Genomic DNA, 115,017 nt, shown 5'->3' on the forward strand with positions numbered 1-115,017 from the left:
GTTGGGATGTTTACTAGGTATTGCTATATACTGACATCAGGACACAGAGTTAACTGGCTGTTCCTCTCTCTCATGGCTCTTCGTGATATCATTTTCCAAGGTCTCATGGGCTGTAGCAGTGGGTCCATGGCTCTCCATCTGTATAAGCATCACAAGCGTGTCCTCTACCTTCACAGCTTCAGTTCTGCAAACAATTCTAGACCAGAAATCAGAGCTACCAAGAGAGTTCTCGCTCTCATGACCTGTTTCCTTTTCTTTTATTGGGCAGATTTTATTTTCTCTTTCTACATAGGTTCCACAGTGACATATGATTCTACAATACTAAATATTAGAGCATTTTTAGTACTTAGTTATGCTAGTCTCAGCCCTTTTGTCCTGATCATCAGAGATATCTGTGTTCCTAAGCCTTATTGTGTTCTCTAAGAAATAAGAAATTTCTTTTATACCCAGGTCCTTATAAATTAAGCTATATACACTTGGATGGTATTGCTTTTTCATTCTAATGTATCACAGCAATAAATTGAATAGGACTGTATATAATATTTTTTTTACAGACAGCTTTGTCTTAGGAAACTGAAAACTGGTTCAGGCTCTAGAAAATAGACAAAGATGCTCACAGTCCCAACATGCCACCATTCCTACAATGCAGTTTAGCTTGCTGCATCCTTCACCAGATAAAGCAGGAAGGGATGCAGTCACCTGACATTAGAATTTTATTGTACTGCATGCTAGATTTTACGCTTATAAAGACACAAAAGTTTCTTATATCTTCTTGTTCCACTTAATGTACTTCCATGATCACAAACTCCTATATTTATTTACAAACCATTTGCTATGTGGCAGAAGCTGCTCTAAACCAATGAGCAGGAGAGCAAGTAATGAAGAGTGATGTCAGGAAGCATCCTTTATCTGAAGGGATCTTATAAAGTGGAGATGACCAGGTAGAGAAGCTACTTGATTGTAGCTAGTAAGTGCTTGGCATTGCGGAGTACCAAGCACTAAAGAACTGGTTTGAACAAACATTGTAAGACAATTCCAAACACATTCACAACATTGATATGTGGTCATGAAATATATAGAAAAACAAGGAGAAACATCACCGTTAAGAGAATGCCATCATAGTTTGGAATCCAAGCTCTATTGAAAACCTCACTCCAGAACACAATGCTGTGTAAAACCACCTCAGGAACACTGTAGCCCAGCTACTGGCTTTCAATCATTAGGGTTTACACAGACAATGGGGCATTTTCTAGCTCACCTTGCCCCTGCATGACAGCCCCACACTCAGAATTTAGGTGTTCAGCCTCCTGAGAGCTTCTCTGGCTCATGGGATTCAGCTGTGGATATAGGGACAGCAGTCTCAGCCCTTACGTTCTGATCAGCAGAAATGTCCATGTTCCTAATGTGTTGCATGCTCACAGAGATGTGTAGAAATTACATTCTATAGCTATTCTCTATGAGCTAAAGGTATGTATATTGTAAACATTTTTACATGATGAATATTAGAGGTAGGGGACATAATGTTTGCTTTGTAGCACAGACTGACCTGGAAATCTGTATGTAGCACAAGCTGGTCTTGAGCTACTTCCACATCACAAATTCTGAAACTACAGGCATTCACCACAAACTTACCATTTGCCTTGGTATTGTAATGTATCTCAACATTGAATTAAATTGTATAAAAATAGATTTCCTTTTCTTAAGAAGTCTGGTACTATGCAATCTTAAGATCTGTTTAAGGTTTCTAGGCAGGTAGAAAGTGGATTATTACTACTTTCCCATTCCAAGATCCCTGACATGTGACGTTACGTTTCTGGTTAGAACTGGGAAAAATACTGGAGGTAAGGCTTCTAACCAAATTCAGTATTTCATTGTTCCCCAGAGCCAGAGTAGGAAAGCAAGATAGGGTAGGTAGAGGTGGGAAGATGACCCTTATCTGAGGTGAGCTTGCAGGGCAGAGTGAAGACAACAGTGAGACTAACCAAATCAACACAACCAAGCAAATTTAATCAACAATTGTTAGATGTTGCTAAGTTTCAAAATCAAAGAAAACTGGTATGGATGCTGTGGGGAAATTATAACACACTTAGACCTAAAGTAGCACCATAAGAATCTCTGGCAAGTGAGCTCTCTCGAATGATGCCATCAGATGTCTGGAGACAAAGCCTCACTAGCACATGGATGAGTAAATACCTCCCCGACAGACTGTTTACACTGGAGCTTCCATGTTTCTTCCAGCCACTCACCATGACCTATAAAGTATACCCCAGTGTTCTTGAGTTCTCCATTCCTTTCGTCCCTGGAATCTCAGATTGTATCATCCCTGATGCTGCCCTGGTGTAGCCTGTTGAGCTGCAGACAAAAGGACTGCAATGCTGAGGGGATCACTAGGTGGACCCTAGTTGGCACAGCCTGGGTAAGCAGCAGGACACTGGAGGCCTTGATAACTCCACAGCCTCAGGTTTGGAAGAATCTGGAGGATCCAGAAAGTGCCCAGACCTCACAATACTCACATACCCATTCCTCTAGGTTCCCTAGAGACACGTTGCCTCCAAAGCCAGCCAGAAGTAGTCACATATCACGATGATCCTATTCCTGCTTCACCATCACCTCTCTATAATTTTTTTTCTTTTTTAATTAAACCAAAATGAGGGAATGTTAGCATTCTGTCTAGACTTCACCTCCACAGTTATCTGGCAGCAGCCAGATATGCCCCAAACCCACAGTCACCTGGCAACAGCCAGGTAGACCTAATGTACTATAAAAGGGGCTGCTTGCCCCCACCTCCTTCTCTTATTCCTTTCTTGCTCTCTTGGGCTTTTGCTCCCTTGTTCTTCCCTTCCCTCCTCTCTCCCTGTTCCCTTCCCCACTCACTCTTCATGTGCTCACAGTTGGCCTCTACTCTTCTACTTTCTCTCTCTCTTTCTCTCTCTTTCTTTGTCTCTTTCTCTCTCTCTTTCTCTCTCTCTCTCTCTCTCTCTCTCTCTCTCTCTCTCTCTCTCTCTCTCTCTCTGCCTTTCTCTGCCTATACTACCCTCTTAACTCCCCTCCCCATGCCCTGTATAAACTGTATTTTATACTATACCATCATGTGGCTGGTTCCTCAGAGAGAAAAGATGGTCCCTCTGAGACACCACCTTTACCCCATACCTGACTACACCTCAGTAGAAAATATTCTGTCTCTCTTTATCTTTTTATAAACACATCAAAAGAAGATCAAAGGGATAAAATTAGAAAGAAGACAAAGTATCAACATTCATAGATGATATGATAGTGTACATAACTGACCCCAAAAATTCTATCAGAGAACTCCAACAGCTAATAAACACCTTCAGCAAAGTGGCTGAACACAAAATTAGCAACAACAACAAAAAAAGTAGCCCGCCTTTATTAATAGCAAATGGGCTGAGAAAGACACTAGAGAGACAAAATCCTTCACAATAGCCACAAATAATATAAAATATCTTGGTGTAAATCTAACCAAGCAAGTGAAAGTCACCTATGAAAAAAACTTCAAATGAAGTTTTGAAGAAAGAAATTGAATAAGCTATCAGAAGATGGAAAGCTCTCCCATGCTGGTGGATAGATAGAATTAACAAAGTAAAAGTGACCACTTTACCAAAAGCAAACTACAGATTCAACACAGTTTCCATCAAAATTCTAACACAATTCTTTACAACATTGAAGAAACAATACTTGACTTCTTATGGAAAAACAAAAAGCCTGGGATACCTGAAATAATCCTATACATTTGTAAGGCCAGAAATACCTAAAGGAAGACCCCAGACTCAGACAGTATGCAAAAACAAAGACCAATTATTCTGCAGAAATAGCTAGTATGCCAGGGTTACCATTGTTTCCAAGTGACAACACCCAGAGAAGTTCATTTTATAACAGGACTGTTTAATTGTTTCTGACATAACAGCAGACTTCTAAAACTTAGGGCACATTCCAAGGGGTTACAGATACCACTAACTGGAGGTCTTAAAGAAAATATATACTACAGGACCCCAGGTGCAAAAACAGGAGATAAGATATTGACTAAGTTTGTCTAAACATGACTTCAAGAATGACATAGTAACTACAGTTTTAGACTTCCCATGGTCCTCCAAGACAGTGTGACAAATGGTGAAATTAAGTGAGATAATTGCTCCTGGTGTGTATGCACACAGGCATTCTCTGCTTAAGCCTCTAATTTATGATCTGAAGAGCTTTTACCATGTGAACACATGCTCTGAAAGTCATACTGGGAACAAATACTGGGAACAAATGGTAGAGATAAGTCCCACTCCCCTTTTTTCCCCAGAGAGGTGCAGTTCCCTGCAGAGGTCTTACTTAGCCTTCTTCTGTGTTACTTTGAGGTACTAACTGGAGGCAGAGACAAGCCAGCCTGGGAGCATTCCCATCAGCCACATCACTGCAGGACTGCGGAAGCATAGATAGCAAAAGGTCTACAACTTAGGTTCTGGATGGAATAAGAAAAATGAACTCCTCACAATTAAAAACAAACAAACAAACAAAAAACCTTCTGGAGGTATCACCATCTTTGATTTCAAGCTGTACTATAGAGAAATAGTAACAAAATCCACATGATGTTGGCATAAATATAGATAAATATTGATCAATTGAATTGAGTCAAAGATCTAGAGGTAAACTCACACACATATGGATGTTTGTTTTTTAACAAGAAAGCCAAAACTATGTGATAGGAAAGAAAAGGCATCTTGAACACTGGGTGTTGGTCTAACTGGATGTCTGCCTGTAGAAGAATGCAAATAGATCTATTTCTACCACTCTGCACAAAACTCAAGTTTAAGTGGATCAAAGACCTCAACACAAAACTGGATAAACTAAATCTTACAGAAGAGAAAGTGGTGAATAGCCTTAAATGCATTGGCCCAGAAGAAAACTTTCTGAACAAAACACCAACAGCACAGGCACTAAGATCAAAAATTAATAAATGTGATGTCATGAAACTGAAAAGCTTCTATAAGGCAAAGGACGGCATCAATAGGAAAAAAATGGCAGCCTGCAGAATGGGAAAGGATCTTCACCAATCCTTCATCTGACAGAGGGCTGATAACCAAAATATATAAAGAACTGAAAAAATTATACATCAACACACAAAATAAGCCAAGTTTTAAAAATGGGGTACAGAGATAAACAGAATTCTTGATGGAGGACACTCTAATGGCCAGGAAGCACTTTAAAAAATGTTCAGGAGTCTTGGTCATCAGGAAAATGCAAATCAAAACATCTCTGAGACTCCATCTTACACACATCAGAATGGCTAAGATTAAAAAAAAAACTCAACTGACAGCACATGCTGGCAAGAGTGGGGAGCAAGGGAAACAGTCCTCTGTTGCTGGTAGGAATGCAAATTTGTACAACCACTTTGGAAACAAATTAGGAAGTTTCTCAGAACATTGTTAATAGATCCACTTTAAGACCCAGCTATCTGACTCCTGGGCACATACCGGAAAGATCCTCCACAAAGACTCCTGCTCAACTATGTTTATAGCAACTGTATTCATTGTTGCTATCCAGAGCCAGCTTGGCAAACTGGCTCCAAACTCAGGAATGTCACACAAATGTCACACATCTGTTGCCATGTCAACCCTGCATGCCTTCTTGGAGCCCACTCCTCACACTCACCAGGGAACTGCCTAAATCACAGCCTAGATAAAAGGCAATCCTTTCCCCACCTTAGAACCTTTTTCCCCTTGTCTTTTCTCTTTCTCTCCTCTTTGTCCCAGTTCTTCCCTAATAAAACCTCTGCCACTTGGAATTGCTTTGGCCTGGTGTGGTCTATCTAGACTTGAGCCACCAATCCCAACACAAATTCATAATAGCCAGAAAATGGAAACAACCTAGATGTTGATCGATTGAAGAAGGGATAACAATAATGTGGTGCATTTATACATGGAATACTTTCATCTATTAAAAACAAAGACATTATGAATTTTGCAGTCAAACTGATGGAACTATAAAAATATCACACTGAGTGTGAAGAGACAGAAAGCAGCTAGCACTTGCCTCCACCTAAGCTGTGGTGCCCAGTTTAGCGCTGCTGTCTGCATCTGCTTTAGCCAGCCAGCACTCCCCATGGTGCAGCTGTCTCCTGTCTTTGAAGGAGGCAGAAAATCAATGTCCTTGAAGTCATAAGACCCCCACTGGCTTTTCTTTTTTGAGATTATAGTAATTTTATATTTACCAATTGAAATGATGCTACTAAGAACAACTTGAGATTAAATAAATTAAGGCCCTCACTCTTAAGTTATGGGAAAGAGACAACAAAGTGTTCCCATATAGCTATGGCCAGCTCATAAAATGCACTAGTCACTGATAAAAGAATGAGTTATTCCTTCTCAGGTCAAAAGGGTCCCTTTCCAGATATATGGGCCCTCCTTGCTGTCTGAACAATGGTTATCGATTATACCATTCCTTTACCCCTTACCTGTGAGGAGCGGGTGCGCTTGAGCACCGCTTCTTGGCACAAAATTGTGAGGAGCAGGTTTGCTCACCAAGCACGTGTTTTTCCCTAACTAAGCCACAACCACAGAACTACTGCACAGACTCGTTGCCATACAGGATCGGGCTGTTTGAGGTGCACCAATGAGGCATGCCCAAGTGGCAGGTGCTGATTAAGACAGGCAGGGGTATAAAAAGGACAGCCCTTAAGGGGCTGAGACAGAAGGGCATCCAGAGAGAGGAGAGGACAGAAGGGCATACAGAGAGAAGAGAGAACAGAAGACTTTCTAGAAAGAGAGGAAAGAAGAGCTTCCAGAGAGAGAGGAGAGAAGGGCTTCCAGAGTAAGACAGGAGAGAGGGGTTTTGAGAAAGAGATAATGGTTAAGGATCCTGAATAAACTGAGTTGAGAAGAACACCGAGTTGCGTCGATCCTGTCTGCTGGTTGGAGAGAAGCAACACTTACCCAATCATCTAATGCCAAGGGTCAGAAACCACAGCTTATACATGTGCCATATATAAACCCTGGTCCCCTAAACGCAGGTGTCACATTCTTAACCTGTTCAGCAGGGGGAGTTGCATCCCAGATTTGAAATTCAATAAAAATATTCTTATCTGCTTGTAACAGCATCATGGTCCCTGGTGGACTGATTCCTCAGGATCTCCATGGGTATAACAAGTGAGGTAGCCCAGACCCATGGTATGTTCTCACTTACAAGTGGATGTTAACCATAAAGGACAGGATAACTCTGGTACAATGCATAGGCAAAAGAAGCGAAGTAATAAGGAGGGCCCAAGAGAAAAAATGCTTGAATCTCATTTAGAGGGGAAATAAAATAGTCATCACAGGGAACAGTGGAGGCACACACAACACCTGCACAGGATTCAGCCAGATGAAGTCTCAGTATTGAGAGAGGGAAGAGAAGGCTGTAACAGTAACCAAGAAAAGGTTTTCATCTAATAGCTGCTGTCAGTGGGGAAAACAATTTTCTACAGTAAATGTCATTGTGTGACCTCAGCTGTGCTCCAGAACAACCCCACATTTTTTCTTTCTGTTATTGTTGTTATTATTGTTGTTTAGACATTCTTTTATTCATACCTTTTGTTTTATTTTGTTTTGTTTTGTGGGAAGAAGAGCATAAGAGAGCAAACATAAAGTGGGATGTGCAGAATGTGGGAAGTGTTGGGGGAAGGAAGTGACATTATCAACATCTATTGGATGGAAAAAAATGAAGTAAGGAAATAAAAAAAATCAAACAAATATAAAGCACTTAGGTAAAGCACTCAGCAAAGCAAAAGCAGGCACTCTAAGTAGTGTTAAGAGCACAGAAGCTACCAGAGTCTCCTCACCTCTTTCTCCTAAACATGACACTTTAGACAGCCCTCAGTTGTATTATTCAATGATTATTATTGTTATTATTATTACTAAATAATATCCTTAAAAGTTACTCAGAAAGTGATCACTTTGAATTATCAGAAATTTCTTTCAAAGCAATTCTTGGCTTAATGAGTACACAGAAAAAGAGAGGCCAGACTGAAGTTAAGTCCAAAGGGCCAGCTCCCCTAAGGCACTGTTCATCACCTTTCTCCTTACTCACAGACTCTGCAATTAGAATCATAAAGTTTCTGAGTTCAGCAAATGAAAGAGCACCAGGGAGAAGGCAGAGCTGCCCTCAGGGATAGAACAGAAGAGCCTTTTCCCCTGACAAGGCCAAACTCCTGGTAGGAACATCCTGACACCTTGCTTGAGCACAAGGACTTGGGGTTGATAAATAGGGCCTGGCTGTGCTGTGAGGACACCCACTCTGAGCCCTGCACAGACTGCACAGGTGAGTTCTGCCATGTCATGGGGTATGAAGCTGCCTTTGACAATGAAAGACATTGAGGGAGAGCTGATGTGTGGGAGAGAAGGATGTAGCTTCCCTGTCACTCTGAGAAGGGATAGTGGCAGGATTCAGGGAGAAGATGATCTATCATTTTTTAAATGCAATCTAGAATTGTCTCAGTATCCACAAGGACAGTGTGTGTGATCACTGGGGGTGATCTGCTCCTTACACAGGACAGGCAAGGGTAGGACACAGGGCACCTGCAGTGCAGCCACGAGTAGGAAGGTCTTGCTCCCACAGCTTCTCTTGGCTACTTAACTTCTTCTGACTTCAGTCGTTTGTTCATGGAGTGCTCTATCTTTCACTATGGTGATTTTATTTATAGTAATTTCTCATTTTCTAGATCAAATGTAAACCATCAAATATGAGAATTGTGGATAAAACAGACATGAGGCTAAATTCTGATAGTAACTACTGATTTTAGAAAATGGATGTTTAGTGCATAGTGGGAACTTCAGTAGGTACTATTCATGTCAGTTCATTGACTCTCTAAATTATAACTGTATTACATAAAAACATACTTTACATATGAAAAGTACTTTTTAAAGAAGCCACATAAATATACTCAAAGTGATGAATATATGAATTGGAAACCCAGAATTTTAGTTTATATTGGGTGGTCACAAAAGCTGTTCTTGTGACTCCTGAACTTTCTATTTCTAAACCTTGAGTATCAGTCAACATTCTGGAATATGTACAAAACTCTACCACATCCTTGGCTGCAAAATCCCTCATTGAACTGGTTCAACACAGAATAAATGGATTGATTCCAACATGGTTGAAGTAAGAAGGTTGGGAAGCTAATTAAAATGTATATATATGAAATCAAGAGCTGGCTGTGTGAGTATTCACTGCTCTTGCAGAGTTCCATAATTAAATTATCAGCTCTCACCACAGCTAACAACCACATGCAACTCCTGTTTTAGGGATCCAAGGCTGTATTCTGGCCTCTGCAAGCACCAATTACACAGTGGTACCTAGAAATACATGTACAAAAAATACCCATACACACAGCAATGACTAAAATTAACATTAATAAAATATAATAAAAATGTTTCTGTGACATTTTCTGAAATTGAAGTAAATGAATAATTTGGCCATTCCAGAAATGGCACTATTCAGGAAACAAAGACACCTTCCTTATTTCAATACATATTACTGGTATCTCACGGAACCAAGAGGAACATCTTTCAATATACACTATCATAAAAGATCATAACAGAAATAAGCCAACTGAAAAGTAACCACAATGATAAGTGTTTTTAAAGATAGTCCATAATAATCCCTGGATATCTGGGGGCTTTCAAACGTACCTCCCCTACTTATGCAAGGAAACACAGAAGACATAACTGAATGAGTATTCCAAATTGAATAGACCTTCCAGAACGTTAAGGGAAAGAGAACAACCAGGACATCTTCCCTGAACAACCTTACAGTTCATCTCTGTGATTTCCATAGGATAGTACAACCATAAAACTCAGTTAGTTATGCATAACCTATCTTAAAGCATCTCATAACAGGATATATTCAAAGTAACTAACACACTAAAGCATCTCTCAGCTCTCCTTAGGACAAAGGGGCTGATATGAGTAGACTAACAGACTACATAGTCCTGAGGGTTCAGGGAAATTGTAAGAGACACATGTGTGAGCTCTGGGTAGTACTGAGCTATGAAAGTTCATGGCTGGACTCAGATCAGAAAGAGAACATCAAATGTACCCTTGTCACACGGTGAGTGCCAGTGTTACACTGCTCAAGAGAAGCTGAAAGTGATTCACAGATAAATTTGGCAAGCAGCGTGGAATGCTAAAATGTAGCAGACAAGTAGAATTAAGGTCCCCAAATAAAACTATTCATGAATGATGAAAATTGAGTCAAAATGAATACATTTATGCATTAATCCTTATTTTAACTTTAAACAGACCAAGAAAACAGAAAAAGAATTTAAAGTTAAAATTACCCATATCAGTATGAAGTTATAAATTTTTTGTGTGTATAAGAAATAGTATTATTGACTGATTAAGTCACCGATTTCATGAAACAAAAAAATCAAAGTAATAGAAAGTGCCTGTTTAAAGTTCAGAAGAGTACTGCCTAAGCTGAAAGCTGACATTTGATAATTTCTTAAAACAAGGTTCTTAAAGAATAGTCAGGAAAAGCCCATGAATAGCGGGAGAGCGGTACATTAAATATGATCCCATACATAAGATGATAAGAAATAAAATTAATTAAACCATCTCACTCAAGAAAAAGCTTTGGACTAACTACTACCATATCTAATTAATCTATGTGTTATTTATAGCCAAGGTCAATTCTGAGTTGGAGACAAAGAAAAGCAACATGAATTTCCCTGGGAAGCAACCCCATTGGGGCAAGTATTATACTTTTAGAAGAGCTACAATTTGTTATTAGCTTAATATTTTCTTGAAGGATGAGTGTGTATTGTATGGAAAAAAAGATCTGAGAGGGAAGAATCTAAGTTGATGCTCAATATCATGACGTAGAAGTTTGGTGAGCCTGTCCTTTGTCTGGATGTTCTCATGGGAAAGATTGAGAGATGGAAGAGATAAAGAACTGGCTTCTGAGAAAACTGAGAAGGCATCAACACGGTGCTCATGTCCAATTGTCATCATCATCAACTCCATATCAGTGGAAACAAGAACAGAAAGTCCAAGAACAAAATCAGACATCTGAAAGCAAAGAACTCTGTGCATTTACATAATGCACTGTTCATTTCACTAAAGAAAACAGGAAACCCACAGGCATGAACTATGTCATGTTTACTTCCTAGTGCTTCTTGGGTTTTCCTAGTTTTAGCCATGAAGATGATTTGGAGTAACCTCATCCAGAGAGTAATTTTCATTTCACTTACTGGACTTGGAGTTTTAGGAAATATCATCTTATTTGTGAGACATATGTATACTTTCATCATGGGCCTTGAGAACAAAAATATAGATGCTATTCTCATCCACTTGGCTTTTGTAAACACAATCATTATTTACTGCATAGGAGTCAGAGACATAGCCACAATTTTTTATATCAGAAACTTCTTTGGTGATATTGGTTGTAAAACTATAATTTATCTAGAAAGGGTTGCCCGAGGCCTCTCCATCTGCACCACCTGTCTCCTCAGTGTGCTCCAAGTTGTCACCATCAGTCCCAAGACCACACTTTGGAGAAAGCTCAAGCCACATATTTCTTGGCATGTTCTTGCCTTTCTCCTCCTCTTTTGGATCCTTAATTCCCTGATAAGCTCCAACTTGCTGCACTATATCACAGCAGGCAGCAGCATGAACAGGTCTGAAGTTGGGATGTTTACTGGGTATTGCTATATGCTGCCATCCAGGCACACAGTTAAGTGGCTGTTCCTCTCTCTCATGGCTCTTCGTGATATCATTTTCCAAGGTCTCATGGGCTGTAGCAGTGGGTCCATGGCTCTCCATCTGTATAAGCACCACAAGCGTGTCCTCTACCTTTACAGCTTCAGGTCTGCAAAAAATTCTAGGCCAGAAATCAGAGCTACCAAGAGAGTTCTCGCTCTCATGACCTGTTTCCTTTTCTTTTATTGGGCAGATTTTATTTTCTCTTTCTACACAGGTTCCACAGTGACACATGACTCCACAATACTAACTATTAAAGCATTTTTAGTACTTAGTTATGCTGGCCTCAGCCCCTTTGTCCTGATCATCAAAGATGTCTGTGTTCCTAAGCCTTGTTGTGTTCTCTAAGAAATAAGAAATTTCTTTTATGCCCAGGTATTTATAAATTAAGCTATATACACTTGGATGGCATAGCTTTTTCATTCTAATGTATCACAGCAATAAATTGAATAAGATTGTATAAAATAATATTTTACAGATAGCTTTGTCTTAGGAAACTGAAAACTGGTTCAGGCTCTAGGAAACAGACAAAGATGCTCACACTCCCACCATCCCACCATTCCTACCATGCAGTTTAGCTTGCTGCATCCTTCGTCAGATAAAGCAGGAAGGGATGCAGTCACCTGACATTAGAATTTTATTTTTCCGCATGCAATATTTTACGCTTATAAAGACACAAAATTTCTTACATCTTCTTATTCCACTTAATATACTTCCAAGATCACAAACCCCTATATTTATTTACAAACCTGTTGCTATGTGGCAGAAGCTGCTCTAAACCAAGAAGCAAGAGATCAAGTGAAGAAGAGTGATATCAGGAAGCATCCTTTATCTGAAGGGATCTTATAAAGTGGAGATGACCAGGTAGAGAAGCTACTTGATTGTAGCTAGTAAGTGCTTGGCATTGCTGAGTACCAAGCACTAAAGAACTGGTGAGAACAAACATTGTAAGACAATTCCAAACACATTCACAACATTGATATGCGGTCATGAAATATATAGGAAAACAAGGAGAAACATCACCGTTTAGAGAATTCCATCACAGTTTGGAATACAAGCTCTATTGAAAACCTCACTCCAGAACACAATGCTGTGTAAAACCACCTCAGGAACATTGTGCCCCAGCTACTGGCTCTCAATCATTAGGGATTACACAGACAATGGGGCATTTTCTAGCTCACCTTGCCCCTGCATGCCAGCCCCACACTCAGAATTTAGGTGTTCAGCCTCCTGAGAGCTTCTCTGGCTCATGGGATTCAGCTGTGGATATAGGGACAGCAGTCTCAGCCCTTACGTTCTGATCAGCAGAAATGTCCATGTTCCTAATGTGTTGCATGCTCACAGAGAAGTGTAGAAGTTACATTCTATAGCTATTCTCTATGAACTAAAGGTATGTATATTGTAAACATTTTTACATGATGAATATTAGAGGTAGGGGACATAATGTTTGCTTTGTAGCACAGACTGACCTGGAAATCTGTATGTAGCACAAGCTGGTCTTGAGCTGCTTTCACATCACAAATTCTGAAACGACAGGCATTCACCACAAACTTACCATTTGCCTTGGTATTGTAATGTATCTCAACATTGAATTAAATTGTATAAAAATAGATTTCCTTTTCTTAAGAAGTCTGGTACTATGCAATCTTAAGATCTGTTTAAGGTTTCTAGGCAGGTAGAAAGTGGATTATTACTACTTTCCCATTCCAAGATCCCTGACATGTGACGTTACGTTTCTGGTTAGAACTGGGAAAAATACTGGAGGTAAGGCTTCTAACCAAATTCAGTATTTCATTGTTCCCCAGAGCCAGAGTAGGAAAGCAAGATAGGGTAGGTAGAGGTGGGAAGATGACCCTTATCTGAGGTGAGCTTGCAGGGCAGAGTGAAGACAACAGTGAGACTAACCAAATCAACACAAATTTAATCAAGCAAATATAATCAACAATTGTTAGATGTTGCTAAGTTTCAAAATCAAAGAAAACTGGTGTGGATGCTGTGGGGAAATTATAACACACTTAGACCTAAAGTAGCACCAAAAGAATCTCTGGCAAGTGAGCTCTCTCGAATGATGCCATCAGATGTCTGGAGACAAAGCCTCACTGGCACATGGATGAGTAAATACCTCCCTGACAAACTGTTTATGCTGGAGCTTCCATCTCTCTTTCAGCCATGACCTATAAAGTACATCCCAGTGTTCTTGAGATCTCTGTTCCTCTCCTCCCTGGAATCTCAGATTGTATCATCCCTGATGCTGCCCTGGTGTAGTCTGTTAAGATGCAGACAAGGGGACTGCAGTGCTAAGGGAATCACTGAGTGGACCCTAGCTGGCACAGCCTGGGCAAGCAGCAGGACACTGGAGGCCTTGATAACTCCACAGCCTCAGGTTTGGAAGAATCTGGAGGATCCAGAAAGTGCCCAGACCTCACAATACTCACATACCCATTCCTCTAGGTTCCCTAGAGACACGTTGCCTCCAAAGCCAGCCAGAAGTAGTCACATATCACGATGATCCTATTCCTGCTTCACCATCACCTCTCTATAATTTTTTTTTCTTTTTTAATTAAACCAAAATGAGGGAATGTTAGCATTCTGTCTAGACTTCACCTCCACAGTTATCTGGCAGCAGCCAGATATGCCCCAAACCCACAGTCACCTGGCAACAGCCAGGTAGACCTAATGTACTATAAAAGGGGCTGCTTGCCCCCACCTCCTTCTCTTATTCCTTTCTTGCTCTCTTGGGCTTTTGCTCCCTTGTTCTTCCCTTCACTCCTCTCTCCCTGTTCCCTTCCCCACTCACTCTTCATGTGCTCACAGTTGGCCTCTACTCTTCTACTTTCTCTCTCTCTCTTTCTCTCTCTCTCTCTCTCTCTCTCTCTCTCTCTCTCTCTCTCTCTCTCTCTCTCTCTCTGCCTTTCTCTGCCTTTACTACCCTCTTAACTCCCCTCCCTATGCCCTGTATAAACTGTATTTTATACTATACCATCATGTGGCTGGTTCCTTAGAGAGAAAAGATGGTCCCTCTGAGACACCCCCTTTACCCCATACCTGACTACACCTCAGTAGAGCATATTCTTTTGCTCTTTATCTTTTTATAAACACATCAAAAGAAGATCAAAGGGATAAAATTAGAAAGAAGACAAAGTATCAATATTTACAGATGATATGATAGTGTTCATAAGTTACCCCAAAAATTCTATCAGAGAACTCCTGCAGCTAATAAACACCTTCAGCCAAATGGCTGCACACAAAATTAGCACAAACAAAAAAAAGTAGCCCGCCTTTATTAATAGCAAATGGGCTGAGAAAGACACTAGAGAGACAAAATCCTTCACAATAGCCACAAATAATGTAAAATATCTTGGTGTAAATCTAAACAAGCAAGTGAAAATCACCTATGACAAAAACATCAAATGAAGTTTTGAAGAAAGAAATTGAAGAAGCTATCAGAAGATGGAAAGCTCTCCCATGCTGGTGGATAGATAGAATTAACAAAGTAAAAGTGACCACTTTACCAAAAGCAAACTACAGATTCAACACAGTTTCCATCAAAATTCTAACACAGTTCTTTACAACCTTGAAGAAACAATACTTGACTTCTTATGGAAAAACAAAAAGTCTGGGATACCTGAAATAATCCTATACATTTGTAAGGCCTGAAAATGCCTGAGGGAAGACCCCAGACTCAGACAATATGCAAAAACAAAGACCAATTATTCTACAGAAATAGCTAGTATGCCAGGGTTACCATTGTTTCCAAGTGACAACATCCAGAGAAGTTCATTTTATAACAGGACTGTTTAATTGTTTCTGACATAACAGCAGACTTCTAAAACTTAGGGCACATTCCAAGGGGTTACAGATACCACTAACTGGAGGTCTTAAAGAAAATATATACTACAGGATCCCAGGTGCAAAAACAGGAGATAAGATATTGACTAAGTTTGTCTAAACATGACTTCAAGAATGACATAGTAACTACAGTTTTAGACTTCCCATGATCCTCCAAGACAGTGTGACAAATGGTGAAATTAAGTGAGATAATTGCTCCTGGTGTGTATGCACACAGGCATTCTCTGCTTAAGCCTCTAATTTATGATCTGAAGAGCTTTTACCATGTGAACACATGCTCTGAAAGTCATACTGGGAACAAATACTGGGAACAAATGATAGAGATAAGTCCCACTCCCCTTTTTTCCCCAGAGAGGTGCAGTTCCCTGCAGAGGTCTTACTTAGCCTTCCTCTGTGTTACTTTGAGGTACTAACTGGAGGCAGAGACAAGCCAGCCTGGGAGCATTCCCATCAGCCACATCACTGCAGGACTGCGGAAGCATCGATAGCAAAAGGTCTACAACTTAGGTTCTGGATGGAATAAGAAAAATGAACTCCTCACAATTAAAAACAAACAAACAAACAAAAAACCTTCTGGAGGTATCACCATCTTTGATTTCAAGCTGTACTATAGAGAAATAGTAACAAAATCCACATGATGTTGGCATAAATATAGATAAATATTGATCAATTGAATTGATTCAAAGATCTAGAGGTAAACTCACACACATATGGATGTTTGTTTTTTAACAAGAAAGCCAAAACTATGTGATAGGAAAGAAAAGGCAACTTGAACACTGGGTGTTGGTCTAACTGGATGTCTGCCTGTAGAAGAATGCAAATAGATCTATTTCTACTACTCTGCACAAAACTCAAGTTTAAGTGGATCAAAGACCTCAACACAAAACTGGATAAACTAAATCTTACAGAAGAGAAAGTGGTGAATAGCCTTAAATGCATTGGCCCAGAAGAAAACTTTCTGAACAAAACACCAACAGCACAGGCACTAAGATCAAAAATTAATAAATGTGATGTCATGAAACTGAAAAGCTTCTATAAGGCAAAGGATGGCATCAATAGGAAAAAAATGGCAGCCTGCAGAATGGGAAAGGATCTTCACCAATCCTTCATCTGACAGAGGGCTGATAACCAAAATATATAAAGAACTGAAAAAATTATACATCAACACACAAAATAAGCCAAGTTTTAAAAATGGGTTACAGAGATAAACAGAATTCTTGATGGAGGACACTCTAGTGGCCAGGAAGCACTTTAAAAAATGTTCAAGAGTCTTAGTCATCAGGAAAATGCAAATCAAAACATCTCTGAGACTCCATCTTACACACATCAGAATGGCTAAGATTAAAAAAAAAAAAAACTCAAGTGACAGCACATGCTGGCAAGAGTGGGGAGCAACGGAAACAGTCCTCTGTTGCTGGTAGGAATGCAAATTTGTACAACCACTTTGGAAACAAATTAGGAAGTTTCTCAGAACATTGTTAATAGATCCACCTCAAGACCCAGCTATCTGACTCCTGGGCACATACCCGAAAGATCCTCCACAAAGACTCCTGCTCAACTATGTTTATAGCAACTGTATTCATTGTTGGTATCCAGAGCCAGCTTGGCAAACTGGCTCCAAATTCAGAAATGTCACACATAGGTGACATCTGTAGCCATGTCAACCCTGCATGCCTTCTTGGAGCCCACTCCTCACACTCACCAGGGAACTGCCTAAATCACAACCTAGATAGAAGGCAATCCTTTCCTCACCTTAGAACCTCCCCCCCCCCCCTTGTCTTATCTCTCTCTCCTCTTTGTCCCAGTTCTTCCCTAATAAAACCTCTACCACTTGGAATTGCTTTGGCCTGGTGTGGTCTATCTAGACTTGAGCCACCAATCCCAACACAAATTCATAATAGCCAGAAAATGGAAACAACCTAGATGTTGATCAATTGAAGAAGGGATAACAATAATTTGGTGCATTTATACATGGAATACTTTCATCTATTAAAAACAAAGACATTATGAGTTTTGCAGTCAAACTGATGGAACTATAAAAATATCACACTGAGTGTGAAGAGACAGAAAGCAGCTAGCACTTGCCTCCACCTAAGCTGTGGTGCCCAGTTTAGAGCTGCTGTCTGCATCTGCTTTAGCCAGCCAGCACTCCCCATGGTGCAGCTGTCTCCTGTCTTTGAAGGAGGCAGAAAATCAATGTCCTTGAAGTGATAAGACCCACACTGGCTTTTCTTTTTTGAGATTATAGTAATTTTATATTTACCAATTGAAATGATGTGCTAAAAGCAACTTGAGATTAAATAAAGGCTCCCACTCTTAAGTTATGGGAAAGAGACAACAAAGTGTTCCCATACAGCTATGGCCCACTCATAAAATGCACTAGTCACTGATAAAAGAATGAGTTATTCCTTCCCAGGTCAAAAAGGTCCCTTTCCAGAGATATGAGCCCTCCTTGCTGTCTGAACAATGGTTATCAATGATACCATTCCTTTACCCCTTACCCAATCATCTAATAATGCCAAGGGTCAGAAACCACAGCTTGTGCATGTGCCATATATAAACCCTGGTCCCCTAGACCCAGGTGTCACATTCTTAACCTGTTGAGCAGTGGGAGTTGCATCCCACATTCAAACTCCAATAAAAATATTCTTGTCTGCTTGTATCAGCATCATGGTCCCTGGTAGACTGACTCCTCAGGATCTCCTTGGGCATAACAAGTGAGGTAGCCCAGACCGAGACCCATGGTATGTTCTCACTTACAAGTGGATGTTAACCATAAAGGACAGGATTACTCTGGTACAATGCATAGACAAAAGAAGTGAAGTAATAAGGAGGGTCCAAGAGAAAAATGCTTGAATCTCACTTACAGGGGAAATAAAATAGTCATCAGAGGGAACAGTGGAGGCACACACAAGACCTGCACAGGCTTCAGCCAGATGGAGTCCCAGCACTGAGAGAGGGAAGAGAAGGCTGTAACAGTAACCAAGAAAAGATTTTCATCTTATAGCTGCTGTAATTGGGGAAAACAGTTTTTGACAGCAAATGTCACTGTGTGACCTCAGCCATGCTCCAGGGCAACCCCACATTATTTTTCTTTCTCTTATGGTTGTTGTTATTGTTGTTTAGACTTTCTTTTATTCATACCTTTTGTTTCATTTTGTTTTGTTTTATGCGAAGAAGAGCATAAGAGAGCAAACATAAAGTGGGATGTGCAGAATGTGGGAAGTGTTGGGGGAAGGAAGTGACATTATCAACATCTATTGGATAGAAAAAACTGAAGTAAGGAAATGAAAAAAACATCAGACAAATATAAACCACTCAGGTAAAGCACTCAACAAAGCAACAGCAGGAACTCTAAGTAGTGTTAAGAGCACAGAAGCTACCAGAGTCTCCTCACCCTTTGTCCTAAACATGACACTTCAGACAGCCCTCAGTTGTATTATTCAATGATCTATTATTATTATTACTAAATAATATCCTTAAAAGTTACTCAGAAAGTAATCACTTTGAATTATCAGAAATTTCTTTCAAAACAATTCTTGGCTTAATGAGTACATAGAGAAAAATAAGCCAGACTGAATTTAAGTTCAAAGGGCCAGCTCCCCTCAGGCACTGTTCATCACCTTTCTCCTTACTCACAGACTCTGCAATTAGAATCATAAAGTTTCTGAGTTCAGCAAATGAAAGAGCACCAGGGAGAAGGCAGAGCTGCCCTCAGGGATAGAACAGAAGAGCCTTTTCCCCTGACAAGGCCAAACTCCTGGTAGGAACATCCTGACACCTTGCTTGAGCACAAGGACTTGGGGTTGATAAATAGGGCCTGGCTGTGCTGTGAGGACACCCACTCTGAGCCCTGCACAGACTGCACAGGTGAGTGCTGCCATGTCATGGGGTATGAAGCTGCCTTTGACAATGAAAGACATTGAGGGAGAGCTGATGTGTGGGAGAGAAGGATGTAGCTTCCCTGTCACTCTGAGAAGGGATAGTGGCAGGATTCAGGGAGAAGATGATCTATCATTTTTTAAATGCAATCTAGAATTGTCTCAGTATCCACAAGGACAGTGTGTGTGATCACTGGGGGTGATCTGCTCCTTACACAGGACAGGCAGGGGTAGGACACAGGGCACCTGCAGTGCAGCCATGAGTAGGAAGGTCTTGCTCCCACAGCTTCTCTTGGCTACTTAACTTCTGACTTCAGTCATTTGTTCATGGAGTGCTCTATCTTTCACTATCGTGATTTTATTTATAGTAATTTCTCATTTTCTAGATCAAATGTAAACCATCAAATATGAGAATTGTGGATAAAACAGACATGAGGCTAAATTCTGATAGTAACTACTGATTTTAGAAAATGGTTGTTCAGTGCATAGTGGGAACTTCAGTAGGTACTATTCATGTCAGTTCATTGACTCTCTAAATTATAACTGTATTACATAAAAACATACTTTACATATGAAACATACTTTTTAAAGAAGCCACATAAATATACTCAAAGTGATGAATATATGAATTGGAAACCCAGAATTTTAGTTTATATTGGGTGGTCACAAAAGCTGTTCTTGTGACTCTGGAACTTTCTATTTCTAAACCTTGAGTATCAGTCAACATTCTGGAATATGTACAACACTCCACCACATCCTTGGCTGCAAAATCCCTCATTGAACTGGTTCAACACAGAATAAATGGATTGATTCCAACATGGTTGAAGTAAGAAGGTTGGGAAGCTAATTAAAATGTATATATATGAAATCAAGAGCTGGCTGTGTGAGTATTCACTGCTCTTGCAGAGTTCCATAATTAAATTATCAGCTCTCACCACAGCTAACAACCATGTACAACTCCTGTTTCAGGGATCCAAGGCTGTATTCTGACGCAAAGTACACAGAGATGCCTAGAAATACATGCACATAAAATACCCATACACACAGCAATGACTAAAATTAACATAAATAAAATACAATATAAATGTCTTTCTGACATTTCCTGGAATTGAAGCAAATGAATAACTTTCTTAGTCCAGAAATGGCACTACTCAGGAAACAAGGACAGCCTCCATATTTCTTTTTTATCTTTTTTATTAGATATTTCTTTATTTACATTTCAGATGTTATCCCCTTTCCCTCCCCATAAAACCCCTATACCATCCCTGCTCCTCCTTTTTGTTTTTATACCATTTTAATTTCATGCAAGATATTTCAATACATATTACTGGTATCTCAAGGAACCAAGAGGTATATTTTTAAAAATACACTATCATAAAAGATCATTACAAACATAAGGCAACTGAAAATTATCTACAATGATATATGTGTTTAAAGATAGTCCATAATAATCACTGTTTATCTGGGGGGCTTGCAAATGTACTTCTCCTATGCATGCAAAGAACACAGAAGACACAATTTAATGAGTATTCCAAACCTTCTAGAATTTTAAGGGAAATAGAACAACCAGGACATCTTTTCTGGATAACCTTACAATTCACCTCTGTGATTTTTATAGGATAGTACAACCATAACCCTCAGTAAATTATGCATAACCTGTTTTTAAAGCATCCGTTAACAGGATGTATTCAATGTAACTGACACATTGAAGCATCTCTCAGCTATCATCAGCACCAAGGGGCTGATATGAGCAGACTAACAGACAACACAGTCCTGAGGGTTCAAAGAAATTGTAGGAGACACATGTGTGAGCTGTGGGCAGCACTGAGCTACGAAGGATCATGACTGGAATCAGATAAGGAAGAGAATACCACATGTACCCTTGTCACAAGATGGAGTGCCAGTGTTACATTGCTCAGGAGATGAAAGTGATTGACAAATAAATTTGGTGAGCAGTAGGGAATGCTAAAAATTAGCAGACAAATAGACTTAAAATCCCACATAAAAGTATTTATGACTGATGAAAATGGGGTCAAAATAAATATATTTAGGCTTTAATCCTTTTTTAACTTTAAAAAAACAAGAAAACAGAAAACAGACGTCATGTGTAATGTTATCCAAATCAGTATGAGGTTATAAGTTGTTTGTCATTTATAGAAGATAGCATTACTGCATGATAAAGTCACCGATTTCATGAACCTTGGACATCAAAGTAATAGAAACGGACTCTGTTTAGAGTCCAGAAGAGCAATGCCTAAGCTGAGAGCTGAGATTTGATGATTTCTTGGGAGAAGGTTCTTAGGGAATGGTCAGGAAAAGCCCATGAGTAATGGAGAAGTGGTACCTTGAATATTATCCCACATATGATAGAAAATAAAAATTAATTATACCATCCCATTCAAGAAAAAGATATGGACTGTCATATCTAATTAATCTATGTGTTATTTATAGCCAAGGTCAATTCTGAGTTGGAGACAAAGAAAAGCAACATGACTTTCCCTGGGAAGCAACCCCATTGGGGCAAGTATATTCTTCTAGAGGAACTACAATTTGTTATTAGCTTAATATTTTCTTGAAGGATGAGTGTGTATCATATGAAAAAAAAAAAGATCTGAGAGGGAAGAATCTAAGTTGATGCTCAATATTATGAGTTTGGTGAGCCTGTCCTTTGTCTGGATGTTCTCATGGGAAAGATTTAGAGATGAAAGAGATAAAGAACTGGCTTCTGAGAAAACTGAGAAGGCCAATTGTCATCATCATCAACTCCATATCAGTGGAAACAAGAACAGAAGATCCAAGAACAAAATCAGACATCTGAAAGCAAAGAAGTCTGTGCATTTACATAACTCACTGTTCATTTCACTAAAGAAAACAAGAAACCCACAGGCATGAACTTCATGTTTACTTCCTAGTGCTTCTCAGGTTTTCCTAGTTTTAGCCATGAAGATGATTTGGAGTGACCTCATCCAGAGAATAATTTTCATTTCACTTATTGGACTTGGAGTTTTAGGAAATATCATCTTATTTGTGAGACATATGTATACTTTCATCCTGGGCCTTGAGAACAAAAATATAGATGCTATTCTCATCCACTTGGCTTTTGTAAACACAATCATTATTTATTGCATAGGAGTCAGAAATGTAGTCACAATTTTTTATATCAGAAACTTCCTAGGTGATATTGGTTGTAAAACTATAATTTATCTAGAAAGGGTTGCCCGAGGCCTCTCCATCTGCACCACCTGTCTCCTCAGTGTGCTCCAGGCTGTCACCATCAGTCCCAAAACCACACTTTGGAGAAAGCTCAAGCCACACATTTCATGGCATGTTCTTGCCTTTCTCCTCCTCTTTTGGATCTTTAATTCCCTGATAAGCTCCAACTTGCTGCACTATATCACAGCAGGCAGCAGCATGAACAGGTCTGAAGTTGGGATGTTTACTAGGTATTGCTATATGCTGCCATCCAGGCACACAGTTAAGTGGCTGTTCCTCTCTCTCATGGCTCTTCGTGATGTCATCTTTCAGACTCTCATGGGCTGTAGCAGTGGGTCCATGGCTCTCCATCTGTATAAGCACCACAAGCGTGTCCTCTACCTTTGCAGCTCTAGGTTTACAAACAATTCTAGGCCAGAAATCAGAGCTACCAAGAGAGTTCTCGCTCTCATGACCTGTTTCCTTTTCTTTTATTGGGCAGATTTTATTTTCTCTTTCTACATAGGTTCCACAGTGACACATGATTCCACAATACTAAATATTAAAGCATTTTTAGTACTTAGTTATGCTAGTCTCAGCCCCTTTGTCCTGATCATCAGGAATATCTGTGTTCCTAAGCCCTGCTGTGTCCCCTGAGAAATAAGATATTCCTTTCATACTCAGCTCTTTATAAACTAAAGCTATATAAACTTGGAAGAGTTTGCTTTTTCATTCTAATGTATCACAACAATAAATTGAGATTGCATATATTATTTTTTACAGATAGCTCTGTCTTAGAAAATTAAAAACTGGTTCAGGTTTAGGAAATGGACAAAGATGCTCACACTCCCATCACCCCACCATTCCTACCATGCAGTTTAGCTTGCTGCATCCTTCATCAAATAAAGCAGACATGCAGTCATCTGATATTAGAATTTTATTTTTCTGCATGCTAGAGTTTATGCTTATAAAGACACACAAGTTTGGTCTGTCTTTTTGTTCCATCTAATGTACTTCCATGATCACAAACTTCTCTATTTATTTACAAACCCATTGCTATGGGGCAGAGGCTATTCTAAACCAATGTGAAGGAGAGCAAGTGAAGAAGAGTGATATCAGGAAGCATCCTTTATCTGAAGGGCTCTTATAAAGTGGAGATGACCAGGTAGAGAAGCTACTTGATTGTAGCTAGTAAGTGCTTGGCATTGCTGAGTACCAAGCACTAAAGAACTGGTGAGAACAAACATTGTATGACAATGCAAAACATTTATATGTTGTCATGAAATATATAGGAAAGCAAGAAGAAATATCATGTTTTAGAGAATTGCATCACAGTTTGGAATACAAGCTCTATTGAAAACCTCACTCCAGAACACAATGCTGTATAAGAACATCTCAGGAATATTGTGCCCCAGCTACTGGCTCTCAATCATTAGGGATTACACAGACAATGGGGCATTTTCTAGCTCACCTTGCCCCTGCATGCCAGCCCCACACTCAGAATTTAGGTGTCCAGCCTCCTGAGAGCTTCTCTGGCTCATGGGATTCAATTGTACATAAAGGGACAGCAGTCTCAGCCCTTATGTTCTGATCAGCAGAAATGTCCATGTTCCTAATGTGTTTCATGTTCACAGAGATGTGTAGAAATTACATTCTATGGTTATTCTCTATGAGCAAACGTTATGTGTATTGTAAACAGTTTTACATGATGAATATTAGAGGTGGGGGACATAATGTCTGCTTTGTAGCACAGACTGACCTGGAAGTCTGTATGAATCACAAGCTCGTCTTGAGGTGTATCAGCATTCCAAATACTGGGATTAAAGGCTTTCCTCACCAACTTACCATTGTATTATAATCCATCACAACATTGAATTAAATTTATAAAAATAGATTTCCTTTTTTTAAGAAGTCTGGTACTATGCAATCTTAAGATCTGTTCAAGATTTCTGTTTTTTTGATTTGCACAATTTTTATTGGATATATTATTTACATTCCAGATGCCATCCCCTTTCCTCATTTCCCCTCCCTAGCAAACCCCTATCCTATCCCCCTTCTCCTTTTTGCTTTTATACAAATTTCTTAATGTTAATCTAAGACTTTGTAAGTTTGGTAATGCTCAATTACAAGATGCTCATACAATCAGAAGTGTAACCCAATACCCAACCTAGATATATCAACTATCTTTGACTGGCGGAGACACATGAACATCCACCTCCATGTTCCTACCCCCTCTTGTTACCTAGCTCCTCCTCTCCTTACTCCTCCTTCTCCTCTCTTTACTCCTCCCACCTTAGCTCCTCCTACATATTACCCTTCCTGTTAAAATAAACTTTTTTCTTAAAATACAATTAAAACATAACTATAGCAGTTTGTGTCAGTAAGGTACAAGATAGACCCAATAATCAGTCCATCATTTTGTTGACTAACCACAACCTCTGTCGTCCCTCATAACTAAAAGACTTAGTTCTGAACTTGGCTTTTTTCCTTGGCTTTAGAATGAATGTCAGCTGAAAACTATTCTCTTAAATCTTTTTTCTCAAAGTAAATAGCAAGGATTGGCTATAAGACTATAAGTCTTCAACCCCGTCAGAAATCCAGAATAACTGAGTTAAATGAAATTATGGGAAGCACAAAGCATAGCTTCTAAAACTTAGCCAATTTATAGAGACTGGTGAACACCTAGACAGTCCCTATACTACAAAACATTGGTGCATCTGATCTTCAGCCTTCTGGCCCAGGATCATCTGACAGACCTAGTAATGCAGAATTATTAAGGGCTGATTACTCTGTCTTGGCAGCTATAATCAGTCGACTATTCTGCAAGTGTGTCCTTTTCTGGACAGTGATTGGTCTGTAGATGACAAGAGGCAATTCTTGCCTAGTGGCTGTCTCCCCACAGCTGGAGTAACTCCAAAGATGCTCAGTTTCTTCTTAGAATCCAAGACAGGAAGCTGTCAGGAGCAGACAGGTCTCTAATCAAAATGGACATTAATACAGAAATGTTTGTAATGTCAATTCTGTGGACTGCTGAAGTTTTGAAAACCAACTATCCATGTAAGGTAACCTGAACTATTGTTTGTTAACTCCTCTCAGCCATTTCTAAATAAAATATGGAAAACACCCTAACAATAAACTCAGAGCCATGAATTTGCTATAGGCACTTAACTCTTAGGCTAACTGTCTCAAATCAGTTAAAAAAGTTAAAGAAGGACTGGGTCTAAGCCTTGTATACCTAAATGTGTTATATAGGCACAATGCCAATGACAGTAACAATATTCGTCTCACTTTCATATCAATAAGGAGCTTGTACCAATGAAAACCTTAAATTTGAAATCAAAGTAAATTTTGTGCTATTTAAAAAATTATAACCTCATCTTAATAACAATTACACTTATTTCTACCAATAGGTTATGGCTATGCAATAAATCCTAGCTAATCCTCCCTGTTCTAACAAGACCACAATTTTTCCCTAGAAAGACAGCCCAGTATTAACCACCTCAGTCCTCAAGTCCAGGGAATAGGAGCGCTGACTCTTCATTAACTTCTTCAAGCTGATTACGGGCGTTGAGATATTAGAAGAGGGGCAGAGGGAAGAGTAAATTGATAATCCTCTGATACTGTGTCTTCACTGCATCCAGCTGAAATAGCAGGACATCAGAGGTTCAAGCAGGTCTGCTCAGCTTGCTTGATGAGTAGATACACCTAGGCTGTGTATTCTGCAATATACAATTCTGAAAACAAATTTTAGTAACAAGATAATTTTTTGTTTGAATTCTGGAAGGTAGTCTTCTGGCGGCCTGCCTCTGTCATGTCTAATCCATATAATTCTGGGGGTTTCTATGGGGGTGTGCTCCCACCATCCTACCATTCCCATCTCCCTGCTCTCAAATTCCCCAAAACTAGGGAATCCAAACTTTCAGGCACCAAGACCATCTACTTTCACTGATGCTTAACCCCTTACCCAATCCCCCCTCCTCCAATTACTATGAAGGTGTGCTCCCACCATCCTCCCATTTCTGCCTCCCTGCTCTCAATATTCCCCAACACTAGGGAATCCAAACTTTCAGGCACCAAGGCTGTCCACTTCCACTGATGCCTGGCAAGACTACCCTCAACTACCTATACAGGTGGAGCCATGAGCCCTTTGTGTTCTCGGGCTGGAGATTTTTTTTTTTATTTTATTTACATTTAAGATGCCGTCCACTTTCCCCATTTCCCCTCCCTAGAAAACCCCTGTCCCATGCCCCCCCTTTCCTTTTTGCTTTTATACAATTTTTAAAAATGTTGATCAAAGGATTTATAAGTTTGGTAATGCTCAATCGGAAGCGTAACCCAATACCCAACCTAGATATAAAAAACTATCTTTGACTGGTGGAGACCTGTGAACATCTGCCTCCATGCCCCCTCTCTTTTTCTCTCTCTCTCATCACCTAGTTTCTCCTCTCCTTCATCTTCTCGGGCTGGAGATTTTAGAATGGCTACTCCATCTTGTTTCTTAGGACCATTTGCTTGAAAAATTGTTTTCCACCCTTTCACTCTAAGGTAGAGCCTGTCTTTGCACTGAGGTGGGTTTCCTGCATGCAGCAAAATGCTGGGTCCTATTTATGTATCCAGTCAATTAGCCTATGTCTTTTAATTGAGGAATTGAGTCCATTAATGTTAAGAGATCTTAAGGAACAGTGATTGTTGCTTTCTATTATTTTTGTTATTAGAGGTGGAATTATCTTTGTGTGGCTACCTACTTTTGGATTTGTTGGAAGAGGATTACTTTCTTGCTCTTTCTAGGGTATAATTTCCCTCCTTGTATTGGAGCTTTCCTGCTATTATCCTTTGTAATGCTGGGTTTGTGTAAAGATATTGTGTAAATTTGGTTTTTCATGGAATATCTTCATTTCTCCATCTATGGTAATTGAGAGGTTTGCTGGGTATAGTAGCCTGGGCTGGCATTTGTGATCTCTTAGGGTCTGTATGACATCTGCCCAGCATCTTCTAGCTTTTATAGTATCTGGTGAGAAGTCTGGTGTAATTCTGATAGGTCTGCCTTTATATGTTACTTGGCCTTTCTCCCTTACTGCTTTTAATATTCTTTCTTTGTTTTGTGCACTTGGTGTTTTGATTATTATGTGACAGGAGGTATTTCTTTTCTGGTCTAGTCTATTTGGCATTCTATAGGCTTCTTGTATGTTTATGGGCATCTCATTCTTTAGATTGGGGAAGTTTTCTTCTATAATTTTGTTGAAGATATTTATTGGCCCTTTAAGTTGGGAATCTTCACTCTCATCTATACCTATTATCCTTAGCTTTGGTCTTCTCATTGTGTCCTGGATTTCCTGGATGTTTTGTGTTAAGAACTTTTAGCATTTTGTGTTTTCTTTGACAGTTGTGTCAATATTTTCTGTGGTATCTTCTGCACCTAAGATTCTCTCTTCTATCTCTTGTATTCTGTTGGTGATGCTTGCATCTATGACTCCTGATTTCTTTCCTAGGTTTTCTATCTCCAGGGTAGTCTCCCTTTGTGATTTCTTGATAGTTTCTACTTCCATTTTTATGTCCTGGATGGTTTTGTTCAATTCCTTTACCTGTTTAGTTGTGTTCTCTTGTAATTCTTTAAGGGATTTTTGTGTTTCCTCTTTAAGGGCTTCTACCTGTTTACCTGTGTTCTCCTCAAATTCTTTGAGAGTGTTATTTATGTCCTTATTAAAGTCCTCTATCATCATCATTAGAAGTGATTTAAATCTAAATCTTGCTTTCCTAGTGATATGGGGGATTCAGGACTTTCTTGTGTGGGAGAACTAGGTTCTAATGATGCCAAATACCCTGGGTTGCTGATGCTTATGTTCTTGCACTTGTCTTTCGCCATCTGCATCTCCTTAGTGCTACTTGCCCTGTCTCTGACCGGAGCCTGTCTATCCTATTATTTTTGTTTTATTAGAACTGTGTGGGGTGGGTGTTGCTAATGTGGTTAGAGTTGGGGCCCAAAATTTGCTAAGTTCTTGGGCCCAGGCCGGAAGGAACCAGTGCTCCGGGTCAGGAGTGACTTCCTGGGTCCTAGTGGATTCCAACTACTCCCTGTTTTGGGCTGGTGTTGCTTTCTCCTTACCTAAGATACTGCCTGTGTTAGAGTTCCTGGAAGGCTTGATTCCTCTGGTTTCTGTGAGATTGGGGGCAGAGCTGCAGCCCGGGATCTGCTCCTGTTCAAGGTTTCTAGGCAGGTAGAAAGTGGATTCTTACTACTTTCTCATTCCAAGATCCCTGACATGTAACTTTAAGTTTCTGGTTAGAACTGAGGAAAATACTGGAGGTAAGGCTTCTAACCAAATTCAGTATTTCATTGTTCCCCAGAGCCAGAGTAGGAAAGCAAGATAGGGTAGGTAGAGGTGAGAAGATGACCCTTATCTGAGGTGAGCTTGCAGGGCAGAGTGAAGACAACAGTGAGACTAACCAAATCAACACAAATTTAATCAAGCAAATATAATCAACAATTGTTTGATGTTGCTAAGTTTCAAAATCAAAGAAAACTGGTGTGGATGCTGTGGGGAAATTATAACACACTTAGTCCTAAAGTAGCACAAGAATCTCTGGCAAGTGAGCTCTCTCGAATGATGCCATCAGATGTCTGGAGACAAAGCCTCACTGGCACATGGATGAGTAAATACCTCGCTGACAGACTGTTTATGTTGGAACTTCCATCTCTCTTCCAGCCACTCACCATGACCTATAAAGTACATCTCAGTGTTCTTGATTTCTCTGTTCCTCTCCTCCCTGGAATCTCAAAGTGTATCATCACTGATGCTGCCCTGGTGTAGTCTGTTGAGATGCAGACAAGGGGACTGCAGTGCTAAGGGAATCACTGAGTGGACCCTAGCTGGCACAGCCTGGGCAAGCAGCAGGACACTGGAGGCCTTGATAACTCCACAGCCTCAGGTTTGGAAGAATCTGGAGGATCCAGAAAGTGCCCAGGCCTCACAATCCTCAAGACACAGCACTGCAGTCATCCCAGGGAGACTCCTGACTGCTCTGAGCTGTGTGAGTGCCATTACTGAAGGGATGCAGGGTTGGGAAGGCCTGTTCACCAAAGCTGTTCATCAGCTCACTGCATTTTCTCCCTTGATAAACAGCAAAACCCAAATGACTTTGCTGAGAGTCGAGTTGAACTGCTCTCTACAGCTGAGCAATGTGCTTGGAGGGGAGCCAAGGTTGCCTGATCACCTTCCCTGGTCAAAGAGTAAATCTTGGCAGACAAAAGCAAGAGATTGTCCAGGCTGTGGGTCTCTGAAATAATTCCCTTTGCTAAGATAAACTAGTTTCTTAATGCTTTATAACATGAATTTAAGGTCACTATTGTATTTAGTTTCTTAGGGGTGGGGTAAGGACAAGAAGAGCCCTGTATGTTCTGGAACTAGCTGTGTGGAGCAGGCTAGCCTCTAACTCTTATTCGTCTGCCTACCTTTGCCTCCTAGAGTAAGGGATTAGTGGTGTGTACCACTATGCCACGCTATGAGTAGTTTTTATGTCAGCTTGTCATGAATTATAATCACCTGAGTGGGAAGCCTCACCTGAAGAGTTCTTTTTGTTTTGATTGATTTGTGAAGAACTAACCCGATCATGGGTAGCCCTTAATGGTAAGAGGCCAAGCTAAAGGTGTGTGTCAGAGGGACAACCATTCAGCCCTCCTGTCTCTTAGTTGACTTCTTCTATTGCTGCTGCTGTGGCTGATTCTTTTGCTACGAGCACAGAGTTTTCTGGAAGAACATTGGGAGTACTGAGGCATGTGCTGTGGACTAACTTAGTTAAGGCCCCCAGTGAGAGACAGCTATGGTGAGACTACTCTAACCAGTAAGGTTAACAGGCTCAAAGGCTGAGTAAAGTTCTTAGATTTCCTCTTCACTGTGATTTTACTGTCCTCTGATGTTCTAACATATCAAATTATTAAGTTAATCCAGGCTTTTTGTAATAGGTTTGCTTTGTTTTATATAACATCTGAATTAGGCAATCTAAGATCTTGCTTGAGAAATCTAAAAGGCTGAACAGATTTCTTTCCACATTTCTTTTACATCCATTTGTACAATGGATTGATTTTATTTTGCAAATAACTAAGTAGACATATTAGAGGAAAGGATACGTACAGTGTTGTATTTTGAAGGAATAAGAAGTTCAGCTTTAATCTCAATGGCAAATATTTCTCAGAGTATCTTTTTTTATTTTTTAATTTTAATTTTATTTGTTTTACTTTTTTCATGACAAGACCTTACTTATAATTTTGCCGCGTGTCTTTAACAGTCTCAGGATACTCTGAGTACAATGGAATATGCTTACAGATCAAAGAACATAGTGAAGAAGCCTGAAGTAATCAGAAACTCGGCAAGAAAGCTCTTATTAAGGAGTATACAGAAGAGATGTGGCATTTGAAGCGAGATCTTGCAGCAGCTTGTGAGAAAAGTGGAGTGTACATCTCTGAAGAAAGTTTTAGAGCCATGAATGGAAAAGTAACTGTTCAGGAGGAACAAATTGTTGAGTTGGTTGAAAAGAAAACAGTCTTCCTGAGGAGGAGCTCAGTAAGGCTATGGATAAGATATGGCTAGTGTTAGTTATGGATAGTAAGAATGAATTTGACCAGTGTAAATCTGACCTGCAAATCAAGACACAGGAACTTGAGACCACTCAAAAACATTTTCAAGAAACAAAATTACAACTTGTTAAAGAGGAATATATCTCTTCAGCCTTGGAAAGAACTGAGAAGAAGTTTCACGACACTGCCAGCAAGTTGCTTAACACAGTTAAAGAAACCACCAGGGATGTATCTGATCTACATTCTAAACTGGACCGTACAAGAGCAATCGATGAGCACAATGCTGAAGCTCAGAAGAGCTTTGGTGAAAACCTCAACAGTCTGTTTAATAATAAGGAAGAATTGATTAAGAATGGCAGTGCGAAACAAGAGGCCATGCTAGCCGTTCATAAGAGATTGTTTGGTAACCTGATGTCTTATAATGCCTCTGCATTCGACACCATTACCACGGCAGCACTTGAATCTCTCCTGTCTATCCCCCCCCCCAAAAAAAAAATGTGTCAGCTCGAGTTTCTCAGATTTCTGATATGATATTGAAAGAGCAATTGTTAGCAGCACAAAGTAAAACCGTGCTGCAAGGATTGATTGATGAACTCGTAACCGACCTTTTCACTCCCCTGAAGACCATCGTAGCCCCTGGTATGGTCTTCATTTGAACATAAATAGGCAACTACAGCATATTTTCAGGGCTTCATCAACAGTGGCTGAAAAGGTTGAAGATCAAAAAAGAGAAATAGACAGTTTTCTCAGTGTATTGTATAACAATTTACATAAACTCTGAGAAAACACAGTTTCTTCCTTGGTTGAATCACAATAGCTTTATGGAAACCTAACTGAAGACAATAAAGGAAACCCATTCTCAGGAACTTTGCCAGTTAAGCAATAGTTGGACAGTGAGATTCTGTGCTTTGGAGAAGTATGAAAACATTCAGAAACCACTGAACAGTATTCAAGAAAATACAGAACAGAAATCTACTGAAATAATCAACAAAACAACAGTTCACAGTAAGAAAATTATTGCTGAATCTGATGGATTATTACAAGAACTCAGACACTTTATCCAATAAGGCACACAGTTGGTTGAAGAGTATGTAGGACACTGCAGTTCACTCAGCAGTAACCTGGAAACTGTATCCCAAGAGATCACACGGAGGTATGGGATCCTGAACACAAGCACAGTTCATTCTTCTGATCAGTGGGCATCCTGCTTAAGCAAGAGGAAGGAAGAACTTCAGAACTTAATGGAGTTTGTAAATAGATGTTGTGAAGCTTCAAGTTCCAAGATCACTGAAAAAATAAGAGGATACACAGCAGCTATTGAGAACCAGCACAACTCGTTTGTTGTTCAGATAACTTCTGATGAAGAAAAATTTAAAGCGGGAAGCCTGGAGCTTGGTGAAACTATAAAAACTGGTTTAACAAAGCTTAATTGCTTTTTGCAACTGGATCTGAAACTAGCTATCCCAATAGGTATGACACCAGAGAGAAAAAATTATTTATATCCATCAACACTTGTGAGAACTGAACCATGGGAACAGCTCCTTGATCAGCTGCAAAAGAAACAGCCCAAGCCACTAATGATGCTAAACTGCTCAGAAACCAACAAAGAGATGAGTCAGGACATGGATGAAGAGAGGGAGGAGTTTCTGGAGCAGAGTGCTGAAGAACTTTTAAGTCAAGAGACAAGTGTACATACTAGTATGGATTGCTCTTCCGGGAGGGGGGGTGTCCATTTTTACAGCATAAAAGGCCACATGGAAAAGACAAAGAAAACAGAGGACTTAACCCAGTGGAGAAGTGTAAAGTGGAAGAGGCCTCGGAGCACTCCGTCTCCAAGAGCAGACTGCTGCTTGCCTCCATAAACCTCTAGCTGATCTGAGGGTTAGAGTGTCGTCTTTAAAATACAACCCGAAGCCTCACAGTCTGAAGCTGTGTACAGATGACTATGGGATAGACTATCTGAGGGCCCCACAGTAACTGTAGTTAAATTGAAAGTCTTTTTTTATAATCCATGTAGTCTAAGTATGTAGTGAGTTGGGTGCCATTTGGGCTTTACATTGAGTATGAAGGTGTGCTCTAGCTTTTTATATAAAGAAGCTCTTTTATAACAAGTATTTTTCTTGTATATAATTAAATACCAAATACATGGAAATAGTTGTTCCAGGTTTAGACTTGTAATGGTGAATACTATCTTCTTTGCTGTCTGACTAAGGTAATAGCAGCTATTAAAAGGACTGTATCTAAGTCTTGTATTCTGAAATGGGTTGCATAGACACAATGCCTATCTAAGAGTAACAAAATTAATTGCCAGTAAAAGCATTAAACCTATATCAATATATAAAGTCTGTACCACTGTAAGAAAATATAACTTCAATTCTGCATCAAAATATAAAGATTTGTACCAATGTAAGATTATAGCTATAAAATGCTTTATTTAAGAGTAAATTTAATAATCCATCCCCATTTATCTAATATTATCTATAATATTACTCTAACACATTTTTTTCTTTTCAACCCCTTTCCCTTTACCGATGAAAGAAGGATAGAGAAGAAGAAAGGAAAGATAGAAATCCCCTAGTCTAAGCCCTCTTTAGTTTCCTCCCTATCCCAAGCTATAATTATTTCTGAATTATCCCTTAAAATGATAACATATCTATAATTCATAAAATAACCAAAACCAGACACCCAAACCCAAGGGATTGGGGAGACAAATGTCCAAGACTGCTCAGATGGAATGAAGAATTCTTTTTTTTAAACTTCCATGGATTCTTTTTAAAAGATGTAACACAAACAGACACTAGAGTCCTTGAGGGACTCTCCATCTGACCTCTGAAACGACACAAGCCAGCCTTCATTTTTTTTGCCCCCCTCATTTACTTTTTTCCTTTTTTTTTATTATTATCAAATCATAATTTTTACTTTTTAACACAGGGGTTATAAACAGAAAAATGCAGGTTGTGGGGAAGGGGATGACACAGGAGCATAGGTGTTCAGGGGGAGTACAGATTTTTTTTTTTTTAGAACAGGGTATCAGCTGGGCAAAGGTTCAGGGGACAGGTCACTATGACTCTGCCTATGATTCACTTGTCCTTATCTAAGTTGGTACTATCCACCAAGGCTGCCTATTTACAAGGTCTATGACTACTCAGGCTGGTAAATTTCCACAAAAGCTGCCTGTTTACAATAGCTTATAGCCATCTGTTTCAGTGTTTTTCTGCAGAGACCCAGGACTTTGTGTTAGCAGGCATGTATGTCAGGCCTGTTGCTGATCTTAGGCTTATGGCTGATTTTAGGCCTTCAGTATATAAGCAGGGCTGCCCCTGACATCTCCTCCCTTCTCCAAGTATAGAAGGGCTATGGCGATTCTAATCCTGACAAGGTGGGGATAGAGGCCTGACCTCCAGTAATTAAAAGGAACCTTGTAATGGAAAATTCTTTTTTTTTTTTTAAGGAGTAGGGAGTGGCAAAAAATAGAAAAAAATGTGGTTAGACTTAAGAAAGCTACCTGTAATATTTGTTGTTCAGTCTCTGTATGCTTAAGTCAGTACAGGGCTTACCTGAAGTCCTGATGTCCGAAAGGCTGGATGAACCGAGGTTATTGGAGATCAGCAGACATTCCTGAAGCTGTTCTGGAAGTAAGTCTCTGGAAACAACATCAGATGAGGCAGATCAGGCAAAAAGCTGGAACAGTAGGTCATTTCAGCAGCCCCAGGAGTGAATTTTCTCAAAGCTCCATCTTGGTGTTCCATATAATATATGAATCTTACAACCAATATTAGTTTTATAAAGGTATTTGTATGGATGGGTGTGCAAGGTGCACAGATCAGTTAAGAATGAATTTTTGCTCCTTGTTTGAGCGGGTGAAAGACAATTTAAGCCAATCTCAATGAAATATTTTCATTCTAAGAGTTGCTGTGGTCATGGTATCTCTTCAGAGCATTATAGATACCCTTCATCAAAAAGAAAAAAAAATCTTCCTTTGCAGCAGATACAGGCTACTAACAAGATCTAAAACTGGTCAAAACACATAGAGTAATAGGAGTAATGGGTTTCCCATCTCCAGCTGGTACATCCATACTACATACCATACACCTAAGGCTCAAGGAACTTTGCAGAAGAAGGGCAAAGAAAATTGTAAAATATCGAGAACTGCACTAGCCCCACGTTCAGGCGGCCAAAAATGTCGCAGCCTGAGCAAAATGTTGAGGCCCGGGCTGCCCCACATTTGGCGGCCACTGTATCCCGGTCCAAGCTGCCGCTCCAGTCCGCGGGTCGGGGTTCAGCAAGAGAGAGGGTGAGGGCAGACTCGAAGAATGGAGACCAGACAGAGTGTGTTTCAATCCCTTTTATTCTTCAGTCTCTCTTCCTCTAAGTGTCTCCTAAAAGTGTCCTCAATTCTGTTCTGTCTCTGCCTTTTATATGTCTCACTTCTAAGCCACGCCTCTAAGTCACACCTATAATCATGCCCTTAGGTCTTGTCTCTAAATCTGATCTCTAGGTCACTCTTAAGTCACCCACCTTTAATCTCACACACCTTTAATCTCACACACCCAAGGTATCTAAACCAAGATTATCAGAGTGTGCTCAGCTGTTGTAGGCTATTGTAATCCAAGTCTCATGTCAGGGTATATGGCTCAAGATGGCTGCAAAGCTGATAGCCGCTTTCTGCTAAAAGTTGGCCCCCAACAGTAAAAGTCAGATGATAAGCACTCCTACTGAGAGGTAGTGTCTACTAAACATGACAGGGATATTATACTTATGAAACCTCAAAAATAGGGTTGCCTGCTCAATGACACCAGTAGCATATCAGCATGGATGGAGCTGGGGAAATTTCTCAAAAGAAATCGCCATAGATGAAGAGCTACATGTAATGGAGGAGGAATGAAAATTGTGGAAGTATGAAATTCTCAAAGAAAGTTTTTAAAAGAGAGTGGAGGAGAGCAAGGGAAATGAGGCTCAATGGCCTGGAAGGCTCCTGGCAGAGATGTGGGCCCAGACTAGATCCTAGAAGAGATCTTCTAAAAACTTATAACAAAACTAACCAAAGGAAATTTAGACCCATGTCTTCAAACCACAGTGCATTAGCAGCCCACTGCTTTACATATAGGTTGACCTACTCATAAAATACCACTTTTGGAGTTTTCATGGGATTGGAACTCAATGGTATCCTCAGAGGACGCTTAGATGTGCTGGGGCCTGTACACACATGAATGGGCACTGGACTGGAGGGCTGTAGTCTGGAAGTGAAGAATGGATTGGGGATTCACAACACTCACAAACATGGTTCAGAGCTGCCAGCAACATGGGTGCTTCTCCAGGTTCTCAGAAAGCTGCCTCTCGTTTTCCAGACTCTGCAGGAGGCAGTTTTGCAAAATTCACAAAGTGAAGTGAAAAGAGCATCGAAAAAAGTGATTTGGAGAGTCAGGCTGCAGCTCAGAAGTGGGGTGCTTGTCTCGAATGTGTAAAACCTGAGAGTCAACCCCTAGGGCTGCCAAAAAGAAAAAAAACCTAAGAAAACATGTATGGCAATCCTTGCTCCTCTCTCCTCTGACATCCTTCATTTTTATTCCATGGTAATGAAAAAGTAACTTGATATAGAGGTAGAGGTAGAGGTAGAGGTAGAGGTAGAGGTAGAGGTAGAGGTAGAGGTAGAGGTAGAGGTAGAGGTAGAGATAGAGATACCATTAACAATAAATCTGATTCTGGGCTATGGATTGTTGGTAAGATGAGAGAGCTGAAATAGATAGTAACTCCTAGAAAGGCAGGAAAATCTAAAACACAAGATAATATTTGATTAGTACATGGGGCATTGAGGTATATGGAATGACAAAATATTCATTCTATAGTCCAGATATTTTACTTAAAATGGATGTTAGTTAATGCTGGTAAACCTCATTACATGAAAAATACTGCACTGGTGCAGCCTTTACTCTACCCATTGGTCAGAAAAAAACAAAGACCAAAAGGCAATAATTGATGTACCAGAAGCCAGGGGCTACCTACTAACAAGTAGGCAGGGAGCTGTGTTGCCAGAAACCTTCAGGGTAGAGAATCTGAGGCACTTGTTTAATAATGAGAAGGCAATAAAGACCAGGAGATCAAAAAAGCAAAACAGGATGATTTGTATACTCTCTATCTAAACATACAGAATGCAGGCAAAGTGCGAAATCCTAGGGATAAGCTCAGACATCCTGATGTCTTTGATTCCACAGAAATGGTCCATAGTCTTGCATTTCATAGCTGAGTGTCCTGTAGTAGTTTCCTCTGAGATTGAAGCATTCCATGCTGCAGTGAAGTTCTTTAAACAAAAAGGTAAATAGCTACAATAGCTTCAGAAAATCCCTAAAACTGACCAGATCTACTAGGGCCCTCCTACCAGAATAGAGTCCTTTTCAGACCCAGTTAAAGCACAAAAAAAGCACTCAGCCAACTCAAGCTGCAAAGAAGACTAACACCAAACCAGCTGCCTGCAAGAAGCAGAAACCAGAGGAAGAGGCTGGTGCCATAGGCACTTGCAAAGGGCACCGTCCAAGCTGTTGAGCATCCTGTAGGTTGTGCAGTGTCCTCCAGATCTCCCACTCTTTCTGGGGTGGGCCTCAGTAGTACAGCTGTCTTTGAGTCATCCTGTAACTAACCACTCAGCCATACCCCTGTATGTAACTGTAAGTAATCTACGAAAACTCCTTTGTTCACCAAGTTAGACTTTTGTGGAATCTGTACTTTGGTCTTTCTTTGGGATCCCTATCTGGGGTAAATTGCATCTCCCCAGGAAACACAACTATGCAACACCAGGCTGGCACTCACAGTCACCTCTCTTCAGCACATAAGTCTACCTGCTGACTAGTTTTCCATCAGCTTGACACGAGCTACAGTGTTGTTTTGGATCAGGAACTTCAGTTGAGACAATTCCTCCATCAGATTTTTCTGAGGGCATGCCTGTGGTATATTTTCTACATTGACTGATTGGGAAGACCCTATTCACTGTGTGCAATGCCATCCCTGGGCTGGTGGTCCTAGCTGCTATAAGATAGCAGGCTGAACAAGCCATGAGGGAGGAAGCCAGTAAACAGCATTCATCTATGGTCCGTTTCAGTTCCTCTGTGTTCTGGTTTCTGCCTTGAATCCTGCCCTGACTTACCTGTATGATCATCAACTTGCCCTAAGCTGTAAGATCAAATGAACCCTTTCCTACCCAAGCTGTTTTTGGTCATGGAGTTCTTCCTCTGCAGCATTAGGCAGTAGTCTCATCAGGCTGCAACATAAGCCCTTCCAAGCACAGAGAATTATCCTCTAAACATGATGTTCACCAAACAATGTAACTTTTAGAGCTGAGGGACACAAAGAATGATTTGTTTGGAAAGGCAAATAAAAGCATTAGCATGGGATTTATATCTAAACTATCACCATCATCACCCAATCAATGAAAATAAGAAAATGAAAAAGAAAAGAATGCAATCAGATGCCTGCTGGAGAAGAACCATGTACAGTTTCATATTTCAGAAATTTCTCATTATTCATAGAGACAATCCATGGACGTGCATACATTTATCATGAGTTCTGAGAAAAAAAAAAAACTATAGACCTTATCTTCACTCATCTGGTGTTTTCAAATGTAATCATTATTTGTACTTCAGGGGTCAGATATATAGCCACAGAACTTCATTTCAAAAACGTTCTGGGTGATGTGGGCTATAAAATTGTGGTTTATCTGAAAAGGGTGGCCAGAGCCTCTCCATCTGCACTGCCTGTCTCCTCAGCATGTTCCAGGCTGTCACCATCAGTCCCAGAACCTCCTTGTGGAGAAAGTTCAAACCACAGACAGCATGTCAAGTTTTTTCCTGTCTCCTCCTTTGGATTCTTAATGTTCTCATAAGCTCCAACTTGCTTCATCACATCACAGTGGGCAGCAGTTTGAATGGCTCTAGAGCTGGTGTGTATGATGAGTATTGCTATATGCTGCCATCTAGGTATATAGTTAAGTGGCTCTCTCTCTCTCTCTCTCTCTCTCTCTCTCTCTCTCTCTCTCTCTCTCTCTCTCTCTCTCTCTCCTCTTCATGATGTTGTTGAGACAGAAAACAGCCAACATTCCCCTCAGTGCAAGCTCTACTGCTATGTTTAGCAACAACACTCCCCCACACACATCTGGCACAGCTAATACTCCCTCCCTGCTTCCACCTCCCCACACACACTCCTGGCACAGTCAACACTCCCTCTGGCACAGTTGTCTCCTGTCCTTAGAGAAAGCAGAAAATGAATGTCCTTGAGATGATAAAACCCCTACCATTAAGCTATGGGAAAGAGATAACCAAGCTTTCCCAGCAGTCAAAACAGACATAACAGCTGTAGCCAGCTTGTAACAACAGGAAAGAATACACTGGTCACTGATAACAGAATGATTTATTTCCTCCCAGATCAAAAAGGTCCCTTTCCAGAAGTGTGGTCCCTCCTTGGTGTCTGAACAAACATTATCAATTTGAAGGTTAACATTCCTTTACCCCTTACCCAATCATTTAACATCAAGGCTCAGAAACCCCAGCTTGTGCATATAAACCCCGGCTTTCCCTATATAAACCCCAAGCCCCTAGACCTGGAGGGTTGCATTCATAACCTGCCAAGCGGAGGGGGGAGTTGTGTCCTCGGTTCAAACTCAAATGAACAGACTCCCGTGTGCTTGCATCAGCGTCATAGTCCCTGGCATTCTCCTATTGGTCTTAAGAACTTGTCGTAACAATGTCATCTTTCAGAGTCTCAGGCTAGAGTAGTGGATCCATGGCTCTATATTTTATGAACATCATAACATCAGATTCCTGTCCTATGCAAGAATAGCAGTGGTTTTAACCATGGAGCCATCTCTCCAGCCCCTAGCTCTACCTTCACAGCTCCAGGTTTGTAAATAGTGCCAGCCCAGAAATCTGAGATACGTGGATTGTTCTTTCTTATGATCTGTTTCCTCTTCTATTACTTGGGAGACTTTGTTTTCTCTTTCTACATTGGTTGTATCTTGGCTCTTGACTCCACAATACTAAATATTGAAATATTTCTAGTAATTGGCTATGATGATCTCAAGCCCCTTTGTCCCTTTCCACCGGGTCGGCAGTTGGCACTGGTCAAGGAAACAGATTTCTGTACTAACCTCTCCAGTAACTAGAGGTTTATCACTCACTTAGACTTTACCCAGAAAAAAAATCTATTTCCAGCACAATTGCTACTGTTTTCTGAGAGTAAAAGACTGTAAAGAATGCTTGTGAAAAATCATAGCCAAACAAAGATCACCAGAAAACCACACTCAAGAACATAAGCACAATAGCTATAAATTACATATAAATAAATAAGAACCTGTGGTCTACAGTGAGTCTACCATGCTCTAATATGTCTCATTACTGAAGTGGATTATAGTTGATTAAATACAGTGATATGATTAATCTCATAAAGACAAAAACATTTATTTCATTGGAGTCATAAATGTACTTGACATTTTTCAATGGCCAGCCATTAAGAAAATAAAGCATTTTGGAAATTCAAATGAGGATTTTCACAGCTTGATATGACATAACTACAGAGAACCTGTAGGTGAGGTTGTATTCCATCCTGACATGAAACTCCTCTAAATATAGAAATAGATTCAGATGTTTACAATGACCATTTGTTTCTATTCCAATGTAAAAACGAGTAAGAGAATAAATAGTTCACTATCCTCAGTAAATATGACTGTGACTGTGTGTAAAATGAAAATCACAGCAAAAAATAAATGCATCACGTTCATATTTGGCTGATCTAAAGCCAGTGAACATGATTATATGTTGACTATAAAAGGAATGAAATTTTTTACTAAAATCTTAAAAACTAGGGGCTACAGAGATGGCTCCATGGTTAAAACCACTGCTGTTCTTGCATAGGACAGGAATCTGAGTCTCCTCACACACATTTCAGGTCGTATCTGTCTATAACTCCAGTCTCTGGAAATCCAATACCTATCCTTCTGTCCTCCTTTGGTATCAGGTCCACACACTGCATGAAGGTAAAACACACATACACATAAAGTAAAAATAAATCTTTAAAAATAAGAAAATAATGAACATACCACAGATCAAACACTTGCAAGATATCTCCATAGACAGCTACAAACACCCCTGGATTTGTATGATGGGTTGAAAGAGGTCCTTTTTTGTAGGAAAAAAAATCTCAGCATGCTTAAGGCACTCCTCCTCCTACAAATGACACTAAAGTCATTTGTAGACGATTTCAGACGATGCTGAAGAGGATAACAAGGACCTGGGCAGTCAATGCAGAGCATTTTCCTAGTGGTGAAGGAGGCTTGGGTGACTTTCATAGCAATGACTTCTGAGGTCCTTCTGAACTTTACCCTCCCTAGCAGAGAAGGATCCTTATTGGTGCTGGGTCTGTCATACAAGCCACTTGCATAGTGTTAATGAGTGAGACACCATAGAGGTTGGGACTGGACACAGCACATGTGGAAGAAAAAAGGCCCTGGGGTCCATTCAGTAATGCCTGGTGACCAGGGGAACAAACCTTCGCTGCCACATTGGTGACTACATGACAATGCATGACAGTGAAAAGGCAGGGAGGACCACAGGCTGTGTACAGTTCAAGCAGCTCTGGGGTTGTGAGAGACTGGCTCTTCATGGTCTCTGGCCCAGAGTGCAGGAAAGAAGCTGGGCTTCAGGGCTAAATGGTGAAGCTGTGTGCTATAGTAGGTCCTCAGGCATGGACCTACTTCAGCCACACAGCCTGCTCTTGAGACTGAGATGCACAGGGCTGTGATGGCTCCCAATTGAGAACACGGCTACTTTAGGAGAAAAGCAGCTCCCTCTCCTGAAATACCTTATGAGTCTTGTCAGAAAAAAAAATTGCAACCATGTCACCCATCTGGGGCCCCAGTGGGAATGAGTGCTAGTTAAACATCACTGTCAAGAGGTGCCAGTGTCCTCTGTGGAGTGAGCACTGTGGACCCTGATGGCTCTCTACAGAAAGTCTCTATCTTTCTTTCAGGTTTTTATGGGCTCCACACATCTCCTGATCTCTTAGGGATTCTGATCTCACTAGCAAACATTTCTGTGTGGAAAGCCTTCAATGTTTTCTCCTCTTAGCTGCTTCAGATTCTTTAATTCTTCAGATTCTTAGATGCTTCAGATTGAGACCTTGAGTGCCTTCTGGTCTAACATGGCTGTGAACACATCTTATGAACTGTTCCACACTCATCAGCCTGCAGAGGCCCTCACTCATTTCTTCTACACTCTTTATTAAACCTACTAAAAATTAAATATCCCCTTACTATCCACAATACAGCCAGAAAATTCCACAAAAGCCAGAAAATCCCACAGGTTAGAGACCCCACAGGTTTCCCTGCAAGGGACGGTGTTGTGGCCTTTACTCTGCCTCAACGCTTTTGGGGCTAAGTGTTAATGAGTGAGACAAGAGAGAGAGTGGGGCTCTTGGGGCAGGAGACGCAAAGAATGAAGACAAGACAGGGTGTGATCAAGTCTCTCTTATTGAAGGGACTTCTGAGGTATTTTTATACGCAAGCAGGAGAACACAGGTGAAAACACTTTACCACATGCACCATACAGCTGAGGTCACTAAACAGCAAAACAAGCTATGTGGGATAAACAATATATTTATCAGAGTGTGCTTCAGCTGTTATAGGATTTTGAAAACCAAGTCTTTCATCAGGGTATATGGTTCCAGATGGCTGCAAAGTTGATCTAGCCGCTTTCTGCTTAAAGTCAGCTCCCAACAGGATGGCATGCATTTCGCCACCAGGCTCCTGACCTGAAGCCAAAGACCTCCATTGATCCGCACCTTTCAGGCACGTAGGACAACGCCCCTACTAGACCCTCCACAAGTAGAAGGTGTGACTACAGGCCACAGAACCTCAAGAAAGATCTCCATATTAATGAGATACCTAAAGGCCAGAGGGCATAACCAATTAAGCTTTCCTTCCCAGACTCTCCTCCTTGCAAAAGGTATTTAACCTCAGGCTTTCCCTGAGAATCAGGATATAGTTTTCATCCATTTTCTGCCATGACAATAAATATCTTAAGACCATAGACTATCTCTCTTCCTTGGGACCCACTGTTGGGAACCATGGAGAAGGTTTTCAACTACCAAGCCTCCGTCTAATCTCCCAATGATGATCTCTCCAGCCACAGAGGCCCACCCACTCAAGCAGGCAAGCCAAGACTGCTGTAACCCAGCCAAACAAATAGCCCCAACCAAGAGTCATCCCTGCAGGACACAGCCAGAGCTCATCTTTCCCCCTCTCGGAGCCTGAGATCCCAAGAGCCTGAAAACCAAATGGTTCTCAGCGTCTTTTGGTCCAGGGTCCCCCAACTCAAGAGCTCCAGCCTCCGAAGTACTTCAGACTGTGTTCTTCCTCCCCAAATGGAGTCCTATGGCTTACCATAGCCCAATGTCTGCTCGGCGCCAGCGTGGAGTGAACACAATCAAATCTCCACACCTCTGTCCTTCTGAGCCTCTGTCATACCCACTTGGGGGGGGGGGGCAGACACAGAACCCACAATTCAACACAACAGGACCCATGCACATTACAACCCCACATCTTACCTCACAGTCAAGAGCCCGGATGTTTGGTACTGTTGTGAGTGTTGGTTAATTGGCAAGCTCTGCAGCTTGACACTAAAATTCTCTATGGTATTTTGCATGTCTCTGAAAGTCACCTTAGATTGTCTCACAGTGTCAGCCATCCATCTCATTCCCATGTGAGTGACTCTATGGATTGTCCTGAGAATAGTTTTTGCTAAGGAGGTGAGTAATAGTAGCTTACCTTCAGCCGTCTGCCACCAACCCTCTGAACACCAGTTCATGGGCTGATTCTTAGCTCATATGATCTCCTCTTCCGTAAAGACTGGGCATTCCGGCAGGTTGAGGTTGGGTGGCTCAGGCAGGACTGCAGCCAACACGAAGGCAGCTGTTTCTTCCAGGGCTACCTCCTTAGCAGCTTTGTCAACTAAGTTGTTACCGCTAGCCACCGGCATTGTTCCTTTTTGATGGCCTGGATAATGTATGATTGCCATTCTCTTTGGCAACCAGAGGGCTTTGAGTAGCTGTAGGATTTCATCTTTGTTTTTGATAGTTTTTCCTTCTGCACTTAGGAACCCTCTCTCCTGGTAAATAGCTCCATGTACATGAGCATTTGCAAATGCATATTGGCTGTTCATGTAAATGTTAACAGCCAGTCCTTTCCCTCATGATGAGAGCCTGGGTTAGTGCCATCAGTTCAGCTCTTCAGAGCTGAAGTACCTGGGGAAGAGACTGAGCTCAGATTACCTCCATTTCTGTGGCTACCACCGGTCCTGCCTTCCTCTGATCCTCTCGGATGAAGCTGCTTCATCTGTAAACCAAGTCCGCTCTACCCCTTTTAAATAGGCTTGGGTACTATGTACCTGGGCCAAGATTTTGCTGCATTGGTGGAGCAGATGTTCCAAATCAGGGTCAGGGAGAAGAGTCACAGGATTTAAGGAAACAGGTAGCTTGAAGGTAACTCAGTCGGGGTTAATGAGTAGAATATTATAATGCGTCATGCGGGCATTACTGAGCCTCTGATCAGGCGGCTGTTTGAGCAACCTTTCAATTGCATGTGGGGGAAGCGGATAGTTACAACTAAATTCTGTCTCAAAATTAATTTATCTGCATCCTTAACCAGTAATGCTGTAGCCACAATAATACACAGGCAAGGTGGCCATCCTGCTGCCACTGGGTCTAATTTCTTTGACAAATAAGCCACTGGCCATTTCAATGACTCCAAGGTTTGAGTCAGAACTCCTTTGGCTACTATTCCTTTATGTACATCAACATACAGATGAAATGGCTTAGTAATGTCTAGTAGCTCCAAAGCAGGGGCTGACAGCAGGGCCTGCTTTATTGTCTCAAAGGCCCTTTGCTGTTCCTGAGTCCAAAGTCCTTGGCTTCCTTGAGGACTTCATATAAAGGTTTGGCTATTTCAGCAAAGCCTGCAGACTCCAAGAACTCTCTTACCTGTCTTGGGCTCTGGGGGTCAAGGATGTTGAGGACAGTCTCTTCTCACTGTAGAAAGCCATTGTTGGCCCTCTTTCAGAATATAACTGAGATGGGTGACTTCAGTCTTACAGAGCTGTGCTTTTTTTTTGACAGATGCCCTGTATCCCATGTTCCCCAGAGCCTGTAAGAGATTCTTGATCCCCTTCTTGCAACCTGCTTTGGTTTCTGCTGCAAGTAACAGGTCATCTACATACTAAAGAAGGGTTATATCTGGGGTTATTAGCCCGGTACTCACCCAAGCTCCCATGTAAAGCTTCATCAAAAATAGTGGATAAATTCTTGCAGCCTTGAGGCAAACAGGTCCAGGTGAGTTGCCCATTAATGTCTCTTTTGGGATCAAGTCATTCAAAGGCAAAATATTTCTGGCTTTTGGGAGCCAAGGGTAAGCTGAAGAAAGCATCTTTTAGATCAAGAACAGAATAGTATTTCTGATCTGGTGGCAACAAATTTAGTAAGGTATAAGGATTAGGCACCATGAGGTGTATGTCCATTACTCTGCAGTTAACTTCCCATAGGTCCTAGGCAATAGTCATTGGACTTTGGCTTCTTCACGGACTATAATGGAGTATTCCAGGCTGGTTGACATGGCCTGAGAACTCCCAGGGCCAGCAGTTTTCAGATACAGGGGGTGATCCCCTTCTGTGCCTCTTGTAACATGAGATATTGGGCAATTCATACTGGGTCGGCCTCCAGCTTAAGCTCTACAAACACAGGGGTGGTCGATGTTTTGCCAAGCCCATGCCTCCAGTTTCTGCCCATGCCTGGGGAAACTTTGTCAACCAAACATCTAAATCTTGTTCTGGGATGGCTGGTGACTTGTATAGTCTATACTCAGTCTCAGAGGCCAAGTCAAGTGTCACACTTGGATCAGACCACTGTTCTGATCCATTGACCAGACTTCCCCACGGTTAAAATAAATTTGGGCCCTCATTTTAGCAAGAAAATCTTTCTCCAGTATGGGGTAGGGGCATTTGGGAATGACTATGAATGAATGGGTTACCCATTCCATTCCCAAATCCACCGTTGTTCAGGTAGTCTATGAATATTGTCTGGCACCTTTGGTCCCTTGGACCCAGTACTTCTTAGTAGACAGTGGCCCTTCAGCCTTTACGAGCACTGACTGTTTAGCTCCTGTATCTACCAGGAATTCTAGAGGCTTCCTCTCCACTCTAAGAGTTACCCTGGTCTGAACCCTGACTCCCTCAATCTTCTTCTTCCTCAGTGACCATAGTCTTAGTCTGTGGCTTTCTCTTTGGGCATTCTCTAGCCCAGTGTCTTTCCTCCTTACAATAGGCACATTGGTTCTTACTTAAGATTGGTCAATGATCTCCTCTAGGCTCTTTCCCTTCAGCAATATTCCGGAGCTGGCACTTCCTCTCTCTCTGGTCTTGATTATTATTGGCCAGAAGGACTTGGACCAGATCTCTGTTTAATATCTTCTCTGTCTTAATCTTATTTTCATCGTTAGTTTTCCTACTATTGTACACCTTCTCTGCAACCTCCACTAAATCTCTCAATGACTTCTCCCCTAATCTTTCTAACTTCTGTAACTTCCTTCTAATATCTGGTGCTGACTAATGTATAATAAACACCATCACTACTGTGTTAGAATTCTCTGCCTCCTCAGGGTCTAAGTGCAAACAATGGCAGAAAGTATCCATAACTCTGCTGGGCCTTCATTATCTTTCTGCCTGACATCATAAACCTTTCCCAGATTTGTGGGTCACTGAGCAGCTGCCTTGAGACCTGCCATTAGAGATTGGCGATAAACTCGGAGACACTCCCTACCTTCACTCATATTGTAGTCCCAAGCTGGTCTCCTGAGGGGAGATCCATCATCCATGTCAACAGGGTTCTGGGTTGGAGTGCCATTAGCTCCAAGAACGTTCTATGACCATCTCTAAACATATCTGATGTCCTCTTCTGGCATGTTAAGTGTACACGCAGACAAAGCACTTATACATATAAATAATTAACACACAAATAAATAAATTTTAAAAAAGAAATGGTAGTTCCCATCTGTAATCCTCAGAACTTGAAGGGTGAAGCAGGAGGATTACTGTGACTTCACTACCAGCCTGGGCTACATAGTGAGTTTTAGGTCAGCCATGATCATATAACAAGACCCTTATTAGGCCCCACCCCAAGAAAATCCTAGAACACCCCAAAAGCAAAACAAAAATCAATACAAATCAAAACAATTCCATCTTAACTACATCAACATTAGCATCTTTCAGAGCCAGAGACCTTTCCTCTACTGCAATGTCTTCTATTTGGTAATTTCAAATATATTTCATCTTCTCCCACAGATATCACTTAACATACAAGGTATCCCATAAATCAAAAAAAAAAAAAAATGAAATTCTTGAGATAGAAAAGAAAATCTATTCCATTGTATAGATCAGGGATGTCTTTTATATACTAGAAACAAACTATGATGTAAAATACACTTTACAGATACATACAATTTCTGTTATTTTCCTCAAACTCTACTTGCAAGATCCCACATTTTCTGCCCATGAAATTAGAAATGGTTTTGAATATTAAAATTTTAAAAAATTTTTGTATTGTATTTATGAAGTAACAATGAGCTTAAAATGTATTGATATGGAATGATACTGAAGGGTATTTTTATTTAATAAAATGTGAAAATAATAAAATGTAGTAAAATTATCAATTAGATTTTCTCTCCATCATTTGCAATTATAAAAATCTGTAAGAATTGTTTGAGAAAAACTAAGTAAAAAGTAAACAAAAGTTTAATAAGTTGGTTTTTTTTACCTCTCTGACCTTATTTTCAAAAGAATATGAGGAAGCTGAAGAGAGAGGTCAGCAGTAAAGAGTATATACTGATCTTGAAAAAGACCCATGTTTGATCCAACAATCCCACTAGGATGAGAAAGGAAATCAAAATGTTAGAGACATTGCATTTTTACGTTTAGTCTCAAAAACATTCACTGTTCACATGGATTCAACCTAAGTGTCTGTCAATAAATCAGTAACCAAACTGTCATATATAAACTGAATAAAATATTATTCAGCCATAAAAAGACAGAAATCCTAAGGGTTTAGATAAGAATTGGAAGTGAGGAGCTATACAAGAAGAGGAGATGGGGAGAGGATCAACCAAAACCTAGCAGGTATTAAAGTCATAATGAAGCCAACTATTTCCCATGCTGAAATAAAAAGCTGAGACAGATAAACAAATGGATAAAAAATAAATACCAAAAAGGAGATAATTTATAACATGAATAAAAAGCAAAGCAATCAACCCATGAGAGAAATAAAAACGGCTCTTAATAGCATAAGAAGGAGGAGGTGGTGGAGGAGGATGAAGAAGAGGAAGAAGAGGAGACAGAGAAAGAAGAGGATGTGGAAGAGGAGGGGAGAAGGAAGAGGTAGAAGAGGAGGAGGAGGAGAAAGAGGAGGAGGAGGAGAAAGAGAAGGATGAGGGGGAAAGGAAGAGGAGGAGAAAGAGGGTGAGAACAGCAAGGAGATAAAGAAACAATAATCCCGGCATTTGGAGCAATGTGAAGAACCAGGAAGCCTGGAGACTCACAGGTTTTGGGAAATACTGGTCAAAGGACTGGGTCAAAGGTACAGTGCTTGCTGAGAATCCAGAAGAAAGACTCTGCGTTCAACCTCAAAAACAAGGGAAAAATTATTAGACAAGAGGAATGTACTCAAGACATCAATTAAGCAACACTGTGACTGTGATTCCTATCATTAATAACAACGTACAACACATATATTTTCGTGCATATGATTGTTTTACTAGCATGTATGTATGTGATCCATGTGCATTTCTGCAACCCATAGAAGTCAGCAGAGGGCATTGGATCCCCTGGAACTGGAGTTACAGATGAGTGAGAGCTACTACATGTGTATTAAAAGCTGAATGTGGGTTTCATGGAAAAGCAGTAAATTTTCTTAACCCCTAAGCCATTGTTCTAGCCCCATAACCCACTGTATTCTTGACAATGCTTGGTAGATTTTATGTATTCATACTACAGAAAAAATGCAAAGTATGTTAGATAATGCCTCCATTAATGATTGGAGTTAGCTATTCCATTTTTGTATTCATACTTCAAAAGAGCTGGGCTTGGTAATATACACTTGTATCATTTGAAGGCTAAGATAAAAAAAAAAAAAACTCACAAGTTTGAGGCCAGCCTGAGTTATCTAGCAAGACCATCTCTCAGTAAATACATAAATATAATAAAAAATCAATGAAAAAGAATATATTCATAAACCATGTATTTTATTAAGGACTAGTATCACAGGCTGGAGAGTAGTTTAAAGTAGTTTAAAGCAGAGACTGCTCTTTCAGAGGACCTGAGTTTGATCCCCAGCCTCACAAACATCTTTAACTCCAGTTCTACGTTATCTGATACTCTCTTCTGTCACCTCCTGCACACCTTGGTCCTGGAAACCTGACTTAGTGCATCATTGGGATGAAGGACAGACACACAGACTCACAGACAGAAGAGCTGGGATTAGGTGGGTTGTGAGCACTCTGCTGAGTAGCCTAAACTGTACAGCAACTTGAAACCTACGCATATTTTTATGTACAGGGCAGGAGGAAGGGCTAGCTAGACTCTATAGGAAGTAAGATGTTTCTGCGGTTAGTCTAAGCAGCTATAAACATCCAGGAAGAGTAACCTGCAGTAGGTGATAGATTTTGCACACACTAGTCAATCATTCGTAAATACTCAAACTTGAACACACTGCCAACATTCCTTCACGGACCAGAAGAACAGCTTTGCCAATTCCAAGCCTGACCTGTACAAGGAAGGTTTTGCCATTACCATAGATCTGAGGCATTCTGATGTGTAAAGAAGTGTGAGAAAGAAGTCTATTCTAGAACTTAGACACATGCTAAGTATCTGCAATTCCTGATAAGGAGAAGAATATTAGCAAGTTTTTAGTCAGAATAGGAGTAGGATGAAATTCCTAAGAAGCTTACTCAGAAAATATTAGGTTACACAGGAAGAAGAAAACAGACACAAGAACTCTAACCTAAAACAACATAGTTAAACAGAGCTGCTGGCGTCTGCTTTTGCAAAGTGCTTGGCCCATCCTCTTTTCTAGAAATGGTATATCTGTTCTTCCTTGAGAAGGGACCACCACCAGTATCCCCTTAGTGTCTTAGGGTTATTATCGCTGTGATGAAACACCGTGATCAGAAGCAACTTGTGGAAAAGATTTATTTCACTCACAGTTCCATACGATTGTTCATCACAAAAGCATGAGGACAAGAACTGCAGGGCAGGAACCTGGAGGCAGGAGCTGATGCAGAGGCCATGGAGGGTGCTGCTTACTGGCTTGCTCCTCAATGCTTACTCAGCTTGCTTTCTTATAGAACCCAGGTCCACCAGCCCAGGGATGGCACCACCCACAATGGATCCAGGTCTTCCTCATCAATCGTTAATTAAGAGAATGTCCTACAGCTGGATCTTATGGAGGCATTTTGTCAAATTGAGGTTCTCTTCTTTCAGATAACTCTACTTGATGCCACATTGACATAAAACTATAGCTACAATATGCATAAAGGTGCATTAAATGTCACTCACACTCGGTGGTCACCAACAGATACTTAATTGGAATTAAGCCCCAGTCAACAGGTGGGAAATCATGGCTGGTGCTACATACATAGCCAGCTTGCCAGGGAATACTGAGGTTGTGGACCTTAGAAAAGAATCCACTAGCACCACTTTGTTAGAGCAACATATTCCGTCACTACATTAAAAATCTTATCCTCCCTAACAATCAGACCAGGGAGCGGGGGCAGTCTTGACTCTGTTGCCTGCCATTGGATCCCCTTCCCCTACCTGGACTGCCTAGTGGGCCTCAGTGGGAGAGGGTGCCCTTAGTCCTGCTGCATGATGTCCCAGGGCAGGGTAATACCCAAGGGGGGTTTAAAGGGAGGGGTAATAGGAGGAGGGATGTGTGAGGGTGAGACTTGGGGACTGCAATTGGGATGTAAAGTAAATAAATAAATAAATCTTATCATTATACTCACAGGTCAGCGCAGGTAACACCCTTCATCAAAGAAGCTTCTCTTTACAGCAAATGGGAACAATCACAAAACAAAGGAAAACAAACAAAAACAATGCCGAGATCAACCAACAATATCACATAGCTTCTGCATCTGGCCTCAGTGGAAGAAGGGGCCATCTCATTAAATAACAACAGAAAGTGTGGCGGAGGTCAGCTGGTGAGATGGCGCCATTAGTAAAGGGCTTGCCTTAAGCATCAGGGCCTGAGTAGAGCCCAGAGCCCTTGCTTTCAGTGGTTGTTGTTGTTGCTTTGATGTGTTTTGGTTTGTCAAGCATACTACACGTGCTTGAAATCCCAGTGCTGGGGAGGGAGACAGGTGGACCTGAAGGTCACTGCAGCCTACCCTGCTTGGCAAGTTCCAAGTCCCAGTGCAAGACCCTGTCTCTAAAAGAAAGGTGGAGTATTCCTAAGAAACAACACTGAAGTTGTCCTCTAGCCTCCTCATGCATGCAAACGTAAGTGCAGGCTTACACACATAAACAAACACAGAAATGGGAGCATATGGAGAGGCACATGCCTGTGATCCCAGCTCTAGGCTGGCTGAGACAGGAGGATCACAAGTTTCAGGCCAGAAAGACCCTGTCTATAAATTAATAATTTTAACCCCAAATAGTGAAAATCTTTGCCACTACTAAAGAAAAATAAGACCATTTACACATATTCTGAAGCAACTGAACGTTTAGAACGTACAATTAATTAGCTTTGCTCAGAATTTTTAAATTTACATTTAAAGTGAGAAGTAAAATATAAGAAAAGGATTCAGCTAAGATAAAGGGAGAAAGGTCAAGAATTCTCCACGAAGAAAATTACTTGTTGGAAGAGAGTAGAGAATAGGTTCTTCTTGGTGCAAAATAATAAGACTGAGCCCAGAGAGAGCAAGACCCTGGGAACATGCTGAGCGGAGGCAGGACTGGTGGAACCAAGGGGGTCATGCAACAAAGCCACAATGTAAAGGCTCTTCAAGGAAAAAAGAAAATAACTATTCTTTGCGACTCATGAATTCACAAAAACAAACACAAAGATGTTGGTACACCCTCAAGGAAAAGAATTCTGACTGAACACAGTTAGCCACCTGTTCTTCCTTGCTCCCCTAACCCCATCCCCTGATGTTGAGCAGTGACTGAGTTGCCAGGACTCAGTGAGAAGTCTTTCTGACCCGTTCCTTCCGTTTTCAGGTTTAAGGACAAAGGTGATCAGCTACTAACTTACCTCATCTGACCCTGACCCATAGATGTAACTTCCTGTTCACCTTTGCTTGGTGCTTTCCTCTGAAATCTCCATTCTCTTCCTTAGAAAACTTGCTTTCTGATGTTAGAAAAATGATTCTGTGTGGATAAAAGCCTTCTTGCTTTTCCATAGGACCTGAGTGCACTTCACAGTACCCAAGTCATGTGGCACAACTACCTGTAACTCCAGCTCCAGGGGAATCCCACACCCTTTTTTTTTTTTTTTTTTTTTTTTTTGCTTTGCTTTCTCAGGTATCCACACACACATGCATATATACCCCCACATCTACACTCACAAAAATAAACAAATGAATAAATAAATAAATACAAATAAATTTTAGAAAGGAAGGAAGGATGGAGGGAAGAAAGAGGAAAGAAGGAAGGAAGGAAGGAAGGAAGGAAGGAAGGAAGGAAGGAAGGAAGAAAGGAAATACACAGGGAGTTCTGTGGCTCCAGCACTGGGAAACCTGAAGCACGAGGGCTGTCACGAGTTTGAGTTCACCCAGGCTACATTCTGTCTCCACAAAACAAAAAGCAATGCAAACCAACATTTTGCTTTTAACTCATTTTCAAGGGGACATTTAAGGCTTGGATTAGTCAGTAATGCCTATTTATGTTTATCTATTTCTATTCATTATTCATTTCTTATCACAAAAACATCTGAAGTAGTAATTTCCACCTCTTTCCTTTCCAGAATCATCCTCCCTCTCCCTCCTTTCGTCTCCCTCCTCTGCCTATTCCTCTCTTCATGCGTGCGTGCATGTGTGCATGTGTGTGTTCATGCTTTCTCAAGCACCACGTTCCTTGGGAAATCAAATGCGGGCTAGACAAGCCAGAAATCAAGGTCCCTCTAGTGCCGATGGCCAGGGATCAAGTCCTAGTAAACAGAAAATAGAGCGGATCCTGAGCACTATCTACTCTGATCCAGCGACCACTATCCCGGGAACTAGCTCCCTGGAGATCTGCGGCGAGTCGACCGGATGGAAACCCGCACGCGTCATGGGCTCCAGGGGGCGCTGTCGGCCAGCGAGGCCAGGCCCGCCTCTGTCACGCCCCCTTGCCACGCCCACCACCGTCACCCGCATCGCCACATCCTCCGACCTCTACTGGGCGGGACCGCCCAGGATGCTCCTTCCTGACGTTCCTATGCAGATGACTACTTTTCTGAATGCAGCGAAAGCACGCACATCCCAGTTCCTTTTGTTGTTGCTGCTGCTGTTGGGGTTTTTCGGCCTTCACATTTTCTTTCTTTCTAGGTCTCCTCTACGCACAAGCCAGGTGTCCACGACTGCCCCCAGTGAGCGCTACATTGTGGCCAGGCGCCTTAAAATCTGGCCGAGCCACGTGGCACCCTCAGTATGTTCTGACGAGGTGGCCGAGTGGTTAAGGCGATGGACTGCTAATCCATTGTGCTCTGCACGCGTGGGTTCGAATCCCATCCTCGTCGGTCTGGGTCTTTTATTTAAAACCGAAGATCTATATGTAGTTGTAAATTCAAGTCTAGCTAAAGATTTATATGTAACTATGAACCCAGTTTGCTTAGTCTATTGGCCTGGTTCCAGTGTATTAAATCTTACTAAGGTCTGTTTGGCTTACAACTACTGTTGTTGGCTTGGTGCCATGCCGCCTGTTGTTGCTAGGGTGTGAGTGAAGTACCTGGTTTGACTGATTTAATGCAGTCTCTCCTGGTGAATTCCTTCCTAACCACTGTAAGAAAAACTAACAAATTAAGGTGAGAATAGAGAGAAGAGAAAGAAGGGGAAGAAAAGGAGATCCAGATGAAGCTGAAGTCCGTTCTTCATTTTATTACTTTAATTTCATTTTGGCATTTTCATTCATATGTATATACCACTCCCTCTTTTAGAAGTCAACACTACCATGAGCACTGAAAAATAAAAGGTCAGAGTGCACCCGCACACACACAGGAGAACCATCACACCAGACCGGGATCATTACTGCCAATATAATTTGTACATAGTGAGACATAGGCTATGTTTTCACATGTATTTTGGATCTCCTAAGAATGGCTAGAATCTCGCAGATTCCATTTCCTAATTATGCTTTCATTTACTATCTATTTATCAGTCTTTGGTATTACTGACTCCCCTTCCTCCAGGCTGAGGAAACATCTTGTTAGAACAATCAAAAACAATGTAAGAATAGATGATAAGCTGGGGGAAAGGCTGCTGTGAAACCCAGTCTTCTGGTCACAGTATGGATGCTCACCAGCTGTGGTTACCTGCACAAGATCAAGGCACCTAAAAATGCCAGCACAGATGGGGGAGTGGACCACAGAGACTGCAGCCCCAGCTGATGACTGACTCCTAGGGGAGAGTCACATTTGTTTGGATGGGAGTGGCCACTACGTTACCCATCCCCCAGTGGATGAGCCACAACCATGTGTATATAGGGAATAAATTAGATCAAAGAGTAAATAAATAATTTTAAAAAAAAAATGTGAAAATGGAAGGCACATGTATGCAGGGGTGCATTTCTGAGGAAATTTAGATGGGGGAGTGAGATCAAGATACATTGTATGCATGTATGAAATTTTCAAAAAAACAAACAAAAAAATCATTTTAAAAAACTACTAATTGCAACATTATTAAATAATCATAAACTTTTAAAAAATACACTGAAATTTATGCTAATATAAAATAGCCATGTAAATATCTCAGAACGTCTATTTCTTTGCATTTATGAAAGTCCTGTTTTACGAAATAGGCTTATATTTATTTTTTTAGAGACTTTGGTGTTGTAGATGTTTGGTTGTTTGTTTTTGTTCTGAGACTGGATCTCTATAATAGCCCCTGCAGCCCTGGCACTCATTGTGGTAGACCAACTTGGCTTTGGGCTTACCTCTGCCTCCAGCTTAAAGGTGGGTGTAATCACACACGGCAGACTTTTCTTTTTAAGTTTTGGTTTTAAAACACCACACAAGCCAAACAGTTCACAACCAGAGATTAAGCAGTCTCAAGGCAAGCACCTGGATGACTGTCACAAGGGCATCTAGATCCTCCTCAAAGCCAGCCACTAGCCCAACTTAAACTTGCCTCATTTCTTTACAGGTTCTTTTTGGCTGGTTTGGTTTTTTGGTTTTTTGAGACAGGGTTTCACTATCTAACCTTGGGACTCTGTAGACCAGGATGACCTTAACTCAGAGATTTGCCTGCCTCTGCCTCTTGGTGCTGACACTAAAGGCATGCGCCACGACCACACAGATCTTTACATTCTCTTATCACCAATTTATCATTCTTAAACATTAATGCTTACCCATCTCCAAAATTTATATAACTAGAACCTCACTGTTTAGAGTATTTATTATCTCCCAATTTCTGACTACCAGAATGGTAAAAACAGGGTGGCCTAGCTGTCCCTTACAGTCTCAGCTCCCTGCACAGAGCTACACTTGAGACACCAGCAGAAGTGTCAGCTGTGTTATGGCTGGAGTACAGAAGGATTGGCTTTGTCATAACCGCTGACCCGGTTTTGGACAGGGTGTTAGGTATTCTAGAGAGCTGTGGTCTGGAGACCACCCCCACTGATGCTCATTTGAGTTTTATGCCTGCTGCTTACGATGTAGTGGCTTGTTTCGTAAGAGCGAGCAAGCTGTAAGACACAGAGAGAGGGACAAAAGTCACTTTCACTCATGATCTAACTTAGGAAGTAGCAGGCTGTAAGGGTCCATAATTCACCAAAGAATGATACCCCAGACTCAAATAGTATGCAACAGCAAAGAACGTTTATTCAGCATAAATTCCTGCATGCTGAGGTCTCCTCATTTGAGAACGGAGACCCCTGGTGGACCCAAAGGCCCAGCTTTTATTGTCAGTCAGGAGAATTCCAGGGAGGGGTATGTCCCCTTTTACCTTGATCAATCAGCTAAGAGTCTGATTGATTCTATGATTGGTTAGGCTCTGGAGACTTCCCTGGGTGGTTACCTACTTATTCATTCTAGCTACCTATTCTTGCTTCAGGCCAGATGACAAGGTGTCTTCGGATTGGCTGCCCAAGGCTGTTGCTGGCTGGCCACAGGTTGCTGGATCCAGGTTCTGAGAAACAGAAACTCAGGCCTAGTCTACCAAACTGCCAGTTTGCAGCCTGTCATGGAGTCAGCCTGGCTCTGGCCAACTCAATCCTCTCAAGGCTATCATGTCTAGTGCATTTTATTCTTTGGAAGTGCTTAAAGCTGTCTAATCCCAGTTTGTGAGATTACACAAGGGACTAGTACAGCGGTTTTCTACCTTCTAATATTGTGGGGTCCACTTAGATCCAACACAACTCAAACACCAGATCGATGCAGAAAAGTTTATTGCAATCAGGCCACTACTGATGAATCAGAGCCACAGAACAGACTTGGGAACTGAACTGAGACACCTCCCACCCGCCCTCTGACCCCACTTCTGGAGCCGGAATGTTACAGAATGTTATAGTAATAAAATAAAATAAAATATAAAATAAAATAAAAACACAAACATCTCTGCAAAGTTACAGTTACATTTTTCCACCAATCAGGATTTAGGAATAGGGGACTTTCCTGGGAACATTTCTTTGTGGTTCATTTATCCTGTTCTCCCTGGTTGGTTTACTCAACATTGGCAGGGCAGACTTGCCTAGCATTTACGTCTCAACTTTCCAACCAGGATTCGGTTACCCAGGGAGAGCTTGGGAAGTTAAACTTTTATTTGACCCCTATCTAAAATGGAAGATTTATTCAAAATGGCTTCAGTTTGTTTCCCTTTACACTAAAGCTGTGATTCAGCTCCTCATGTTGCGGTGACCCTTAGCCATAACATTAATTTTACTGCTACTTTATAACTGTAATTGTATTACTGTTGTGAGTGGCAATGTTAATATCTAATATACAGGATATCTGGTAGACTACCCCTACCAAAGGGCTGTTCAACCCCCAAAGGAGTTGCTACCCACTGTTTGAAAACCAGTAACAGAAGATGAAATCAAGAGATGCCAGCTTAGAAGCAGTCTTCACACTTGAGTGTTCTCCATTTCCTCAAGAGCTACAAAATTTATTGTTTTGATTTTATAATATATGAGCTAGGGGCAAGGGGAGAGGATTACAAACTGAGGCCAAGGCTAGCCTCAAACATTAAGTAATGAGATGTAACCATGATTTCCTGGTTCTCATGCCTTCACCTCTGAAGTGCTGGAATCACAAATATGTGCCACCTCAGCTTATGCCTGGATTGCAGGGGTTCAAACCTAGGGCTGTGTTTAAACTAGGGAAGGACTATACAGCTGGGATACATCCTCAGGCCCTTGGAATATTGATGAAGAGATTTATAACAACACCTTTTCAATTTTGTATCATAGAAATATTTTCCAGAAATATTGTCATTTTATATATAGAGAGACTTATTTTTCATGTGTCAAACACTTCAAATTTGTGCATATTAGTATTTCTTTATTGTGTTTGTCTGTTCTAAATGAAATATTGTAGGACAAATAAAAAAATCACCTTAAGACTAAGACTATCACCACCACACAAATTACCAGTCACCTCCTTCAACACTGGCAACTTGCCATGACACAGGAGATTGAGACAAAAAAAAAAAACCAGAATGGCTTATTTCCTACAATATTTGGCACTGTTGCCCCTGTTTTGATGCCTCAGAAGGACTGCTGGGTCAGCAAGAGAGGCTGTCTTAGTGGAACTAGAATGTGTATCCCCACATAGTTCTAATTTGTCCAAGTGTCTGATAAGGCTTCTTGTAAAAACAGCCTCCAGAAGGTAGTGAACATTTCATTGAATTCAGGTCCCCCACACACACATGAGATCTTGGTTGATGAATACAGTTGGGCATAATATGAAACTGGGTTGATACGGAGAGTTTGGAGCTACTTAAATGGTTTGAAAATCTTTCTCCCAGACAGCCAGAGTGGTGCATGCCTCGAACCTAAGTACTCAGGAGGAAAAAGCTCAAAGCTAGTATCAGCTACTTAGCGTGTTAAAGGCCCACATGGATTGCATGAGAACATGTCTCAAAAAAAAAATCAAAACGCACACAAACACACACAAAGGTAAGAAATTCTGTAACCATGTGGCCTTGGGTGATTAATCACTGCTATCTGTATCCTTCATAAATCCTCTTCTGTACAAAGAGACTACTGGAGTTTCTAGTGTCAAAGAACCTTTTCAAAATCAAATATGCTACTATGCATACAGTGGTTGAGGTCAATGATAGATTTCTTTCATGTTTTACTCTTATTGCCAATGTCATTGTCATGGTTTGATTCTTTACATAATTACACCCCATATTGTCATCCTTTCACAGTAAAAGGAGTGGCTCAGCGCTAGTCAGGATGTGCTCTGAGCATCTAGTGTGGGTACAAGTGACACTCATCTCTGTTGTCTTGACCTGGGCTCAGCACTTCATAGCTGGCTGCCACTTTGGAAGTAGAAGTGAAAGGAACAGCACAATGAGTCGTGGGGAGTCCAAGAGGCAACTGTATACCACCAACCTTCTCCCCTGGCGTCTTCAGATCACAATTCTTGGTATAAGGCATTGCCAAGGCCTGAGTTGGGAAAGCTGCCATAACTAAAAGTTATGAATCATCTGTTTTCCTCCCAGCATTGATGATCCCAGAAGGAATCAACAAATTCTGAAGTTTGCATGCTCAGTTTAACCTTGTGCTTAGATTACCTGACCAGGAAGGGGATGAGTGAGACAGAGACTTTTTTTTAAGATTTATTTATTTATTTTATTTATATGAGTACACTATAGCTGTCTTCAGACACACCAGAAGAGGGCATCAGATCCCATTACAGATGGTTGTGAGCCACCATGTGGTGGCTGGGAATTGAACTCAGGACCTCTGGAAGAGCAGTCAGTGCTCTTAACCACTGAGCCATCTCTCCAGCCCCGAGACAGAGACTCTTATTCCTGTGTTGCTGTGGGAACCTAGAGAAAAGACAGCAGGTCAGATCAAAGGGGTGGGAACAAATGGACTTCAAGAGAAGAAATTAAAAAGCAACAGAGGGTAGAGGCCACAGGCACAGAAGTAGAGACTGCTCTGACAAAGGAGGAGAATCTATTCATTGGGCGTGAAAACATTCATCCAGGGAGGAAAGGACTGACTATCAATAAGCTGGAAAAGGAGTAATGAGGAGTGATGATTTGAAATCCAAGTTAGAAGGGCAGAGACTCTTCTGAAGGACTTCAGCAGGGTTACATGAACGAAGTGAACTCCAGTCAATTTCTTTCACCATTACAAGAAGGTTTAAGATGGTAAAAGATCAGAAATCTAGAACTCTCTCTAGAAGGGAAAGGCTTGGCATTCTGGGACATTTCATTCTACCAGCCTCTGTAATGGATGTGACCCAGCAGCTCTTCACAGGACTGCCTACATGAGTGAAAGTATGAGTGAAAAAGAAGCAAGGGCAGGGACAATAGAGAAGATGTGTCAGGTTGCTGATGGTGAGGATGAAGGACATGGAAGAGACATTCGCTGAAATGAAAGAAGAAACACAAATCAAACAGTTGCATCTTTCACTAACGAATGTTGCCACTAGACTATGTGGTTTTAAGAGCGTAGTACCCTCTTTTGGTTCTCAACTTCATCTCTGAAATGAAGATAGGTTGAGGAGACTGCTCAGTGGACCTCAGTGTCCTCTGTGAACACATTGTTAAGGAAAGAAGGAATGTAGGGATAGTAGAGAGAGCAGCTGGAGACAGGTAGACCCTTAGGGCTCACTGGCCAGCCAGCAGAGCCTACTTGGCAAAATCCACAACAATGAAAGACACTCTCGAAAAAAAAGATGGGGCTTACTGAGGAATAACATCCAAGGTTGTCCTCTGGATCCTACACATAGTATAAGTATATGTAAGTATATGCTTACATATAGGTATACCTGCATGAACATACACATGCATACACATATACAAATAAAAATAAATACAGGAAGATAATGATTTGTATTTGTTACAAAATAGACTGGGTTAAAGTAAAACAATATGACTAACATTTTATTGCTCCCAACACATACTGCTGAAGAGATTGTGCCAATGACTGCACTGAAGTCTTTTAGAGAGAAGATCAAAGAGGCATATCTCAGCTCATATGGCTAAAACTGGCTAAAGTAAGAAGTCAGCTGGACAGGATGCTTACCCTACATGATAGAGAAGACTGGGCAACTCAAATGTGAGTTTTAAAGGCAGAAAGACAATCAGAACAAAAGAAAGAAAGCAAAACAAAAACAACAGATTATGCAAAAGACAAGCAAAACTAACCTTTCCTGGCTTTCAGACCTGAAAGCACATCCATCCAGTGTAGTGGTCCCAACCCAGAAAGAAAACAGCTATTTATCCACCCAACCCTGGGTAAGGATGGGGTAGTATACACAGCACTGTCCTCCAGTATTGAGTCTGTCTAAGCAAAGGGGTGAAGGAATCTGCTAACCATATGGATAAGTCCTTATAAACTATTGGGGTAACCCTTCTACCTTCCACCATTTGCACATATGCTCATATACAACTTACTTTTGCTTACAGATCCTCAGTAAAGGCTCTAAAACTTGAACAAACTCCAAGCCCTTCTGTTATCTTGAGACAAAGCATCATTAAGTTCCCCATGGTTGCCTTGAACTAGCTATCATACACAAGCAGGCCCACAATTTGTGCTGCAGCCTCCCTGTGCCTAACTGCTGGTATTGTTCTTCCAGGAGAAATTGAAATCCAGAAACTGTGCTCGGAGTAAGGAAACAATGAATGTTTTCTTAAAGTCATGTGTGTGCCAGTCTCTCCTAATCAGAGTCATAAATTCTGGAGCCAGATAGATAACTCAGCAGTTAAGAGCACTTCTGATCTTGCAGAGGACCTGAATCCAGTTCCCAGCACCTGTTCTGAGCTTCTCACCACAATCTGTAATTCCAGATCTGACATCTTCTTTTAGACTCCACAGGCACCTGCACTCACATGCACAAACCCATATGCATGAACACAGATAATTAAAATAATAATAATAATTTTTAAAAAGTACCCAGGCATGGTATAGCATGCCTTTAACCCCAGAAGTTTAGAGGCAGAGGTAAGAAGAGTTCTGTGAGTTCCAGGACAGCCAGGACTACACAGTCCTGTCTACATATAAGTATGTTTAACTATCTTTTAAAAGTTCTAAGTTCCAGCCACAGAGAGATATAAGATTTATAACTACCTGTCTTAGTATATTAAAAGAAAATAAGGTTCTATAATTGCCCAGTATCCATTAATGAAAAACATTTAGAAAAATGAAGAAATCTGCATCTTTGCAAAATTGAATCTTCTTTTGTTTTTGTTGAGTGGGAAAACTTGACACTGAACTAGGAGCACTCAGAGGAGCCATTTCAGATGGAATAAGCTCTTTAGGGTCTCTCTTTTGTCAACAGTGAAGCAAAGAATAATTACTTCATTAATTTATCCACATTATATTACCTTAGTTGGAGTTCATGTCTTTTTTTTATTATTGCTATCATAAAGCAAGTTGAGGAGGAAAGGGTTTATTTGCTTACACTTCCACACTATAATCCAACATTGAAAGAAGTCAGGATAGAAAATCAAACAAGGCAGTATCCTAGAGGCAGGAGCTGATGCAGAGGCCATAAACACATGCTGCTTACTGGCTTGCTTCCCATGGTTTGCTCAGCCTGCTTTCTTACAGACCCCAGGACCCACAAATGGGCTCAGTCCTTCCACATCAGTCACTAGTTTAGAAAGTTCCCTACAGGCTTGCCTACAGCCCAGTCTTATGGAAGCATATTCTCGATTGAGGCTCCCTCCTCTCCGATGTCTCTAGCTTCTGTTAGGTTGACATAAAACTAGCTAGCACAAATACACAGTGCCAGACACTGCTCTAGAACCTAGAAAACCTAAGTGATCAAAATGTTTTACCCCAATTTCAAAATATGCCATCAACCAAATCCAACTCCCAAGATATTTAACTTCTAGTGGAAAGGGTGGGTAAGTGAAGCTAGTAAGCAAATGAACAAGAAAAGAACAGTATGACAAATCCCAGATCCTGGGATAAAAAAAAAAAAAAAAAAAAAAAACTGTGAGATCAATGGGGTGCATAGAGACAAGATGTCAAAGAAGACATTGCTCTTAAGATGAGTTTCTGTTGTCAGGACTCAGAAGTCCTTCCAGGCAGAGTAGAAGTCCCAATTACAAAAGAGAATAACTATGTGTCCACCTCACAGTGATCCCAAACACAGGAACCACACATGCCTGCCCTTCTTCTCAAAGAGGAGAGTCAGGCTTTTCTTCAGAGAAGACGCAGAGGCCATGCTGTGGGGTCCCTTCTCAGATCAGGTAACTGATATACTAATAAATTACTAACATATTTTGGTCACATTACTCATAAATAGAAAAGGGTTCCTTCCAAGGAGCTGATGAGAAAAGCAACAGGCAGAACCACATTAGGAACAGCTTGAACCTCAGTCATTTGAATCCACAAAGCCTGCTAAGAGAAGCCCTGATGTTTGTCCTTTCCTGGTGTAATTGGGTTTATGTAAAATTAATAAACATGGCTTTGTGCAGAATGTCAAAAATAAACACAGCTGCACATTTATTAATACAGTGAAAACATTTTAAAGATGACAGGGGCTGAGCTCTATGCTGACCTATGTGACCTCTGAGTAAGTAATGGGACATTCCTGGGGGAAGATAAAACTTAGAGTGAGGAAAATGGCCTACCCTAAGTTATCCACCTGAAAGACAGGAACCTTAAACTCACAGAGTGACAGGTTGAGAGACTGACTCTGTCTTTTGGAAGCTTTGGTTGAGTTTCCCCAAGAAGTCATTTGAAGGTGTTAGGGTCAGCCTGGGGATCTGGCCTTGAACTCGTAGTTTTTCATTGTTCATGTTTTTTTTGTTGTTGTTGTTGTTGTTTTTTGTTTTGTTTTGTTTTGTTTTGGTTTTTTTTTGTTTTGTTTTTTGTTTTTTTTTTACCAAGGTTGTGCCTTATCTGGAAGAGTCTGAGTAGAGTTTAGTATAGAAGTTGAAAAACCTAAATGATTTAAACTCTCTCTCTCCCCAACTGGTAAGGAAAGTGGGACATTGGAGACTGCTGGGAACAGACTCATATATGCTATTAAACCCTAGCTTTAAAACCCCAGCTATGTTATCCTAAATGGCCACAAGATGGAGACATATCTTCTCAACTAATCTTCGAAATGGAAGAATCCAGCTCTGACGACTCTTCCCTCGGGCCGACAATTCCTTCTAGCTCGCCTCTTTTTGTGATACCCAGACACTGAGCTACATACAGGACTTGGGACTACACTGCTAAACTTAACCTAGAACATTGAGCATAAGCTATTTAACATAGAATTTCTCTTCAGGGATGCTCTTGTTGACAAAAAGAGAAGTTATGTTCATTAAGACTGCATGTCTTTCACTTTAAAGAGGTAGAGTTGGCTAGGGGGATAGACAAATTTAAGTATAACTTATGCAAAAGTGTCAGGGGTACCCTTCCAAGTATCTATTACACATCCTTCAGCAATTACCAACATCTTCCTCATGTTGTACTCTTTAATGCATTACTGCATCAGGAGTCTAAAGACACTCCAGACACTGGCAGCAATCATGAGTTACATGAACCAGAAATAACACATGAAAATTCAGTTAGCTTCATGTTCAGCTTATAGTTACCACAGGCGTATCCTCTGGAATGGAGTACTTTGTTTCAGGGTGCAGGGGGTAACATACGCAAAAACCAAGGTGAGAGGGCAAAGAAACGAGGAAAACAGTCACTCTAGTCCTCGGGTCTTACTCCAACCTAGTCAAATAACTGTATGCAAACTTACTACCCTGGTATCCCAGCATTCACATACCAACCTGGCTGTGGGTGAAGTCTAAAACTAAAGGACTAAAGTTGGCAGTAGACATGTACCAGCTCTCTTTAAAATTTGTGCGTGGCTCTGAAAAGAGCCTTTGGATTCGGTGTCAGCCTAGAGCGCTCACTTGGAGCTGGTGTACTTGGTGACGGCCTTGGTGCCCTCGGACACGGCGTGCTTGGCCAGCTCCCCGGGCAGCAGCAGGCGCACGGCCGTCTGGATCTCCCGGGACGTGATGGTCGAGCGCTTGTTGTAATGCGCCAGGCGCGACGCCTCGCCGGCGATGCGCTCGAAGATGTCGTTCACGAACGAGTTCATGATGCCCATGGCCTTGGACGAGATGCCGGTGTCCGGGTGCACTTGCTTCAGCACCTTGTACACGTACACCGAGTAGCTCTCCTTGCGGCTGCGCTTGCGCTTCTTGCCGTCCTTCTTCTGCGCCTTGGTCACGGCCTTCTTGGAGCCCTTCTTCGGGGCCGGAGCGGACTTGGCTGGCTCAGGCATGGTGAAACTGGAACTAGTAGGAAGCTAGCCGCCCTTCCATTTTTAAAGAGGTCTTATTCAAATGAAGCATAAAAAAAGCACAATTATGATTGGGTGATTATTTAGATGACGTCGTGTAAGGTTTGCCCAACCAAAATACTTCTTGACATAAACGCTTCCAATTGGTCTAAATGAAAAGAAGAACGCAGCCAATCGCATAAGTTCTTTTTCACGCCTAAAGAAAACTATAAGAGACAAAAAGCCCTTCCCTTCTTTCCTATCTTCTGTCATCTTGTCAGAGGTTAGTTGTAAGTATGTCTGGACGCGGTAAGCAGGGCGGCAAGGCTCGCGCCAAAGCCAAGACCCGCTCCTCCCGGGCCGGCCTGCAGTTCCCCGTGGGCCGCGTGCACCGGCTGCTCCGCAAGGGCAACTACTCGGAGCGGGTGGGCGCCGGCGCCCCGGTGTACCTGGCGGCCGTGCTGGAGTACCTGACGGCCGAGATCCTGGAGCTGGCGGGCAACGCGGCCCGCGACAACAAGAAGACGCGCATCATCCCGCGCCACCTGCAGCTGGCCATCCGCAACGACGAGGAGCTCAACAAGCTGCTGGGCCGCGTGACCATCGCGCAGGGCGGCGTCCTGCCCAACATCCAGGCCGTGCTGCTGCCCAAGAAGACCGAGAGCAGTCACCACAAGGCCAAAGGAAAGTAATTTCCTTGATTGGATGGCAAAAGCTCAAGGCTCTTTTCAGAGCCACCTAAGGTTTCCTAACAAGGGCTTAGCATTTACTTTTTTGCAAGGGAATTGAATGAACAAAGACACAAAGGCATAGCACTCCATGTATATTTTTAGCAAGCCAGGCTCAACTCCAGTTTTTCACTAGTAACTGCTTGGTTTGTGAGATTCAGATAACAAATCCCGGCACTGAACAGAATAGTATTAATGAAAACATGTGGCCGTCTCTAGTTCCTGGATCAGTGCACTAAGTAAGTGTTCAGGTCAAAACATAGGTTGCTTTTCAGCAGTCAAGACTATAGCCTATACCTAAGGACTCAGTATTAAGTCACTGAGTGATCGTAAGATTAGGTTTTGGTTCCTTACAGGAGAGAGCTTGTATAGTTATGTCCATGTCAGCAAGTAGAGCCACTTTCTTCCCCTGGTGGCCTGTAAATCCACCCCCTACCTCCCATGTAAAATTTAAGCCTTGACATAGGTAAACCTCGGGTGAATACACCATAAAATCTGGTTTCCTTGAGACTTCTAACTGGAATTTCCTCAACATTTATAATCTGTTACCTTAAATAATTTAGTCTTCCTGAGCTATAATTATTTCAGGACCTTGTGTGACTTAAGTATTGAACCATGTGTTTAGTCCTAACGAGCCTTTAATCCTACCAGTGGGAGATCTCAAAGTTCGAGACCAGCCTGGTCTAGGACTATCACATTAGATACAGTAAGGAGACTATCACAAAGTAAGGGCAGAAAATAGTAATAACAGCAGTTTAAATGGTTCCCATACTAAAATTCTGTAGAATTTTTTAGCTGTGTGACCCAATTAATGATTTTTCTATTTTATTCATCAAAAGATCTTTCAAGTAAAATAACATCGTCCTATACAAGGTGCTAAAAGAAAAAACGTAAATGAGGGGAGAATGACGAGATCTGCTTCCTTTCCACTTATATCCTATACTGTTTGACTTTTCTTGTGTTTTATGGCACAAAAGAATGTGCCACATTAAAAGATGGAAGAGACTTGCTCTTATATGAAATGAATGAGCCGCTCGGCTCCTACGCTGCTGAAGGCCCCTCCCCCGCCTCAGGCACTTCCGCATGACGCTTCCTGTTTTCACTCCGGTCCGCAATTTCACTATAAGAGGGACCTGCTTTCCCTGAGAAGCCATCTGTTGTTATTCAGAACGGTGCTGTTTCTGTGTCATTATGTCTGGTCGTGGCAAAGGCGGGAAGGGCCTTGGCAAAGGCGGCGCTAAGCGCCACCGCAAAGTCCTCCGCGACAACATCCAGGGCATCACCAAGCCCGCCATCCGCCGCCTGGCCCGGCGCGGAGGAGTGAAGCGCATCTCCGGCCTCATCTACGAGGAGACCCGCGGTGTGCTGAAGGTGTTCCTGGAGAACGTGATCCGCGACGCGGTCACCTACACGGAGCACGCCAAGCGCAAGACCGTCACCGCCATGGACGTGGTCTACGCGCTCAAGCGCCAGGGCCGCACCCTCTATGGCTTCGGCGGCTAAGCTGTTCAGTTTCTCACACTGCTAGTAAATAAAGGCCCTTTTTAGGGCCACCACACAATCAACAAAAGAGTTAAAACTGCTTTCCAGCCTTAACAGGCTGTGTTAACACTTCACTTCCTGTTTAGGGCACGAACCTCCTAGGGGACTAACATTTTTGACCTACTGGTTTCAAGAGAATCTCAACATGACAGTCTTTAAAACAACAGAAGACTTAAGTAGCTACTACCTCTGAGGGACACGTGAGACTTGTATGCACTCAGCTGTAGACCACAATTTTAAATGCTGTTTAAAAGTTAACACTGTAGATGAAGCTTTTTAGTTTGGCGGGGTGGGGCTATGTAAAGATTAACAGTTGCATTCCAAGGTAAGCAATGGGATAAAGGTTTTTATTTTTCTGTCATGGCTGACCTCTAAAGTTTACATCCTGTTTCAGTCTTAATTAGGATTACAAAAAAAAAAAAAAAAAAATGGGCGGTGGAGTGCACCCAGCAATTTTTTATTTAGTTACAGCAGGCAGACATAAGGCCAGGCTGGTCTGTACAGAGAATTCTAAAATAGCCAGGAGGGCTACACTAAGGAACTCCTGTCTCAAGAATAGTTAAGTAAGAGTATTTGGTATTACAGGGAGTTTAACCACCACCACCATACACTACTATGTTTATTAGTCTCTTCATTAACAATATAAATCATCAAAGAGCTAATAATGGTAGTAATTTTAGAATGGAGAATTTGGAACAATTGGTAGTCACTGAGCCAGTTGAAGTTTTTTTGTTTTTCCACCTTTTCAGGGTTGTCAGGAGCTTAACTGATAAAGACATGTTTACCCTTTCTGTATATTTATTTGTTAAAGAACAACACTTTATCGTTCCCTACCCCATTTTTCATGTTGGAGCCCATTTCACTGACCACTCATGCCCTTAGGAAAGTTGGTTATTTCGGAAGGGATTTGAATCCTGCCTGCCCTAAATGTCACCTCTGCTCTTTGAATGTCAAATAATACTAGTCTTTGTTTTTGTTTTGTTTACCCTGGCTGTCCTGGAACACTCTATATAGGTAGACCTCCCAAGGGATTAAAGGTGTGTGCCACCACATGTGTGGCTTTTTAAACAAAGATAATGTGGCATGTGACTGAGAAAGTGAATGCTTACTTAATTGTGCTTTATTTTTGTTAGTTTTCACTTAAGTGCTGGGCTGGACTCAACCAATTAATATTATGTTCAGAACAATTTAGTTGCATAATCTGAATCTCGTTGGAGAACTCTGAATTTAAGAGCTCAAAACAGATCCCACTGGGCATGCACCTTTAATCCCAGTGCTCAAGAAGTAGAAGCAAACAGACATCTATAACTACAAGGCCAGTCAGTATAGGTCTGAGACCTTGTCTCAAACAATACAAAACAAAATAATCAAAATACAGACCAAGAAATGTAATGTACTCAAACAATTGAAAACAGTGCAAGGTCTAATTAAATGGTTTATGTACTGAGAACATTCTTTATATATTGGATCATATATTAAAATTATTGTTGCTTCTTTTTTTTTTTTTTTTTTTTGCCTTGTTAAAAATGGACCTGCTAACTAATTGGAAAATATATGAGCATTGAATTTAGAGTAACAAACTGGATTTGTGCTTTTAGATGCAAATATAGGAATAATTCATAGAAGATCCTGGGAGAATGAACAAATCTAATTTTTCTCTGCTTACATTCATAAAACAGTCTCTGTTCTATTTATATCTCACATTTTGGCAGGACAGAGAAACAGAAAAGTATAGGGACATGGGAGTGGCAAAGAATTTCTCTGAATTGTAACCTTCACAAGATGAGAGTTTGAACCTAGCAAATTTTGCTAAAGACCTTCCTCCCATTTCAGCTACAAAATTTGCAGTTTTCTACGAAATCTCCCAGAAACTTCATTCACAGTTTTTTGTTTTGTTTTGTTTTGTTTTGTTTGTTTGTTTGTTTGTTTGCTTGTTTTTAAAGCGGGGATGGCAGCAGGGGCCTGTGAGTGGAGTGTCCTAACCTATAACCCTGTTTGTTTGTTTGTTTGTTTGTTTGTTTGTTTGTTTGTTTTTAAAGCGGGGATGGCAGCAGGGGCCTGTGAGTGGAGTGTCCTAACCTATAACCCTGTGTCCAGCCATGGACTGTACTACTTCATTTTATCAGATTGTAATCTCAGCTGATTTGCCTCCAGACCCACCCATCATCTAAGAAAAAAAATAACAGAGGCAGAAGGGAAGAAAGGTCCCTTAGGACCCTGTAGAGTAATAAAATTCCAAGCAGCTTCAAAAATCCTATAGACAGTCACCATTAGGGCACTTGAAATGAGTGAGACTCTTTCCCCAGGAGGGGAACTGAAACACTGCCCAAATGTCACCTAAGAATGCTGGAGCAAAGCAACAATTGTCCTAGGACATAAACTCCGCGGTACGAAATCAAATTCTTGGTTGTCGGTGGTGGTGCTTTTTGGGTTTTGATTTTTGGTTTTCTGAGACAGAATTTCTCTGTGTAGCCCTGGCTGTCCTGGAACTCTATAGACCACAGTGGCCTAAAGATCCACCTACCTACTACTGTCTCCCAAGTGCTGGGATTAAAGGCATGTGCCGCCGCCACCACCCAAAATAAATTCTTTTAAATTAATGTAGCAAATTCAACTTCTTAATAATTCAACTATAAGAATATAATTAAAATCTTGTTTTATCAAAGATTAAGTGAAACTGCTTTATATGGCTGAGGATGAAGGAAATGATAGACAAGTAAACAGAAAAGAAGGGACTCTGTCCTAGAACCTTGTGCTGGAATCTTGTCCTGCTTTTCATAATCTTGACCAAGTTATTTAACTTTGTGCATTAACTTTGTTGTTTATGAGCACCGATCTGACCCAGCTGTTAATTCTGTCCTCTCCATAGAAACAGTGAGATACACGTGAAAGGAGAGAAATGACAATGAAAGTTAAGGCCTTACTTCCACCCAGGTTTTCTATTAAAACAGTGCACTCTTAGAATTTCAGGGAAGAATAAAATAAACTTTGTAAAGTCAAAATGATATAGTTTTGAAAACTGCCTATGTTATTAACTCTGAGTTAGCCATTCTACTGAGAGTTCAGGAGTTAAAAAGCTTAATTCAAGACTAATAAAATAAACCTGAAGGTAGAATCCATCATCATTCTAAATATATATATATATATATATATATATATATATATATATATATATATATATATATATATATATATCAGATGCTGGACGGGTGACACAGGTTTATGATCCAGAATCTCAAATAGCTGAGGAGGCAGGAGCCCAGAGTTTGTTACATAATGAGTCCCAGATCAGCCAAGGCTACATACCAAGAGCCTGTCTCAAAAACAAGACCCTGGATAGTAGAAACCTACAATACTTACTAAAGAAACATGCAAATATTATTTCTCTTAAGTGTCTCCTGAAATTGAAACAGGCGGAGAAACCACCGCACTGGTGGTTTCTCCCATCAGCTAACTGATACCTGCTTAAGGGTTATAAAGACTTTGCTGTGGTTAAAAGACACAGATGAGGGAAAAATCATACTTGTTGGGAAACACTAGGAAAGCTCACCTACACCATCCCCCCTTTAGTGTGATACATCCGTTCTCCAATTACCCCCACTCTTGCTCTTTTTGAAAATCTAATCCCTCTACTTACCAGAACACAAGCATTAAAGATGTGTTGCACCAAACCAAGTTTATGCTGTGATGGGGAGGGATTAAGCTCGGGGTTCAAGTATGCCAAGCATTTTCCCAGCTGAATTTACATCGTCCCCTCTGGTCTCTAATTTTGAATAAACTAGGCCAAGATACAATATAACTTCAAGTTAATACCATCTTTGCCCAAAGTTCATTGTTGCTTAGAACAACTGGGCCAACATGACCGAGACAAACTCCTTGCATTATCCTGGTGTATTAAACACTTCACCTACCGCGGGAATCTGTGAAAGTTCTAAGCCCTACTCGGACGTATTCAAGTGTGCAGCTCTAAAACTGGTTGTTTAGTGGCTCTTAAAAGAGCCTTTTGGTGCTAGATGTTCCCTGCTAAGAAGTTTACTTGGCGCTTGTGTACTTGGTGACGGCCTTGGTGCCCTCGGACACGGCGTGCTTGGCCAGCTCCCCGGGCAGCAGCAGGCGCACGGCCGTCTGGATCTCCCGGGACGTGATGGTCGAGCGCTTGTTGTAATGCGCCAGGCGCGACGCCTCGCCCGCGATCCGCTCGAAGATGTCGTTCACGAACGAGTTCATGATGCCCATGGCCTTGGACGAGATGCCGGTGTCCGGGTGCACTTGCTTCAGCACCTTGTACACGTACACCGAGTAGCTCTCCTTGCGGCTGCGCTTGCGCTTCTTGCCGTCCTTCTTCTGCGCCTTGGTCACGGCCTTCTTGGAACCCTTCTTCGGGGCCGGAGCGGACTTGGCAGGCTCAGGCATGGCGTAGAACCAGACAGACGAAACACCCAGGAGGAAAACGAGGCACTAAGAGCTCGGGTACTCTTTATCTAGGGCTTCGTATGCAAATAAAGTGAAGTACTCTGTGTCTTCGTAGTGGGTACTCAGAGAAAAGGCTGAGTCTGCTTTTACCCAATAAAAATTGACAAATCCCAAAACCTCGTTTTCATTCGTTAAAATAAATTCAGAATGCTAACCAATGACGGTTCTCCGTTTTCGCGCCCTCGCTTGACTATAAAAGCCAAGCGAGGGCGCGTTGCGCTTCCGTTTTTTGTTGTTTTTTAATTCCCAAGGCAGTCCTTACGTAAGAAGGGGTAAGTTTATTATGTCTGGACGCGGCAAACAGGGTGGCAAGGCTCGTGCCAAGGCCAAGACCCGCTCCTCCCGGGCCGGCCTGCAGTTCCCCGTGGGCCGCGTGCACCGGCTGCTCCGCAAGGGCAACTACTCGGAGCGCGTGGGCGCCGGCGCCCCGGTGTACCTGGCGGCCGTGCTGGAGTACCTGACGGCCGAGATCCTGGAGCTGGCCGGCAACGCGGCCCGCGACAACAAGAAGACGCGCATCATCCCGCGCCACCTGCAGCTGGCCATCCGCAACGACGAGGAGCTCAACAAGCTGTTGGGCCGCGTGACCATCGCGCAGGGCGGCGTCCTGCCCAACATCCAGGCCGTGCTGCTGCCCAAGAAGACCGAGAGCAGCCACCACAAGGCCAAGTGAAGCAGGTTACAATACCTCCCAAAGGCTCTTTTCAGAGCCACTCAAATAGTCCAAAAAGAAGCTGGTACACGCAAACTTAAGATCCCACTTTTGAAAATACACAAGATTTTAGTTCATCCAATTTAAGGCACAATAGCTGGATTACTTAAAAGTAAGTGAATAAGCTGCAGCCCAGTGTAAACATGCTCTGTCTGTGAGAGACTTAGGCATTCAGGTTTTTGACACTAGGAATCCATCTGGTTTTTGATCTTTTTTTCCATAAAGTACTCTTTGTTTTTAAGACAAGATCTTACTGAAACGCACTGTAGAACAAGCTTGTCTGCCTCTGGGATTTCGACCATTCCAAGTTGGCATAGTCTATCACAGAGTTGGCAGGTCTAGTTAACCTTTGACAGATAATGGATGGGATTTCACTTTTTTTTTTTTTTCTCACTGCAGCAGAACATAGTGTTTACTAAATTTCAGCTTTTAAAAGTCTTTCCAAGTCTTACGTTGTTTAACTCTTGACCACGTGTGGTTCACATCATTTGAGGGCAGCTCTGGATAATGTAGCCTAGGAAATCTATCCACATGGAAATTGCTTCCAGCTGGGGAAACAAAGGTGTGAGTTGTCAGGCGGTAGATATCCCAAGCAAGTTAAAGAAGTTTAGACAGAGGTATACAAAGACAACTTCATCGAAGGTGTTATGTGATCAAAAACAAATTGAAAAGACATAAAATAGTTTAGCATAAAATGTACCAGGTACACTACAAATGAAAACTCAAATGTCAGCTCTAAAACTTCCTGCAGGCATAGCCAAAGTGCAAGGACTGAACTGAAAGTCTGAGCAAGAGGGACAGGTATCATGGCTCAGGGGAGGGGAGCCTGCCTGGCATAGATTGCAGCCATGATACCACCAGAATAAATATATACATAAATATTAAATAATTAAATCATAGGTTTTAATACAATAAAAATTTAAAATATTCAAACTAAAAGTAATTAAAATTAGAAACAGACCACATGTAATTAGCATGATTGTAAGTAAATGAGATGATTCTAATGAAATATAAATAATAATAATAAATTAAAGTGGCAGAGGACATGTAGCCCCTCTGAGTCAGACTTCCCCAGTGCCGTGTCCTCAGTAACACATCAGTCAGAGAACGCAGCCCCTCATCTCTCATGAGAGGTACGGGTTGTTAGAGATGATATGTGTGCATACAAAGACCATTTTCAGACTTTGTATTTTTATTTGATTTCTTATTTTATTTGATGATTTTATTTAATTTCCCCTACCCAGTTCTTGGGGCGAAAGAATGACCTACATGGTCATCAGCTTTACAGCCTGTGTCTCAGGATTCTGAGACTTGGAGAGGAAGCTACAGGTGATCTTCTACATGACAGTGCGCAGAGAAGGGGGCAGTCTAAGTCCCAGATTATTCATCAGATAAAGCTCTGAGTCCTAAACCTAGAGGAGGGAGTTTGGGAAGAGAACAAGTCCTAGACAGGAGCCTCTCCTGCTCAGGGTACTTTTAAAACCCCTGTCTTGCTCCAGAGCAGCACATAAGCTAATTTTTGTCTTTTCTCTGTGCTGTGTCCCTTCATGCAGAATTAATCGCATATTAAAAGCTAATTTGTTTTCACTAGTCTCTTGACTTTGTTATCTAATTTCCAACAGTATTCACATCAGTTCCATTCCTCTTTCTTTTTCATGTGCTCATCTTGCTACCTGGTTTTATGTGAATATGGACCTGAAAGTACCAAAGTACCAGTCGTGTGTGTGTGTGTGTGTGTGTGTGTGTGTGTGTGTACATGTGTGTAAGTGTGCATGTATGTGTGTTCATGACCACCTGCCAGCCAGAAGTGAATGATAATTTTAAAGTTACTTCATTTTTTTTTTTAATCCCCACAAATCTTACTGCTCAAAGTAGCAGAAACTTGGGGATAGGAGCCTATCTGGTAACAACGGGGATAAAGTCCTCAGTTTGACACAACAGTAAAGCTTACAGAGCCAGGTGAATGAGCAGCGTAAAGAATACATGTGCTCTGCAGTTCATTTTTATAATAGAGCCTAATTATTAGTCTGTTGAAATAACGAAGATTCCAGGTTCGATATTATTGACCTGAGAGGCCACAAAATTTTAAGCAGTTGGTGTGACCTGGGGAGGGGGTGTCACTGCTAGAAGGACTTCAAGGGATGTCTTCTGCTGAGGACTTACTTCAAGGGATATCTTGTCTCTTAATAACACCAGCCACTCACAATGAGAAGCTGGAAAAGGAGGTCCAACAGCAGCCCAAGAGACAAAGGAAATCCTGTACATTTATGGACTTGAGGAAAGAGGACTCTAAGGTTAGAGAAGAGTTTCCACAGGTAGCAGGTCAGTGACTGACAGCATTGGAATATAAGACAGTAATTTTGTAAGCTAATCTTATTGTCCCACCGGACCTGAAAGGACCAGTCCTGTGAGTGTGTGTGTGTGTGAGTGTGTGTGTGTGTGTGTGTACTGTAGGTCTGTAACATGTTATCCAGTTGATCCTCCTTCCACAGGGACACAGCTTGGTGCTCTGATGCTCAGTGAGCACCATATGATAGAACAAAGTATGTGCTTAGGTTACATAGGTCAGGTATGGAAATACATGTCAGTTTGTGAAGAGATGTTACCTAACAGGTCTCTAAAAAGTCACTACGAATGTGACTGTGTCACTTGCCCCAGGGTGGATCAAGTTAGTATTTTACCATTTTTTTTTTTTAAATTGTTCTAAAGACTTACCTAGCAGGAATGAGGCCCTAGGTGCAATCCCCAGTATTGAAGAAATAAAAGGGAAAAACCTATGGTGCTGGTTTTCTCCCCCCCCGCCCCCAACTGGTTTTCTTTTTAATATAAAAAGAAACTAAGGCATTTATCTATATGGCTCAATGTCCTAAAAATTAAAACCTAGACATTCTTTTTTGAAGATAACATTTTTTTAACTCACAATAGGAAAAAAAAAGTCCTTTTATATGGAATTATGGCATAAAAACCCAGAGATCACTCAGCCTGACCAAAGTTCAAACTGAGAGTCTGTATGAAGACAGCCAGCAACTGTCCAGAAAGAAACACTTCTCACAGAGCAGTCCTGAATGCATAGTCCAGGGATCTTTAAAGACAACACACACAAAAACAACTACATCCTGCTTGGCAGTTACACACGGAAACAAGTAAGCAGTTTAACAAGAGCCAGGCACATGCAGTGGGCTGGGGCATTTGGGCCCTGAGTCTCCAGAACAGGTTTGGGTGCTTTCCTGGGGAACTTTTCAAGGAAGAGGGTAGAAACCAATGATGGTGTCGTGTTCCCTGAGACAAGATAGAGAAACCTTTACCCTGCTACAATAACTTCAAAGGTACAACTAAGAGGAAGAGAAAATAAATCTGATCTTCACAAAGCCAAGGATCTGATGATCAGTTCATTGTTGACAAAGTCAGCAGAGTAGTAGCAAGCACACAACATAACCAAATCCGAAATCCACTAAACTAAAACATGTAAGCAACACCTCCTGTGCCTTGTCATGAAAACCTGAGTCAGCCTCACAAAGAACATAGACAAACAATAAGGAACCTTCATGTGTAAGATGCAAGCTGTGGTGGTTTGGATAGGAACAGCCCCCATAGACTTGTGTTTTTGAATGCTTGGCCCATAGGGAGTGGCACTGTTGGGAGGTGTGGCCTTGTTGGAGGAAGTATATGACTGGGGGCAAGCTTTGAGGTCTCTTTTGCTCAAGATAGGACTAGTATAGCAATGTCCTTCTGCTGCTCCCTTGGGATCAAGATGTAGAACTCTCAGCTCTTTCTCCAGCACCAGGTTGGCCTACATGCTGCTGTGCTTCCTGCCATGATGATAATGGACTAACCTTCTGAAATGTAAGCCAACCCCTTTATAAGAGTTGCCATGGTCATGGTGTCTCTTCACAGCAATAAAGACATAAGACATAAACCAAATGACTGGGAACGTGGTTCAGATGATAGAGTGCTTGCCTTGCATACATGAGACCCTGAGTCTAGTCCTCAGCACTACAGAAAAGAAATTGTCTAACATATAAGTACATGACCAAAATCTTTATATATATATATGTGTGTGTGTGTGTGTGTGTGTGTGTGTGTGTGTATACGTATATATACATATATGTATATATACATATATATGTGTCTGTGTATATATATGTATATATGCATATATTTGTATATATACATATATATATATGAGCTTCTTCAGTCTATGTACTATTTGTCACTATACACACTATATACATTGCTCTAAACAGTTCAAAGTAGAGGGCTGAATTTAAGAGTTGACAGGAATGAACAGTACAAAGTTCTGCTGGAAATGTAAGCTGTTTAAAAACAAACTGGGTAAGTTAATCAACCTGTTTCCAATTATCACAGTAAGATACCCTCACAGGAGCACATCGGACAGGAGCTGGGAGACAGTGGGAACAAGCTTTAGCTTCACCCCTGGGACAGACGAGGAGCAGGGCATGCCGAGCACCCATGGGAGGATCTTAGGAAGCTATTAGAAATGATTTAGGTGTGCACAAGGGAATGCCGATGGTTCTTAAAGCTAAAATTACACACACACACACACACACACACACACACACACACACACTGGCTGCACACGTTGATTCTATCAGTCAAGAGGCAGAGGCAAGCTGATCTCTGTGAGTTCCAGAACAGCCTGGTCTACAAATCAACTTCCAAGACAGCCAGCAGCTGTTACACAGAAAAATCCTGTCAGAAAAAGAAAAAGAAAGAGAAAGAGAAAAAGAAGAGAGAGAGAGAGCAAGAGCACAGCAGGATGTGGGGACAAAGGGGATGCTATCTGGTTTGTCATAGGATGAGACACATTGATGGGGCTGGACTTCTATGCTAAGCTGCCTCTCTATTAAGTTTGCCTCCACTTTTCTACACACCTCAAATAGACATCCACATCAGCTAACAACCTGCAATGAGAAGTCTGTGTCTGCTCTGATACTCCGTCACCATGTCCAAATTAGACACTCTGATGGCATTCTGAAGGGGTCGTCACATTGCACCCCACTTCTCTATGTCTCCTTATCATCCATTTAGTTTATAATCTGGATGACAGGGAGTTAGTCTGTTTTACCACCATGGGGCAAAGCACCAAACAAGACTGTGGGAGGTGTAGAGAGCTTCCGATATCAGCACAAAGACCTTTTGGCAAGGCCAGGATATGTCTGAAAGACTGTGGTGTGTCTGGGGGACCAGAAAGATGTCAGAACAGACCAAGTGGGAGAACACTGCAGTACTCACCTACAGAAGTCCTCATCAACCTGCTTCTGGCAGATTAGAGGAGAGCCGGTTAAAGTGGCCCACACCTTTAGTCCCAGTACTTAGTCCCAGATATCTAAATTTGAGGCCAGCCTGGCTACATACTAAGTTGCAGGCTAGTCAAGACTACTCATCAAGACCTTATCTCAAAGAAAGAGAAAGAAAGAAAGAAAGAAAGAAAGAAAGAAAGAAAGAAAGAAAGAACAAGTGAGCAGAGAGAATGGAACAATGAGGTTTTTCAGGTACAGTAAGTTGGCAGTCTAGCAAGAGACCATTTCTGTTATCTCCTGTTTTGTTAAGGGTTTTGCTTTATTTGCTTTTGTTTGGCTAGTAGTTAGCTTTTTAAAACTTGCCTTTTAATCTCTTAGTAAAATGCAGACTCTATAGTAAAGTAGATTTTTGTTGTTTTGTTTTTTGTTTTATCTCCAATACCTGGAAAAGATGAACTGAAGCCCAATGGAGAACTTTCGTGAACAAAAGAAAATGAAGAAATTGTTAAAATGTACTGAATATCCAATATTTCCGCTAGGGGGCGCAAGTAACCATGAAATTAAATTTTCAGACATTTCGATTTGAAATCAATTTTAAACCTTACATTTAAGAAAATATTTCTTAAATGCTGGAATGTATATTTTTATATGAAGTTGGAAACAATACAAGTATTTTTCTTTGGTGCAAAGTAAAGTAAACACAGGGAAATGCTGTATTTCGCATAAGTCTTATATATACACCATAGAATTAAGCAAGGTCCTGAAAGAGGCCTTGTGGCTTAGCTGGTCAAAGCGCCTGTCTAGTAAACAGGAGATCCTGGGTTCGAGTCCCAGCAGGGCCTCTAGTCATCGTTCTTTTCGTATTTCCAACAATTTACCGTCTCTAAATGTGTTTAGAGTGCTTCGGCGCACTCTAAACTGTATACCAGTTTACTGAGTTGTTCTCTTGGAGACTCTGAATTGAGCTCTGCTGACTATAGAGAAGTTCCTAGAAGGCTAATGAGGAGCGTGTGAGAGAAAAGGGAAAATGAAGACTTGGTAAATAGCAAAGGTTTTGCTGAGAGTTTGAAAGGCCGAGTATATTGCGGTGTACGAGAATTATCTTGTAATAAAGTGATATTTCAAGTTGTCATGGAAATTCAAGCTGCAGTCCCTTAGCCTGTGCCAGCAAACATTTTCAGTCAAATGATGACTTTGACTACCAACGCCTAATAAAGAATTAGCCATGCCATTTGTTTTGGAGTAGGATTCATTTTTACTTTTGATAGCAAGGAAATAGTTATGCTGAAAGTGTTTTTTGTCTATAGTTTTGTTTTCGAGGTTCCCTCAGAGGATTGGTCACTTATACGCCAGTAACTCCTCAAAGCCTAACCAAAAAAAAAGGTCCCCATGTGACTATTCTGGGCTGGATTTTAGGATACGGGACGGGATAGTGGTAATTTAGTCAACATAAGAAAACACTTCTCACTGGCCCGTACGGGGATCGAACCCGCGACCTTGGCGTTATTAGCACCACGCTCTAACCAACTGAGCTAACCGGCCAGCCGATGAAAAGGCGTCCGTGTTAGGTATACTTAATGGTATGTAACTACTGCCTTTACCTTTTTATAAAATACAAGATTTTTTTATTGCTGTTATTTTAAAACACAGACAAATACAAAGGACAAGCAACCACCCTTGGTCACTGCATGAACATAACTCTGCTTCTCCACGGGAAATAGAATTTCTCAGACTGCAAATTCTGATCTGGAAAATCTCCGAGAGCTGTCGCGTTGGAGCCCGGGGTTCGCTCGCTTCCCCGCCCGTCGCGGGGTCTGGTGGCTGGTGGCCCGGCGCCGCACCTTCACGGTTGCGCCCACGACTTGAGATTCAGTTGGTGTAAATTGGCCGATAGCTGCAGTATTTCATAAGGACGCACGGTGGCGCCCAAGTAATGTGATATTTGTTCTGGCCACTGCCCAAACGCAGGCCTGTAGCCATCCAATAGCCAACGAACCCAAGGCGATGGAATCTCTGTTTTGACATCGTCTGCCTTCTGTAGAAGCTTGAGAAAGGGCCCAACACCTACCTCAGATTCACGGTGACTTTGGTGATGCATCGAGAGGCACTTCTCAGGCGCGTTCTGCGACTTTATTGTCAGATGGTACTCATTTTTCAAACTGTGTGAATACAAAATTTTCAATTGTATAATTTATCAGGGGTATAAAGGTATTTTAATCACATTAACTGGAGATCCTAAGGGACTGGTGTTTCCTCACCCACTTCCTAAATGAAACGTGTAAACTTTTTGTTTTTATTTGTTTGGATGGGTAGTTTGGAGTTTTTATTGTTGGAGTTTGAGTTGTGTTTGCTTTGAATTTTTAGATTTGTTCTGGTTTGGCTTTTGATTTTTTGAAAGTCTCCTGTATCCTAGGCTGGTTTTGAACTGGCAATGTGTCCAAAGAATACTTCTGATCTTGCTTCATCGTTATCACAGATGCTGTTGACATGGCTACTCTGTGTGTATTTTTAAGGAGCTGAATTATTTAAAATAATAGTGATTTGGTTAGACTTTTCTAGAGAAACAGAACAATGAAACGTGCACATACCCAGACTTTTGTTTTAAGGAACATGGTTGTGGAGTCTGGCAAAGATTCTTTGGTCGCACTGTAACCAAACCCCTGAATCTTTCTCCTGGCCCATTTGTGTATTTCCTTGTAAAATGCATTTCCAGTAAAGAAGTCTATAAAGTCAATTCATCAAGAGAAAATGTGGATGTCCTAAAATTGATTACCTCAAAATCGTCTACAGTGTTTTAATCTCCCACCCTCCCTGCACAATTTTGGCTCTCCCTGGCTTGTCACCATCAAGATGCATATGAAGCCAGTTTGGTGAGAAATACCTTGACTATGGTGTTCACCCATGACCCCATACTGTCCACTAGCCCCACGCTCTGTCCACTAGCCCCACACTCTGTCCACTAGCCCCACTCTCTGTCCACTGGCCCCACGCTCTGTCCACTGGCCCCACACTCTGTCCACTAGCCCCACTCTCTGTCCACTGGCCCCACGCTCTGTCCATTGGCCCCACGCTCTGTCCACTGGCCCCACGCTCTGTCCACTGGCCCCACGCTCTGTCCACTGGCCCCACGCTCTGTCCACTAGCCCCATTAACTTGATGCTGCTCCTCACTACATTCCCGCTGGCCAATGGGGTTGAGCCCAATCTCTCTCAGATTAAGGCACTCTTTCAATGGCTCCTGTCTTTCTCACCACGGTTTTAACACTGTCATTCAATAGTATTTTAATCAAGACTCGTCAAATCCAAATTCCGATGAAGGGTGCTGGCAGGTTATAGACTCAAGCAGCTGTTTCATTTCAGTGCAAAGACAGTTGCTGAAAGGACCCAGCTGCCCAGAATCCCCGCTGATATTCACATCTGCTGTTGTCTATGTTACTAAAGGTCCACCAATTTAAATGTGCCCCATCCAAAAACCACCCACGCAGAAGCATCTAATATGATGTTTGACTAAGTATCTGAACATCACAACCCAATTAAGATGATACATAAAATTAACAAGCACAGCATTGTTCATGGTTTTGTTCTGCAGATGGATTTTAGACAAGGTCACGACCCTTAAGATTCAAGTCTTGTAGGAGTTCATGTCATTTCCACCAATGGGTAACACGAATCAGGATGATGTAGGTTTGGGAAGGGCAGAGCCAAGTGTGCTTACCGTGAGGCTAAGGATGTATAGCCTGAGGAGGATGTTTCTCTAACATGGCTAAGGCTGTGGATTTGATTCCCCAGGGGGAAAAAAAATCGGGGGGGGGGGGGGAAGAGGGGAATTGTTGTAATGCCTGAATGCAACTTGAGAGAAATTATTATGTGAAAAGAAAAGAGCTGGTAAAAAAAAAAAAAAAAGAAAGAAAAAAAAACTGCTTTTACTACATCATGAGACAAATGTCAGTATTTCTTGTATTAAATACAATCACCAGGTTAATTGTTCTATTGTATGTTAGCATTTATTTAGATAAAGTGCTATGTGTCTTAAGAATAATATAATCTACAAAATTTTAATAAAAGTAAAATGATTTCTTAGCAGGTCATAGTGATTCACATCTTGAATTCCAGCACTCAGAAGGCTGAAACAGAGAATTTCTCTGTTTTTTAGGATGGACTGGGCAACATAGAAAGTTCCAGGGAATCCCAAGCTACAATGTGAAATATCTCTTTTTTTTAAAAAGGAAGGGAGGGAGGAAGGAAGGGAAGGAAAAGACAAGCAAAACCCCTGGGGTATAAAGGTGTACATCTTTAATCCCAATATTCCAGCGGCAGAGGTAGTTGGATGTCTGTGAGTACCAAGTGAGTTCTACATAGTGAGTTCTACGTCATCCAAGGCTACATAGTGAGACTCTGCCTACAAATTAATTAATTAATTCTTAACCAGAAGAAGACAGGAATATTGGCTTGTAACACTTCTACTTTGCACCTTGATCCAGGTGCAAATTTTCTATAGCCTCCTATGTTCAATTAGTTCTATATTAATTACTATGTCACTTTTATACTAGTAGTCCTGTTTGGGTTAAAAGATAGCATTTATGTAACTGATTACCAAATAGAATAATTTTAAATAAATGCCTTTTTTGTAAGTTAAAAAAACTAGTAAGTGTTAAGATTCTGTAATTGTATTTGGTGCTGTGTGGTTGTGTTACTTTGGGCCTGGTATTCAGCCCCACCTTCACTCCAAGACCACTCGTCCACCTCCCAACTCCCACAAGCTGACTAGGCCTGTAATGCACCTTGGTCCAGGTGCAAAACCGTCGACCCAGAAAATCGCGGATAGACGCTTCTTCAGCCGTAGGAGGCACTATGCTGAACAGATTGGAGAGCAAGTCTCAGAACACTGGCCATTGAGGAATGTATTTTCATGATCTAAACAAAATTTGATTCAATTTGATTTAGGGGAAAAAAGAAAAAAAGTAAGCTTGGTTGTTTCCGCCCGGTTTCGAACCGGGGACCTTTCGCGTGTGAGGCGAACGTGATAACCACTACACTACGGAAACAACGCGATACCGGCTGCCTCTGGTGGTCACACCCATGTGTAAGTGAGAAAGCTTCTTCCTACCGTGGGTTTAGGTTTTCATTACCGGCCAGTCGAGAATTGCATTAATAAACAGTAAGATATTCTCAATCTCTCTCTCTCTCTCTCTCTCTCTCTCTCTCTCTCTCTCTCTCTCTCTCTCTCTCTCTCTCTCTCTCTCTCTCTCCCTCCTCTCTCTCTCTCTCTCTCTCTCTCTCTCTCTCTCTCTCTCTCTCTCTCTCCTCTCTCTCGTTTATAAATAATAGCCAAGCAAAGACTCTATCCAACTACCCTCTTCTTCAAACTCTGAGCGAGCAAGCAAAGCTAAGGACACATTCTGCACAAAAGGATTTCCAGACTCCGCATGCTAACTTTTGTAGGCTCAACGCACCTGAATGCTCATTCTTGGTGACAGAAAATGACTCTTAGGGAATCTGAAGTGCACACTCTGAGCCCAGGAGAGGGTCAGAGGCCCTCTGCCCTGCTTGTGACTATAAGCATTATTTCCTTTGCAAGCAATCAATTCGACAAACTCACTTGTGCCAGTTTTCTGAAAAATTCAGATACAAACGAAACCTTGAAAGAATGCCACCATCCACAACAGAATTAAGATACAGAAAGGCATGGCCTTTGCCCTCAAAGAGACATGTGTCCTCTTATGAGTTCTTTGTAAAATCACGATAGTGTCATATTTCTGTTTTATTACTCAAAGAGAAGGACTCAAGAACACAGAAAATAATCTGTACAACTCTTAATCGAACCTTAATAATAAACCGGGCCCACTCTGCCCCAGTTTATTATCACATGATCATATATTCTTATCCAAATAATTAGCCTGTCTTCATCAAACCTAACATGGCTTGCCTGTTTCTTTGGGACTACCAATCCTTAAAGTCTGTCTCTCTCTCTCTCTCTCTCTCTCTCTCTCTCTCTCTCTCTCTCTCTCTCCCTCCCTCCCTCCCTCCCTCCCTCCCTTCCTTCCTTCCTTCCTTCCTTCCTTCCTTTCTTGCTTTCTTACTTGTTTTGGTACTGAGATTCAGGCCACCATGCCAAGCTAAATTTGCCAATGTGTGCTAATAGAAATCTGACAAATCTGAAAGAGAATGGACTTTAAGGGTATGGGATCAATGGAGAAGGGTTATGGACATTGCATCTGATCAAACTCAGTTGATGCAGTGCTACAGCTCAAGGGAAAGGGGAATGGTTCTGAGATTCCTGGTTGATTAATGCATGAGCCACAGTTAGAATGACTTAACATAATGAAATGAAATATCTCTGTAGAGCAAAAATACTTACAGGCTGAGGAAGTTTAAAGGCCAAAAAGAGATTTATATCAGATCTAGGACCTTCTTGAGAATGGTGAGCTTCACCAGAGGACCTTGCATCATTGTTGTAAGAAATACTCATGCACACAGCTCTGGTGCCCTTATGTGCTCTACAGGGACAATTTTTTTCTTATGAGACATCAGAGTAAATCCTGCAACCACTGAGACAAGTAGAAGTCAGAGTGATAGGACCAAATTCAGGCACTAGATTACCAAAGACACACTGGGTCTTCTAATGGGTTGATTGTGTCTTCCTGGAGAGTCCTTCCTTTGAGGCACACATTCATTCCAGCATGATGGCATTGAGAGGGGACATTTTAGATGGTAATTAAAGTTAAATAAGGTCTCAAAGTGAGGCTGTAATCTAGTGCAGCATGTGTCCTTAGGAGACCAAGTAAAAGCCACCAGAGACCTCCCTCCGTGTATATACAGAGGAAAGATCTCACAAGAACATAGGAAGAAAGCAGGAAGAGATGCCTTATCAAATCCTGACCCTGGCAACGCTTTGGTTTTGGACTTCTAGCCTCCAGAATTCTGGGAAAATGCATGTTGCTATGCAAGCCTTCCAGTTTGTAGCATCCTGCTAGACATCTCAAGTTGATTATACTGTAATAGCCAAACAATTCCTCCCAGCAAGAATTTACCCCCAATAACTCAGCACTTAATAAAGGACAAACTCTTTAATAATGATAGCATGCAACAGATCCTAATTAATGCTCAAAGGGGCACTGGCTGCAGTTTACCATTTTAATCTCACAAAATCTTCAAAGTCATTGAAGGAACCATCTTGTCTCAACGGTTTCTTAATTATGTATTCTTGAAAAATTTTTTTTTTCCAGACAGTTTCTTTGCACATACTACTGGCTGTCCTAGAACTCTCTGTGTAGACCAGGCTGTCCTCAAACTCAGAAATCTGCTTACCATGGCCTCTCAAGGGCTGGGATTAAAGGTGTATGCCATCATGCCCAGCTCTTGGAGTGATATTTTATAAAAATATATGTCTGATCTCCAATGTAAATAAATGTATATACTCTTATGGTAATACTCAAAACACTTTGGTCTCAACTTTGATTTCATATTAAAGATAGATATGCACACACACACACACATCTCATATTCTCATTTTCTCTTTTCTTTTTTTGAGACAAGGTCTCATGTAGCCCATGTTGGCCTCCAACTTACTATGTAATGGAGAATTGCCTAAAATTTATGCTCTTCCCGCCTGCACCTCTCAAATGCTAGAGTTAGAGGTGTGTAACTACAGCTAACTCTTAAATATGCATATTTCGGTGTGAGTGTGTGTGTGTGTGTGTGTGTGTGTTGCCAAAAAAGGACCAGGTTAAATTATTCTAAATTATTTAACACTAACAAGAGAATTATTTTTAAAAACACATATTGCTGTTGATTTTCTCAATCCTGCATGTTCAGAAGAGAATGAGCTTGACCCCAGCAAAACCACTCACGTATGCAAATATATCTTGCACATCTGTAGAAATACTGCCTCAGAGGCACATAAATTTTGAGTATGGATAAAATTTAACAAATTGTCTCCCTCGCAAGCAGAGCTTCTCGAGTCGTGTGGGGAAAGCAATCTTATTTAAGATTGTAAATGAACATACAACTAACACAAACTCTATTCCCTAACACATCTATGAAGAAAAACTCGGTAATCTATAAAAGCCCAAAGTGGGACAGAGAAGACTAAAACCAGAGATTCTGGTTTGCTGGAATATTGTTCTCCCTTTAAAAAGCCTACAGGTCAACTTGCATAGGACTTGGGGAAGAGATCTGATTATGGTTTGATGAAGCGATTGTCTTTGTGTATTGTCGAAAGGAAACTTCCTAATAGATGGGCGTGTCTGGCATTGATGAAATTATAGTTCCAGTGCCTTCAGAGTATGTATTTTGCTTCCAGAGAATCTTTTTTAAATTGTTTGTTTAATATACAAATGACTTAACAGAATGCATGTTTGGGCTAGCTGTGATGGCCGAGTGGTTAAGGCGTTGGACTCGAAATCCAATGGGTTCTTCCCGCGCAGGTTCAAATCCTGCTCACAGCGTATAGGCGCTTTAGGTCATTGCTTTGCAATCACCTGTTCCTAGAAATCAGGTCACTTTGTTAATTCACAAACTCTACCAAGTAAGGTTATGTTTTATTCCTGCGCTCACTTTTTTTTTTTTTTTTTAAACCTTCCATTTAAAAAATAAAACAAAAACGAAAGAAAAAAGAGGAGAAGATAGGCGAGGGGAGGGGAGGGGAGGGGAGGGGAGGGGAGGGGAGGGGAGGGGAGGGGAGGGGAGGGGAGGGGAGGGGAGGGGAGGGGAGGGGAGGGGAGGGGAGGGGAGGGGAGGGGAGGGGAGGGGAGGGGAGGGGAGGGGAGGGGAGGGGAGGGGAGGGGAGGGGAGCAAATGGTTACTTTAAATAGTTACAGTTCTGTGGTATTTAGAAAAAAGAAACAAGAAAATCGAAACCAAAGACAAAAAAGCTGTTGGGATCCAAAACCGAGTAGAATTACGGAGCTCATCTGATATGCCAGGCAGGTGGAAATGAGTTAAAGGGACGATACACAACGATTTGCACGCTACACAGTAGCGCTGCGCCGCGTTCAGCAAAAAGGCTGACGACTCCCAGCTGCACCAGAAAACCTTTGTCTCTTCTTACAGGTACATCTTTAAGTGTTTTCGCTCACATTGAACACATAGGTAATATTCAGCCAAAGTTTCTTTTATATTTTAAAGACAACTCTCTAGGTAAGTCAGGAATTCAGGGATCTAAGGGCTTGTGCCACCACATGTGGCTCAGCTTAATTTTCAACTGCACGCTGAACTTCTAAACTGCTGCATGAATTGAGATTGTAAAACGTTAAATACTTAACTTTGTGATGCACACATGTAATTTCAGAACTCCAGGAGGCCGAGGCAGAAGAATTGCCAGTCAGGGATACGGAATGATACTGTTTCTAAACATCTAAAAGTAAAAGGAGGAGATGCGGGAAGAAGGAAGAGGAGGAAAGAGAGGGTTTTGTTTTACTTTTTCATTTTGTCAACAGGGCTGGCTTTATGTCAGAGGAACCAACTGCGTATGTTAACAATGGAAATCGCAAAGTTGTAAAGACGAGCTTCTGTAACACAAGTGATGTAAAGTATGCAAATCAAACATTCGTTGAATTTACTTAGCTTGAGCGTAGGGCTATAATTAATTTAAGGTTGCAGCTAATGATACAGAGTGCACTTCCCCCACTATGGCGGGCCAGTGGCGCAATGGATAACGCGTCTGACTACGGATCAGAAGATTCTAGGTTCGACTCCTGGCTGGCTCGGCCTCATTTATTTTTAATAATACAAGCAGGAATTTCCGTTCAAGTATTCAGATCCGTAAGAGAAACAGATTTAAGTCTTGAAAAGCCCTGAAACATCACCAAATGGGTGAAACTGGAAAGCACTGTGTTGAGGAAAAGAAGTCAATACAAAAGGTACATACTCCATACTATTATTGAAATGAATTGTCCAGACCACCGAACCTGGAGTGATGGAGAAAAATAATTTTGAAGTCAGGAAACAACGACGGTGTTGTAATACAGGTACACAAATAACCATTGAATCGAACAGTTTAAAAGGCTGAACTTTATTTTGAAAATCATAGTAGCAGAGGAAAAAATTCAAAATTGATCAATATTTTATTGGCTCATTCCCAACCACCCGTCCCCGCCCTGGGCCGGACTCCGCAGTGGGCCATACATCAGTCCCTGAGCACCTCCCGGACTGGTGCAAGTAGGGACGGAGACTGACTCGAGAAAGCGGGCTGAGAAACATTCATATTTGAAAGCGATCCTAGACATAGCCCAGATAAAACTAAGAGAGTATAGGAAGACCGGGAAGTGCAGATTTGGGGCAGTGTCTGAGCAGGTGGATCTACCTTCTAAAGTTTTCCAGGACGTGAGGCTTGAGATGTGGAGAAGGGAAGAAGTGTTTGAAAAGGACGTCAAGGCGAAACCGGAAAGGAACACAGACTAAATTAAATTAAAATTAAATTGCGATATGCACCCTATTCTCCATATCTTATCCATGTCGGATAGCTTGAGTTTCAAGCTTCGTCGTTACGCCGCGCCCAGACTACGTCAATTTGAGGTAGTAGATGGCGTGAAAAGAGAGAAAAGCTTTGGATCACCTCGGATTTTCTCTCCTTTCTCGTGGAGAAGAATCACCGCTAATCCACGGATTCCACAGCGAGTGTAGTTTGTGCATAGTGTCGCTGAATGCAGCTATTCTGGCCTCCTCAAGGTACTTTGGCTATTTCGGGGTGGCTCGCTCATCGCCTCTCTCTCCATGTCTGTTTTCTTCAAGTTAAGGTGCCTGTAAATCAGGCAAAATGACCAGGCCAACTGAACTTGAAACTGGGAAATTTTTCCTGTGCTTCTTTATCCTCTGCGCGTACACGCAGGGCTGCGTTAAAACCTGGAGTGCGTCCTAACTTAAAGAGTGCAGATAATTGAGTGATGCATAGTTAGTTTCTTGAACCATATATGAGCTTAGGTATTCTAGTAACCAATATACTCTGAAATCTAAAAAAAAGGCATCCAGGCAGAAATGGGACCTAAACGTATGAACATGTGATTTCACCCACACTCGGAAAATAAAGATGAGCTCCCCAGAAGAGCGGACAGGACAGCTTTCCAGGGAGACACAACTCTGTATTTTATAATTATAATGACTTGCTGACTAAGTGAAGGGCTCTCTAACAGGCCGGAGCATGGCAAACATGGTGCTACCAGGTTTTGCCTTTTCTCTCTCCCTCCCTCTCCCTCGCTAAACCCTTAGAAGATATTCCTAAAGCTAGCCCCCAACGTCTATTCCTTTATTTGTCTAGTGACCCATTCCTGAGACTAAATACCAAGGTCCAGCAGTCAAAATTCATTATTTGGTGACATTGGCTAACATGCCCAATGAGGACTTATCAACTCAGACCTCCCTTTTTCTCGGTAAAAACTATCCTGGCAGAAACACCTGCTAGTATCTTAATCTGACTCAGGGGCAGCTGCTTCCCACCCCCATTGTCCCTCCAGAGTAATAAAGATACTTTTGTGCTGAGAATTTCGGTGTCTGGGTGTGTTCTGTGCCAACACCGAACCAACCTACACACCACACACACACACACACACAAACACACGGTGTGGAGCAGAAAGAAATTATAGGGTTCATAGTATCACCTACTCAGAGAAATTTTCACATTCTTGCTGAAAATAGAAAAAGAAGAAAAACCTCTCTAACATAGATTAACATGATTCAAAAAAAAAAATCTGATGAATTGGGCCTTCTATGAATGGCAGACAGGCATGTTTTATAATTAGAAGAGGTGTTTGCAAAGCATGTACCTGATGGCTGAGACGCACTGGAGAATATATCAAGATCTCTCAAAGCTCAGTAATAGGAATGTGGCGCAAAGATAGAACAAAGGCTCTGTTCAATTTGTCATTATAGTTAGGTTTAGCTCTGCTTTACTGTGTAATTGTCCAACACTGGAGAACAAAGATGTGACCAAATGATGCCGTAATATACGCATATTTATTATCAGAGCACAGCTCTTTGTTCATTGGTTATTATTGCTCGTACTGAATAAAGTTTTCCTGTTCTGACTTGAGCCTTCTCAAATACACCCAAGCCTCTTACATCCTCTTTGCAAACAATACCTTGGTCTTTTGTGTCGATAGTCAAGAAAGCATCTCCCTGAGCAGTTTCTGAAAATGTTGGAATGAAAACCCAGTCTGGTGTTTTAGCCTAAGGATGGGAAGGTGAGATACGCTCACTCAAACCGAGAACGGGGCATACAATGCACAAGGAGGTTCCATTAAGTAAAATTTACCAGGAGTAGACCTGAGTTTCTCTACCTGGAGTTCATGTAGAAGGAATTACAGCTGTATAGAGGAGAGGCTTTACCTGTTTCACAGTTGGCCTTTGGGCTTTAATTTAAGCTTTTAAATTTAAGAATCAAAAGTATATAAATAGTAGGGTCTAGTTTTAACTAGCTTGGAAAAGAAAGGTAGAAAGCAGCGGTGTTTCCGTAGTGTAGTGGTTATCACATTCGCCTAACACGCGAAAGGTCCTCGGTTCGAAACCGGGCGGAAACACGTGATGTTTTACAAACTCTAAATCAGTCTGGCCTGGCATTCATTCTCCAGTCCAGCGGAGCCTTAAGTGAGCGCCAACCTCAGTTTCCTAAAATGCTAGGATTACGGGCGGGAGTGACCACGCTTGACTCCCAAGACGTACCGTTTGTTTGTTTGTTTGCTTGGTTTTTTAAAATATTATTTATTTATTATTATTTACATGAGTACACTGTAGCTGTCTTCAGACACACCAGAAGAGGGCATCGGATCCCATTACAGATGGTTGTGAGCCACCACCATGTGGTTGCTGGGAATTGAACCCAGGACCTCTGGCAGAGCGCTCTTAACAGCTGAGCCATCTCTCCAGCCCTTGTTTTGTTTTCTATCTTTTGTTTTGCTTTGTTTTTTGTTTAGGTATCTATTTTTTGAGAGGGTGCAGCGGCGTACCCTGACTAAGCGCTCCGAGGCTCGGAGGCTCTTCTCGGAGGCTGTTCCAGTAGAAACAAAATTAAACGATGCAAATCTGAGCTTAATCATTTTACCCTGTAGTTTTCATACACACTTTTCATAAAAAATAAACTTATTTTTATTCTAAGCTCGAACAATAACTGCTTTTCCTTGAATAATAACTGCTGATATTTTTTAAAGGGTGAAGAAATTCTTCTTGCCCGTCTGTGTTGTGCATGTGTGTTTGTGCTTACGTGAGCGGTAGGAAATAAATGATAACTATCACACCAACCGAAAGTGGAGGGCTATCAAAATAGCAACTAGTCAGGGACAGACAAACCTCTCATCAAAACTCACAGAAACGGACGTTAAGAAAACATGAGCTAAGCTTCTACCATTTGCTCTTTACCATCGCACCAAAGAAAGAAGGCATCATGGAACCCAGTCATAAACAAAGGAACATATCCAGTAGCATACACAAAGGAAAAGTATGCAGGCAGTAGCTGGATGTCGTGGCCTCGAGCCGCGGAGAAGAGGTGACTCTGATGTCCCCGTCGAGGAATCTTGATAAACTAGCAGTTTACCAAAGATCAAGTCAGTGCACTGGGGAAAGCGAGAAGAGTGACCAGTTGCAGACCAAATACCTACCTCTGACAATGGCTCTGCACCAGTGCCCTAACAGCCGCCCTCCGCCTTCTCCCACGATTTTGTGAGGTCTCCGAAGCCTGAAGAGTATCAGGAAGAACCTCCAGGTGAAGTCCCACCCGCGGAGCAGAACAACAGGAAAAACAGTCACTTGTTGCCTCCTTTTCGTAGTTCACAGCTACAACCTTCAGAATATTTAAATGTTTAAAACCTTATCCGTCTCCTTCTCTCCTTCCTCATTTCCACTGTTTGTTGTTGCTGTTGCTGTTGTTGTTTTAATGTACTGCTTTCAGGAATTTCCTGCCCCCACCAGGAATTTTAAAACCAAACACTCCAACTTGGCAGCTTCCTTGCACGCGCGCGCGCGCGCGCGCGCGCGCGCGAGAGAGAGAGAGAGAGTGTGTGTGTGTGTGTGTGTGTGTGTGTGTGTGTGTGTGTGTGTGTGTGTGTGTGTAGAGTCAGTGTGTGTGTAGAGTCAGCCAAGCTAATTTCTGAAGATATCGTGACCCATCCAACCCTCTCCCCAACTCCTTCAGTGCCTGGAGAACGCCGGACAGCCTCTGATCCTGGTCCCCTCTAACCTGTTCGCTAGCCTTTATGAATCTAAACTGCTCCACTTTTTGAAGATGACCTTGTTAAAGTAATCAGAATATCTAAATGTCTGGCCCAGTCTTCGTTTCTCCATTCATGTCCTATCGTCCTCTGCCCCCTTTCCCTGCTTGCCCCCAACCTCTGGGATTGTTTCTGAAAGCTATATATTTCTTCCGTTTGAAACAAAATGAAAAAGATTTTTGTAGACTTATGGTATAAAAATAAAGTGCAGACAGACTTGCAGAGTACTTGGTTGTTTCGTCCTGCTGTCACTTAAGTAGCTTAAGCCAGTCTTATTTGCAGGAGGCATTGAAGTCTGAAAAAGGGACAGCTACCATTGTCTGAGAGACAGTGGCCGTAGGACGGTGAGGGAGACTTGGTTGAGGTAAAGGTTTTGTGAAATTACAATCTGCTCTACTGTAATCTGAATCTCAGTGATTTTTTTTTTTTTTTTTTTTTTTTTGTATTTTGAGAATGTCGATATTGCAGACAGATTCATAAGTAATGATCAAGTCTTCTCTCTGTATATTTCTAAGAAATATATCTGGTTTGTATGTAACTACCTCCAGGAACTTACCTAATGCTGACTCTGCATGTGGTCCCTTTTCAGTCCCACTTTCTTAGTTCTGGTCCTGGAACTGTGTGATGCAGTACTGGTACTGACTCCAGTCAACAGATTGTAGTAAAAAGTTCCCTACATTCTGTCCTCATTTCATCTTCAAGTTCTTTTCCCAGCATTTGTTGATTTCTAGTGTATATCCCTCCATCTTAGTCCTTGATTCAGTTCCATGGAAATAAAAAGTATGCTGTACATTCTTCTGTAAGGTTGTCTTGAAAGTTATGCTTCCTCTTTACTGTAAGTATAAAATTATTTTATCCTTATAAAAGTAAACTATTGCATCATAAGAGCACACTTTTCACTAAGTGCTTCTAAAAGCAGGTTTAAGCTAGTTTTTATGATGCTGCATTAGACTAGAACCCACTCTTAGTGAAGCATCATATTTTCTACCATGTTCTCTGTTTTGTGTGTGTGTGTGTGTGTGTGTGTGTGTGTGTGTGTGTGTGTGTGTGTGTGCAAGTGTTTCTGTTCAGGACCCTGGACTCGATCTGCAATGCTGAAGAAAAAAACAAAACAAAACAAAACCTTACCAACACTTGGGGGTAGAAAGCTTGAAAAGGACTTAGCTGACAAACCTGTGAAATACAAAGCAATTCAGTGTGGCTGGAGCAATGAGCCCAAGAACAAGGGGCTTGGTATGAAACTGTGAAGGTAACAGTGGTTAGTTTATGTGCAATTTCAAAGGCCACTTTAAATGCTCTATATTTCACTTTGAGTAAGATGGGCAATCAGGAGTGTGTCCTGAACCATGGAGGGAATGGCTGGTCTCATATTTAATGGAATCTCCTGTTTGCTAAGTGGAAATGACAATGTAGCAGAAAGAGGAAAACCTTTAAGAGGCTTCTTAGACAAGCCAGGGAAACGGTAATCAGAAATGAGAGCCCTGAAGTCGAGAAGTCATCAAATCTTTGATATAGTTTTAAAGAAAACCTAGCCAAATTAATTGAAGGATTGTTGTCACAAATAATTACAATGTACATGTTTGGTGGAGTTTAGTGTTTAGCAAAAGAAGAAAGAAGAATCCCAACTTGACTGGAGCTGACTTTCTAGTTAGAGGGACAGCAAACTATATATACACGAAAATATGTATAATAATTCTCATACTCCTCATACTAAAGGGACGGCTCAGCAGTTTATAATGCTTGTTGTGCTTTGAGAAGAGCCAAACTTCCTTCACCTACATGGTGGCTCACCATTTCCTGTAACTCTAGTTCTAGGGGATCTCACATCCGCTTTTGACCTTGAACACTAGGTACAAACATAGTGCATCTATATAAACAAATAGGCCAAGAACTCATACACATAATTTTTAAAGATCTAAATTCTCTCTCAGTGCCTTGAAAGGAATAAAACATCAAGCTAAAAGCAATAAAGATAATTACCTTTGGCAATTATTTTTTTTTTCTCCTGTATCCCAGCTGCCCTCCAAGTTGCTATGTGTCACTGTAGATGACGGAACTTCTGTTCCTCACCTCCACCTCTTGAATGATGTGACTACAGGTGTCCCAGTCTTGAATCAGCATACCTGGATAATTTGGTACTGGAGATTAAACCCAGGGAGCCATACACACTAGGCAAACATTCTACCAACTGCACCACGTCCCAGATCATTGTACCTTTTGAAAAAAATGATAACCACCTTAGATCTTTCTGAACATTAAAGATTAAGGGGGCAAGCCCTGTGGATTTATGAAAAACTAGCAACTCATGGAGAGGACAAACAGGGGTAAGAAGTCTGAGGCAGCATTAGCCCGCTGTGTTCATGCACTGTATGGAGTTTTAAGGAAAGAGTGGTAGGATTGTAGGTCAGAGAGAGTGGTGAACATGACATGGGAAACCTGAAAACAGTTAAGGTAAAAATTTGGGACCAAAAAACAAAGGGAAAACTGATTTCTTGGGACAACCAAGGATGTGCTAGGAGGCAGAGAGGAAAGACAAAGAAAGAGTAGGGGAAACTGGGGGTGCAAGAGGAGATACTAAGGTAAAAAGGAAGAAACTGGAAAAGTGTAAAGCATAAATGGGGGATGAGAAATCAGTAGGGAAAATGCTGACTGTGGCAAGGAGGAAGGAAACACCAGAAGAGGAGATGGAAGGGGCAGAGTAAGGAGGGGGGACCTAGGGACAGAGAGTATTGCCATGTCATCCAGCCTCTACAGACTCTGGCGTCTGGCTACGCTTTAGCAGTTACTACTGACGCCTAACCTGCCAGGAGAGGCATCCCAAATGAAACAAAAGCTTCTCATGATGGACAAAGCCCAGCACTGGGGACATATTATAGGTTCTCAGTGATGGAAAAAAAGAGCGGAGTGCCTGAGCCCTTCCTAACACAGAATACTGGGAAGAATGGCAGTCAAGGCTCCATGGTTGGGCATTTTGCTTCTGGTTTCCCTCTGGGGATTGTCAGCTCCAGGTAAGATGGGGTTGAGGATCAAATAGGGAGACTTACAGAGCCCAGCCTAACACCCATATCTTCCTGTTTCACAGCTTTGCTTCTCAGGCTCCTGAGAGAACACATTCAGAAGTTTCAGGAGAGCTCTAGTCTACACCCAGGCTTTGGCCTAGGCCACAGTCCTGGGGCTGTCCCCAAACAAGGGTGGTTAGAACAGCCACTGGATCCCTTCAACGCATCTGACAGACGAACCTTCCTGCAGGTGAGGCTAGTAGAGGAAGCCAATGTTCACAGCATTCGCTTGTCAGTCAACTTACTCTATACTTTGTGTCCCCAGCCCCAACCCCAGTTCCTTGCTTTCTGCCCTGCCCTGCACAGGTGTAATTCCAGAACTTGAGAGGTAAAGACAGGAAGATTGGGGGTCAAGTCATCCCAGGCTGCATACTGAGTATGAGGCCAATGTCGGTGACATAAGACTGTCTCCAGGGAGGGAAAAACCCAACAGGTTTTAACATGTAGCAGAACTCCAAAAGAGCCTTGAAATCAGTAGTGACAACAGGTGTTCAAAAATCATGAAAAGGAATACAAAATTTACCCCTCTTCATTGCCCTCTCTGTATATGACCTCCAAAGGTCGCCACACCATTCCTAAATCAAGTTAGCCACTACTTACTCTATACGTACTGCTTCACAAAATAGCAGAGGCCTACCATGCACCAGCCAGTTCCCTCTGTCCTGGGAATTTAAAAATAAAAACACAAACAAAACTCTATTAATTTTTAAAGAAAAATACTTTATTGCACACACTACAAAAGCACAACAAGCTGGGCAATGCATTTCAGGGCCTCAAATATCTACCTTTATAGTTATGTACTCTAGACAAGCCCCACTAGGGTGCCATTAAGTAGAAGGGGAAAATCTTGGAGAAAAGGCTGGAGTGAGGAGGAAAGGAGTCAGGATCTTCACTGTCATTTCTTTTCCCTCATCTCCGCACCTAGCGGTACTGGGTGAATGATCAATACAGAACTAGCCAAGATGCACCAGTATTTCTGCACATAGGAGGTGAGAGCAGCCTCGGGCCTGGCTCAGTGATGGCAGGTAAGAAGCAAGGTTTGGTGAGCTGGTGTTGACCAGGAAGGGACAGCAGATGACAATATGTGAGACCTGAGAAACTCCATAGCTCATACTCAACTCACATCCACCTCTCTACCATGTGCTCTTCATAGGGCATCCTGCGTCACTGGCCCCTGCCTGGGGGGCCCTGGTGATAAGCCTGGAACACAGATTCTATGGTTTGAGTATGCCTGCTGGGGGCTTGGATATGACCCTGCTTCGATACTTGTCCAGCCGCCATGCGTGAGTGGGGATACGGAAGGTGTTTGGACTAGAATGTTCTGTTAGTCTCCACAGCTGTGTCTCTTCGACTGCCCACTAGCCTCTGAGTCTCTGGCTTTCCCTTTTCTTCTCTGTGTTCTTCATCTTTTTCCTGTCATCTCTAACTCCATCTCTCCCTATTTCTATCTCTCTCTTACCCTCCATTCTTGTCTTTCTGTCCAAAGAATGCTAAAGCTCTCACTGTGGACCACTATTCCAAACCACCAGAATTTCTTAGCGACATTATTGCCACATCCTCTCTGACTGCCCTTGACTTCCATGTAGGAAACAGGAATCCTGTCTTAGCATAAATTGGATCAGGACTCTCCAAGCTCATCCCTTACATCTGCTGCTGCTCAGAAGAAAGTCTTTATAGGAGCCACAGGGTTCGCAGTTAACTCACACCCACACAGTGTAGCTCGGCTACTCCAATTCTTGCTACCTTGGCAGTCTCGGGGTTTGGAACGCTTCCGTCTTCAAGGAGTGGCCTTCTCCCAGATACTTGTATGTCTCTCTCCTTCTATGCACCCCACTTTTGTTGGTCATCCCCACCATCTCTTTCCCCAACCTCTCTCACCTGCTTTAATGTTCTCAACGAGCCTATCTCTTCCTTTTCACTGAGGCTCCTCTCTTCCTCTATTGGTCTCCCCGACTGTTCCCGACTTGTCTCTTTTGTGTCTCTGCATCTCAGTTTCTTCAGTAAGCTCAACTGGCTTCCAAAGGCAGCTACTCATTGACTCAGAACCACCTCAGAAAAGCTGAGGAAGAGAAAGGATGCTATGTCCCAGTATCTTTCTGCTTTGTCTTTGGGTTTCTCCCAGTCCCCCGTTCCTTAGCCCATCCTGCCTAGAACCCATCTTCTTCTGGGGTGCCCTCCTCAGCTGCCTCTGGCTTCTCCCTATTTTTTGCCTGTTTTTAATCTAACGCGTTAGGAAACTTTTTCTGTTCTCACCCAAAATGAGTGGGCCTTCTCCCTTGGTCTAGGCAGAGAGAGTCACGGGAAGAAACCTTGGGCTCAGCTTAGGTTTTGAAACCAGTCTAAACAGTGGCCCCCAGGGCACGTCGTAGGGTTCGGCTTTGGCTCCTTTGCAGGTTGGCTGACGTGGCCTCCGCTCGCCAGGAGCTCTCCGGCCTACTCAATGTGTCTTCCTCCAGCCCTTGGATCTGCTTCGGAGGCTCCTACGCTGGCTCTCTGGCGACCTGGACTCGGCTGAAGGTCCTCAGAACTCCTCCGGTGGGCGGGGATGGGGAAGTCGGCCTTCAGGGTCCGGACCAGGGGTAGCGCGAGCGTACTCCCACGCTCCTCCCTATCCATGTACACCACTGGGGCTGGGGAGGGACACCGGGCGCAGGCACTCCTCCTTGTACTAGGCTGACGCTCCTCCTTTCGTAGTTCCCCCACCTAGTCTTTGCCGCCGTCGCCTCCTCCGCACCGCTGAGCGCAGTAGTGGACTTCTCCGCCTATAACCAGGTAAGAGCTCAGTTGCAGCAGGGGGAAGGGGAGCGGGGACAGGGTCCCGCCAAAACCTGCACTTTCCCGACGTCCTTCCCGCGTGCCTCAGGTGGTGGCCAGAAGCTTGACTCAAGTTGCGATTGGCGGATCATTGGAGGTAGGCGGGTTGTAGAGTGTGGAGGAAGGCGAGGGAACGGGAAGAGCTTGGGAAAACGGGGCCAGAATGGGGACCAGCCTTAGGACAGCCGGGTTGAGGAAGACCTAAACCCAGGAAAGTTGTCTGGAGCTGAAAACTGGGAGAAGCATCTAGAGAGGAAGCCCCCTGTTGGGAGCGGGTCGTTGGAGTTGGGGGAATCCAAAGCAGAGGGAAGGGAAGGGCTAGGCTAGAGAGAGAAGCCAGTAGAGGGCGGGCCCGAGGAGGGGCGTGGTGGGTTGGGGGCGGAGTCACCGAGGGCGGGGCCTCTAGTAAGCTCTAGACTGATCTACCTGAGTGAAGATCGGAACCTAAGAAAGATGCCGGAGACTGGGAGGGAAAATTTAGAAGGCAGGGAGTGGGGTTGGGAACCTCCCCAAGAAGATGTAGTGCCAAAGAGGGAAAATCAAAGCCGCCCCGCGAACGTCGCTTCTCGGTTTCCGAAGTGCCTGGCGGCGGCCTCCACAGCCTTCGCGGAGGTGGAGCGGCTGCTGAGTGCAGGACCGGCGACCCAGGCTGTGCTGAGGGAGGAACTAGGCGCCTGTGGGTCCTTGGACCTTATTGAAGACCAGGCGGAGCTGCTGGGAGCGTTGCAGGCGCTGGTGGGAGGCACGGTGCAGTACGATGGGCAGGCGGGAGCGCCGCTAAGCGTGCGCCAGCTCTGTGGACTCCTGCTCGGCAACTGGGGAAACCGCAGCCACTCCACGCCCTACCTGGGGCTTCGCCGGGCTGTGCAGGTAAGCCACCCGGACGCGTGTGTAAGCCAGAGGCTAACGGATCAAGGCTGCGTACCCGCCTTCACTGAGCTCAGACAACCGAAACCCTCCTCTTCGCCTTAGATTCCTTAATCTGTATAATAAGGCTTGCATGTCTCATCCGGCTGATAGTAAAATTACCTTATTAAGTAATCAGGTGCTAAACACACAGTATACAAATGCAGAGGCCATCTTCTATCTTGTTATGTGATCTTGGCAACAGCAGTGTCTGGCAAACAGCAAGTGCACAACAGTATTTACGCCTGAAGGGTTGGGGAGCTCTGAGATCAGAGTTAAGGAGTGCCCATCACCACCACCACCACGTCCCCTTCTACAGTTAGAATTCTGTCATTACTTTTCCTACTCTAATTCTGGACCAGGTTTTCTTAGGAATACATCACAAAATTTATTTCATTAATTTTTCAGGTAAAGGGCACTATTATTACCCCACTTATAGAAGAGTAAGCCGGTAGAGCCGTTACCTCTTGCCTGGGGTCTCACAGATGATAAAACACTGGATGTAGGTTACAAGGGCCCCCTCTGGTGGATGTCCACTGACTTCTGACACGCAGAAAAACATCAGGAACTTACCCTCCTCATGCTTGACCTGTAGCCCTACTATAGGCCTGTGGCCCTGGCTTGCTAGGACAGGAAGAGGAATCCAGCTATATATGTATGGATGCACCTATACATGCATGTATGTATTCTCCTCTAGATAGTCTTGCGCAGCATGGGACAGAAATGTTTAAGCTTTTCCCGAGCAGAGATAGTGGCACAGCTGAGCAACACCGAACCGCAAGTGTCTGGCGTGGGGGACCGGCAGTGGTTGTACCAGACATGCACTGAGTTTGGCTTCTGTAAGTGACCCACCTAACTCCCAAGCCAAAGCATCTTACAGATGGTCTAAACTCATGATCACGACTAACAGAGCTTGTGTAACTGCAAAAGTGTCTGACTGGAGTAAACAGCCACCTGGCATGCAGTTCACACTCAGGCCTCAACATAAAATGGCTGCTCCTTCCTTGTGCTTCCTATATTCTATCCCAGACTATCTCCAGCCTTTCTCAGTCACTGGGCTAGAAACCTTACCCTGGTGCCTCTTGCCCATTGTCTCCATGTCCTGAGTCTTACCCACTCTGCAACTTACCCACTCTGAACAAGTTCTCAATCTTCCCGTTCTCTACTTCTTACTCTGTGGTCCTGAAGGAGGCACCACACACTGCTGCCGGATCCCAGGCTTCTTCAGGTCTCAAAGCTTGCACTTCACCTTGAAGCCTGACTTATACACCATAGCCAGAGAAATATTCCTAAATATAGGATGGCATTTCAGTGACCCAATGTTGAAGTAGCCAGGCAAAAAAATACTAGTTAAAATCTGAACTACAGAAAAAAAACAAAAATAATGCATCATATACAAAAGTAGTATGTGGGGTGGTTGTGTATCTGAAGATAGGTATCCTGTATCATTTGTCAATTCTGGTCATCCCACCCCAGAGTTAAGCCTTTGTTCTCTTTTTGGAGTACAGAGTCTTACCAGGTAGCCCAGGTTTACCTTAAACTCACAGCAGTCCTCCTGCTTCAGCCTCCGAGTGCTTATATGACAGGCATATGCTACCACACCCAGGTCAGAGTTGAATTCCACATTCTTTCTACACTTTTTGAAGACAAGCGAGGGTAGTGGCATGAAGTAAAATATCCAAAGTCCATTTCCATTTTGTGTGCTCTTAGACAAACTTGGGCAAGTGCCTAACTGTTATTGGCCAGTTTCCACATCTATAAACTGAGAATAATAACAATACTTTTATTACTGCTGTTATAACACAGCTTTGCATATTTTGGGATGCCCAATACACCAGCCCTCTACAGCTTAGGAATTTGTCACATCCTGTTCAATGTACTAGGGTGATCCATTCCCCCATTTTTGTAAAGTTTGCTCATCTTCCTGTCTCATTTCAAGATATCCTTACCTCAATATCTTCCATCATATCTGTAGACAAAAACAAACAAAAAAAAATCAAAACAACAACCCTTCTGTTATTCTATGTTCTTTGGTGCATTCTAATCTGCTAGCATTCCATCTCCTCTTCTGAGTGCTATAACAGCAAAGCATGGAACTATTTTGGTTGCTATTTTCTGCCTAGTATTGCCCGACATATGTCTGAGCTCATTGTAGGTGGTCAGCAAATGTGAAGAAAGGAATTCATGTGAGGCCAAGGAAGTACGATTTACCCAGAACACTGTGAGATAGGGATTTTAAGCAGGGCACACATGCAGTTTGAGAAGCAGTCATTCCAGATTCTCCCTTCCCTCTAAACCTTTGCACTTTCACTTTTCTCTTTTCCCTATTGGTTATTTCTTCTTTTTGTTTGGCTTACCCATCCTAACTCAAGTCCTTCTTGCAGGATGCCCTCCCTGAGCCCACTGGGTTCTCTCTAGGAGCCCTACCTCCTGTTCTTTTCTATCATAGCCCTGTCACTTGGTAATGTAATGATCTGGAATGTGTGGGTCTGTTTGGCAGAACTGTGAACCCATAAGGCCACTACTGTGGGTGTGCTATAAATTACTATTGGAGAAGAGCAGGAGGCTGGCTGTATGTATTCTTCACACTTTAAGGTACTCTCTTTCCACAGATGTCACCTGTGAGGGTCTTCAGTGTCCTTTTTCCCAGCTCCCAGCACTGCCCTTCCAGCTAGATCTGTGTGAACAAGTGTTTGGTCTTTCACCTGCATCTGTTGCCCAAGCTGTGGCCCAGACAAACTCCTATTATGGTGGCCAGAGCCCAGGAGCCACCCAAGTACTGTTTGTTAATGGTGAGTGTGTCCCCAGAGCCTGGCTCTACAACATTGTAGTTCCAGCCCAATGCCATCCTCGCCTTTCTTTTCAGGGGACACAGATCCCTGGCATGTACTGAGTGTAACACAGGACTTAGGACCCTCTGAGCCAGCCCTTCTAATTCCTAGTGCCTCCCACTGCTTCGATATGGCACCTATGAGGCTTTCAGACTCTCCCAGTCTCCGATTGGGGCGCCAGGTGAGAGAAAAGACTTTGAGTGTTTTATATTCCCACTAACATCCTTATTTGTATAGCTTGTCTTTTACTTTGAGTTCTTTGGTGCTTTGAGTTCTGACTTCCAGAATGCTCCTCATCTCCTCACAGAAAATCTTCCAGCAATTACAGGACTGGCTCAAAGATATAAAGAAGAGCCAGAATTGATGTAGGATCTAAGCCCAACCCATTGCCAGCCCCATCACAGGAACTGCAACCTGGCATTTTTCTTCACTGTAGAAGAGAAAGCAGCTGGTTTGGAAGGAGGAAGTCCCTAGACTTGGGACTCGGTGTCTGTTCTGCCTGCTTGTTCTCAATTCATCCTCATTGCCAACTAGAAGTTCTTTGCCACAGATCAGTATAGATGTGGGCAAATGATTACTGTCCTTTGTAGGTAGTGGTACTCTGTATGGTAAATGTCAGGAAAATGTGGCTCTCCATGCTGAAGCCTTCTTCTCCCATTGACTGGGCACCCACTGCATACAACTCTCCACATCCTGACTCTGTCTCTCCTGAGTTTTAGTCTGTGGTAGTTAATCTTCATTGTCAGCCTACCTGAATTTAGAATCACATTGGAAACATAACTCTGGACTGCTCTTGAGCACATTTTCAGTAAAGTTGTACTGGAGAGGAAAGACCCACCCACCTGAAATGGTAGTAACACCCATTCCTGAACTCCCAACTGAATAAAAGGAAACTGGAGCACCAGCATTCATTTCTTCTCTCTGCTTCATGACTGTGGGCATGATGTGAGCAGCTGCCTCTCACCCTGCTAGCATACCTTGCCACTATGATGGACTATATCCCATGTGAGCCAAAGCTTCCCTCTCTTCCTTCCTTCTTTCCTTCAATGTTTCTTGTCACTTATTTGGTCACAGTCCCAGGAAATAAAACCAGTAGTCTGTCTCTTCTTTCTGTGTGTTTCAGTCTGGAGGAAATGGCTGCACAAACCTTCTCTTTCTTTTTATCTTCCCTTAATACCTTCTTTACTTCCTTCCTTTCCCCACAAGAAAATGTCACTACTCTCCAGTACTCTACCTTCTTGCCTGAAACGTCTTGAGTTCTGGCTTGTCACCCTGGTTTTCTAAGTCTCAGTTTGAGGGTTGGTTCCAAAGCTAACTCTTAAGCTCTTAGAGCTAACTCTTAGGCCTAAGAGCTCAAAGCTCTTAGGCTGTAGCATAGCTCACCCCTATGGGCAGCTGCTACTAAAAGTAAGATGGAGGGAGTCTAGGAGAGTGGCAGCCTCTAAGGAGCAGGTTGGGAATGAGGGAGGGCTAGATAGAAAAGGAGTAACCTCCCTCTGTGAAGAAGCACATACCCAGAGAAAAAGTTTTACCACTTAGGGCTAACCTTAGTTCTGCTAACAGGAACCACCCTGGATCTTTTATTAGCCTCTAACCAGTTTCTCACCAGGTCCAACTATAGACATTTAACATGTGTGGTGGCCTTACACATGGTGTGTGCTTATCATCTGTTGAGTCATGCTGCCCTTCCCCAAAAAAGAGAATCTGCATACTTGGGGTTTCCCTCCTACTGTGCTGCATGTGCCTTCTGCAAAGTTCCTTTCAGCTTGATCCCTCATGGGTTTGGTCTATCTTCTTCCCTCTAACATTCTCAGAGCTTCTGGAGAGGGCTCACATGCTTGACCAGATGTGCTCCTGCCTTCGAGGTATTCAGGCACTGGTGCATACCTAGGGTTTTGGGGATGAGTGTACATCTTTCTCTGGGGCTGTGGTGCTGGAATGCTTCATTTACACGAAGAGAAATTCCAGGTGCTTGCTTACTAGACACGTCCTTATAGGAAGAGGAAAAATTAAGCCTGTAATTTGGCCACCAGGCCAGTGACTACCTAAACAGTGGTGGAGTGGGGAGTTGTATGGCTATGTGCCCCTGGGCATGCAGACCAGATCATGGAAGGAGTAATCTTTACTCCTGCCAGTCTCAAGATGTGATTTCCAGGGTTTGGACATGTCTGGACCTCACTCTTACCAGTTGAAAAAAGCTTAAAAAAAATAAAAAAATATTAGCCATAGCCTCCCTCTTTTCCCAACCTGCTCCTAGAGGCACTCTCCCAGACTTGCAAAACCAAAAATTAAATGAAACCACATCAACTGAAAGAGGACTACTGTGGAGGAGAAGGGAGACCAATGAAAGAAGGAGGTCAAAGGGCAATGAGGAAGGAGAATGAATAAGAGTATTTTATTTTATCAGAACAGAAATATTTTGTTATTGTTTTATTTTTGTCTTTATCTCTTAGTCTCAGATATACAATGGAAATAAATATATTAAATGGGCACTAAGGGGGGGGGGGGTTGATGAAGGCTCACCTCTGGGTTAGATGAAGCCCAGATGATTGTAAATGCTCTATTTGCATTAAATATATAAGACTGGCAGAGATTAAAAAAAAAAAAAAAAAAACACAGCCTGACATTACTCTTTTCAGTCACACACAAAAGAACTGCTCATGTCTACTAATCCCAAAAATCCAGATCTGACTCCTGTCAAGGGAAAACAGTATGTGCTGGAGTCCATAGTGCTAGTTTGCCCACGATGTATAATCTCAGCCAGCCTTCAGCTCCTCAGCGAAACCCACAGGACAAAAGTGAAGACAGAAATATCTTTCCTTTACCTTGTAGATCTGTACATCTTGAGAAAGGAGGTTGATTCCAGGACTGACTTGGAAAGATTAAGATTAATTAGTTTTTCTAATCCCCTTCCCCCAGTTTTTCATTAAGCAGGGAAAGCTGGGCTCTGCCCCACACAGCTGTCTGTTCCCAGCTCTTGTTACAGGAGAGAAAACATTGCCTGGGAGAGAAAAAAAAAATTTGAACTTCAGGGACTCTAAAACACAGTTGAGTTGAGTGGGCAAAGGAAGATAAGAACAGGAAATCTGGAATTCAGTGGTACTTGTGTATGCATTGCACAGAACTATTGGCCTGGGAGGGGGCTCACCCTGAACTTGGCACTGTTAGCACCAATTGAGGTAACAGATCAATGAGTAAGTAGTCTTCCATTTCCCCATGTGGCACACAGATACACATGTAGGCAAAACAAACACCCATGCATTTTTTTAAAGTTCCATTTAGCAATGTAATGACAGGAAAGTTAGAGGTTTTATACACTTAATGACAAAAATGGTCTTATTATTTCCACAGTACACATTTGAATAGTCTTACAAAAAGCATAGAATGATCACATTTTAAATGTTTTTTTACCATTAGAATTATACAAAATGTTTTCCTGTTTGGCTGCTTGAGTCTTAACGAGATTTGGACACCCTTTCTTTCTCCTGTTCAGGAATTGGGGCAAGAGGCAAAGGTGTGATCGGAAAGGCAGTTTTTGAGGGGTAATTGGTTAGCATTCATGACCTAACTCATTCATGAGCAACTCCAATAAGTTGTGTCAGGAGGAAGAGCCTGATTTTTAAATCGTTCTATCTTATGTTTCCCCATACCACCCCTGCTTGATCTTTGCTTAGTCCTGTCCTAAGGATCTGGAAGGTGAAATACAAAGAAAGACTGAGTTTCTTATTTAAAGGGTACCACAGCCTGTGTCCGGATCTTCCCAGCCTTTGGCTCACCAGAACACGAGCTTCTGGGAGACACTGCCAGAAGTTCAGCTTTTTCAGAGGCTGCCACTGAGAGCTGGGCTAGGGAGTTCCAGTCCCGGTTTGACCTGCAGAACACAGGCTGTCCCCCCCAACCCCCAGGCAGTTCTAATCTCAGCACTTCCCAGTGAGAATCACAATCCCCAAAGAGAAAAATATTGAAGACAGCCACAGATCCACATTGTTCCCTTTTCCCCTTTTACTTTCTTCAGTGTGCCTTTTATTTTAAACTAAAACAATCTGCAGGTATAAAAATCCTCTCCCAATCAGAGAGAGGCAACCTGAAATTCAAGTTGTCTTAAATTGCCCTTACCGCCTCTGAAGTCTCGTTCCAGTTCAGCAACTACCATATTTGTCATGGGGAGAGGAGCCCGACCTGGAGGGTCCATTTCACAGTAACTGAAAGACCTGGGAATTCTATTAGTATTCTATCAGTATCTATTAAAGCGAGAGTCAATTTGAATAAAGATGTTCTTGTGACTGGGTTAAAAAGATAACTGAGGAGTCAGGAACTAACCTAGGACCTTCTGATCCAGTCAGACACCAGACACGGTGCCATTGAGCCATTGGCCCTTCTCTAAGTTCTCTCTACTGTGGTATTTTAACATAAGGCTTTAGAATTACTGCCCCCTTCAAAGCTCCCAGGCCACCATTCATTCTGACTTTACCCTCTCTATTCCTAGACCCTACCCTGCCTGGAAGACACTCTCCCAAACTTCCGTTTTTTTTTTTTTTTTTTACCCTCAAGCACTGCTAGTCACAGAATGCACCTATTACTGGAGTTCTAGGATCAGAGCCTGGGACCTTGAAGCTTTAAAAAAATCAACCTACATCACTTAAACAACAGTGGTGAAAAATTTTAAGGAGAGACTTATTTACCTTGGCCACATTTATAGTAACAGGCTCAGTGAACTGCTCCTCCTCTCCCAGCCTCACATCCATATTTCAGGTCCTGACATGAGGTTCAACCACTTATTTATTTTAATTTCATTCATTTATTTATGAGGGTTTGGGGCTGCGTGTTCAAGGACAACTTTCATCAGTCAGTTTCTCTTCTCCTTTGTGGGACCCCACAAGCACCTTTACCCCTGAGCCAGAGACCCAGCTTTAAATAAAAACAATAAAGTGTGCATAATTAAGCAGTCCTTGTTAAGGAGTGGTCCTACCCATCACCATCACTGATAAGTTCTCAGAACTTCGAGAAATCTCTTTCTGGAAAGATAAACTCCCTTTCCGGCTGGTACCAAGCCCCCAACATTTTTTTTTCACTCCTCTCAGCTAGGGATTCCAAAGCACCATCTCAACGGTCTGATAGCCAAGGAGAGAGATGTGGTGTCTAAGTGTCTAGTTAGTATTGTATCATTCTTTTGGAGCTAGCCACTGACAGTTTCTGTTTTCAAAGTCAGCCCACCCCATAATTTTCTGGTACCAAGATGGCAGTTTCAGAATGTCTGATGGTCAGACAACCCCAAACAGGAAAAGATCGAAGAAATGTTTAACACCTCCTTAAAAGCAGCCCCAAATTTCTGCACAGCTGTTGGGAAAGAAAGTTTCTCCCAGATGTGTCCTGTAGTATGGCTCAAAGTGTAGTATGGCTTACAGACTTCCCTATTGCTGGTTTTAGTGAAGGGGGGGGGGGGAGGAAAGTTCTAGTTTTAAGAAGAAAAATAGTGCTGGAGAACTCAGGACAGACAGAAAATTTTTCTTTGTGAACAAAGAAAGCACAAGCCAGATAAATGTTATATGGTAAAGCAGATGTCATAGTCCCTTGACTCTCAACAACCTCTTGATCTGAAAGCAGATGGAGACAAGGGCCTCCTTTTCACAAATAGGTCCTTTCTGGAAGTTTTTAATTTTTAGTAAGCCTTTGCTTCATTTCAAGGGAGATGAACATAAACTTTTAAAACCAACTCTGAAATTTCTCTTTTTGAAATCAGGAGGCCAGGTGCCTAGTCCTGAGGGACTCTTTAGCAGAGGGCAGGTGGTTGCTGAGAGCCATGGTCCGATGTGAGATGCTTTTTCCCCTTTGTTAAAATTATTATTAATGACTCTCTTACTTGTTAAGTTTGAGATTCAACGTGTATCCTTAAACTGACCTTGAACTCTGGTTTCACTTCCTCAGTGATAGGATTATGATGCTTACCTTAACTTGCTGAGCCATCCCCCCAGCCCCGTGGTTTCTAGCTTCACACAGAATCAGACATCCCGGCGCCCTCGCTCTGTCAGTTACTGGCACAGGCAAATGGTCCTCCAACCGTAGGATCTGTATGATGTTACTGAATAGGGTTTAGAATCCACAGTATTGCTCTCAGAAAGGAATCTGGAAGTGTTTACACTTGACCTGCGATCCCCAGTGAGGTGCTCTCCTAGAATTTTTCTTGTGTTGCACTTAACATCGGTCTTGGTTCGCAGGCGGATTCTCACTGGGGAGAACCGAGCCCAAAGCATTTGGAGAGCGTCTTTGAACTCCGACGAACAAAACGTTGCTCACGATTCTTTATTAAAATCGTGTTACAATTATTGTTCTCAGGCCGTTTAATACTGACAGGAGCATGCAAGCGGAGGCAGGATTTACCCTGCAACCCATCTCTGTCTGTAGCGTGTGATGGAGTCCTAAGTAAGCCTGTGAGAAGGGAGTCCTTAGGCAGGAGCTGCCTCTGGGCTGGTGGTCGAGGGTCACCTCAGGTTCAGTTCCCTTGTGTAGAGGCCCGCTCGGCCTGCTCTAAAGCCTGTTACTCACAGGACTGCATAGATCCTTCTTAAGTCTGGCAACCTTGGCACGTTTATTTTAGTGTTTGTAAACACCAATGTCTCGGTCCATCACTGTAGACTTGACAAAAATATTTTCCCCCATGAAGTGTCTTCACGTTCCCCGTCTGTGATAGAGATACGCATGCCCATTTCACGGGCGACTGAATCTTGAGTGAGGCAACCACAGAGGACTTCACAAAACGCCATATGCCGGAGGACCTCTGTCTTGTTCAACAACTTCACCTGTTTCCCCGGCGCTCTGATTCCTGAACCACTTACTTGGTAGGAAGCCTTGGGCATAGGTGGATGTTGGGGAGGGCTCCTGGTCCTTGAAGTAAATGTTTTCTATTAAAATAAGGAGGTTTGGATTCAGGTCATGAGATGAGAAAGAAGCCCAGTCCAGGTTGAGGTAGAAGGGTTATCGCGAGTTTGAAGACACCCTAGGCTACAAAGACTGAATAAAAAAAATGATGATGGTGGTGGCGGTGGCGGCGGAAGCGGTAGAAATGAAAAAAAAGCAAATTATCTTTTCTGTTCAAATCTCTGGAGGGACTTGAAAGTTGTGCTATACCTTGTGTGGTTCCATGGTGTAATGGTTAGCACTCTGGACTCTGAATCCAGCGATCCGAGTTCAAATCTCGGTGGGACCTATAATTTTTATTATTCAATTTGTTTTTTCATTCACATTGATACTCTAAAATTAATTCCTTCCTTCCTTTCTTTCTTTGTTTCTTTATTTATTGATATTTTATTTATATTTCAGATACCATTTCATTTCCCCTCCCTAGAAAGCCCCTTTCCCATGTCCCCTTTTCCTTTTTGCTTTTATACATTTTTTAAAATGTTAAAGGCTTTATAAGTTTGGTAATGCGCAATTAGAAGTGTAACCCAATATCCAACCTAGATATATAAACTATCTTTGACTGGTGGAGACACGTGAACATCTGCCTCCATGCCCCCCCTTCTCTCTCTTTTTCTCTCTCTCTCTCTCATCACCTAGCTTCACCCTTCCTGTTAAAATAAAACTTTTCTCTCAAAATGCAATTAGAGCATAGTTATTCCTAGTTGTACCAGTGAGGTACAAGATAGTCCTATTACCCAGTCCATCATTTTGTTGACTAAGCAGAACCTCTGTCATCTGTCCTAACTAAAGCACTTAGTTTTGATCCTGGCTTTTTTTTTTTTCTTGGCTTTAGAATGGATGTCAGCTGAAAACCATCCACTCAGATCTTTTCTCTCAAAGTAAATAGCCAGGATTGGCTTTGAGACTATAGGTCTTCAACCCAGTCAGAAATCCAGAATGACTGAGTTAACTGAAATTATGGGAAGCACTAAGCATAGCTTCTAAAACTTAGCCAGTTTATAGAGACCGCTGAACACCTGGAAAGCCCCTATACTACCGAACGTTGGAGCATCAAATCTTCAGCCTTCTGGCTCAGAATCCTCTGACAGACCTTAGTAATGCAGAATTATTAAGGGCTGATTACTCTGTCTAGGCAGATCTAATCAGTCTACTATTCTGCAAGTGTGTCCTTTTCTGGACAGTAATTTGTCTGTAGATGGAAAGAGGCAATTCTTGCCTAGTGGCTGTCACCGCACAACTGGAGTAACTCCAAGGATGCTCAATTTCTTCTTAGAATCCACGACAGGAAGCTGTCAGGATCAGACAGGTCTCTAATCAAAATGAACATTAATATAGAAATATTTGTAATGTCAATTCTGTGGACTTCTGACGTTTTGAAAACCAACTATCCATGTAAGGTAACCTGGACTGTTGTCTGTTAACTCCTCCTAAAATTAATTCCTAACAATCTCACCTTAATAGAACTAAATACCTTCATTCAACAACTGAGTGACTTTATTCTCGTTTATAGTATGTTTCTTAAAGGGAGGAAGAAAAGAAAGAAACATCAAGAAGGAATTGCAGGAGAAAGCTGCAACTCTTCAGAGAAATCTACTCACAACTGGGGGTGGGGCGGGGTGAAGGAGGAGGGCAGGAGGAAGCAACTTTTGAAGACCGAGAGGAAACAACCCGTGGCTGTCATGAAAACTGGAAATAGAATTTATCTTGTTAATGAGTCGGGAAAGCAATAGCAATTTCATCCTTCCTGTGGGTTTTGTTTTTGTTCTTTGACGCAAAGTCTCACTCTATCCTCGAATGACCTCAAACTCACGGCAATCCTCTTACTTCTGTCTATTGAAGACTGGGACTTCGACTTGCTTGGTTTGAGATTTCTTTTGTTTAACTTACTTTTTAAATTTTTCTATGAGACGGGGTCTCATGTGGCCGAAGATGGCTTGAAACTTTTCAATCTTCCGGTCTCCGCCTCTTAGGTGCAGGAATTCCAGATGAAGCAGGAGGACACAGTTGGCCACAGTCGTCAGTAGAGAAAGAGCCAAGCTTGACCAACTTGCAGGAGCACACATAATGTGAACAGAGACAAGAAATGACACCACAAGAAAGACGTCACTGTGATGTCATCAAGCGGGCGGCGGGGGAGGGGCGGGACGAAGGTTAGTGTTTCTTCTGGAGCCGTGGTCAGCTCTGCAAAGTGCAGGCGTGAGCAAGCGCTCAACAGTTTTGCTCGGGCTAGGAAGGCTGGAACCGAGCTCTCGAACCGCGACCCAAAAGTCCCCCAAATCACCCTCGTCTTTCATGCAACATCTTTCTTGGTTTTTGTTTTCTGTTTTTGCTTGTTGGTTTCATACCTGTACACAGGCGCTGTGGCCGCGTTCATCTCCCACTACCCTCTTTTGTCCCCTTCTACTCCTGCTGACCTTTTCAACTAGTCCGGTTCTGTGTGTGCGTTCGCAAGCGGGCTCCATTCAGGGACCATAGACAGATGCTGTGTGTTCATAATTGCAAGTCCACTTAACATTCAGTTTCACAGCGCACAGCCGGTGAGACAAAAGCAAACAAACAAAAAACAAAAACAAACAAACAAAAAAACCCTCGGGAAAAAGCGTGTCTGCAGTCTCCAGCTTCTGAGGCTGTTTTACAAGGTTTCATCGAAGGAAGGAGGCTAGGTTTTTTAAATAAATAAATAAATAAATAAATAACATCCCATATTCAAAGACAGGGAGCGCACATGTTTCATAGAATTCCGTGTCTTAACTTTTTATTTATTTAGACTTGTAAGAAGTTTTAATTTTGTTTAAAATGTTGATTATTCCTATCTTGCTTTATGTAACCGCAAATCTGTTCGCTATCATTTACTAAATTTAGGGGATCTTCATAATATATTCAACTCTTGTAAGATCTGGATTTACTCATTAACCCTATATGACCACTCCGTTTGCTGTTAGTTCCCACTGAGTTTTCAATACATTTTCATACGTAGACACATAAATTGATAAGGGAAAAAATTATCCTCAATTCTTCTAGTAAAGAATGTATTTTCAGTGCAAGTTCTTTTTTCATATAAAATAAATTACTTATCTAAATTCTTCAGTTACGTCTTTTAGTCTCCGCTCTCCTTAAAATTCAAAGACAATTCAAACCAGTAGAAACAGGCCGAAAACATAAGTTTATAATTACTGAAAATATCTTTTTTTAAAACCCGGAACAGTTTATAGAAGTGTTTTCTATTGCAATGGATCATGGCAGGGTCTTTGAGCGTAAAAATACAACGAGCTTGGCATAAAATTTTTAGGCAGATTTAGACTACCTTTTGTAAGAGGAAAAGGGTAAGGGTTCGTAGAAAATAAATATTTATCCTCGGTTTAAAAAAAAAAAAAAAAAAACAACAAAAAAGCTATGAAGCCAAAACAAAAAAACAAACAAACCTAAGATTTCAGTAGTTAGTGAATCGAGAACTAAGTAAGGCAGGTAAGTAAGGCGGTAGGGGGAGGTTAGCAGGTATACTGTGTGTCCAGTAGAGAGAACATGGTCGAGGACAGCAGAAAGATGTTCATTGTAGGGTGGAAAGCAAGTGTAGTACCGAGAAACGAAGAGGATTGAGGATGGAGACGTACAGGTACTACGATGGGATTATCAAAATGCGGAAGTGTCCTTTCAGAGGAAGAAAATGGTTACATATGAGAATTCCTTACGTAGTTTTTCAGGTTGAAAACTGGTAGCACCATACAGATCACAAATTCAGAGGTTAAGACAGCCATCAAAATAAGACTTAAAGCTGAAGACAAAAAAAGGAACTATAGCAGGACGAGGTGGCCGAGTGGTTAAGGCGATGGACTGCTAATCCATTGTGCTCTGCACGCGTGGGTTCGAATCCCATCCTCGTCGTGGGACCCTGAGTTGGCTTTTACATTTTCCAATTTAAAATACCTAAAGAAGTAATCAGTGATTCCTATGCTCCATGTTTCTCAAATCCCTTTCCTTGTGTACCTTCCCCACCACGCAAACCGCAAGCTGTGAAACTTTCTTCCTGTAGCCCCAGCGCACATTCCGCATCTGCTATGATGAGGCTTTGGTTTGGATCTCACCACCAGCACCTCTATACTTAGTAGGAGAGTGTCTTTCTCTCTTTTCAGCCTTGATGTCACAGGAAAGTGCTTTGAAATCTCCTGCCTTTGTTTTGATAGTATTGCATACTACAACTGAATACAACACAAGATGAAACATCGCAGCTTCTTTAAGCTATATGACAGGAACTTCAAGATTTCTTATTTTCAAAGTCTCATTAAAAGTTTCCTTTTCTTAAATGTAAATAAAATAAAATGAAAAAAAAAAAAAGTTTCCTTTTAACTTTATGCCTAGAAGAAATGTCAAATTCTTGGAAGATGTTGTAAGAAAACCACAAATACTTTTATCAGAATTTACCTATTTGTTCTTTTTCTTCCACAAGTCCTTACTTTTCGGCTTGCTCTGCCCTTCTTGTTCTCTCCATCGCGTTTTGAAAGACATCTACCCCTGGTGCCCAAAAACAAACAAACAAAAAAACAAAACAGCAAAATAGTTACATGGTAAATTAATACATCACTGTCCTTTGTTCTTATGCATTTATTTTTTAAAAGTAAAGATATTTTTATAACCACATTATAATTCTCCGTTTAATATATTTTCATATTGTCCTTGTCTTTCCTGTGATCCTGGGTGTGTCAGAACTCCTGAGGGTCAAGCTGTCTCTGGGTGTAAGCGGGTGAGGGGGTGGGTGAGAGTGCAGGTTCCTCTCCCAGGTGTAGATGCAAACCAGAAGGAACCGTATTTTCAGTTCTAATCTGTTCTCACAAGGTTCTTTTGTTACTTTTCATCTCTCTTCTTTAATTTTTATTTAAATTTTTTTCAGACAATATGTTGACAGCATTGTTTCTTTCTTCCCAACCCTCATATTGATCATGTGTTCCTACTTCCACGCTAAGAATAATGTGTGAAATGATATCTACATTTGTGGTCTGGGATATACTATGCTTAAAATAGCTCTGAAATGTTCTTTTCCACGTGACAACAGAAAACAAATCAATTTTGAAAAGAAAAGCTCAGCCGGGCAGTGGTGGCGCACGCCTTTAATCCCAGTACTTGGGAGGCAGAGGCAGGTGGATTTCTGAGTTTGAGGCCAGCCTGGTCTACAGAGTGAGTTCCAGGACAGCCAGAACTACATAGAGAAACCCTGTCTCGAAAAAAAACAAAACAAAACAAAACAAAAAACAAAAAACAACAACAAAAAAAAAAAAGAAAGAAAGAAAAAGAAAAAGAAAGAAAAGTTCATTTTTAAAAGGAGGAGTTCTTTGTAGTTCTCGTCCTGCTCCAGGTACTGTGTTTTATTTTGTACCTGTTTTGGTTTTTTTGTTTTTTATAATTTGATTCGGTGTATTCTTATCCCTCGTTGTGGCACAATATTTTCCAGAAATAAAATCAGCTTCGTTTCTTTTCGTTTGGTTTTTAGTTCTGTCATTTCTAATCTTCCTACTCCAATCCTCAGAGAAGTGCGGTCCTGTTCTCACCCATGCTCTCCTACATAACTGACCTTGTTACTCTTGTATCTATATGTATTCTTATCTCCTGCTTTCTTGTATCACAAAGAAATGATACCGTGACATGCTGTTTGACCCTTTGACTTTCTGTCATTCAACAATTTCACTGAAACTGGTTCTACACTCAGCTTACAGTTAACCCAGCTATCACCTGTAACCATTAAGGACTTGAAAGATGCATGGGTGGTAGTCACTACCTCACATTCCTTTAATTCTCCTGTTTGACCTATAAACAAGACAGATGACTCATGGAGAATGACAGTTGACTATTGCACATTTGACCTAATAGTAACTGCAATTGCAGTAGCTGTGCCAAATATTTGGTATATATGTTGTCTGACTTGAGCAAATCAGTAAGCAGCACCCCTCCAAGGCTGCCCTGACTTCCCTAGATGATGACTACAAGCTATAAAATGAAATAAACCCTTTCCTTCCCAACTTACTTTTGGTTGGTTTTGATCATTTGTTTTATCACAGCAATATCAAAACCTAACTAAGAGAGAAACATTGAGGAAAGTTTCTCATGTGTTGACCTTCCTTGGAGACTGAATACTGGTTAGACTTCACCATGTAGAATCTCCTTGTCCTCTCTAAACAGATGACTTTCCATAGTTACAGAATGTTTCAAGGGCTGCTCAAAAGTCACCTCAAACCTAGTTGACCTTGGAGGCTTGGAGCTGAGGGGATATTCTCCATTTCAATCCCTCTGGCCACAATAGTATAACCTCCAAATATGGTTATTGGATCTTGTGGATTTGGTCTAATGCTGCTTGTATTATGTTAATCTGGTCCCCAAAATTGCATGAGAATCTACACATCCTCATGTAAAAAAAAAAATTGAGGGAACCCTGCCCCCCAGTTGATTTTGATTGGTAAATAAAGTTGCTGGTGGCCAATGGTTGGGCAGAGGGACAGAGGGGAGATTTTAGGGTTCCCAGACAAGGGACAGAGGAGGAAGAAGAGGGATAGCCACCATTCGGGGGAAGGAAGAGAGACATCAGACCTGAGAGGTACAGAACACAAAACAGGCGGATTCCTCTTCTCCTCCAGCTGTTATAACTGCCTGCTGTCAGCAGTGAATCTAGCACCTGGCAATCTATCCTTTAAA

At 42.0% G+C, this 115,017-nt stretch overlaps 9 protein-coding genes, 9 non-coding genes and 2 pseudogenes across 18 annotated transcripts; 15 read left to right on the top strand and 5 right to left on the bottom strand.

The window, feature by feature from the left end:
• The window catches only part of LOC117713383 (putative vomeronasal receptor-like protein 4), a 955-nt pseudogene extending 532 nt beyond the window's left edge, over positions 1-423 (top strand).
• Positions 424-11,150: 10,727 nt separating this feature from the next.
• LOC117713384 (putative vomeronasal receptor-like protein 4) lies at positions 11,151-12,083 on the top strand. Its single transcript, XM_034509598.2, has one exon. The coding sequence runs from the start codon at positions 11,175-11,177 to the stop codon at positions 12,081-12,083; it is 909 nt and encodes a 302-aa protein (XP_034365489.2). The 5' UTR covers positions 11,151-11,174.
• A 10,283-nt stretch (positions 12,084-22,366) lies between these two features.
• On the top strand, positions 22,367-23,314 carry LOC117714288 (putative vomeronasal receptor-like protein 4). The gene has a single exon (XM_034511001.3). It carries the CDS (start codon positions 22,406-22,408, stop codon positions 23,312-23,314), a length of 909 nt encoding a protein of 302 aa, XP_034366892.1. The 5' UTR covers positions 22,367-22,405.
• Positions 23,315-29,370: 6,056 nt separating this feature from the next.
• On the top strand, positions 29,371-33,110 carry LOC117713385 (kinesin-like protein KIF11; annotated as a pseudogene).
• A 20,828-nt stretch (positions 33,111-53,938) lies between these two features.
• Trnas-gcu (transfer RNA serine (anticodon GCU)) lies at positions 53,939-54,020 on the top strand. Its single transcript has one exon. It is a non-coding gene; the product is annotated as a tRNA-Ser (tRNA).
• Positions 54,021-59,449: 5,429 nt separating this feature from the next.
• LOC143443166 (uncharacterized) lies at positions 59,450-93,932 on the bottom strand. Its single transcript, XM_076938800.1, has 4 exons — positions 93,854-93,932; positions 91,203-91,410; positions 79,686-79,776; positions 59,450-59,493 (listed from the first exon to the last, which is right to left on the bottom strand). Exons 1-4 carry the CDS (start codon positions 93,930-93,932, stop codon positions 59,470-59,472), a joined length of 402 nt encoding a protein of 133 aa, XP_076794915.1. The 3' UTR covers positions 59,450-59,469.
• Positions 64,445-64,904, bottom strand: LOC117713827 (histone H2B type 1-C/E/F/G/I). Its single transcript, XM_034510316.2, has one exon. The coding sequence runs from the start codon at positions 64,902-64,904 to the stop codon at positions 64,524-64,526; it is 381 nt and encodes a 126-aa protein (XP_034366207.1). The 3' UTR covers positions 64,445-64,523.
• LOC117714411 (histone H2A type 1-B-like) lies at positions 65,143-65,609 on the top strand. The gene has a single exon (XM_034511155.2). It carries the CDS (start codon positions 65,198-65,200, stop codon positions 65,591-65,593), a length of 396 nt encoding a protein of 131 aa, XP_034367046.1. The 5' UTR covers positions 65,143-65,197; the 3' UTR covers positions 65,594-65,609.
• Positions 66,681-67,199, top strand: H4c9 (H4 clustered histone 9). The gene has a single exon (XM_034510930.2). The coding sequence runs from the start codon at positions 66,821-66,823 to the stop codon at positions 67,130-67,132; it is 312 nt and encodes a 103-aa protein (XP_034366821.1). The 5' UTR covers positions 66,681-66,820; the 3' UTR covers positions 67,133-67,199.
• Positions 71,161-71,600, bottom strand: H2bc12 (H2B clustered histone 12). Its single transcript, XM_034510315.2, has one exon. The coding sequence runs from the start codon at positions 71,582-71,584 to the stop codon at positions 71,204-71,206; it is 381 nt and encodes a 126-aa protein (XP_034366206.1). The 5' UTR covers positions 71,585-71,600; the 3' UTR covers positions 71,161-71,203.
• On the top strand, positions 71,898-72,317 carry LOC117713724 (histone H2A type 1-H-like). The gene has a single exon (XM_034510190.2). The coding sequence runs from the start codon at positions 71,928-71,930 to the stop codon at positions 72,315-72,317; it is 390 nt and encodes a 129-aa protein (XP_034366081.1). The 5' UTR covers positions 71,898-71,927.
• On the top strand, positions 78,386-78,459 carry Trnat-agu (transfer RNA threonine (anticodon AGU)). Its single transcript has one exon. It is a non-coding gene; the product is annotated as a tRNA-Thr (tRNA).
• On the bottom strand, positions 79,086-79,159 carry Trnai-aau (transfer RNA isoleucine (anticodon AAU)). Its single transcript has one exon. It is a non-coding gene; the product is annotated as a tRNA-Ile (tRNA).
• Positions 82,589-82,661, bottom strand: Trnav-cac (transfer RNA valine (anticodon CAC)). Its single transcript has one exon. It is a non-coding gene; the product is annotated as a tRNA-Val (tRNA).
• On the top strand, positions 85,982-86,063 carry Trnas-cga (transfer RNA serine (anticodon CGA)). Its single transcript has one exon. It is a non-coding gene; the product is annotated as a tRNA-Ser (tRNA).
• On the top strand, positions 87,251-87,323 carry Trnar-acg (transfer RNA arginine (anticodon ACG)). The gene has a single exon. It is a non-coding gene; the product is annotated as a tRNA-Arg (tRNA).
• Trnav-aac (transfer RNA valine (anticodon AAC)) lies at positions 90,056-90,128 on the top strand. Its single transcript has one exon. It is a non-coding gene; the product is annotated as a tRNA-Val (tRNA).
• Positions 93,933-94,677: 745 nt separating the features above from the next.
• On the top strand, positions 94,678-102,528 carry Prss16 (serine protease 16). The gene is made up of 12 exons (XM_034511101.2): positions 94,678-94,819; positions 94,894-95,060; positions 95,796-95,895; positions 96,024-96,153; positions 97,264-97,387; positions 97,565-97,642; positions 97,734-97,781; positions 98,264-98,554; positions 99,288-99,429; positions 101,203-101,382; positions 101,457-101,602; positions 101,729-102,528. The coding sequence occupies exons 1-12, from the start codon at positions 94,753-94,755 to the stop codon at positions 101,783-101,785; spliced, it is 1,530 nt and encodes a 509-aa protein (XP_034366992.1). The 5' UTR covers positions 94,678-94,752; the 3' UTR covers positions 101,786-102,528.
• Positions 102,529-108,553: 6,025 nt separating this feature from the next.
• Trnaq-cug (transfer RNA glutamine (anticodon CUG)) lies at positions 108,554-108,625 on the top strand. Its single transcript has one exon. It is a non-coding gene; the product is annotated as a tRNA-Gln (tRNA).
• Positions 108,626-112,139: 3,514 nt separating this feature from the next.
• Trnas-gcu (transfer RNA serine (anticodon GCU)) lies at positions 112,140-112,221 on the top strand. Its single transcript has one exon. It is a non-coding gene; the product is annotated as a tRNA-Ser (tRNA).
• Positions 112,222-115,017: the final 2,796 nt, after the last annotated feature.

The sequence above is a fragment of the Arvicanthis niloticus genome, chromosome 8 (assembly GCF_011762505.2).
Source record: "Arvicanthis niloticus isolate mArvNil1 chromosome 8, mArvNil1.pat.X, whole genome shotgun sequence".
Taxonomy (NCBI): domain Eukaryota; kingdom Metazoa; phylum Chordata; class Mammalia; order Rodentia; family Muridae; genus Arvicanthis; species Arvicanthis niloticus.

Bases quoted from the DNA above. Each gene is read 5' to 3' on its own strand.
- LOC117713384 (XM_034509598.2), top strand. From the start codon at position 11,175: ATGAAGATGATTTGGAGTAACCTCATCCAGAGAGTAATTTTCATTTCA.
- LOC117714288 (XM_034511001.3), top strand. From the start codon at position 22,406: ATGAAGATGATTTGGAGTGACCTCATCCAGAGAATAATTTTCATTTCA.
- LOC117713827 (XM_034510316.2), bottom strand. From the start codon at position 64,904: ATGCCTGAGCCAGCCAAGTCCGCTCCGGCCCCGAAGAAGGGCTCCAAG.
- LOC117714411 (XM_034511155.2), top strand. From the start codon at position 65,198: ATGTCTGGACGCGGTAAGCAGGGCGGCAAGGCTCGCGCCAAAGCCAAG.
- H4c9 (XM_034510930.2), top strand. From the start codon at position 66,821: ATGTCTGGTCGTGGCAAAGGCGGGAAGGGCCTTGGCAAAGGCGGCGCT.
- H2bc12 (XM_034510315.2), bottom strand. From the start codon at position 71,584: ATGCCTGAGCCTGCCAAGTCCGCTCCGGCCCCGAAGAAGGGTTCCAAG.
- LOC117713724 (XM_034510190.2), top strand. From the start codon at position 71,928: ATGTCTGGACGCGGCAAACAGGGTGGCAAGGCTCGTGCCAAGGCCAAG.
- LOC143443166 (XM_076938800.1), bottom strand. From the start codon at position 93,932: ATGCTGATTCAAGACTGGGACACCTGTAGTCACATCATTCAAGAGGTG. The intron at 91,411-93,853 runs GTGACACATAGC...GAGACGGATAAG, and splicing joins CAGAAGTTCCGTCATCTACA to GTTTTAAACATTTAAATATT. The intron at 59,494-79,685 runs GTAGGTGTTGGG...TCTTTTCTCTAG, and splicing joins AAAGTCACCGTGAATCTGAG to GTTCCCACAGCAACACAGGA.
- Prss16 (XM_034511101.2), top strand. From the start codon at position 94,753: ATGGCAGTCAAGGCTCCATGGTTGGGCATTTTGCTTCTGGTTTCCCTC. The intron at 98,555-99,287 runs GTAAGCCACCCG...ATTCTCCTCTAG, and splicing joins GGCTTCGCCGGGCTGTGCAG to ATAGTCTTGCGCAGCATGGG. The intron at 101,603-101,728 runs GTGAGAGAAAAG...ATCTCCTCACAG, and splicing joins GTCTCCGATTGGGGCGCCAG to AAAATCTTCCAGCAATTACA.